Here is a 115596-nt window from a genome sequence, read left to right on the forward strand (position 1 = left end):
TAATGGATTGTTGTTCTTCATCTCCAGAGAGCTGAAGTACAAAGGGGTGGAAGTTATGTTACAGCTGTACAGAGCTGTTAGACCCCAACTCAACTGGCACCGCACCTCAGGAAGGGTATACTGACCTTGGTGGGTGTGCAGCGAAAATTCACCAGAATGATACAGGGCTAATAATGTTAAATTTTGAAGACAGCTTACATTGACTCAGCTTGTATTCCCTTGAATATAGAAGATTAAGGGGTGCTCTAATTGAGCTGTTTAAGATGATTAAAGTCATTGGTAAGATAGATAGAAACTACTTCCTGTGGTAGGCAAGTCCAGAACACGGGTACATAACCTTAAAATTAAAGATAGGCTGTTCAGGGGTGATGTCAAAAAGCACTTCTTCATGCAAAGGGTAGTGGAAATTTAAAATTCTCCCCCCCCGCCCCAAAAAGCAGTTGAGGCTTGATCAATTGAAAATTTCAAAACTTAGCTTGATAAAATTTTTGTTAGCCAACTGTATTAAGGGTTACGGATCTGTGGTAGGTAGATGGAGTTCAGATACAGATCAGCCATGATCTAATTGGACAGGTTTGACGGGTGTGTGACCTACTCCTGTTCCTATGTTCCTAAAACACGAATTTGGAAACTCAAGCTGTTCTTCAACCACAGATAGTGTAAAGGACTGGTTTAAAATTTTTATCTCTCTGCTCCTTTTCTCTGGGAGACAGCAGTTAATGCTGGGACATTATTTGATATGTGGCAGCATTCCTCTGGTACCTTGATCAATAGGCTATATATGTAAGTCTAAACAGTTAATGCCAGTGGACAATTAAACCGTCAGGGAAATCAAAGCTGAGGATGACAGTGGCAAAAATGGCTTTAAGAGGCTGGATAACACAATTTTCAAAAATATACAAATTTTGTGATTGGTTGAGTTTGTACTCACCTGACAATTTCCTATTTGTTACGAAAGTGCTTCCATTTTTAAAATATTTTATTTTTTTGAGGACTTGTGTTAAAACTGAAAATATTCCGTGGATGTGTCTTTTTACTAAGTTCACTGAAAGGACACTCGAGATGCTGGAAGTCATGTGATTTGGGCTCAGTAAACAGTAGAACCCTTGGTGACCTGGGAAAAAATGGTTACAGAGAAGCCACATGTCAAGATTTACGGAGGTCAGGAGGTCGACTCTGTTTGAGATATGGACATTGTTTTCAGTTATTGTTGGGATGTGAGCTGTTTGAAGACAGTTGGTGTCTTCCTGCCAAGGAAAAAGAAACCACCCATCTCACCTCCTTCTCTACCTCTTTGAAGAAATCCTGCAAAGATCCAGTGTGGGAGAACTAAAATCCCTAGTGCTGCATAGCTCCTAAGGTGCTAGAAAAAAAAATCCTGCAATTCAAGTGTGTGCTGACAGAAAACCCTGATGCCACATTTCTCCTAGAAAACCAACTAGAATAATTCTCGACATCTCCAGAACAGACTGCTTCTGAAATGATCCTAGTGAGCCATCTCCGTATACCTGGATGCCAGACCAACAAAGGGACAACTGACTTCCTTCTATATCTTCTCTTTCTTTCGTCAAGAATTAGCGAGCAGTAGTCTTTTTTATCCTTTTTTGTAACAAACTCTGCAGACAGAATTTCTGAATTTTTTTCAGTGTGTGTAATTGGGGAATTTAAAAAGGGAACCTTCATATTTCAGTCTTGTTTCATAATAATCTGATAATTTTGTTGTTTATTAAAGAAACCCGGTTGGTGTATTTTATTCTGGGATAAAAATAAAAGTATATGATTGGTTGTATCAGTAACAGGGTAAACATTTAAAGATATGTTGTGACCTGTGGAGAAGTGAAACTAGAAAAGACAGTGCACTCCTCCCACCTCAGTCGTAGCATTGTGAACTTGAGCGATGACTGGCGGGGGCAGTGAGGGGGTGGTGGGGGTGATTTTTCAGCTGCCCCTCACCATGTTTTCAATATGAATGAGGTGCTGGTGGGTCAAATTTAAAAAACTTTGTGTGAATGTCACAAGCTAGGGAGGCTCCAGCCCCTGCACAATGCTGCCAATGCCCACAAAAGCTAGCTGTGATAATACTGCATAGGATTGTCTCTGCTTTCCAGAATCAGCTTGATGCCTTTTTTTAGGGCTCCATGATTCAGAGCTACTTCAACATTGAAATCATTCCAAAGCATTACACCGTATTGCCCACTCACATTTCTTTTTCACATGTCCAAAGAGGGTACTTTATCCAAAGGCACATCTTTCACCCCAAAATACTGTAAATGATGGCCTCCTTGGCCTCGAGAAGCTGAATCACTCATGTACCAGCTATTGATGTAATAGCAACTAAATACACCCTGTGTTCTGCAAATCTTTCATTGGCCACTTGTCCACTTGTTGACATCAATGGAAATAGAAATCAGGAAAGATGTAATTTGGGCTGCTGATTCAATATAACCACTTTTACGCCATCGCACAAGCTCAAAATCTACCGCATTGAGTGTATATACTGTGTGAAATTTCTTAAAGTTGGAGCAATCACAGATTCATTGGCAATCGTATCTCACAGCGCCACTCCACTCTCTGATAGTGCCACTGACTCCACTCTAATGCACCAATAATATTTGATTTCCCTTGAATTGCCCCACTATGATCTGCCAGGCTGCACCAACACAGGTTCACAGGCTTCCACCCAATGAGCTGGTTTGGTGAATTCCCCGCCCCCCCCTCCTGCTTGATCAATGTGGGACTTTTGTCTTGATATTCATCCATTGGCTTCCCGAGTCACCAAAATGAACAGCTCATTTGGCCTTCTGACTTTGGTTTTTGATCAAACATCCATGCCCTTTAATCATGTAAAACTACAGCCTACAATTATCTCAATACTAGATGATGTATTTCATCATTAGATATTACCAGTGCAATATTGGGATTAGTGCCATTGGGAACCAAAATAGCGTTTGCATCACGTGTACACGCATTGGGGTGAGTCTCATTGGATGCCATATTGGTGAAGCCGTTAGCGCAAATATAGTGAACAGCCACTAGAAGTTTGCAGAGCAGGCAGATCATGATATCAATCAGCGTGCAATGCTGATTTGACCTCAGCATTGCCATTTTGGAACTCAATGCCTAGCTAAAATGCTCTCTTAACCTCGCACAGCTGAGCATGCATTCACCAGGAGGGAGGACCCTCCCCCACTTCACCAGCTCTACTTCAAGGGATCACTTACAGTTTTTCTCCGAGTTGATTTCTTTTGGCTGTTGGTTCGATTCTGAAGTGTTTCCTGCTTTCTAGTTCAAGTTGTGAAAGTCTACAGGGAGTGGTGTGGTAGATGCTCAAGGATTTTTTGCTAACTTCAAAGTATCGGCACAAACCAGTTTTTCCCAGACATGTATGTGCTAGTAACCAGACCCCTTGGAATATAACTTGGCTTGGAGAATGAACAGAGGCCTCAAAAAGCAGTACATGTTGTGGGAAGAGGGATGAGATGGGGGGTGGGGGCAGGTAGGGCTCTCAACAGGAAGCCATGTCTATTCAGGGTGTTCAGGCAGTGTTCTCTTAACTGAGCCTCAGTGAGGAACAATGTGTGCAATATCTGTGTTACAGTAAGGACATCCTCACTGAAATCTCCCACCTGCTGCAGCCACAACTGCTACCTCAGAGCAGGGTGAGGACCGTATTGCCAGTAGCTGTGAAGCTGACTGTGACTCCTTCCAGGCTGAAGCTGGAGATATTTGCAACATCTTGCACTTTGTCATCCATTGTTGCGTAAGGGAGGTTACTGAGGCTCCCTATTCATTGAGAGATAACTACATTTCATTTTCCCTTGCTAGAGAGAAGCAGGCTGAGGGAGTACATGGCTTCACTAGAATTGAAGGCTTTCCCATGGTGCTGGATGCCGTTGACTACACACACATAACTTTGCAGGTGCTGCATGTCAGCTCTACCCTGTACCAGATCTCAAAGGGATTCCACTCCCCCTCTAAGTTCCCTCTAAGTTGCTCAGCTGTGCAGCAACCTGAAAGTTCTAGTGCTGACTGTGCACAAGTTGGCCCCTTTAAGGTACCGCGCATGCAAAAAAATTTAAAGAGGCTGTGCAATTAAACAAATTGCCCATGTGCTCCAAAAAATAAAATTAGAGGGTATGTTGCCCTCAACGTCCAGCGTGTGACAATGGGCAGGCAATCATGCAGGTCGGTGCCTGGTATCCTGGCAGCAGTTATGGTGCCTTCATTCTGCAAGTCTGCTGTGCCAGCTACATTTGACTCAACACTGTGCAACAAGGGCTATCCACTGACAAAAGTTGAGGACTCCAGTCTGCAATCCGCAGCATGCATAAAATGGGAGTCATGCTGCCAAATGGAATGTGGTGGAGAAAACCATTGACATGTTGAAACAATGCGTCTGCTGCCTGGACCAAACTGGAGCAGCCCTGCAGTACTCAGCAGAGTGGGTGTCAGGATTTGTTGTGATCTTGTGCACGCTGCACAACCTTACCTTCATGAGGGGCTAACTCTTGCCACCATTATGTAAAGAAAGCTGAGATAATACACTAAATAGAGAGGAGTTGAAACCTTTAAAAGTGGAAGGACAAGTTGATAAACTTATTTATAAAAAAATTGGGATTCTAGGTTTAAGGAATAGGGGTGTTGAGTACAAAAGCAAAGAGGCAATGCAAAAGCAAATGCAAAACTTTGATTAGACAGAAGTTAAAATATTATGCCCAGTTTTTGGTTCTTTACTTTAGGAAAGATGTCAAGGCCATGGGGAGGGTACAGAAGGGAATTATTAAGATGATAACGTGGATGAAGCGCTTTAGTTATACGGAGAGACTACGGACATTTAGGCCTTTTGTTCATCAGAACAGAAAAATGGACTGCATCAGTTCAAGAAGAAGGCCCACCACTACCTTCTCAAGGGCAACTAGGAAAAGGCCATAACTGCCAGCCATGCTAGTGCAGCCCACATCCCGTGCAACTTCGTCAATTATCTTCACTCTGTCATAAGGTCAGATGTGGGACTGTTCACTGGTGATTGCACAATGCTCAGCTCTGTTGGTAATTCCTCAGATAATGAAGTGGTCCATGCTTGCATGCAGCAAGACCTAGACAACACTAGGCTTGGTTTGATAAGTGGCAATTAACATTCGTGCCACTAAAGTGCCAGGAATTGGGCATCTCCAACAAGACAGAGCCTAATCACTCCCCATTAAATTCAGTGGCATTATTACCACCACCATTAGCATCCTAATGGTTAGCATTGACCAGAAACTCACTGGACCAGCCACCAAACTACTGGAGCAAGTGAGAGGCTGGGTATTCTGCAGCAGGTGCCTCATCTCAAGTCCCCAAAGCTTTTCCGCTACCTACTAGGCACAAGTCAGGAGTATGATGGAATTATCTCCCCTTGCGTGGGTGGGTGAAGCTGTACTAACATTCAGAAAGCTCAGCACCATCCACGATTAAGTAGTCTGCTTGATAGTCTCCTCATTCATTTCTTCCAAGATCACTGTACTATGGCTGCAATTTCTTCTATCTACAGGCTGCACAGCAGCAACTTTCCAAAGTTTCTTCATCAGCACAAGTAACATTCGCGTCACACAAGTGCCAGGCAATGACCATCTCCAACAAGAGAGAATCTAACCATCTTCCCTTGATGTTCAGTGGCATTACCATCACTGAGTCCCCCACCATCAATATCCTGGGGGTTATCATTGATCAGAAACTTAACTGGGCCAGTCATATAAATACTGTGGCTACAAGAGTAGGTCAGCAACTGGGAATTCTGTGGCAAATAACTCACCTCCTGACTCCCCAAAGCCCATCAGTATGATGGAATATTCTCCACTTGCCTAAATGAGTGCAGCTCCAATAACACTCAAGAAGCTCGACAGTATTCACAACAAAGCAGCCCGCTTGATTGGCACCCCATCCACTACCTTAAACATTCATTTCCTCCACCACCAGCACTTAGTGGCAGCAGTGTGTACCATCTAAAAGATGCACTGCAGTAACTTGCCAAGCCTCCTTTGACAACACCTTCCAAACCCTCCATCTCTACCATCTAGAAGGACAAGGGCAGCAGATGCATGGAAGCACCATTACCTCCAAGTTCCCCTCCAAGTCACACATCATTCTAACAAAACTACATCGTCATTCCTTCACTGTTGCTGGGTCAAAAACTTGGCGCTTCCCCCCCACATCACTGTGGGTGTACGTACACCAGATAGACTGCAGCAATTCATGAAGACGGCTTACCACCATTCTCAAGGGCAATTAGGGATGGACAATAAATGCTGGCCTTGCCAGTGACGCCTACATCCCATGAACGAATTTTAGAAATTCCAAAACAGCTATAAGCATAAGGGCAGCAGACAGATGGGAACACCATCACCTCCAAGTTCACCTCCAAGCCACACATCACTCTGACTTGGGCATATATTATCGTTCCTTCATTGTCATTGGATCAAAATCCTGGCACTCCCTACCCAACAAACACAGTGGGAGCACCTTTGTCGCATGAGCTGCAATGGTTCCAGACGATGCAAGGCATTTGGATATCCCTTGTAGTTTTGTTCAGCTGTGAGGCATTTGTTAATATATCCTGCATTTCTGTTCAAAAGTAAAATGTAACTAGTTGTGGTGTAAACCAGACTGTGGAGTTCACCCAGTGGTAAAAATGTGGAGGCGAAGGACATCGAGGCGAAGGGAGAAGAATGCTGACTGAAGACGTCATTGCTGGGGTTAATATTGGACTTTTAAAAAATAAAAAACAGCATAACTGAACAAGGACACCCCCCACATATACACAGACACACACAGACAAGTCAGGACATGTCATTGATGTGGTTGCCTGGGCTGTTACAACACCAAACAGCCTGTCTACAAGCCATATCACAAGGACATTGTTGCTGCAGCTGGGAAGTGTGACTTGGTCAGTCACAGGAAGTCGTGCGGGAGAAGTCGTTCAGTGGACCTGGCCACCCAGGAACGAACCCTGTATGCGGGTCTACTAAGCAACTGGCGTTCTAAGTTCATACTATTGCTTGGTGAGTTAATAAAGGTGTTCCCCAAAAAGTGGAAATTGTATCCAAAGTCTGTTTTGTGCGATTGATACTCAGTATGGAGTCAGGTCCTTAAGGGGAAGTGAGGCCCCCTTTATAAGAGTCTTACAAGGAAGACCCACTATCATTTTTTTCAAGGGCAACCAGGGATGGGCAGATAAATGACAGCCTTGCCCACAATGCCACATCTCAGGAATGTGTGTGCATATACCTTTAGTATCATTCATATCCCATTAATAAATTGTTTAAAATTGCAGTGCTTGACATTCTGTGCTTGCTGATTTGCAAAGTGACAATGGGAAGATTGTAGCTGGATGAAACTTTTATATTGAATCACCATACCAATGAAAATATCAATAATGGGAATTTCTTTGGACGATTTACCACCTTTAGGTTTTAAATGATTAAATATGCCAACAGCTGTTAAATAGCAGAACTAGCCATCCTTGAAAACAAACATTCATAAGCTTTGCAGATAGAATTAAGTGGAAAAGAATATAAAGTGTCAGAGCAATATCAAAACAAAAGCAAAATACTGCAGATGCTGGAAATCTGAAATAAAAATAGAAAATGCTGGAAGTACTCTTTTCTGTGGAGAGTGCAACAGAATTAATGTTTCTGCTGGATGACTTGTTATCCCTTTATTCATGTTTTGTAATCATTCCAGTAAACTTAGAAAATGACTCTGTCTCAAGGCTATCCCATCTGGTCCATAGTCTTAGAATTGCAAAATGAAAAGTTTGTATCTTTGAATCCTACACAATAAAATCACTGGAGAGATTTCTAAAGGAGAAGATTTATGTACAGGAAACGTAAAGTGGAATGTTCACAGTGTCACATTCAAAGCCCTCAGTCTTTCTGTATCAGTGATTTACCATTCAAAATGGCTTTGCTTTCCACTCCATTACCTCTGGCGTCCCCCAAGTATCCATCCTTGGCCCCCCCACCCCTCCTATTTCCCATCTATGGAGGGGAATTTGGAGATGGTGGTGTTCCCATGCATCTGCTGCCCTTGTCCTTCTAGGTGGTGGAGGTCACGGGTTTGGAGGGTGCTGTCTAAGGAGCCTTAGTGCGTTGCTGCAGTGCAACTTGTAGATGGTACATACTGCTGACTGCTGCCACTATGTGTCGGTCGTGGAGGGAGTGAATGTTTGTGAATGGGGTGCCAATCAAGTGGGCTGCTTGGTCCTGGATGGTGTCGAGCTTCTTGAATGTTGTTCGAGCTGCACCCATCCAGGCAAGTGGAGATTATTCCATCACACTCCTGACTTGTGCCTTGTAGATGGTGGACATGCTTTGAGGAGTCAGGAGGTGAGTTACTTGCGCAGGATTCCTAGCCTCTGATCTGCTCTTGTAGCCACGGTATTTATATGGCTACCCCAGTTCAGTTTTTGGTCAATGGTAATCTCCAGGATGTTGATAGTGGGCGATTCAGAATGTCAAGGGGAGTTGGTAAGATTCTCTCTTGTTGGAGATGGTCGTTGCCTGGCTGCTTGTCCGACATTCGATGCTGGATGAGCAGCAATTTCCTCGAATTAAATATTGGGAAGACTGAAGCCATTGTTTTTGGTCTCCGCTACAAACTCTTTTCCCCAGCCATTGACTCCATCCCTCTCTCTGGCTGAATCAGACGGGTTGTAATGTTGGTGTCATATTTGACGCTGAGGTGAGATTTGGACCACATATTTGCGCAATCACGAAGACTGCCTACTTTACCTCTGTAACATCACCTGAGTATGCCTCTGCCTCAGTTCATCTGCTGTTGAATCTGATCACCCATTACCCCCACACTCATCAGCCTACATTGGCTCCCAGTTAGGCAACGCCTCAATTTCAAAATCCTCATTCTCAGTTTCAAATCCCTCCACGGCCTTGCCTCTCCCTATCTCTAACCTCCTGTAGCTCCGCAACCCTCTGAGATATCTGCGTTCCTCTAACACTGGCCTCTTGAGCATCCCGGATTTTAAACTTTCCACTATTGTGGCTGCGCCTTCAGCTGCCAAGGTCCTAAGCTCTGGAATTCCCTCCCTCAACCCCTCCGCCTCACTATCTCTCCTCCTTTGAGGTGTTCCTTAAAACCTACCTCTTTGACCAAGCCTTTGGCCATCTGCCCTCATATATGGACTCAGTCAAAAATTCCTTTATGAGGGTCCTGTTTTAATTCCGTTAAAGGCGCTGTATAAATACAAGTTGTTGTTGTATCACAAGTATCTCGTTGCTTGTGCAACTTGCTGTTGGAGGAATATGCGGGTGGTGGTGAATGCAACTTGGAGGCGTTACTGTACGTGAGTCTGCACGTCAAGGCTCCGTGGGGCTAGCGCTGTTCCCCAAGCTGAGGCCATCAGTCCTGCAGCCGGGAAAGCCTGTCTATTCGTGTGGAGTCCAGGAGATCGAATTCAGGACCTGGAGCAGCTGAAATCTAGTCCTACATCTGGTGACTGTACAACAGAAACTTCATAATCCGCGAGTAACCTCCTTTACCCAAGCGCGCTTCTCTACATCATTTAATTTAGAGGGAACAAAAAGACATGCAACCGACACCAGAGCAAAATCAACCCCACCTTCGTTTCGAACTGTTCGGTGAGTTCCTGATTTTGTAAATACGAATACCTCTGCACTAAGTTATGCAATAGTTTAATTCTTTTCAAATTGTGGATGCAGGTTCTTTGTCTCGCCAAAGTTGTTATTAAATAATGCGAACTTTGATCGAGGGGAATGGAAAGTGGCGCTTTCTATATATAAACTACAAAAATTATACATAAAATAACAGCAAGACACACATAAATCAAATGGAGAATGTAATCGTGCCTGCAGTTATCTGTGTGGATGCAATAATGTGTTATGCACCCTGGACAGGTCCAATTTCACTGCATTCCAAAATTCAGAAGAAAACCATTTAGTGACGGCAGACCAACATTGAAAGTAAACTCATGGTCCCTCGCCTGCTTTTATTCTGTAATTACTCATTGGCTTTTCCCACAGACACCCCCGTTTATACGTATTTAAATTATTTCCATCCAGTTGCATTTGTTTTATTTAATTACGATTCAATGTAATTTTACTTGCACATTTAAGATCAATTGCATTCGTTTGGAAGAACAGCATATAGTGGAAGGGATTAAAAGTCATACACATTAAACTATGCTGACCATATACATTTGCGATGATGATACGAAATTTTGCACAAAAACTTTTCTGACCACGTTAGTTTGGGTCTCACCGTGAGTTTGCATTACCCCACTTCCCCCTATAAGTTACACAAGCGACAAGGCTGTAATATTCGGATACTGTGCCAGGATCAGTTAGACTTTGGCTGAAAGTACTTTACGAATTTATCCTCCAAAAAACAGTTACAACGGGCACGTTTTCGAGAATGCGAAGACTGAACTTTGCAAATGTTTTTAAAACGCCAAGACGCGAACGATTGCACAAGTTCTTCAGGCTACTAACATTTCTATTCAAACCGCCAGTTTAAAATATTAAAATGTCGAAAAGGAAATCCGTTCTCTTATATCACATCACTCGCCGAATTTATAGATTTTTTTTTAAATGGGTAAGTTGTAAATCTGGAATGAAATAGAAAATGACGGAAATATACGGGAGATATCTAAAGGGAAAATATAAGTTATTCTGATCTTGTGATTTCATGAAAGCAGTTCTGAACAGGAGTCTTCTGTTAACTGTTAAGCAATCTGTGTTCTCTGTGCATTCTCAACATTTATGATTTTTATACAAGCCTCATTTACTGCTTGAGTTTTACAAACTCATCAAAATTAAATAGGACGACACCGTACTGATTCTTACTATTTTAACTCTCCATTCAGCTGAGCTGTACATTAAATGAGTGTTACCTTAGGCTGGGCACCTCTCTCCTACATTCCACTGAGGCTGAATTTTAAAAGATATTTCAATTTGTTAGAACGAAAGATCCTTGGCCTGAAACATTAATTCTCTTTCTCCCAGATGCTGCTAGACCTTCTGAGTATTTCCAGCATTTTCTGTTTTTATTTATGCTAAAACTGTCTTTTGGAGTGAAACATTCCTCCCAAACAAAAAACAGAAAATGCATTAAATACACAGCACGTTGGTCAGCAATAGTAGAGATAAAATACAGGATCACCTTTTCGACCGGGTTCTTCTTCAGAGCGTTTTTATTTACCATCATATCCCCTGATGGCTCAGTGAGTTTATTCAGTGAGTAGCTAAATCAGAGGGATCACAGAAGTCACAGTTTTGATCCCCAGTCTTAACAGAGTTACCTGATCTTGGTCAGAGTATCAGTCCTGGATTACAGGGTGAAGGGCAATTGAACCAAAGCTCCTGATTCCAGCTGCCCTCAATGAACCAGGTTCAGCCATGAAGCATCTCATTGACAGTCACTGTCAAGAATCACACAACTAATAAGAGCCATCCGGAATGCACTGCCTGAGAATGTGGCAGAGGCAGATTCAATCGTGGCGTTCAAAAGGGAATTGGATAATTATCTGGAGAAAAAAATTGCAGGGCTACAGAGAAAGGGAGGGGGAGTGGGACTAGTTGAGTTGCTCTTGCAGAGAGCCTGCACAGACATGAAGGGCTGGATGGCCTCCTTCTGTGCTGTAACCATTCTGTGATTCTGTGAGTTGGGTGAAGTACTGAAGGTTGACAGGAGCCAGTGGAATCCTACCCCAACGAGGAACCAATGGTTTCATGAATGGGGAACAAATTGATGAAGGCAACAAAAAAAGCCAATTCTAATTTAGTTATGTGTCTAAAACTTTCATATTGTTTTGATTCTTCTAATTGAACATGTTTCCATTACTTTTACTTTACAAAGGATCATTACATATGAACCATATATAAAGGACTGAAATATTGCAGAACAAATAAAGAAAATAACTGAGCCTCATTATTTATAAACTGTAATTGCACAAGCAATTCCTGAGATTTAAACTGCAATAGTACTTAATATGTATCATAATTTATGTAAAAAATGACTTAATATACATTTTAAGAAGTTCCAGTGAAATGAACATCCAACAAGGTGGCAGACTATAAAACCAAAAATGTTTGTACATTAACTTTTTTGTGTAATTGTACTGTAGAAATCATGCAATGAATCCAATTTCTCAGAATTATTATTTATTATTTTTATTTAGAGATACAGCACTGAAACAGGCCCTTCGGCCCACTGAGTCTGTGCCGACCCTCAACCACCCATTTATACTAATCCTACACTAATCCCATATCCCTACCACCTACCTATACTAGGGGCAATTTATAATGGCCAATTTACCTATCAACGTTCAAGTCTTTGGCTGTGGGAGGAAACCGGAGCACCCAGCGAAAACCCATGCAGACACAGGGAGAACTTGCAAACTCCACACAGGCAGTACCCAGAATCGAACCCTGGTCACTGGAGCTGTGAGGCTGCGGTGCTAGCCACTGCGCCACTGTGCCACCCTCTCTTTATTTAATACAAACTTGAAGATATACAGGATGCTGATTCAAAAACATAAAGCAAGCTAATTGAAACTTAAAAGAAGGCATGTATTACAGAATGGCGGTACAGTGGTTAGCACCGGAGCCTCACAGCTCTAGCGACCCGGGTTCAATTCTGGGTGCTGCCTGTGTGGAGTTTGCAAGTTCTCCCTGTGTCTGCGTGGGTTTTCTCCGGGTGCTCCGGTTTCCTGCCAAAAGACTTACAGGTTGGTAGGTAAATTGGCCATTATAAATTGCCCCTAGTATAGGTAGGTGGTAGGGAAATATAGGGACAGGTGGGGATGTGGTAGGAATATGGGATTAGTGTAGGATTAGTATATATATGGGTGGTTGATGGTCGGCACAGACTCAGTGGGCCGAAGGGCCTGTTTCAGTGCTGTATCTTTAAACTAAACTAAAGAATACAGAGATACAGCACTGAGCAGGCCCTTTGGCCCACTGAGTCTGTGCTGATCAACAACCACCCATTTATACTAATCCTATATTAATCCCATATTCCCTACCACATCCTCACCATTCTCCTACCTACACTAGGGGCAATTTACAATGGCCAACCTACAAGTCTTTGGCTGTGGGAGGAAACTGGAGCACCCGGCAGAAACCCACAGGGAGAACTTGCAAACTCTGCACAGGCAGTACCCAGAACTGAACCCAGGTTGCTGGAGCTGCGGTGCTAACCACTGCGCCGCTAACCACTGCACCACTGTGCCACCCCAAATATTGAAAAGTATCTAAGCACTGCTACTATTTCCCAAACTTAACTTGTTGCAAGAATCTTTACTGATAGGATATTTATAGTTATGCATAAAAGTTTTAATACTTCTGTAGCTAAATCATCTACTGAAATAAAACAGCAATAATAAAATGTATTTTCTCAGATTATATGTGGGAGTGACATTTTTGCAATGCCCACTTAGGAGGGATAAAATATCCATGATATTTTTTGGAATAATGTCAGTGCATGATCGGGGCAATAAACTATCTGTGACAAGAAAATGGAGAGACCATTTATAGAATCATAGAAATTTACAGCATGGAAGGAGGCCATTTGGCCCATCGTATCCACACCAGTTCCAAGTAGCCATGCAGCCTTATCCCACTTTTCAGCTCTTAGTCCATAGCCTTGTAGGTTATGGCACTTCAAGTGCATATCCAAGTACTTTTTAAATGTTATCAGGATTTCTGCCTCTACCACTCTTTCAGCCAGTGAGTTCCAGATCATCACCACTCTCTAGCTGAATAAAATTCTCCTCAAATCCCCTCTAAACCTCCTACCTCTTACACTAAATCTATGCCGCCTCATAATGGACCACTCAACCAAGGGGAATAAGGTCTCCCCTCAGCTTCCTCTGTTCGAAAGAAAGCAACCCTAGGATATCCAATCCTTCCTCATAACTAAATTTCTCCAGTCCAGGCAACACGCTCATAAATCTCCTCTGTACCCACTCTAGTGCAGTCACATCTTTCCTATAGTGGTGACCAGAACGACATGCAATTCTCCAGCTGTAGCCAACTAGTGTTTTATACAGTTCCAGTATAACCTTCCAGCTCTTATATTCTATGTCACGGCTAATGAAGGCAAGTGTCCTGTATGTCTTCTTGACCAGCTTATCTACCTGTTCAGCCACCTTCAGGGATCTGTAGACATGCACTCTAAGGTCCCTCTGTTCCTGTGCACTTTTCAGTATCCTACCATTTATTGTGTATTCCCTTGCCTTGTTAGCCTTCTCCAGTGCATTACCACACACTTCTCCGGATTGAACTCCATTTACTAGTGTCCCGCCCACCTGACTAGTCCATTGATATCTTCCTGCAGTCTAAATCTTTCTTCTTCATTATCAACCACGTGACCAATTTTTGTATCATCTGCTCACTTCTTAATCATTCCCGGTGCATTCAAGTTGTTACGACCAGGTGAGAAAGGTGTCTAGGGGTCCCTCTCAGCCTTCACCTGGTTTTACCGTAACAAGGTTTAATTTTAAACACACCGTGTTTTTAGCTCCCCCTTGGTGAATCCTTGTTCACCGCTTTCCAATTATAAGGCAAAGAAACCAGCACAAACAGGTTTTCTTAGGTTGAAATTTATTAAACTTAAATTCTAACTTGGTTAATGCCCACAGATACATGACGCACCTACGCTAGCATGCATACACGATAAGCACATGCAAATAGAGACAGAAAAGAGAAGAAAAATGAAGTGGAAAAGTTTGAGACAATATCTGAAGAGTTTTTGTTACGGTTCTTCGAGCTCACTGTAGAGTCCTTGATTGTAGGTAGATCTTGCTTTTTGTTGGGGCCCAGTATTCTTCTTAAACCTTGTTCGCTGTAGGAGACTTTTCTCTTCCGGGGTTCATGTGTCTTCAGTGGATTCAGAGGCCTGTGAGTAAGGGATGGGAGCAGACAGCAGAGATCTTCTCAGTTCAGGAGCAAACAGACATTCTGAGTTCAAACTGTTTGTACAATTCAGAAAAACCCGGGTTGCCAAGCAGGTTAGTCATGTGACTAACTGGTCTGACCACGTCTTGGATTGTACCACCTTAGCAGTCTCTGGAATGTGCCTCTTACACACAATACCTGGTGATCAAGGCCCATTGTGGGTTGAATGTGTCAGGGAATGGTCCTTTGTCTTTCCAATCACCGTCTGTTAATATGAAAATCTATTTTCCAGCCACGGCTGATCTGTTTAACAAGTCCTTTCTTCACTCCAGTAACAGTTTAAAATCAATGTTCATGACAAAATTAATGTGCCTCATTCTTGGCAGGTGGGGGACTAGCATGACAAAGTCCGAATCAATATATGCCAGTAAAAACAAGGGACCTAGTACTGAGCCCTGCGGAACCCTACTGGAAACAACCTTTCAGTCACTAAAACGTCCATTGACATTACTGTTTGCTTCCTGCCTCTGAGCTAATTTTGGATCCAACTTGCCATTTTGCCTTGGATCCTATGGGCTTTTACTTTCGTGACTCATCTGCCATGTGTGACCTTAACAGAAGCCTTGCTAAAATCCATATAGACTGCATCAAATGCACTAGCCTCATTGACCCTCCTTGTTACCTCCTCAAAAAATTTAATCATGTTAGTCAGACATGACCTTCTGTTAACAAATCCATGCTGACTGTCTTTGATTAATCCATGTCCTTCTAAATGAAGATTTATTCTGTCCCTCACAATTTTTTCCAATAATTTTCCAACTTCAAGGTTAGGCTGACTGGCCCATAGTTACTTATTCTATCTCTTTCTCCAATTTTGATAACTTTAGATAAGATAGATAATTTTAAACAAATGAAAGTTGAAATTAAACCACATTTTATAAATAATTTTCAATTAAAAGTTCTCAAACTAGTAGAATAAATAATGAATGACATTCTGTGGAGTGTACGCAAACACCAAAATGTTTCACAACCCTGTTATATAACTACATAACTACATTCAAATTGGACAGCTTGCAGCTGTCGGCAGCCACTTACAAATTTACTTCAGAAATGTAATCTCGCATGAAAAGGAAAATTAATTTATCATGTTTAAGATTGAAAAGCAACCTGTATAGCATAAAATTACTGGGATTTTCCTTTTGTTAGAGTTACTGATGAAGAAAAAGAAGAGGGCAGTGTGGCTTTCAAGTATTCTGCTACTTCTGTCACTTCTAATCACTGCCGTTGGTATTTTCACTGAAACAAGAACAGAGAATATCAGCGTCATCGGCTATGCATCTGGAATAATTGTAAGTGCAAATGGAGTTATGTCATATTCTCCACATAAACACCCAGAGACATGAACACTCTCTCTGAAAACATAGCTCATAATGCCAGATGTAGTTTTATGTATTTATGTTAATATACATTTTGTACCATGTCCCTATTCCTCCCTCAAGTTAGTTACTCACTCCTCAGGTCCAAGTTCTCCCCGTCAGTTGGGAAGCTGGTGAGATCCATCCAGTGGCAATGATGATCTCCAATGATACCAATAATGCCAAGATCCAGCAACTGATGCATTTTATAAGGGTTGCATATGACGTTTATTCTCAGTTCTTACTCACTCTGCTGCATATTTTGTGCAAGAAAGCTGCTTGAATGACTAATGTAGTTGAGGCCATGCTTTGAAGTTGTGCTTCAAGTTGAGTAGAATGTATGGAGTAGTATCTGAGGAGTAGTCCTTTTATACCCTTATCAGTCCCACATCCATGACAGCATAGGTGTGGACAAGGAACACTGGTCTCTCACTATTATGCAACTCTTACTTATGCCTCCCAGGAGCTGGTAGTGCACACCAGCGGGCACACCCTGGCACCTTGCCTCGGCTGGCGTACTGTCCTTTGTGAGGGGGAACAGCAGCTTCGCAAGATGCTGTACAAGGCGCATCACCCCTTTCAAGTGCACGAAGCCTGGATTGGTGATTTAGGCAGAAGAACTCACTACTCACAGTCAATGGCTTAGAAGGCACAACAGCAAAATATGTGACACATCTAGGGCAGAGTTATGATGCTTAAGGACAAATGGCCAGTGACCTTGGTAGAGTCAGGGTACTCACCAAGTATCACGCATAGTTAGTCATGGAATCTAATATGAACAGTATTAGTGATGTAGGCAGACCTGGACCCTCTGCAGAGATGTTTATTGTAAATAGGAGCAGGGGAGAAGAGGACTTTCTAGGAAGTAGGAATAGCCAAGTGAATGACAAGGGAAGCCCAAACTTGGAAGAAAGGCTACCATCTGATGATGTTAATCTCAAACCCAGACAAGAACTCTTGAAAATTGGAACTTGGAATGTGAGGACACTCTACCAGAGTGGCAAAATAGACAACTGCATGAAAGAGATGTTAAGACTCAACATTGACATTTTAAGATTGGCAGAAGTTAGATGGATGGAATCTGGGAAAATAGACAAAGGAAAGCAGGTGATGATCTTCTCAGGTTGCAGTGAACAAAAGAATGGAGTCTGAATAATGTTGACAAAGAAGAAAGCGAGAACCATGCAGGAATATTGGCCAATATCAGAGAGAGTTATTCTCGCAAAATTTAAAGGGAAACCAATGAACCTTGCGTGCTTGCAACTGTGTGGGCCCCACACAGGATCACAGTGATGAAGCAGTTGAAGTATTCTATGAGGAGGTGCAAGAAGCATTGAAACTTTGAGGAATGGATGATTTGAATGTAAAAGTTGGCAGAGAGAGGCATAGAAATGTGGTAGAAGCTTATGGACTAGGAATGAAGAACAGCAGAGGTGAACGCCTGATACAGTTCTGTGAGGAAAACAACTTGGTCATTTTGAATACAATCTTCAAACAACACCCAAGAAGTCTCTACACCTGGAAGGGTTCAGGAGCTGTTCACATATGTCACAATAGTTTTGTTTTTTATTTGAAAGCTTGGAGTGTTTTGAAAACTGAGAAAAAGGATTTTCTGTGAATATTGAATGCTGCAACTTGGTGTTTGAACTGTGTGGGAAAGACTGCAAGACACCTGTTCCAAACAACAGCAAGGGAAATGACAGGTCACATGACTTACTGTTACGCATTCAGTTTCACTTTTGCTATGTGAAGACCAGTAAGCTGGACAGGCAGGAGGCAGAACAAACTGGCTGGGACCTGCTTTTTGCAGACCAGAGAAAAATACATCTCCCAGAAAAAGAAGGTTTGCCTCTCTTGTAAAAAGAAATTCTACATTTAAGGTGGTGGCTGTGGTCTGCCTGGAGAGAGAGAAAAGGCCCAGGAAAAGAGGAGTTGTTGCTCTATGTGGAGAAAGGCTCCTTTGCTGAGAGGAAGCCCTGCATTTTAAAAGGTAGCAGATTCCTATTGCCGCCAGTCTCTGAAAAATCTGTGCCTCAGGAGTGATTCCTGTTGCCTCTTATGCTTTGGGAGGCCCTGAAAGCTCAAGAAAGCTTCTATTGCTAGACTGCTATTTAAAAACCCAAGTAGACCTGTTGCCACACTTTTTGCTGAAGGATCTGTGTGATGTCTGCTGCAGACGAAGTGCCATGAATACCTACTCATCACAGACTGTTCAACAGCCTCACCTGGAGAGACTTCGAGTGGCATCCAACTATTCGACTCTGGGACACCTCATCGACCCGGAAATAGCCTACCAGAATGTGACAACCTAAGTATTTTATTATGCCTAACAGACTACTCCCAGTTAACTGTTTTTTTAAATGTATGTGTGTGCATGAGGGTTAGGAAGAATAAGAAGTTTGAAAATAATTTTTTCACATATAAAGTTATCTCATTATTGTTTAAGACTTAGTTTATTAACAAATAGTTAATTTTGTTGTTGTTTAAAGGAACCTGGTTTGGTGTGCTTTATTCTGGGGGACAAATAGAGTGTTTAATTTGGCTATTTTCCAGTAGGTAGCAAGATTTACTAATATGCTATGACCTGTGGAGTAGTGGGACTGAATTAACTCCACCTTGGTCGTAACACAGAAATCAAATAGATTTTCTGATGATCAATGAGAGGTACAAGAACAGCATCAAAATGACTTCACTTACCCAGGTGCAGACATCAATTCAGATCACCGCCTGCTTGTAATGAAGATGAAGATCAAGCTGAAAATCCCGAAAAGAAATCCCATGAAAGATCAAGCCAACCTAAGCAGACTGAGAGAGGAAGAAGTGGTGAAGAAGTATACTGTGGAGGTTACAAACAAGTCTGAAGCTTAACTTCAGGAAGTGACAAATCAAGATCTTAGTCAGGAGGGAACAACAGAAGGGCATTGGGAAAGGTTGAAACAGAGCATGAAATACACAGTAGCTGAGACAGTCCCTAAGAAAAAAAGGAATAAAACATCAAAAGTGGATGACTGATGAAATACTAAATATGATGGAGAAAAGGAGACAGAATAAGAACAACAAAGAAGAATATGATGAAATAGAAAAGCAGATAAGAAAAGCATGTAGAGCAGCAGGAAAAGTGGTATGAAGACTTGCAAGGAAACAGAAGAACTGGAGTAAAGGCACAATATGAGAGCATTGCATGAGAAAGTTAAAGCACTGCCAGATAAGAAAAGAACCTTCTTTGGCCTCCTTGTCTCGAGAGACAATGGGTAAGTGCCTGGAGGTGGTCAGTGGTTTGTGAAGCAGCGCCTGGAGTGGCTATAAAGGCCAATTCTAGAGTGACAGACTCTTCCACAGGTGCTGCAGATAAAATTGGTTGTCGGGGCTGTTACACAGTTGGCTCTCTCCTTGCGCCTCTGTCTTTTTTCCTGCCAACTTTTAAGTCTCTTCGACACGCCACACTTTAGCCCCGCCTTTGTGGTTGCCCGCCAGCTCTGGCGATCGCGTAAAACTGACTCCCACAACTTGTGATCAATGTCACAGGACTTCATGTCGCGTTTGCAGACGTCTTTAAAGCGGAGACAGGAACGGCCTGTGGGTCTAATACCAGTGACGAGCTCGCTGTACAATGTGTCCTTGGGGATCCTGCCATCTTCCATGCGGCTCACATGGCCAAGCCAGCTCAGGCGCCGCTGGCTTAGTAGGGTGTATATGCTGGGGATGTTGGCCGCCTCGAGGACTTCTGTGTTGAAGATACGGTCCTGCCACCTGATGCCAAGGATTCTCTGGAGGCAGCGAAGATGGAATGAATTGAGACGTCGCTCTTGACTGATGTACATTGTCCAGGCCTCGCTGCCGTAGAGCAAGGTACTGAGGACACAGGCTTGATACACTTGGACTTTTGTGTTCTGTGTCAGTGCGCCATTTTCCCACACTCTCTTGGCCAGTCTGGACATAGCAGAGGAAGCCTTTCCCCATGCGCTTGTTGAATTCTGCATCGAGAGACAGGTTACTGTGATAGTTGAGCCTCGGTAGGTGAACTCTTGAACCACTTCCAGAGTGTGGTCGCCAATATTTATGGATGGGGCATTTCTGAAGTACTGTCCCATGATGTTCGTTTTCTTGAGGCTGATGGTTAGGCCAAATTTGTTGCAGGCAGCCGCAATCCTGTCGATGAGTCTCTGCAGATACTCTTCAGTGCGAGATATTAATGCAGCATCGTCAGCAAAGAGGAGTTCCCTGATGAGGACTTTCCGAACTTTGGTCTTCGCTCTTAGACGGGCAAGGTTGAACAACCAGCCATCTGCTCTTGTGTGGAGGAAAATTCCTTCTTCTGAAGACTTGAACGCATGTGAGAGAAGCAGTGAGAAGAAGATCCCAAACAGTGTAGGTGCGAGAACACAGCCCTGTTTCACACCACTCAGGATTGGAAAGCGGTCTGATGAGGCGCCACTATGCTGAATTGTGCCTTTCATATAAGAAAAGAATAACTACAAATAATGGCTGTATAAGGAGCAAGGTTGGTGAACTTCTCTTTGAGAAAGGAAGTGTAGAGAAACGATGGGTGGAGTACCTTAGAGAGCTGTATGACGATGAAGACAAAAGTGAATTGGTATCATCAGAGGAAGAGAAGGATTGGAGATAATAGAGGCAGAAGTCAGCGCAGCGATCAAAAAGATGAAAGCAAATACCTGGAATCGATGAGGTACCAACAGAATGCTGAAAGCCCTGAACGATGTTAACATTGGGATACTGACAGACCTCTGCAAAAAAATTTACAGAACAGGATTCCTACCTGTGGATCTTATGCAGTCAGTTTTCATTAAGTTCCCAAAGAAACCAAAACCCCTAGATGTTCAGAGCACAGGATAATAAGCCTCATGAGCCATGTGATCAAAATGATTCTAATAATCATTTTGGAAAGAAATGACCAGTCTATAGAAACAGAGATATTTTGTAGTCAGGATTCAGACGAAAGAAAAGAACAAGAGAGGGTGTCTTTAATTTGAGCGTCGTCATTGAAAGATACCTGGAAGTGCAAATCCCTGTGTATGTATGCTTCATAGACTATGAGAAGGCATTTGATAGAGTCTACCATCAGAAAATAATGGAGTGCTGAAACAAACTAGAAATTGACAGAAATGATAAAAGGATAATTCAGAATCTATATTGGAATCAATCAGCTGTGATGAGACTTGATAGCAGCTTGTCAGACAGTTTCCCAATCAAAAGAGGAGTGCACCAGGGATGTGTTTTGTCCCCAGAAACTGTTAAACCTGTACACTGAAGCTATCTTCAGAGACAGAGAAAATCTACCATGTTGCAACATTGGTGGCTTGAACATCAACAATTTGAGATTTGCAGATGACACTGCACTGATTGCAGAGTCAGAAGAAGCACTACAGGAAATTGTGAACAAAGTGAACGCACAGAGTGTGGAATGTGGATTAAGAATGAATGTGAAGAAGACCAAGATTGTGGTGCTAAGCAGAGACCTAACCACAGAAGTGAAAATGGAACAATGGACAAGTCCTGGAACAAGTGAGAAAGTTCACATATCTTGGGCAGATTATCACAGACGATGGGAAATGTGATTTTGAGATCGGAAGGAGAATTGAGATAGCTAAAACCAGCTTTGTCAGGATGAAGGACGCATTAACATGAAAGAAATAAACTGAATCTTAGGCAAAGAATGCTGAGGTGCTGCATTTTGTCATCTATGTTATATGCCTCAGAGACATCGACAACAAACAAAGACACTATTGATAAGCTGAATGCATTTGAGATGTGGATATATAGGGGGATATTCCGCATATCCTACACAGACAGAAAGGCTAATGAGGAAGTGCTGGAAATGGCTGGAGAGAAAAGGAAGTTGGTGCATAACATCAAAGAGAGAAAGATACAATATTTCAGTCACATCATTAGAGCAGAAGGTAGACAGAGACAATTATAGGAAGGAAAGATCAACGGAAAACATAGGAGAGGGAAGCAGAGGAGAAAATGGATGAAAGATACAATGGACTGGATGCAGTTGACCTATGTGAAATGTGGAAGGGTAGCACAGGACAGAAGAAGTTGACACCATCAAATGAACAATGTTCCAGAGTTGCAGCAACTGGTAGACCCAGATTCTCAGGTATCTACACAGTGATTTCTGAATTTTTCCCTTTAGATGTCCCATTGTACCTTCTTTTATCTTCTTTACTCAGAGACTGGAAAGATCTGTGGCTGCCATCATATGTTTTAGTGGAGTGGTTTTGGGTCTACTAGTGTCTCCTAAAATTACTGAATTGAAATACACTGAGCTCATTTGCATGTTATATATATTCTAATTAAGACTAGCCCCATTACAAATCTACATACCATGTACTATTCATACCATGTACTATTCTATTCAGTTGGATGGTCTCTACAGTTCTTTGTGTTGTTGATCATTATGTTCAGCCTTGCCTGCTACATATGTTATGACCAGGTGAGGAAGGGGTCTCAGGCTCCCCTCTCGCCCCTTCTCTGGTTTGAACATAAAAGGGTTTATCTTTTTAAACACAGTGATTTTAGCTTACCACCTTGCTCACTGCACTCTAATTGCAATTGCAAATGAACCAATCAGACAGGTTTTCTTGAGTTTAAACAAGAAAGATGTAAATTTATTAGCCTTATCACTCTAACCCGGTTAAAATTACTAAAATAAGCAACGCATCCACGCTCACAGGCATACGAGAGACACACACACACACAAATAGATACAGAGGGGAAGAAAAAGTTGGGGGGTTATGTAGAGTTTGTAATAAATGGAATACAGATACGGTTCTTAATGTCCTTGGTATACTGTCCTCAATTGAAGTTAAGGTCTTGGAGTCCTTGCTGGGGCCATGTGCACAATTGCAGGCTTCCTTCTGTGGTACCAGAAGGCTGAAGAGAGGCTTTGTCTGTAGTTTTGAAGCGTAGAAGCTGCCTCTGTGGTTTTCCTGGGACTTTGCTGGAGAGAGAGAGAGAGGTCTTCCTCTTGAGGTTCAGAATTGCAATCTGTTTCCTTCTGTGAGGCAGAATTGAAAAGCCCCAGTCTTACCAGCAGATAGGTCATGTGGCCATCTCTGTTTGAAACAGCAACTTCTTGGAGGGTTGTTGGATTTAAAAGTCTTTCAGACATACTCGGTGGGGATTGGGGTTTGGCTCTTACAAAGTCAAAGGATGTTGATCACCACTATTGCCAAGACCAGTCTTGCTAATTGAATCAAGGAGCACCCGCATTATTTCTCTATTCATCTGTCCAGCCCTTGTCTTCTCAGAATGCAGATATGCAACCATGTTTTCAGCTGTTCAGTTCTGCTTTTTTTTTAAACGTTATTTGTAATGTCCAGTAAAAAGTTTCAAGCAGTGTCCCATATGACAAAATTAATATGTTTCCATTTGACAGGTATGATTTCTGTCACACATATCATTCCATTTAACTCCATTTGCTCTTCAATGCTACAGACAATCTGAGCTGAATTTTCTCATTGAAAATGAAGTTCTGTCGCCAGGGCCAAAAGTGGGAGCCGACCCTGCTTTGGCCAGCGGTGGGAACCTAGGCGGCATATTACCGGCGGTGACCAATTAAGGGGCATGAATTGACTCACGAATGCATACCGACTGACGTAAAACTATCTGCACTGGTGGAAGATGCGGGAGAGTGATCTTGTGGTGCATCTGAGGATCTCTCCTCTTCCTCAGAGGTGGACGGATAGCCCCCACTCTCTCCAACTGCTGTCCTTCGGCGTTACCAAGACTTGCATGAGAGAACTCAAACATTAAGGGGTTAAGGACTTCCCACCTCCTCATCCCTACCATGCGTGATGTGGAACATAGGAACATACGAGCATAGGAGCAGGAGTAGGAAAATCAGCCCATCGAGCCTGCCCAGCCATTCAATACGATTATGGCTGATCATCCACTTCAATGCCTTTTTCCCACACTATCCTCATATCCCCTCATGTACTTGTATTTAGAAATCTGTCAATCTCTGCTTTAAACATACTCAATGACTGAGCTTCCATAGCTCTCTGGGGTACAGAATTCAAGGATTCACAGCCCTCTGAATAAAGAAATTTCTCCTCATCCCTGTCCTGTGTGGCTTCCCCCTTATTTTGAAACTTTGTCCCCTGGTTCTAAACTCCCCAGCCAGGGGAAACACCTTAGCTGCATCTACCCTGTTGATCCCTTGAAGTATTTTGTAGGTTTCAATGAGGTCACCTCTCATTCTTCGAAACTCCAGAGAATACAGGCCCAGTTTCCCCAATCTCTATTCATAAGACAGTCTCACCATCCCGGGTGAACCTTCGTTGCACTCCCTCTATGGCAATAATATGCATTCTAAGGTAAGGGGACCAAAACTGCACACAGTACTGCAGGTGCGGTCTAACCAAGGTTCTGTACTATTGAAGCAAGACTTCACTACTCCTGTACTCAAATCCTCTTGCAATAAAGCCTAATATATCATTAGCCTTCTTAATTGCTTGCTGCACCTGCATGTTAGCTTTCAGTGACTTATTGACAAGGACACCCAGCTCCTTTTGTACATCTACACTTTCTAATCTCTTACCTTTTAAGAAATACACTGCACATCTGTTCCTCCTACCAAAGTGGATAACCTCACATTTTTCCACATTATCTTCCATCCGCCACATTCTTGCCCACTCACTAAGTCTGTCCATATCCCTTTGAAGCTGCTTTGCATTTTTCTCACAACACACATTCCCACCTAGTTTTGTGTCATCTGCAAACTTGGAAATACTACATTTGGTCCCGACATCTAAATGATTGATATATATTGTGAACAGGGGGCCCAAGCACTGATCCCTGTGGTATCCCACTGGTCATAGCCTACCAACGTGACAATGACCCGTTCATTCCTACTCTCTTCTTTCTGTCTGTTAACCAATCCTTAATCTATATTATCGCCTTTCCCATGTACTTTAATTTTGCTAAGCAATCTCCTGTGGGGGACTTTATCAAAAGCCTTCTCAAAATGCAAGTTTACCACGTCCACCGACTCCCCTTGATCAACTCTGCTAGTATCTTCCTCAAAAAACTCCCAACAGGTTTGTCAAAGATGATTTCCCATTCATAAATCCATGTTGACTGTGCCCAATCAGATCATTATTATCCGTGTCCATTTATCACATCTTTTAGAATAGATTTTAGCATTTTCCCAACTACTGATGTACAGGTAACAGGTATGTAATTCCCTGTTTTCTCTCTCCCTTCTTAAATAGTGGGGTGACATTTGCGACCTTCCAACCTGCAGGACCAGCTCCAGAATCTATAGAATTTAGGAAGATGATCCAATGCATCCACTCTCTCCATAGCTACCTCTTTCAACACTCTGAGATGTAGAATATTAGGTCCTGGGGGCTTATCAATCATCAGCCCCATTAATTGTTCCAATACAACCTTCTTACTGATACTAATTTCTTTCAATTCCTCACATCCCCTAATCCCTTGGATCTCTTATTCTGGGAGATTTCTTGTATCTTCTTCAGTGAAGACAGACACCAAGCAATCGTTTAGCTTCTCTGCCCTTTCTCTATTCTCCATTATAAATTCTCCTGACATTGCCTGTAATGGACCCACATTTCTGGCAACTTTATAAGCCTTTTCTTTTAATCTTATACAATCCTTAACTTCCTTTGTTATCCACGGTTGATTGCCTTTACTTTTGGGATTTTTGTACCTCAGCCAATTTGCCCCTCATACCTTCATAATTTCCTTTGTTCAAATTTAACACCCTGGCTTTAGATTGAACTACCTCACTTTCAACCATAATGTAAAATTCTATCATATTATGGTCACTCATACCTAATGGTTCTTTTACAACAAGATTCTTAATTATCCCTTTCTCATTACATAATACTAGATCTAAAATAGCCTGCTCTCTAGTCGGTTCCTCAACATACTGTTCTAGAAAACCATCCCTAATGCACTCCAGAAATTCGTCCTCCACAGCATTAGTGCTCATTTTGTTCATCCAGTCTACACGCAAATTGAAGTCACCCATGATTACTGTATTACCCATGCCACATGCTTCTGTAATCTCCTGATTAATACCATGCCCCACACTACCATTACTGTTCGGTGGCCTATAAACAACTCTTACCAATGTTTGCTGACCCTTGCTGTTTCTTAGATCCACTCAAACAGATTCCACATTTTGTCCTTCCGATCTGAGATTGTTCCTTACTAATATACTGATCCCATCCCTTATTATCAGCGCAACACCACCTCCTTTTCCTTTTTACCTGTCCTTCCTGAATGTCGAATATCCTTGAATATTCAGTTCCCTGTCTTGGTTACCCTGTAGCCACGTTTCCGTTATGGCAATTAGATCATGCCCATTTACCTCTATTTAGGCCTTTAAATCGTCTACCTTGTTGCGAATGCTGCGTGCATTCAGGTAGTGTCCTTAACCTTGTCTTCTTCACATTTTGCATTCTAAGCCTGTTTGATGCTCACCTTTGTTTTGCCTACCTTCTAATGTCACTTGCGACTTTTCTACCTCCTGTTACCAGCTTTACTTCCGTCCAATTTGAGCTATCCCTCAGGTTCCCATTCCCCTGACAAGCTATTTTAAACCCTCCCCAGCAACACTAGCAGATCTCCCTGCAAGGATGTTAGTTCTGGTGCTGTTAAGGTGTAGCCCATCCATCTTGTACAGGTCCCATCTGCCCCAGAACCAGTCCTAACTCCTCAGAAATCTGATACCCTCCCTCCTACACCAATTCTCCAGCAACATGTTCAATCGATCAATCCTCCTATTCTTATGCTCACTAGCACATGGCACTGGGAGTAATCCTGAGATTACTGCTTTGGAGGTCCTGCTTTTTAATTTCCTTCCTAACTCCCTATGATAAGAGAGAATAGAAAGAGATTAGGGTACAAGTCAAAAAACAATTAGGGAGGCAAAAAGGAAATATGAAATTCAATTATCAAGGAAGATAAAACAAAATAGTAAAATACCTTACAGGCACATCAATAAAAAAAGGAAGGCTAGGGTGGGAATAGGACATTAAGGGATAGACAGGATAATACCATAGGTAATGATAGAGGGATGGCAGAAATATTAAATAATTATTTTGCTTCAGTATTCACCAGGGAGATAGAACAGGTAGACATGACATTGAATGATGAACTGAGTAAAGAGATAAGTGAATTTAAAAAAAGGGGATGTATTGAATAAACTAATCAGACTCAAAGAGGATAAAAATCCTGGTCCAGATGGATTGCATCCATGCAATTTTAAAAGAATCTAGGGAAGTGATAGCACAGGCATTACTAAATATATTTAATAATTTGTTCGAAAAAGGTGTAGAGGACTGGCGGATAGCTAACATAATTCCTATTTGTAAGAAGCAAGACAGAATATGTCCAGGTAATTGTAGACCAGTCAGCTTAAGATCACTGGTATGACAAATAATGGAATCCCTACTAAAGGAGAGAATAGAACATCTAGAAAAGAAAAATATAATAACGTATAATTAGCATGAATTTCAATAGGGAAAATCTTGCTTGACCAAACTTATTGAATGTTTTGAGGAGGTAACAGTGTAGACAATGCAATAGATGTAATTTACCTGGATTTTCAAAAGGACTTCGATAAAGTGCCCCATAATAGACTAACAAATAAGGTTGGAGCGTGCAGAGTTAAGGGACAAGTGGCAGAATAAATCACTAGCTGGTTTCAAGAACAGAAAGCAGACAGCAGGAGTAAAGGATTGTTATTCAGAGTGATAGAAGGTGGGAAGTGGTGTTCCACAAGGAGCTCACTGCTGTTCACAATTTACATTAATGATTTGGACTTTGAAATCAAAAACACAATTTCTAAATTTTCAGATGATACCAAATTGGCCGGGGTATGGGGTGGGGTGGCAGGGGGGCAGCCAATATTGAGGAGGACTGCAACAAGTTACAGAAAGACAATAAACTTGCTGAATGGGCAAAAAATTGGCAAATGAAGTTCAACACAGATAAATGTGAGGTAGTACATTTTGGTAGGAAGAATAGGGAGGTCTCTTATTATATGGAAGGTGCGGTAGAGAAAAAAAGGAATCTCAGAGTACGAATACATCAATCACTAAAAGTTGTGTCACAGGTTGGCAAGGCCATAAAAAAAGCACGAGGCTTTATTTCTAGAGGGATAGAATTGCAAAGTAGGGAAGTTATGCTAAACTTGTATCGAACCTTGGTTAGATCACACTTAGAGTACTGCGTGCAATTCTGGTCGCCATATTATAAAAAGAATATAGGGGCACTGGAGATGGTGCAGAGAAGATTTACAAGGATGATACCAGAAATGCATGGGTATAAATATCAGGAAAGGAGGAACTGGTTGGGTCTGTATTCTCTTGAAAAAAGAAAACTGAGGGGTGACCTAATAAAGGTCTATAAAATTATGAAAGGTTTTTATAGAGTAGATACAGAGAGAATGTTTCCACTTGTGGGGAAGAGCATAACTAGAGGCCGTCAATATAAGATAGTCACCAAGAAATCCAATAGGGAATTCAGAAGAAACTTCTTTACCCAGAGAGTGGTGAGAATGTGGAACTTGCTACCACAGGGAGTGGTTGAAGCGATTAGTATAGACGCATTTAAGGGGAAACTAGACAAGTATATGAGGGAGAAAGGAATAGAGAGTTACGATGAGAAAAGATGGGACAAGGCTCCAGTGGAGCATGAATGGTGGCATGGATTAGTTGGGCCGAATGGCCTGTTTCTTTGCCACATATCCTATGTAATCCATGTAAAATGAGTCATCTAAATTTATGTTGATTGTTGAAGGTCAAGACAAAGTAATTTGATCTGTATTGTTTAACAAATAATATCAGATGTTCAGTCTACTCAAATGACAGAAATAATTAATATTAAACACCAGACTATGAACGGGCTATACTTATATTCTGGTATTTATTTGCAAAATGTTTCAGGCCTTTGAAAGACCATTTTCTTTGACGTTGGACTCAATAGGGACTCATGGTTTAGCTTAAACTTGAAGGTGAGTGAATTGCTGGAGTCTGGTACCTAAGAGATCGCCCTGCTACTTTTGAAACCAATGTTTTGCAGTGGGTCAACTTCTATAATTGCAAGCAATATCTGACTATCTTCCATTTGTCTCACACTGGATGAAAGAGATACTGAGATTAGTGTCCTGGGTTTGACAATCCCTGGAGTGGGACTAGGTGAGTTGCTCTTGCTGAGAGCTGGCAAGGACACAACAAGCCGAATGGCCCCCTTCTGTGCTGTAACCATTTTATGATTCTATTCTCCCTATATGGGCCAGAGGCTTTGGATGTCATTGAACTAGAGGACCATCATTGCTTTCCATGCATGACTGAGGGGATAAGCCCTTTTTGCTTAGCCATGAGTAGCTGAGGGGAGTGGCGAGTAATGGGGTGCACCTGGATCTCAGGATAGGGAAGTCGCTGCCCCAATATTAGAATTATAGAATGGTTACAACACAAAAGGAGGCCATTCAGTCTGTTGTGTCCATACCAGCTCTATGAAAGGGCAACTCACCTAGAGCCACGCCTCCACCTTTTCCCCGTAGCCCTGCAGATTTTTTCTCTTTGGATAATTATCCAAAGCCACAATTGAATCTGCCTCCACCACACTCTCAGTCATTATATTCTAGATCCCAACCACTCGCTGCGTAAAAAACGTTTTCCTCATGTCGCCATTGCGTCCTTTGCCAGTCACCTTAAATCAATGTCCTCTGGTTCTCGACCCTTCCGCCAATGAGAACAGTTTCTCCCTATCTACTCTGTCCACGCTCATGATATGGAACACCTCTGTCAAATTTCCTCTCAATCTTCTCTTCTCTAAAGAGAACAACCCAGCTTCTCCAATCTATTCACGTAACTGAAGTCCCTCATCCCAGGAACCATTTTCATAAATCTTTTCTGCACCCTCTCCATTGCCTTCTCATCCTTCCTAAAGAAAACTGCCCACAATACTACATCAAGTTGAGGCCAAAACAGTGTTTTATAAATGTTCACCATAATTTCCTTGCTTTTGTACTCTATGCCCCTATTAATAAAACCCAGGATCCCATGTGTTTTATTTATCTCTTTCTCAACCTACCCTGCCACTTTCAATGATCTGTGCACATATACCCCCAGGTCCCTCTGCTGCTGCACCCCTTTTAGAATTATATCCCTTTATTTTATATTGCCTCTCCTCATTCTTTTTACCAAAATCAAATGAAGGATCCTGACATCACACTTTGATCTGGGAATAATATCTGATCTGAGGTGATTGACCTCATGAGCCTCTGTTGTCAATCAATCTAGGAGGATTCCAGCCAATAACTGAATTGAGTTCCTTGTTTACAGTGATGTCACAAGACTAATACCTGCCATCTGCCCAGCATTATGGCGGAACCCTGGCACGAGACGGTGGTCACTTAGGCCATAAATGTGTTCAGTCGATGAACTTTCATCCTGGTCTCCCCACAGTGTGCTGCATCTCTGCCTACTAGTCCTCTCATTGAGGCAACCTTCACCAGTGGGCAATGGCCCTTACAGGCAAGAGAGTGAGACTGGCTATTGCCCTTGGATTCTCTGATCAAAATCCAATGTGTGTGGAGCTTTCTCAGTTGTAACACAATCTGGATGTCTTACAGCATTGCTGGCCATGGGCAGGTGATGACAAGTACAAGCTTAGGATGTCACTGGGAGTACTAAGCCACAAACTTGCAGGCAGGAGGATCAAGAGTGATGATTGTTCAGTGTTGATCTTGAAGGAACACTATTGTTCATATCCTCCTCGAATGACACAGCTGCACTATTCAGGGGCACCACTACTCGCTCCAGCTCAGGAAGGGGAGTAAAATATCCCTAAAGATTGCTCACTCCATTAGGAGTCTACTGGCCTTCTGCTGCAGTCAGCCATCCAATCATATAGCAAAAATGCACTAGCAAAAATGCACCATAATTCTTGCCTCCTTGTTCTCTACTTGGCAATGTCAAGGATCTCATAGCTGCTCTCAGTGAAGCCCGGTTTCATGACAACTCAGTTCAGTGCAGTTGGTGCTGGCTATACCTTTTAGTGTAATGGAAGCTAGAGGTTAAATGCCAGCGTAGTAGCATAGGCTTTGCTATCCGTATGAATTTAGTGCACAAGCTACAAGCCATATCAAAAGGCATTAATGATAGGCTGATGGTTCTTTGCACCACCCTTCCCCTACCCTATGCCAACATCCAGTATGACCAATATCAATTACATCAAAAAGCAGTTCTATGAAGATCTCACCAACATCATCAATACCAAGAAATGACAAATTACTAAAACTTGTAGACTTCAATGCTTGGATCAGCTACTCTCACACCTCATGATAAAAGGTAATTGGATGTCATGGAGTTGGCCACAAAATCTCAAATGCCACTGTCTTCCTTGCCACCTACATGGAACATAAAGCTAGCCATCATCAACAACAAGTCAACAAGTGCAGGACCACCTGAATAGATCCTCGCTATGGCCTCTGGCACCTGATTGACTATGTGATTGTGTGCCAGCATGACATTCAAGATATTTTAATCACCTGTGCAATGTGTGGTGCTAGTTGCAGGTCTGATTACTGAATTGTGAGGAACACTATAAGATAAACCAGGCAAATTAACCAGTCAGCCTAATACTGGGAGTAAGCCAGCTTCTAGAGGCCATAATATTAGATACAATTAACACTATACTTGGAAAGACCATGAATTAAGGACAGTTAACATGGACTTTTAAAGGTAGGTTGCATTTGACCTGCTTAATAGGTGGGAAATAAGAGTGCATTGATAAAGGAAATGCAATGATTGTTGTGTGCATGGATTAACCAAAAGCATTTGATAAGGTGTTAAATAAGAGGTAAATAGGGAAAATTTATTTGCATTTTTAAATGAGTCAGTAACTAGACAGTGTAAATTTAAGATCAAGAACAAAAGAATGAAGAGAGAAGTTAGGGGAAACATATGCAGAAGGTTGGTGGAACACAGATGGACTTGGGCTTTCAGGAAGGATTTGAAGGTGGGGGAGAAATAACATCAAAAAGTGGATTTGGAAGGGCTGGGGGCATTGTGGCTAAATGATAAACCTCCATTGGTGCAGCAGAGGAAGCAAAGAAGAAGCATTACTTCATCAGAGGGATGGCTGATGTGGACTGGGATGTAAAGCTGGATAGGGTAGATCAAGATTTTGGAGGGGAAATTCAGCCCAAAGCTTAGGTAATTGTGCCGATATGTTCCTTTTCCCAGTGTTTAATTTGTGATTTTGGCAAGAAATCCCATTGACTTCTACTTGATTCTCAGATTGAGTTTTTTTCCATTGTTACGACCAGGTGCAAAAGGTGTCTAGGGGTCTGTTACTATCTTCATCTGAAATTGTAACAGGGTTTAATTTTAAGCACACTGTGTTTTGAGCTCCCCCTTTGGAAATCCTTGTTCACAGCTTTCCAATTATCAGGCAAAGAAATGAGCATAAACAGGCTTTCTCCGGTTTAAAGAAGGAAAATGAAATTTATTAAACCTTAAACTTAAACTCTAATACGGTTAACACCTACGGATATACGATGCGCCCACGCCAGCATGCACACATGCAAATAGGGACAGCAAAGAAGAGAGGAAAATATAGTAGAGAGGGGTTTGAGGCAATATCAGAAGAGTTTCTTGTTTACTGTGCTTCGAGCTCAATTGATTATAGGTATTCTTGCTGTTCGTCAGGGCCCAGTGTTCTTCTTAAATCTTGTTCATGTAGGAGACTTTTTTTTCTTTGAGGTTCACGTGTTTTCAATGGAATCCAAAGCTGATAAGAAATTAGGTGAGAGCAGATAGGAGAGAGGTCTTCTCAAACCAGGAGCTAGGAGCTTTCTGATTTCAAACACTCTGTTGGAAGTTCAAATTCCAACAGCCAGCTAGTCATGTGACTCAAACTGGTCTGATCACTTATTCTGTGTTTGTGGATTCTGCTATCTTAGCAGTCAACCTGGAATGCTAGCTCCCCCACCTTCAATGTCTGGTAATCAAAAGTCCATTGTTGGTTGAATGGGTCAAGGCATGGTCCTTTATCCCTTGTTCCAATACTGTCTGTTACCATGCAGGGGCTTGCAATTTTAAGTTTTAATGCTCATGTAGAAAAATAATGTGTGCCTCAGTCTTGGTAGGTGGTGGGGGGGGGGGCGGGGTTTGCTTGACACCATTTTAAGTCCAACATCACCAGGACAAGGTGAATAGAACTGAAGGCTCCTGTCAAGAGTGCAGCTTACTCTAATGGATGTGCATACTGGTGGATGGTTAAAACAGCTGAACACTTACAAAATCTGCCTGGTATTACAAAATCTATTACAATAGTAACTGTTAAAATTCATTAGGTTCTGAATAATGTAACTCATAGAATCATTTTCATTTTCTTCCATAGCTTGCCTTTGGATCATTTCTTGGACTGTTAGGACTCTTTCTGGATGAAAACCGAAAACAACTAGTAAGGTGTTTTAATGGTCTGAATGTTAAGAAATTGTATGTACTGCATGATATCGAGACGTGTTATTGGCTGTAAAGTGCTTTGGGACATGATGAGGTTGTGAAAGGCACTATGTAAATACAAGTTCTTTCTTCCTATGTATTCTTCATAAATTGAATTATGTTGGTATGTTAAGTATTTATCAAACCTTATAGTCACTTTAATTAACAATGCCAGTATTATTTTTTGTCTCTTCCAATCTCAAGTATATATATGTATATACACATGCATACTATTATACACATATATGTAAATGTATATATGTATATACTGGTCAGACTTCTTGACAGTAGGAATATGCCTTACTGTATTTCTATTGAAGAATGCTCATGTGATTTTCTAAGCCCTGGACAAATGCATTTTTTAATTCTTTCATGGGATGTGAACGTCGCTGGCAAGGCCAGCATTAGTTGCCCATCCCTAATTGCCATTGAGAAGGTGGTGTGAGCTGCCTTCTTGAACAGCTGCAGTCCATCTGGTGTAGTTACACCCACAGTGCTGTTAGGAAGGGAGACCCAGCGACAGTGAAGGAACGGCGATATAGTTCCAAGTCAGAATGGTGTGTGGCTTGGAGGGGAACTTGCAGATGGTGGTGTTCCATGCTTCTGTTGCCCTTGTCCTTCTAGGTGATAGAGGTCATGGGTTTGGAAAATGCTGTTTAAGGAGTCTTGATGAGTTGCTGCAGTGCATCTTGTAGATGGTACACACTGCTGCCACTGTGCGTTGGTGGTGGAAGGTGTGAATGTTTAAAGTGGTGGATGGGTGCCAATCAAGCGGGCTGCTTTGTCCTGATTGGTGTTGAGCTTCTTGACTGTTGTTGGAGCTGCACCCATCCACGCAAGTAGAAAGTATTACATCACACTCCTGACTTGTGCCTTGTAGATGGTGGACAGGTTTTGGGGAGACAGAAGGTGAGTTACTCACTGCAGAATTCCCAGCCTCTGCCCTACTATTGTCTAATGTGTCCTAATTTTAAAATTGAGTCTGCTTGGTTGGAACCTCATGTGTACACAGTATAATTTTAAGACTTTAGACAGAATCCCTGTCATTTCCACTTGACTGATCAGAAATGTTAGGAAACCAAGGGTCTAATGAGAGGGAGGAACTGAAGGAAATCGATATTAGTAAAAAAAAAGTGCTCGGGAAATTAATGGGCTTAAAGGCTGACAAATCCCCAGGGCCTGATAATCTACATCCCAGAGTACTAAAGGAAGTGGCCCTGGAAATAGTGGATGCATTGGTGGTCATATTCCAAAATTCTGTAGGCTCTGGAGCAGTTCCTACAGATTGGAGGGTGGCAAATGTAACCCACTATTTAATAAAAGGAGGGAGAGAAAAAACAGGGAATTACAGACCAGTTAGCCTTACATCAGCAGTGGGGAAAATGCTAGAGTCTATTATGATGGATGTGATAGCAGAACACCTGGAAAGCATAAATAGGATTGGACAAAGTGAGCATGGGTTTACAAAAGGGAAATCATGCTTAACAAATCTACTGGAGTTTTTTGAGGATGTAACTGGTAGAATAGATAAGCCAGTAGGCTTTTGATAAGATCCCACATAAGAAGTTAGTGTGCAAAATTAAAGCACATGGGATTGGGGATAATATACTGGCATGGATTGAGAATTGGTTGACAGACAGGAAACAGAGAGTAGGAATAATTGGGTTAACATTCCGTTTAAATTATCAGAGATCTCTATTTTGGCTTGACTTTTTCGAATTTTGAGAGAGAATAATAAATAAACAGATTAAATTCTCTTCCTTCAGTTGAAATGATCTGAGTGCTCTCCTTTCAGCTGCTAACACACATCTGTCTGTCTGTGTCCTTGTTAGAACAGTCTGTCTCAACTAAAAAGCCAGTTCAAAAGATAATTTCAACATTGTATATCCGGTCCTTGGTCTCTGAATGGCTGTTGCCGGGTAACCAGGATGCATTCTTTGAAGCTGGTTGGTTCCCTCTCTGAATGCTTGTATCTAACGGCAACCAAAATGCACTTTCTCTAACTCCTGAGGCTTGCTGATTCTTAAAGCAGTACGCCTCCTTTTCCAGCCTTAAAGGCACAGCTCATTCTTCCTGAAAAAAAATACAGGATCATAACACCTCCGCCCCTGGCGGAATGAAACGTCGTTCCTGCAATGCTTTTCATTACAATGTACAAAAAATACAAATTAAGAAAACGTTAATACATTTTTTCTGCCTTTACAGGCATGCACTTTTCTAAAATGTTAAGACTACAGCAACAAGTTCCACCATAACATTTCGGCTTTAAAGTTTCAAAAGGTTGTCCTAATTAATCTATTTCAAATTTACAAGCATAGTCTTCCAATTGTTTCGTGTTTTCCTTCCAAGTGTCCCGATTGTCCATCCCCTCAGCCAGGTGAACTGCACAGCTAGGAGCACTGACCACTACTGCGTTTATTATTCTTTGAGATGTTTCTTGAGTACCCCTTAACCTATGCTGCATCACTTGACACTGGAAAACCCTGTAACAGAAGCTGATTTTTTCTTACTCTGGGGTGTCAAAGGAATTTGACAGTATTCCTCCAACGCATCTGTCTCTTTAAGACTCTTTGGGCTGAATTTTACTGGCCCCTCGACGCCGCGATGTTGAGAAGGGCCCGCTGCATATTACCAGTGGTGGTGGGACCTCAGTGCAGCTCCCTTGCCGCCTGGTGGCGGGCCCTTCATCAGCATATTTAAATGAACATGTATAGGATGTAAATAAACTTACCTGCAGGCGGTGGCCGTCCCACACTAATTTTACAGCCTTGATTCGGCGTTGGTGCACCTTCGGAACTCCATGTGGAGGAGCAGGGAAGTCAATTTTTATTGGATATGGGGATGGTGGGAAAGGGTTAGAGGTCAAAAGTTAGAAGGTTTGAGGAGAAATTTTGGAAATGGAATAAAGTACTTTTCGACAATAAATGCCAGTTAAATGACCGTTGAGGTGGGGGGGGGGGGGTTGGGGAAGGTCCTCAACTTCATTATTACTTGTGAATAAAACATTTCGATAACTGCACCTTTTAAAAATTAAAGCTCAATTGTAACGGCTTAAAGCCCTTTAGAAATAGCGCCTGCGCAGTGGCGCCGGGCTCGCAGCGGCCGACCCTTTAAGTCACGGCGGTCGCTCCGCCACCTCTTTAAATGAGCCCCTGTGCAAAATATTGCAGGGGCTACTCGGCGGCCGCTGAATGTAGATGCGACGCTGAGTTTAAAGGGCACCACTGTGGAGCGCAGCGTCCGAATAAAATTCAGCCCATTGTGTTGCCCACTCTGTCCTTACAGTCCTTTAAATGAGAATTTGGGTAGAATCTGCCTTCTTTACCACAGTGACGTTTCTAGATTCTATGCAAGTTTGAGCCGTTCCCACTAGGTTTAGTCATCAAGACCATCTGCGAATTCCAGCAGTCCTGACTAGGTTCAACTAAACTGCCCTTCAGCATGCATTGTATCTCTGCTTCCACTTGGGCCTGTCTGTCTGGACCTAAGCGACAAGGATGTTTTAAAGGAATGGTTCCTGCGATACCCACATCGTGTGTGGCTAAGATTGTACATCCTGGCTTATCCCTACAAACTTTTTGAAACATTGTGAAAACCCTGGTTAGGACTTCACGCTGTTCTCTAAGTGTAAAAGCCTATTGTTTAATTTTGCTAGCCATTCACTATTTTTATTTATTTTATTTAGAGATACAGCACTGAAACAGGCCCTTCGGCCCACTAATTGGATAGTTGGAGGTTCAATCTGAGAATTTTCTAGGCCTACTTCTGCCTCATCCTCACTATCCTTTTCCTTCTCAACAGTCCCGATTACCTGACAAACCTACACTGGCTTGTCCTCCTCCCTGCGGTAATAAGGTTTGCTCATATTTAATGTGACACAACCGGTTCTTCTTCCAGCGATCGGGGGTGTCAATCAAGTAATCTACCATACCCACTCTTTTGATCGCTCTATATGGGCTACTGAACCTTGCTTCTAATGGTTCTCCCTGTGACAGTAACAACACTAATACCTTATCCCCTGGTTGAAAATCTGTTCCAGTACTCCACAGTTACCATAATCACTCTTTATCTGGAGCAGAGTTGTCCAATACGACCGCAGACATGTAGCAACTTGAAGCTCTTTACTTTTTGAGCCACGCAGCACTGCGTTGTCTTAAAGTTGCAGCAGTGGGTGTGAGTATGGGGTCACTCACTAGAGTACTGTTTGTCATCTGTCCCTACTTGAGCAAGGAAGAATCAATCCCGCTGCTGTTAGACAGGTGTCACATAACAGTCAGACTGCAAGTATATTTATCAGAATATCGGTCAGTTTTCTAGTGATCTGCAAGCTGAAGAGCCACTTTTTTAGAAGAATTAGAATTAGAACATTACAGCGCAGTACAGGCCCTTCGGCCCTCGATGTTGCGCCGACCTGTGAAACCAACTGACCTACACTATTCCATTTTCATCCATATATCTATCCAATGACCACTTAAATGCCCTTAAAGTTGGCGAATCTACTACTGCTGCAGGCAGGGCGTTCCACGCCCTTACTACTCTCTGAGTAAAGATTGTTCAATGAAACAATGAAACAAGAAAAATAGTCCTCTGTTTATTACCTTCTCTGTGATGATGATACATTTAGATCCGTGGGACCACTCTGTGAAGCACTGTGAAAGCAGGGCTAGCCTTTGGAAGGACAGTGGTCCAATAGCTCTTGAAATTTTCTTGGAGAATCTAGTGATACAGGAGATGCTAGGTGAAAAATATGGTTTTGTTTAGCTGGCAGTTGGCAGTTTTTGCAGAACAGTTGAGGTGCTTAAGTGATGGACTGCACTGCCTGCCTGCCAATGAGGGCTGAAATGGACAATTTTGGCAAGCTGGGCAGTGCAGAAACATTCACATGTTTTCAGCTTTCATCTTAATAGATTTGTTGAAATGAGTGATTGATTGAAAAGGAATAGGGTGCTTTTGGTGTACAAGGAGAGACTACAGGAGTTTGGCCATGAGCCATAGGTCTATTAAATGTCTAGATACTGTGGACTGGAGGGACACAAATATCCTGGCTGCGAGGTTTGCTAGCGTCACTCGGGAGGGTTTAAACTAGTGTAGCAGGGGGGTGGGAACCAGAGCAGTAGGTCTGCAGGTGAAATAACTGAGGGGGAACTAGTAAATAAGGCCAGTAGGACTGAGAGGAAGAGCAGGCAGGGAGATGTTGCTGAGCACAGCGGGACTGGTGGTCTGAAGTGCATTTGTTTCAATGCGAGAAGTATAACAGGTAAGGCAGATGAACTTAGAGCTTGGATTAGTACTTGGAACTATGATGTTGTTGCTATTACAGAGACTTGGTTGAGCGAAGGACAGGATTGGCAGCTAAACGTTCCGGGATTTAGATGCTTCAGGCGGGATAGAGGGGGATGTAAAAGGGGTGGGGGAGTTGCATTACTGGTTAAGGAGAATATCACAGCTGTACTGCGGGAGGACACCTCAGAGGGATCATGCAGCGAGGCAATATGGGTGGAGCTCAGGAATAGGGAGGGTGCAGTCACGATGTTTGGGGTTTACTACAGGCCTCCCAACAGCCAGCAGGAGATAGAGGAGCAGATATTTAGACAGAATTTGGAAAGATGTAAAAGCAGCAAGGTTGTTGTGGTGGGTGATTTTAACATCCTCTATATTGACTGGGACTGACTTAGTGCTAGGGGCTTGGATGGGGCAGAATTTGTAAGGAGCATCCAGGAGGGCTTCTTGAAACAATATGTAGATAGTCCAACTAGGGAAGGGGCCGTACTGGACCTGGTATTGGGGAATGAGCCTGGCCAGGTGGTCGAAGTTTCCGTAGGGGAGCATTTCGGGAACAGTGACCATAATTCCGTGTTTTAAGGTACTTGTGAATAAGGATAAGAGTAGTCCTTGGGTGAAGGTGCTAAATTGGGGGAAGGCTAATTATAACAATATTAGGCAGGAACTGAAGAATTTAGATTGGGGGCGGCTGTTTGAGGCTACATCAACATCTGACATGTGGGAGTCTTTCAAACGTCAGTTGATTAGAATTCAGGACCAGCATGTTCCTATGAGGATGAAGGATAAGTTTGGCAAGTTTCAGGAACCTTGGATAATGAGGGATATTGTGAGCCTAGTCAAAAAGAAAAAGGAAGCACTCATAAGGGCTAGAACGCTGGGAACAGACAAAGCCCTTGAGTAATATAAAGAAAGTAGGAAGGAACTTAAGCAAGGAGTCAGGAGGGCTAAAAGGGGTCATGAAAAGTCATTGGCAAACAGGATTAAGGAGAATCCCAAGGCTTTTTATATGTATATAAAGAGCAAGAGGGTAGCCAGGGAAAGGGTTGGCCCACTCAAGGACAGAGGAGGGAATCTATGCGTGGAGCCAGAAGAAATGGGCGAGGTACTAAATGAGTACTTTGCATCAATATTCACGAAAGAGAAGGACTTGGTGGATGATGAGTCTCGGGAAGGGAGTGTAGATAGTCGGAGTCCTGTCGATATCAAAAAGGAGGAGGTGTTGGGTGTCTTGAAAAACATTAAGGTAGATAAGTCCCCCGGGCCTGATGGGATCTACCCCAGAATACTGAGGAAGACAAGGGAAGAAATTGCTGGGGCCTTGACAGAAATCTTTGTATCCTCATTGGCTACAAGTGAGGTCGAGGGGACTGGAGAATATCCAATGTTGTTCCTTTGTTTAAGAAGGGTAGCCAAGATAATCCAGGAATTTACAGGCCGGTGAGCCTTACATCAGTGGTAGGAAAATTATTGGAGAGGATTCTTCGGGACAGGATTTACTCCCATTTGGAAACAAATGAACTTATTAGCAAGAGGCAGCATGGTTTTGTGAAGGGGCGGTCGTGTCTCACCAACTTGATAGAGTTTTTTGAGGAACTGACGAAGATGATTGATGAAGGAAGGGCAGTGGATGTTGTCTACATGGACTTCAGTAAAGCCTTTGACAGGTCCCTCATGGCAGACTGGTACAAAAGGTGAAGTCACAGAGGATCAGAGGTGAGCTAGCAAGATGGATACAGAACTGGCTCGGTCATAGAAGACAGAGGGTAGCAGTGGAAGGGTGCTTTTCTGAATGGCGGGCTGCAACTAGTGGTGCTCTGCAGGGATCAGTGCTGGGACCTTTGCTGTTTGTAGTATTTATAAATGATTTGGAGGAAAATGTAGCTGGTCTGATTAGTAAGTTTGCGGATGACACAAAGGTTGGTGGAGTTGCGGATAGTGATGAGGATTGTCAGAGGATACAGCAGGATATAGATCGGTTGGAGACTTGGGTGGAGAAATGGCAGATGGAGTTTAATCCGGATAAATGTGAGGTAATGCATTTTGGAAGGTCTAATACAGGTGGGAAGTATACAGTAAATGGCAGAATCCTTAGGAGTATTGACAGGCAGAGAGACCTGGGCGTGCAGGTCCACAGATCACTGAAAGTGGCAACGCAGGTAAATAAGGTAGTCTAGAAGGCATATGGCATGCTTGCCTTCATCAGTCGGGGCATAGAGTATAAAAATTGGCACATCATGCTGCAGCTGTACAGAACCTTAGTTAGGCCACACTTGGAATATTGCGTACAATTCTGGTCGCCACATTACCAGAAGGATGTGGAGGCTCTGGAGAGGGTACAGAAGAGGTTTACCAGGATGTTGCCTGGTCTGGAGGGCATTAGATACGAGCAGAGGCTGGATAAACTCGGATTGTTTTCACTGGAACGACGGAGGTGGAGGGGCGACATGATAGAGGTTTACAAAGTTATGAGTGGCATGGACAGAGTGGATAGTCAGAAGCTTTTTCCCAGGGTGGAAGAGTCAGTTACTAGGGGACATAGGTTTAAGGTGCGAGGGACAAAATTTAGAGGGGATGTGCGAGGCAAGTTTTTTAGACAGAGGGTAGTGAGTGCCTGGAACTTGCTGCCGGGGGAGGTGGTGGACGCAGGTACGATAGCGATATTTAAGAGGCATCTTGACAAAGACATGAATAGGATGAGAATAGAGGGATACGGTCCCCGGAAGTGCGGAAGGTTTTAGTTTAGACAGGCATCATAATCAGCGCAGGCTTGGAGGGCCGAATGGCCTGTTCCTGTGCTGTACTGTTCTTTGTTCTTTGTGTTCAGAAATGGCAGGCAACAGAGTGTAAGCAAGACAAGAGCCTGCGTGCAGAATCCAATATATAGAGATTTGTCGATTCTTTTCCCTCCCTGAGTCTTCTAATATATAAATTCTGATAAAATAGAGAAAGTTTATTCTTGAAGAAATTTGTTTTTTTGAAATAAACTGGAGCACACTGTCGGAAACAGAACATTTCAGTTACCCGATTGTCACCACCCTTTGAGAGTGCATACAGCAGGCTTGCTTTGTGGAACAGTTAGATTGCAAAACCCTTTTGAAGCTGTTTTACTGGATCTGGCAGTGAGTGTATCGCTCTTGATTGCTGACAGTTTTGAACCTCAAACCTATTTTCAAAAAATTGTGTATTTGTTTTATTAATATTGCATATATTTTGTATCGTGGTGAATATGGTGACCTGATCGCCACAAGTTTGAAGAGCATCGAAATTCTATTGGACATTCTTATGGGTGGCGCAGTGGTTAGCACCGCAGCCTCACAGCTCCAGGGACCTGGGTTCGATTCTGGGTACTGTCTGTGCGGAGTTTGCAAGTTCTCCCTGTGTCTGCGTGGGTTTTCGCCGGGTGCTCCGGTTTCCTCCCACATCCAAAGACTTGCAGGTGATAGGTAAATTGGCCATTGTAAATTGCCCCTAGTGTAGGTAGGTGATAGGGAATATGGGATTACTGTAGGGTTAGTGTAAGTGGGTGGTTGTTGGTCGGCACAGACTCGGTGAGCCAAAGGGCCTGTTTCAGTGCTGTATCTCTAAGTAAAAATAACTAAATAAAAAACACTGATCTAGAGCAAACACAAACAGTGAAAACATGACATAAGCAACAACACCTACTGTTCACCGTGTGTTTACCCTTACTGGCTATCTTATAAGTGCTCTTGCCTACTCTAGTGCTTCTATGAAGTGCAACCCAAGTAGCAGCAGCACACAAGGCAGATGGCTGCTGAGATTCTGAAGAGGACAGTAGCGATGTCCTCCTGGATGCCTTAGAGAGGCTGTGAACCATATGGCCTCACTTTAGGCTGCACTATCTCAGCACAGGCAGGAGCAGTCTGAGCCGCCTGGCTGACACGCAACTGCAAGGGCAGTGCTGGAGGAGAGAGCAGGATTGCTGCCATTCAGAGAGATGCCATTAGTTCCTGCTCCATGATTCCCACGTCACTACCCTGGAGGACAGATCTCTGGGAAGCTGAGACACTCTGCAAGCCCCTTTCAACTGAGGAACCTGCAGTCACTATGGGACTTCTGTTGCACATTTAATCATCCCATAAGGGAAAAGTGCTGGTGTAGTGGTATTGTCACTGGACTAGCAACCAAGAGACCCTGTGTATTCCCCTGGGGAAATGGGTTCAAATCCCACCAAGGCAGAAGGTGGAATTTGAATTTAGTTAATAAAAAAAAATCTGGAATTAAAAAGCTAGTCTAATGATTGTCAATTGTCACAAAAACCCATCTGGTTCACTGATGCCTTTTTAAGGAAGGAAATTGGCTGTCCTTACCTGGTCTGGCCTACATGTGACTCCAGACCCACAGCAATGTAGCTGACACTTAATTGCCCTCTGAAATGGCCTAGCAAGCCACTCAGTTGTACCTAACTGCTAAAAAGTCAGTAAGGAATGAAACCGAATAGGCCATTCAGCATCGACCTAGGCACTGGAACTGACAACGGCAGACCCAGCACAGTCCTCCTTACTAACATCTGGGGGCTTGTGCCAAAGTTGGGAGAGCTGTCCCACAGACTAGTCAAGCAACAGCCTGACTTAGTCATATTCACTGACTCATACCTTACAATGTCCCAGACATGACCATCACCATCCCTGGGTATGTACTGTCCCACTAGCAGGACAGACCTAGCAGAGGTGGCGGCACAGTGGTATACAGTCGGGAGGGAGGTGCCCTGGGAGTCCTCAACATTGGCTCCAGACTCCATGAAGTCTCATGGCATCAGGTCAAGCATGGGCAAGGAAACCTCCTGCTGATTACCACCTACTGCACCCCCTTCCCCCCAGCTGATGAATCAGTACACCTCCATGTTGAACACCACTTGGAGGAAGCACTGAGGGTGACAAGGGCGCAGAATGTATTCTGGGTGGGGCAGTTCAATGTCCATCACCAAGAGTGGTTCAGTAGCACCACTACTGACCGAACTGGCTGAGTCCTAAAGGATATAACTGCTAGACTGGGTCTGCGGCAGGTGGTGAGGGAACCAACAAGAGGGAAAAACATACTTGACCTCATCCTCACCAATCTGCCTGCCGCAGATGCATCTGTCCATGACAGTATTAGTAGGAGTGAGCACCGCACAGTCCTCGTGGAGACAAAGTCCCATCTTCACATTGAGGATATCCTCCATCGCCTTGTGTGGCACTACCACTGTGCTAAATGGGATAGATTTCGAACAGATCTAGCAATGCAAAATTGGACATTCCTGAGGCACTGTGAGCCATCAGCAGCAGCAGAATTGTACTCAACCACAACCTGTAACCTCATGGCCCAACATATCCCCCACTCTACCATTACCATCAGGCCTGGGGATCAACCCTGGTTCAATGAAGAGTGCAGGAGGACATGCCAGGAGCAGCACCAGGCATACCTCAAAATGAGGTGTCAACCTGGTGAAGCTATAACTATAAGCATGCCAAACAGCGAAAGCAGCATGCGATAGACAGATCTAAGCGATCCCATAACCAATGGATCAGATCTAAGCTTTGCAGTCCTGCCACAGCCAGTCATGAATGGTGATGGACAATTAATCAACTAACAGGAGGAGATGGCTCCGCAAATATACCCATCCTCAATGATGGGGGAGCCCAGCTCATCAGTGCAAAAGATAAGGCTGAAGCATTTGCAGCAATCTTCAGCCAGAAGAGCCAAGTGGATGATCCATCTCAGCCTCCTCCTGAAGTCCCCAGTATCACAGATGCCAGTCTTCAGCCAATTCAATTCACTCCATCTGATATCAAGAAGCAACTAAATGCACTAGATACCGCAAAGGCTATGGGCCCTGACAAGATTCCGGCAATTGCACTGAAGACCTGTTTTCCAGAACCTGCTCCACCCCTAGCCAAGCTGTTCCAGTACTGCTAAAACAGTGGCATCTACCCGGCAATGTAGAAAATTGCCCAGGTATGTCCTATACACAAAAGCAGAACAAATCCAACCTGGCCAATTTCCACCTATCAGTCTACTCTCGATCATCAGTAAAGAGATGGAAGGTGTCATCAACAGTGCTTTCAAGCGGCACTTGCTTAGCAATAACCTGCTCAGTGACGTTCAGTTTAGGTTCCGCCAGGGCCACTCAGCTCCAAACCTCATTATAGCCTTGGTTCAATCATGGACAAAAGAGCTGAACTCAAGAGGTGAGGTGAGAGTGACTGCCCTTGACATCAAAGCAGGATTTGACCAAGTATGGCATCAAGAAGCCTAGCAAAACTGAAGTCAGTGGGAATCAGGGGAAAACTCTCCACTGGTTGGAATTGTACCTAGCGCAAAGGAAGATGGTTGTGGTTGTTGGAGGTCAATCATCTCAGTCCCAGGACTGAGGAGTTCCTCAGGGTAGTGTCCTAGGCCCAACCATCTTCAGCTGCTTCATCAACGACCTTTCTTCAGACGTAAGGTCAGAGGTCGGGATGTTCGCTGATGATTGCACAATGTTCAGTACCATTCGTGACTCCTCAGATACTGAAGCAGTCCATGTAGAAATGCAGCAAGTCCTGGACAACATCCAGGCTTGGGCTGATATGTGGCAAGTAACATTCGCGTCACACAAGTGCCAGGCAATGACCATCTCCAACAAGAGAGAATCTAACCATCTCCCTTTGACATTCAACAGCATTACAAGTGCTGAATCCCCCACCATCAACATCCTGAGAGTTACCATTGATCAGAAACTGAACTGGAGTAGCCATATAAATACCGTGGCTACAAGAGGATTTCAGAGGCTAGGAATCCTGCGGCGAGTAGCTCACCTCCTGCCTTCCCGAAGCCTGTCCAGCATCTACAAGGCACAAGTCAGGAGTGTGATGGAATACACTCCACTTGCCTGGATGGGTGCAGCTCCAACAACACTCAAGAAGTTCGACACCATTGCTTGATTGGCACCCCGTCCACAAACATTCACTCCCTCCACCACCGACGCACAGTGGCAGCAGTGTGCAGCATCTACAAGATGCACTGCAGCAACGCACCAAGGCTACTCAGGCAGCACCTTCCAAACCTGTGACCTCTACCACTTAGATGGACAAGGGCAGCAGTTGCATGGGAACACCACCACTTGTATGTTCCCTTCCAAGCCATACACCATCCTGACTTGGAACTATATCACCATTCCTTCACAGTCGCTGGGTCAAAATCCTGGAACTCCCTTCCACATAACGTTGTGGGTGTACCTACACCACATGGACTGCAGCGGTTCAAGAAGGCAACTCACCACCACCTTCTCAAGGGCAATTAGGGATGGACAATAAATGCTGGCCTGGCCAGCGATGCCCACATCCCATGAAACGAATTTTAAAAAATGCAAGCTGTTTGGCATTCCATGGAAACTGCAATGATGACACTGGAAGCCTTGCCTTGGGACATCAGACATTGCATGATGTTGGGTTCCACAGGGCATGGGATGGAATTGACCAGCCTCTCCACGCTGGAGAGAATGGATTCCAGGCTCTGTGCCAAGCCACAGGGCAAGCCAGAGATGGCCTCCTCCGTCCCCCTAGCCATGACCCAAAAGCTTTCAGGCTTGCTGTTCATTACACCAAGCATTTGGTTTGTCAAACCCTTCTTCTGAATCTTGGTGCTGTGAGGTCCTCATCTGACTCATATACAGAGGAACTGGTATGTTGTTATGGCTGTGGCGGGAGCAACACACTGTCAATTCAGTCCTGTCACTCTGCAGGTCGCAGCATATTATTAAGCTTTCACACCCAATCGGAAAACAGCTAAATTAAACACTCTAGTAACCCCCGAATAAACAGAAAAAACCACAACAAAAATTCACAATTTATTAAAAAAAATAAATGTTCAACATTATTACGATAATTCTATGTCTAAAGACTTTATAAATTCTTATTTTAAGCTAACTCCCACATTCACACACATACACTCAAAAACTAACAGTTAACCAATTTTAAAATTGAAGTTTTCAAAAATTAGCTGTCTCTCAAAAATAAATAAAATCAGAAAGTCTTTGTGTTTTATGTTCCTGGTGGATGAGGTCTTCTAGTGTGAAAATAGTCAAAGGTCACTCCAAGTCTTCATGCGGATTTGATGCAAATAGTCCTTCAGTAGATAGGCATTCAACTCTTCGGCTGCAGCAAGCAATAAGCAGTTATTTGAACGATGAGCACAGCAATACAAGTGGTTTCTTCGAAAAAAATAGGCTTTTCTTCTTTACTCAGGGAATTAACTTGGCTTGTAGCTCCTTGTAGAATTTTCTGCTGAGAGAGAATAAAACAGATCTTTTTTCTTCAGTATACCTTGCTGAAAAGACTCTCAAAATGAACTGGTTCAGACCTTTTTTTGCCAGTTCCACACACAGCCAAGTGGAAACGTTACCATGTGACCTCTCTCTCTCTCCAGCTGTTGCCCCAGGTAACAAAATGCAGCTGCTGCACACTGTGTCTCAGGAATTCCAGAACCTTCTCTCCCTTAACGGTGTGCTGTTTTTAACAGTCTTAAAGGCACACACTGTTTTTAATCCGAGGAGAAAAATAATTACAGATCCATGACAATGTGACCTTGCCCTCCAGCAAAGTGGCACCTGTGATGTCCCTGTGTGTGTGGGATCTTACCTTAACCACCCATGTCAAATTGTTACATTTCTTTCAGCGCCATGCCCTGGGAGCAGGGGGTCTTCCTGTGACCTCCTCAGCAGTCTCCTTCTGCATCTGCCACATTTTTTTCCCTCTGTGGGTAGACGACATCCTTCTTCCTCTGTACTTCCTCGACCAGGACCGCCAGTGCTGCATCTGAGAACCTTTCACCCCCTTCCTCGATTCCTCATCCATCCAAATACATGCCATTGTCTGTCAGTCAGTGCACGCCACACATACAGTAGGAGTGTATGGTTGGAGGCTACATATACTGCTCCAAAAAAATGTTGTATTCTGTATCAACCCTGTGTTTACTTAGACAGCAATTGATCTGAAGGATCTGGACACTGGCACTGAATTTCCTTTTGAGCCATGTCAAATTCCTGCCCCCTTTTTCTTTAGCTGTGATGGTAGTTACAAAGTACACCCATAACCACCATGGCTGCAGTTGAGGTCCCCATTGGTAGCACGCACCTGGAATTTCATCACATTGAATGTTCATTTGATTCTGAAGGAAAGGATTCTTATCTGCTTTTGGTGCCAAAATAAAGAGAGGTGCTTGTTGTGGTTAATAAAAGGCAGTCGCCAATGAGGGTATTTACTGAGAAAACAACAACTTATATTTATGTAGCACCTGTATTCTAATAAAATGTCCCAAGCACTTCACAGGAGTGTCATAGAGTCACAGTCATAGAGAGTCATAGAGAGATACAGCACTGAAACAGGCCCTCTGGCCCAACGAGTCTGTGCCGACCATCAACCACCCAATTTATACTAATCCTACATTAATCCCATTTCCCTCTCTTATCCCCACCTTCCCTCAATTCTCATACCACCTACCTACACTAGGGGCAATTTACAATGGCCAATTTACCTATCAACCCGCAAGTCTTTGGCATGTGGGAGGAAACCAGAGCACCCGGAGGAAACCCATGCGGTCACAGGGAGAACTTGTAAACTCCGCACAGGAATCGAACCTGGGTCGCTGAAACTGTGAGGCTGCGGTGCTAACCACTGCGCCACCCAAAAAAATCAAACAAATTTGACACCGAGTCACATAAGGAGATATTAGGATAGAGATAGGTTTTAAGGAACATTTTAAAGGAGGAAGAAGAGATGGAGAGGTTTACAGAGTATTCCAGAGCATAAGGCCTTGGTAGCTGAAGGTACAGCTGGGAATGGTAGAGTGATTAAAATTGAAGGTGTGCAAGAGGCCAAAATTAGAGAAGCACAAAGATCTGAGAGTGTTGTAGGGCTGGAGGAGACTACAGATGTAGTATTTAGCCGGCTGACTTACTCTAATGCAACGACACTGACTCCACCCAGAGTCTGTCTGGTCCACTAGAGTAAGTGAAGTTTGTGATACAGGTACGACTGTTTATACATTAAGATTCATGCTACACCCCCTTGTTTAACCAATCAGTGCGGTACAATTCGACTTCACCCACGTGGTGACATGCAGTACATCTGTTACTGAGGTTACAATACACTCCATTCTCAATACATACTTGTTACTAATAAAATATTGTTTTGTACCAGCAAGGTAAAACAAAGCGGACAAGCAAGCTAATTAGCAAGAGCATAGGAATCATCAATAACCATTCAGGTCTCACTCCCTACATGGATCATGAGTTCTGTCTCTACCTTGTGACAAGTAATTGCGGAGCATCCTGCTATCTCTATTAGGTTTACATTCCTGAGTGTTTCGTGCAGTCTGCAGCTACATCAAGTAGTGGTAGCTCACGAAGATAAGAGGGGCCTAGCACTCCTTATCACTCACACAGGGATGGACATCATTTGATTCACAGGAGTCCATTTGTTCCAAACCACAGGGAGTCACACAATCAGGCCATAAAGAACAGATGTCCTTGCAATTACCAGTGTCGGCTAGTCTTTACAGTCTCACACGCTCTGCCTTTACTTTTAGCTATTTCATTGTGGTTTCTGCCACTTAAAATCAAAGCTCAGCAAAGCTACTATTCCTAACTTGGCTATATTTCCCATTAAGCATAGTGCCATGTCTTTCTGCTCACTTCCACATTCCCCCCTTTTATCATTCTATGATAACCTTTTCTCTGCTGATCAACTTATATATGATTATATATATTCGCTAGGATTATATGGATTTATTTACTCAAATAACATTTAAACAGTATAATATAAAAGCAAATATAAAAGAAAAATCTCAGCAACTGCTGAATCAGAAGGGTAGGCTGAGCCACCCTCTAACAAGGGGGCGTGTATTAGCCTGGTCAGTATGTTTTTCATTCTAACTGTTCCCCAGGATTGTCATGTCTGGGTGATAAGAAGAGTGCTGTTGAAGTACAATGTCTCTCTCTCTCTCTCTCTCTCGCTGTACCAGCTGCAAGGCCAAGTTGCCTCTGCAGCCCTGAAGTTATGAAGTCATTTCTGATAAGCTGTCCCTCCCTACAGCACTGAAGCTAGCTTGTTAGCAATACATGATTGATTAATTGTTCCATCTTAAATGTTCCCATGTAATTCTGTTCTTAAAAATTCTAAAATCTAAATTCTGTTCTCACAGTCCCCCCTTTGATTCTTCAAAACATTTTTTAAAATCATTCCCTTGATCCCACCTAGGTGCCTTTAATGGTCTCTATTTGTCTAGAAACAGCCTTCAACACCCAGAGGAGTTGCACTCAATACATTGCCTGCTTGTGCCATAAGAGGGGCCTGCGGGAACTCTGTAAAGGCATAAGTTTTGCAGGGGCTTCAACAGTGGCGCAGTGGTTAGCACCGCAGCCTCACAGCTCCAGCGACCCGGGTTCAATTCTGGGTACTGCCTGTGTGGAGTTTGCAAGTTCTCCCTGTGTCTGCGTGGGTTTTCTCCGGGTGCTCCGGTTTCCTCCCACAAGCCAAAAGACTTGCAGGTTGGTAGGTAAATTGACCATTATAAATTGTCCCTAGTATAGGTAGGTGGTAGGGATAGGTGGGGATGTGGTAGGAATATGGGATTAGTGTAGGATTAGTATAAAAATGGGTGGTTGATGGTCGGCACAGACTCGGTGGGCCGAAGGGCCTGTTTCAGTGCTGTATCTCTAAACTAAACTCTAAACTAAACTATCTGCTTACAAAATAAAAGGTGGTACACTTGTACAATTACAATTTCATTTGCAAAGCAAAAGCATAAGCAGTGTAATATTGAAGAAAGCACAATTTAAACATCACTATTACATAATCAATCAATTATGCGAACATAATACAGTCGCAATTTCATTCTTAGAGTATACTGATCATTCACTAATTCATTTTAACAATATATGAATAGGTTATACATTTACCCTTGTGTGGCATAACTAATTGCCTATCCATTTATAGAGTAAGTTCGAATACAGATTGCCTTTTTGGGTAGCTGTCCAACCTGTGCTCATACATCCTCTTATATTGCCGAATTAATTTCAAAAGTTGCCAAATTAAGTATGTCACATCTAACACCATGATACCCAAAACCACTATCAGGACATGGGAGATAATTCTAAACCAGGGGTGTATCTGCACGTCTGACCCCCAGTTCCATAAGTCCTCCTGCCATCCTGCCAGGTAGAATCATTTATCTCGTCAATCTCATCTTGTTGCATCTTCGACTGTTGTTCCAAATTGTAGTACACTACAGCAATGACTTCTAGCTGCTGTCTCTCTTTACCCAAGCGTGTGGGCAATGGCTGAATAGTCAAATCCTCCTTAATACTTTCTGTCACAGTTATTGTTTCTGTCTTTTGTTTATGTATCTGTACCAATTCCATCTTCCCTACTCGGGTTGGTATTTGTGGGTTGAACCAAAATGTACTGTTGCTCACCGGACAAGTCCGTTTATGTCCATACTGGTACTCCTTCGCTGTGGTGGTTAAGCAATATCTCCCCTTTCCCATATATGCCACATGGGTTAGCTCTGACAATGTTTTCCTCGTCTCCATGGTGTAATTTACAGTGGCATTAAACCCACATTTTGATTCTGCCGTTTTATATTTAGGATGAGGACGTATGACCACCTGGTTTTCCAGACTACACTCAGACAATGGACAATATTGTTCCAATTACCTCTTTTCCAATTTCCGTAACATAGGGTAAAATATCATTGTATTTTATGTAATCTTTTCCCCTTATCACTCCTGTATTTTCTACTTTGTATAATTGCATCCCTAACTTATCTCTCAGAATTACAGGTATTCCCAACACTACTCCAATACTCATAGATCCTGTATTTACACATTCCTGATCTTTCCATACTTTAAATTTTCTGATTTGGCACCTGGTAATTTTATCATTTGTGTGACTAGTTAAGTATTCTAACTGGGTGTCATTGATCCAAACTGGCACCTGTCTTGCATCAATTTGCCTCGAATTTTCTCGAATTTGTTCTAACATTCATGAACTGTATGTACTACAAACACTCTCATTATTTGAAATGTCACTGTTCACTAATATTATATGTTACTGGTTACTAAAATAATATTTCTAGATAGACAAACTGTCTCCCTTGCCTTTGCTCTGGTTTTCATCCTCCTTCGCTGCACATAGCGCCTGTATGAACGGCAAGCTAGTATGCCCCATATTATGGCCAGTATTAACTGTATTTTACTATGGAGGCACCGGTATTGAATCCGGTAGCAACGTCATTAACTATCCCTCTCCTTGTCCTATAAAGTTGATTCTAACCTCGAAATCTGACGGCACCCATGGCATTGGCAGCCTGCTGCATTACAATCTTACTTAATACACTATACATATTTCTTGCCTGTTCCGTACAATATCCCGGCATTTGCATCCCTGAGATATGGACCAGGACAGGCACAATCTCATGTTTAACATTATCATACAACGCTTCCCCTGGGCTCGATGTACCCACACACATCCATGTTCCTTTCAACTTTCCTTATCATCTGTTGCCCAATGGGAGGGGCACAAACAATTCCAAAGACACAGCTCTCAGTTACCCCTTCCCCTTTCTGTCTGGTCACGCAGTTAGCACGGTCATCTGTGGAACACCGTACACACTTCCCATCCAACATGTTGTGCAATGCCCCATAGTTCATATAGTCCATATTAATACTCCTTTCATTAATCCGTTGTGCATCCATTACCGGGTCTTTGTTCTTCAGGCCCCACAACCACTGCAGTCCGGTTCTTTCCCATTCGCCCATATCTGTAATTTAAACACACTGCCCTGGTGGTCACCAGGTGTTAGTACTTGTCCATGTTGTGAGTATCCCCCGATGAGGGATACATGTCTACCTGTGGGGACCGAACATGTCCTGGGGAATCCAGGAGTTAATTTATATTCTTATCATCTCTACTCTTTTGAAATTATCTATATGGTCCCGTTGTGCTCGGGTTTCGTTCCCCACAATCCTTGCCCAGTTAGTAACCCATCTAATAATAATCCAAATGCCTATCAATACTACCATTATTCCCTTGATTATATTTTTTTCAGTTGGGACCATGTATTTCTATCGGCCCTTCCCTTTACCATTACTTTGTCTCCCACAACAGGCACCTTTGTCTGTTCCTCTATCATGTTTCTATAGAACCTCCTGCCTCACCTTGTGCAGTTGTCTGCACAGCTCCTTCACAAATCTTTAACCCTTTCTCTTGCGGGTCCTATTTCCTGCTATGACATCCCCTGGCAACCTCATTGCCCTTCCTGTCACCGTATTCATCAAGTCTTTCCTACTTTAGCTACACCACTCTGTCCCTTTTGTTCCTTTTTCAAAATATCCTTTACTAGCTGACTAAGTGTTCTAACATTCTGATCCACATTTTCCAAATCTATATGGGGCGGCACAGTGGCGCAGTGGTGAGCACCGCAGCCTCGCAGCTCCAGCGACCCGGGTTCAATTCCGGGTACTGCCTGTGTGGAGTTTGCAAGTTCTCCCTGTGTCTGCGTGGGTTTCCTCCGGGTGCTCCGGTTTCCTCCCACATGCCAAAGACTTGCAGGTTGATAGGTAAATTGGCCATTATGAATTGCCCCTAGTATAGGTAGGTGGTAGGGAAATATATAGGGATAGGTGGGGATGTGATAGGAATATGGGATTAGTGTAGGATTAGTGTAAACGGGTGGTTGATGGTCGGCACAGACTCGGTGGGCCGAAGGGCCTGTTTCAGTGCTGTATCTCTAAACTAAAGTATTGACAATTGAAGTTCCCTTATTAAGGACTGTGGCTGCGTCATTCACTAAACTATGTTTATGTCTCTTTCCCTTTATTATTCCCTCATTACCAAATTCCTGTCTCAGCAATTGTTACAGTAATACCTTGTACAACTCTCGGGTCTTAGGGCACCAACCAGGTAGCTGGATATCTGAGATATTCAATATTACCGGTACCAACTCAAGTTTTATGTTATCATATACAATTTTATTAGTTTTTATTATCGCAAGTCCATTTTCTGTAGTCAAGGCTGGGCAAGGGAGACCAGTCACTTGTGGCTGTTGGGTCGTAACCTTACTCGTTAGTAATTAAAATGTGGGGGTAATCGTGGTGATTGGAGCTTGTTGTCCGTTTGATAAATTTTGAATGCTGGTTTGATTGTTGGCTCCTTCCCTTGTACACCCCCCCAATGATTTTGACACAAAAGGTCCCTTGAGGGCCTTTGCTGTCAAAATCTGACACACCTGGTAGATTAAATTGTCCACTAAAATAAAAGCAAAATACTGCAGATGCTGAAAATTGTCTCATTGATAAAGACGCTGTGATATTTGATGTCTGCAATTAAGGTCTTAAATTCTCAAAGCTGCTGGATCTCTTGCTGTTGGATCAATTCTCACATGGCCTGTCGTCACCTGCTTAAAAACAACCCACAAAGAATCCATTGTGGCTCTGCCCCTGAGCCCAATGGGTTAATTTGTCCAATTCTATCTGTCAATTTAGAAATTTAAAATTTAACAATGTCCAATATATATAAATTTTACTCTCAGCAATGCAAAATTGTGTGGTGGATTAAATGGAAAAACAGCAGCTGCAGCGGGGTTTTTTTTCCAAGGGGCGGAGCAAAATCGTCTCAGCTGCGTCACTTTACAAAACCTTTTTCTTCTCTGATCGAAAAAAAAACACACACTCCATTTTAATCTATTTTTTTTCAATCCTTTTGGTATCCTTAGGGTTGCTCGCCTTTGAAGTTGAAAATGCCACAAATGCTTCCGTTGCTTTCCAAATAACAAATCACATCTGCACACTTGCACCGGTATCCCACTGTCATGCCACATATTCTGAACTCTCAGGTGATGTTATCAAAAGATCAAATATCAGCGGTGAGGAAAAGGGGGGGGGTGGTGGCTGGTGGTGTCTATCTGAGATCTTTGCTTACCTCCCCCTGCAGGGTCCTGATGTCTCAGGTTATGGCCAGACTTTCAAATGTAGCTCTCTTTAAAAACTCATATCTCCAAGAGAAAACTATCAATTGCTAATCTTATCTACACTTTCCTGACTTTCACTGGAAAATTCGAGGCTTCTTGGAAATTAGCTGTTTATTTCACTATTTGTTTATCCCCAGAATTCCTTTATTAGCGCGTGCATCAGCCAGATCTGATTGCCAATTCCCATTAATTATAATTCTATCTCATTTTGAGCCCTGGAGAACCTTTACAGTTAATATTCATAATTCCTTAAAACAGAAATCAAACATTTCCATTTGATTCCAAACATTAGTGTATATTGTTTATGTTTTTTTTTACCTTAGATGACATTTTAATTACTTAAATAGCTTGCCAAATTAACCTGGATTTTTGACATCTCAGATTATTCCAAATTCAAATAACAGTAAATTTCCCTTTGAATGCTTTAAATAACCACTCATATCAATTAAATTTTGTTTATTGATTCCAATTTCTTATACCCAGACTTGGTTGTACTTTTTGTACGTTAAAGACAGAAGTGCTTGCAACTATCTCTCCTTCTCAAGCACTTTGTCTCATTGATAAGGATGGTTGCAGCAGGGTTAATTTCTTGCTTGTCTCCAAGGGGGCGGAGCAAAGCATTCTCCGCTGCGTCGCTTTACGTAACCCTTTTGTTTTAATGGAAAAGAACTAAACTCCTTTTTAAATGTTTTTTTTTTATCCTTAGGATTTTCAAACAACAAAATCTTCAGTAACATTATCAACTTCAAAGGAAACCATCTCCATCAGGAAAGACAGCATTTTAGATTAAACTCCAATTGTTTCCAAACTTATTTTTTTGCATCTTTTATAAGAGGTTTCTAATCCAAGGATTTTTTTTTTTTTAACAAAGATGACTCCAACTTCCAATTCACTGCAATCAATATTTAAAAATCAAAACTGCCAATGTTATATGAGTGAGTCCTCTGTCCGGAACTGAAGACTCCTCCAAAACATGACATAATAAACTTGAAAGTTCATTGTGGCAACAAATGAAATTTCCAGTTCTTCAATTTAACAGGTCAATTAACCTTAATAGTATTAATTCAATTCAGACTTATTAACTTATACTACTTATTAACTACACACACAACAGAATAGCACGTGCTTATTTTAAAAGATAGGTAAATTACGTCATTTTTCTTGTTCTTTCTTCAGGCGCCTTTTCAAATGACTGTAATAAAACCAAAAACTAAAGAAAAAGTTATTTAACATTCTTAACACAAAATATTTAACACCAGCTTCTTAAACAAACTTTAAGCAGACAGAATCTTTCCTATATCTCCTTTGTTTATCCTTCTCTCCCTTAAACCAATATCCAATCTTTTAACATTTGCTGCTTAGAAACAGTCAGTAAAACATGTCTTTAATTTAAACTCCAAAAAAAAACTAGAACAGATTTTAAACTGGGACTCCAATTAAAGCAGGAGTTGTAAACTTCAAATTGGATTTCTGCCAAACATCTTCAGACCTTCAAGGCTGAAGCTTATCTCTTAGAAAATTGTTCATTGCCTTTTCACAGTTGCAAAACCAATTTAAAAAAAAATAAAATTTTAACTTAAAATATAATTCAATTTTATACCCCATTCCTGGGTGAACAACACTAAATCGAAATGAACACACTCAACAACCACTTTTCACACTCATTCAATTCCAAACAACTTCGAAAATTGATTTCTGTAATGGGTTACGAATTCAAAATACCAAATCTCTTTCAAAATTCCCTGTCCCGATGTCAAGGAACACACACAGGTTCAACTAATTCACAACCAAAACATGACTCAAGGTTCCCACAAAATATACACTTGTAAAAATAGAAAAAGTAACAGACTCATTCTCTCATCATTAAGGCCAGACAACAAAGAGTTAACGACAGTCAGTTTTACAGAACACAAGTTGTACATCCCAGACATTCAATTCATTCGCAGAAGCTTCCAACATTCTCACATTCAAATCAAAGACACAGTAACTTGCTTTTACTCTAAAACATACCTATCTTTAAAAACACATATTTTTCCGTGGTGCTTCTGCGTCTTTCTCGAGTGGGCAAACGGACGTGGGTCGCCTTTCTCCAGAGGACATGATTTACTTGTCCCCGGGGGCAACCCTTCTTCCTTACAAGACGTCGAGCCCATTCTTCTTTCTACTTTCTCAAACCCTAGTTCTTTTCTATGAATCAAGCAACATTAAAACGAAAGAAAACAAACAAGACACAAGAAAACGAATGGACACAGTCACACAAACAAAGGACGAACCACGCACAAGGAGACGAACAGGCGCAGTCAATGTTGGGATCAACAGAATTTTTAGAGTCTTTTGGTCTCTACCTTCACTAATCGGTATTCCTAATTTAAGGGCGTTTTCTTGCCAACTTGATAGGAAGATTCTATTTTTTTATTTCTCCTGACAATATTGCCTCCATAATCCAATTAATTCTTTGGCCCTATTGCCTTTATTTTGTTTCCAGATTTTTTTCTTGGGGTTTTTTTTTAAAATTACTTACAAGTCTTTTGTCCCCCTTAAGGGCCATTGGCCTCCTAATTTCTTACTTAAGGCTGCCGATAATTGTCTGAAGTCTTTCCCTTTATCCGGATATTTATCACACAGTACTTGTAATGGACAGGATGGATCACTTGTATTATCTAAACAGTTACTCACAATTTATCTTATTTGAACCTTAAAAATAAAACCTCAGTTCCCCAAAAAATAACTCTTACCTCAGGGTCGCCGCCCCAAAAAAATAAACTTAAATCACAGGGTCACCGCCCCCAAAAAAAACTTGAATCTTAAACTCAGTCATTCTAAAACGACCTCAGTCATACCTACATCGACTGACCCTTGTCTTTCTAATCCGCCAGACTGATCGTTGATCTCGTCCAGACAATCTTACCTGACCATCAGCGAGTGATCAAACTTTTATCGGACTACGGGACAGAGGAAAACCGGCATGGTCACACATCAACTACTCACGTCGGGGGCCCATTTCCTCTCTCTCCGTCCTCTACTAGTCTGATTCTGATTTCGCTGATGATCGGCGGTCGTCTGTTGAGATCCCACTTCTGACACCAAAATGTAAATCTGAGTTCTTTTTGCCTTCAGTCTGGTTCAGTAAATATACCGAGTCGGATGTGTAGGTAAAATCAATTACTTTATTTGCGCATTTAGCCGGCTGACTTACTCTAATGCAACGACACTGACTCCACCCAGAGTCTGTCTGGTCCACTAGAGTAAGTGAAGTTTGTGATACAGGTACTACTGTTTATACATTAAGATTCATGCTACACCCCCTTGTTTAACCAATCAGTGCGGTACAATTCGACTTCACCCACGTGGTGACATGCAGTACATCTGTTGCTGAGGTTACAATACACTCCATTCTCAATACATACTTGTTACTAATAAAATATTGTTTTGTACCAGCAAGATAAAACAAAGCGGACAAGCAAGCTAATTAGCAAGAGCATAGGAATCATCAATAACCATGCTGGTCTCACTCCCTACATGGATCATGAGTTCTGTCTCTACCTTGTGACAAGTAATTGCGGAGCATCCTGCTATCTCTATTAGGTTTACATCCCTGAGTGTTTCGTGCAGTCTGCAGCTACATCAAGTAGTGGCAGCTCACGAAGATAACAGGGGCCTAGCACTCCTCATCACTCACACAGGGATGGACATCATTTGATTCACAGGAGTCCATTTGTTCCAAACCACAGGGAGTCACACAATCAGGCCATAAAGAACAGATGTCCTTGCAATTACCAGTGTCGGCTAGTCTTTACAGTCTCACACGCTCTGCCTTTACTTTTAACTATTTCATTGTGGTTTCTGCCACTTAAAATCAAAGCTCAGCAAAGCTACTATTCCTAACTTGGCTATATTTCCCATTAAGCATAGTGCCATGTCTTTCTGCTCACTTCCACACAGAGATAGTCAAACTCAAATCCAGTAATTCAAGCTCCAGTCAAATTCTAATAATTGAGACCAAAGAAAAATACTGCTGATTCTGGAAATCTAAAATAAAAACAGATGATGCTGGAAACGCCTAGCAGTTAGGAAACCTCTGTGGCGAGAGAAACAGAACAGAGTTAACCAGCTGAATTTTCAGGTCCAGTCAGGGGTACGAATGGAGGCAGGCAGAGGACAAAACGCCAGCACTGGCAAGTTTCATCGAGGGGGTGGTGACCTTGAGATCCTGCCCGATCTGCTAAGAAAAACAATTAACATTGTTAAAGAGTTCATTGTGTGCTTGTTAAGAGGCATGTTCTGATTTTGACGGGGTCACACGGGCTGCACGGGCTCTCTGGGGCGAACCAGCTGATTGGAGGTGGACAGACAGTGGGAAGCCAGTTGTGGTCACCCCAAAGGAATTAGCTGGGCCCAATGAAAGGATGAACAGTGCAAAGGGGGATTCAGCCATTGGGAATCGGGTGCCATCTGGTCAGTGCAGGTGGCAGGGAGAGTGAGCAATAAGCAGGGGCTCGTCACCTCCTGGCATCACAGGGACATGAGAGGAGGCAGCAAAGCTACCAACACACAATTGGGAACCACCTGAGCACGAAGAAGGCAGCAGCTGGCAATGGGGGGCACAATTCTCAGATATAGGGCACAGTGGCAATGAGCAGCAACAGCCTCCGCAGGAAGGACAAAAGCCCCGGGCATCAGGAGGGCAGAGAAGAGTGATGAGGAGCAGGAAGGACAACAAGGCCATACCCTCAGCATAGAATCTACCGGCAAAGAAGGAGCTACCTTGAAGTGACCAAGAACCAGAGTCGCAGGAGATGCAACTCTCCAGGCAGATGGTCACAGAGATCGGTGCCCTCATCACCGAAGCCTCATACCTCGCCACACTACTCGCCCTGCCCTGCCAGTAGCCATCAAAGTCACTGTGGCCTTGAACTTCTTTGCTTCTGGCTGCTTCCAAGGATCAGCTGTAGATCTTGGTGGCATCTCGTAAACAGCTGCACACCGCTGCATCTAACAGGTCACTGATGTCCTATTTGCCAGAGCTAGACTGTACATTCAATTACAGATAGACTTGGCCTCGCAGGCACAGAGGGCACTGGGTTTCACTTCAATCGTGCAGGGCATCATCAATTGCACCCATGTGGCCATCAAGGTACCCAGCAACTGTCCAGTGAGATTCATCAACAGGAAGGGCTTCCACTCCTTCGATGGACAACTCGTCTGTGACCACAACAAGAGTTTCCTGCATGTGGGAATGTAAGTTGTGAGGAGGATGCAAGGAAGTTTCAAGGGGATTCGGACAGGCAAGAACATGGCAGATGGAATATAATATGAATAAGTGTGAAGTGATCCACGTTGGTGGAAAAACAGAAAAACAGAGTATTTCTTAAATGGTGAGAAGTTTGGAAGTGTTGATGTCCAAAGGGACCTGGGTGTCCTTGTTCATGAGTCACGAAAAGCTAGTATGTAGGTGCAGCAAACAATTAAGAAGACAAATGGCATGTTGGCCTTCATTGCAAGGGGATTTGAGTACAGGAATAAAGATGTCTTGCTGCAGTTGTATAAAGCCTTGGTGAGACCACACCTGGAGTATTGTGTACAGTTTTGGTCTCCATACCTAAGGAAGGATATACTTTCCATAGAGGGAGTACAACGGAGGTTCAACAGACCAATCCTGGGGATGGCGGGATTGTCTTATGAGGAGAGATTGCAGAAACTGATGCAAGGTCACTGACCTGTAACGTTAACTCTGTTTCTCTTCCCACAGATGCTGCCAGACCTGCTGAGTATTTGTAGCACTTTTTGAGTTTTTATTGCAGAAACTGGGCCTGTATTCTCTAGAGTTTCAAAGAATGAGAGATGATCTCGTTGAAACCTACATAATTCTACAGGGCGTGACAAGGTGGATGTAGCAAGGAGATTTCCTCTGACAGCAGTCTCAGAATAAGGGGCAGGACATTTAAGACTGAGATTAGGAGGAATTTCTTTACTCAGAGGTTGGTGAATTTGTGGAATCCTCTATCCCAGAGGGCTGTGGAAGTTCAATCATTGAGCATGTTCAAGACAGAAATTGATAGATTTCTGGATATTAATGTCATCAAGGAATATGGGGATAGTGGGGAAAAATGGTGTAGAGGTAGATGACCAGCCATGATCTGTTTGAATGGTGTAGCAGGCTTGTCAGGCCGAATGGCCTACTCCTGCTCCTGTTTCCTATGATCCTATGATGTATGCACTCGCTTTCCTGGCAGCTGTCCTGACTCCTCCTTCCTCTGCAGTCCAGGCTGCCGCAGCTTTTCATTCCAACCCCTAAACTCTGTGGCTGGATCCTAGGGGACAAGGGATATCCCCGAGAGCCTGGAACAGAGGCACAGAGGCAATATAGCCAAAGCCATCTGCTCACTGGCACATCTATTGAACAAGCCATCAGCATTCTGAAGATGTGGATCTGGTGCCTGGACCGGTTGGCTGACACCCTGCAATATACTCCTGCAAGGTCTCACTCATTATGTTGGTCTGCTTCACACTCCATAACATGGCCTTCCAGAGAGGTGTGGACCTTGAAGAGACTGAGGTCCTGGAAGGACGCAGCTCTTCGGAGGAAGAGTAGGAGCAGGGCATGGAAGAGGAGGAGCAAGAGGAGGTGGAGGGGGATGATGCAGAACACCGAGGTGTTCCATCTGCACTGGGAGGTGGCCAGGCCCGGTGCAGAGCTTGAGGGTCTCGTCAGAATGCCATTAACATAAGGAATCATCTGATTCAGCACATTTTGACTGAGCCCCTCTGACCCAGAAGGAATGGCATAGAAGATCCACTCAGTGCTCTGCCCAACATGGTGGCCTCAGCGCTTGGCCACTTCTATGCTCCCCTTATGGCATTGGAGGAGGTGGAGGCAGCCTGCTCGCTTGTCTCTCTGCCTGCGGTTGAAATGCACATGGCAGTCATCCTTGCTGTGGAGGTGCCCGTGGGAACAGATCTCTCGAGGCCACTGCACCTGAATCATTGTGGGGGCAGCCTCTGTCACTGCACCCTGCTTCACAGATGCTTCAATGAGAGGGGCCAAGGAAGCCATCGATGATGATTGCATCCTGTGAGGGGTGGCATCCTCAGCCCTTGGCTGATGTTCCGGATGGCTGGAGGGGAGCTGAAGCACCACTGGAATACCTCCAGATATCTCTGCGTCATCAGCGCTGCATATGCTAGATAGTGTAGCATGCATCCTGTGTCCGTCAGTGTGCAGTTCCTGCATGCCCGCCTATTGTTGCTTTATATGGCTGTCCATTAGGATGGCCGCTCTCTCAATGGAGGAGCTCATGAGCTCAAAGCCCTGAGCCATTGTGGAATACATGAGCTGGATGGACTCCTCCATTCTCTGCCCACGACCATACACTGCCTCAGGGAACCCAAACATGTGGGAGCACATCCTCTGCTGCTGGTGTAAGCAGAGCCTCCTTTCCAGTGACTCCTGAGGCCCTGCATCTGTGCCCAGCTGAGCAGGGCTGTGTCTTTCCTCCCTCCTCCGAGAGGGACTGCCCATAGCAGCCTCTGCATCTGGTACCTCCTCCTGCACAGTAGTTTCGTGTTCCTCACCCAATGCCACCCTATCTAACCATGTGTGAGGACCCACCAAGGTGACTGTATCTGCATTGGTGAAAGGTGTACTTGTAAGGTGTAATGGTGCCTAGTCTGAGCTCTGCTGTTGCTGCGCTTGGATGGTGAGGGAGATGGTCTCATTGTCTCTGCATCTGTACCTGTGGGATACACAAGAGGAAATCATGAGAGCTACCCTTGGAGAGTAGAAGCAACTCATTGTTCGAAATACTTTCTGATGGGGTGGAGTGCAATGCTCCCCTTTGGCCATCTCTACCATGCCCATTTCGCCATGCCTGACTTCCTCACGGTCCGTGATCCTGGTGTTGTCCATGGTTCCCTCCTCAATGGCAGTGACCAAGTGAAGGTAGGGAACCCCACCTCCTGTCTGGTCCCTCTCCTGGGCATTATGAGCCTGTTGCCCAGGGCAAAAGATAGCAAGATAAGGCACTGCTGACCTCTATGGCTAATGCCAGCTGCTCCTATTCATTAGAAGTTGCATGTATCAGCGCTGGCAGGTCCTCAGCAGCACTATGGCTCTGAGGGGTTAGTCAGTGCCCCGGGCACACACTCCTCCCATGCTCGGGAACAGCATGCGCCCTGAGGCTCCTCAGCTAGTCTGTCTGCTGGAGGGGGAATACCCAGAGGCCTGTCCTGAGGGTTGGAGGTTGCACTGACATTGCCTTATCAGGTCATTGAACCTCTTGCAACACTGGATCCAATTTCTGCACACCACACTCCTCTTGCTAACTGCGTCAGCTATCTCCATCCAGGCATGCTTACTCTGGGTGTGTAGCCTCCACCCGCTACCCTATGGGAAATGGACTTCCCTCCTCTCCCTTACGGCTGCCTGCAGGACCTCCAGGTCCACATCAGAGAATCGAGGGGCTGCCCTGCCCCGGGTTCCAGGCCTCTGGCTCTCCTGAGCACGTTACTCTCAATCTAATGTCTTCTAAGCTGAAGTTAAAGCACTCAAACAGCAGCCACAGTAATGCTTGTCATGCTGTATTTAAATCAGGCCTGCACGTGAGCTGTCCCGCCTCTGTTCCCAACCCCGTGGCCACTAATTGGCCACCAAACCTGTAACTGTGCCACCTAAGGGGGCACCTCCATGAAACTTGGGGCCGATGTTTGTTTCCCTCCGGGGGCAGGTTCGGGATCTGGAAACGGTCCCGACTTCCGTTTCCCACCCTGCAGGGAAAATCCTGCCCAACGTCTCAGGTATGTTATCTTCCATCAAAATGGAATTTCAGATGGACAAAGATGAGAATTGCGTTCTGACAAAAGATCAGCGACCTGAAACATTAACACTTTTTTTTCCATAGCTGCTGCTCAGTGTTTCCAGCTTTTTTAGTTTTTAAACAATTTGAGGCTCATCACACAGCAACAGGAAAACATATCTCCGGAATTAACAGCATTGTACAAGCAGTTTTATGAGTAAGAAGAAGCATTTTATTCAGGACCACTTTATAGATTAATTACATGTTACTTTTGCCTGTAGCATTTTCAGCTGGAAAAATTCCAAAACTGCAGCTCAAATCAAGTTTAGAACATTTTTGGAATGGACTTAATATTTTTTTTTTAGAGATACAGCACTGAAACAGGCCCTTCGGCCCACCGAGTCTGTGCCGACCATCAACCACCCATTTATACTAATCCTACACTAATTCCATATTCCTACCACATCCCCACCTGTCCCTATATTTCCCTACCACCTACCTATACTAGGGGCAATTTATAATGGCCAATTTACCTATCAACCTACAAGTCTTTGGCATGTGGGAGGAAACCGGAGCACCCGGAGGAAACCCACGCAGACACAGGGGGAACTTGCAAACTCCACACAGGCAGTACCCAGAATTGAACCTGGGTCACTGGAGCTGTAAGGCTGTGGTGCTAACCACTGCGCCACTGTGCCGCCCATAATAACTTCTGCTTTGTTTTGTATATAAATTTCTTCACTGCCCATTCTCAGTTTGCTGCTTTCATATGGGTGTATTACTCACACATTAATAAATTTCTAGTTGCTTTGATTTGTTTTGGTCCTTAACGTTCGCTATCATCCCAGTTCTGATTTTTTGCAATTTCTAAACCAGTCAAAATGTGCGATATGAAAGCATAGTTCTTGAATTGGAACACAGGAAGTATGACACAGAAAGACAGGAAATGTGTACAGTTATGCCATTTTTTATAATATTGTACTGGATATGTGATGGCATTTCTCAGAGCAAATAGATGCTGTGCTATTGTATTGTTACAAAGGTTTTATTTTTGTACTCAGAACTTAGAATTTTGTGTGTTTTAAAAAGCTGAGAAAAGGATTTTGCTCCGTGAAAGACACGGAGCAAATAATTGGAATTCCTGCAATGTTTTGAAAGGATGTTCATGACAAGAGTTGAACTTTATGGGTGCTTTGAAAGGAAGTTGAACTTGTACAAGGACAGGAAAGCCAGCAATTTCAAGGAAACCACAATGGTTTGACCTTTCTTCAGAGCAGCTTTTGAGTGATAGAGGGAGAAATTGTGTCTGGATATGTGACCATGTTCAGGAAGGTTCTTTTTTCACTCTGGCCCCTTTAAAAAAACCTGTGAATTGGACAAAGGGCAGGCATTTGAAATTTTTGCTTTGACTTGCCTGGAGCAAGAGAGAAAGACCCAGAAAAGTGTTACCACTCTCTGTAAAGGAGATTTGCATCTCTTAAAAAGGAATCCTGCATTTGAAAGGTGGCAGATTCTTGTTGCCTCCGATCGCTAAAGAATTTCTGCATCCAGTGAGATTCCTGCTGCCTCCTGAGACCCAAAATATCCTGAAATCTGAAGAATTCTTCTATTGCTAGACTGCTGCTTCAAAACCCAAGCAGACCTGTTTCTACACCCCTGATGGAAGACCTATGTGATGCCTGCTGCAGTTAAATTGCCATGAATGCCTACCCATCACAGACTGTTCATCAACCTCGCCTGGAGAAACTTCGGGTGGCATCTGCCTATTTTACTCTGGGACACCTCACTGCACTGAAAACATCCGACCCCAGACGTGATAAACGCAATTATTTTTATTATTCCTTCTTTTCCTAAGAAACAGCTGTAAACCAAACATCCTTTTTCCCCGGTTAACCGATTTTCTTTTTGAATGTATGTGTGTGTGAATGAGGGTTCAGGAAATAAGGTTTTTTTTCCATACATAGATTTATCTCGTTAGTAGTTAAGACCTATTATTTCTTTTCTAATAAATAGTTGTTGTTGTTTAAAGAAACCTGGTTTGGTATGCTTTATTCTGGGGGAAAAATATAGTGTTTAATTTGGCTATTCTTCGGTAGGTGGGAAACTTTATTCGATATGCTATGACCTGTGGAGTAGTGGGACTGAATTAACAGTGCATTACTCCTGCCTTGGATATAACAGTATTAGGACCATGTAATGCAATATGTATTATTCGGCTGTTAAGGTGCTGTGGTGCTACTTTAAGGCCAGAAAGCAACCATTGGGTGAGATCAGTTAATAGGATGATTAGCTTGGCAGGCAGCAAATCAGAATGTCAGCTCCTTGTGTGTAAAAACTTAAATGTAGACTGAAGTATCTGCTATTGAACTAGGGTTGTTGTAATGTGTTAAATTGTGGTGACTCTCTGACAGATTTTTAACATCTGCCTGAGCAAACTGCTAAGGCCTTGGTTTAGCATCTCCTTTGAAGGTTGGCTCCCTCCACAATGCAGCAATGCCACAGAACAACACTGAATTCTCAGACTAGTTTATATACTCAGACCTTTGAAGTGAGACTTGAATTATAATCTTTTGCCCTAGAGGCAATCCGACTACTCATTGGGCCAAGCTGGTTCCAATGCCTTTTCTCCAAATCTTTTTCTGCTCTCAGCCAACACCAGTGTTAACGTCATGAAACATCTCTCTTTATTACAGTTTTGTCAAGCTGCAGCTAATTGTTGGACCACTTAAATAAAACCTTATCAGAAAAATCAGGATTAGAAAATGACATTAGAAAATTAGAAAAGCAACATAAATGCTATCATGCTCAGGTGCTCAGGCAATCACTTTGTATAGTCAAGACAGACATCAGCTTAATGCATAGGACATGTAAAGATTATTATATAGCAAACAAAATATTATGAACATGATTATGTATCTGCAAATATTTTACCTGCCAATGAGAGAAAGTTACTATGGGCAGAGTGATATTGGCTTTTCACATTTCTAAAGGGAATGCATTCTTTAAACACTTGTGACTTTTTTAACATCTCTAAAGGAGCTAGTCTTTATTAAAAACACATTGAACAAATCTTTTGTTGCTTTATGGAAACACACAGCACAGTAACATATGGGACTTTGAAATGCATGAGGTAACCATGATGAAAATGATTCACAAATCTGGCTCATGTTCCTCCACAGACAAGATAAAAAATTCCCAGGCACTTTCTCACATGACAGGTGGCCTGCTTAAATCTAACATCTTAATGACACATATCCACTCCATCATTAAGACTGCTTGCTTCCACCTCCATAACATTGCCCAACTCCAGCTGCCTCAATTCATCTGCTGCTGGAACCCTCACCTATGCTGTTATGACCTCTACAATTGACTATTCCAGTGCATGGCTGATTGGCCTCCCGTGTTCTACCCTGCGTAGACTCGAGATCATCCAAAACTTTGCTGTCTGTGTTGTTAACTCATACCAAGTCCCATTTATCCATCACTTCTGTGCTCACCGCCTTGCATTGCTCCTGATTAAGCGTAACCTCAAATTTTAAGATTCTCATTCTTTTTGAATACTTCCATGGCCTTGCCCCCACCCCAACCCTGTAATCTTCTTCAGCCCCATAACCCTCTGAAATACCTGCGCTCCTCTAACTGTGGCCTCTTGAGTATCCTTGATTTTAGTTGCTCCACCATTGGTGGCCATGTCTTCAGCTGCCCAGGCCCTAAGCTCTGGACTTCCCTCCCCAAACCTCCCCGGCTCTCTTCCTCTTTTTTCTCCTTTAAGACACACCTTAAAACCTATCTCTTCGACCAAACCTTTGATCATCTGACTTATCTCCATATGTGGCTGGGTGTCAAATTTTGTTTGCTAATGCTCAAGTGCCTTGGGATATTTTACTATGTTAAAGGCACAATATAAATACAGGTTACTGCTGTTATAGTAATAGGGACTCAATCCAACTTCACCAAGGAGAACTATGTTCTTACTTCAGTTCTAATGTTATAAATGGGAAATTGTGAAGAGAAGCTGTTCTTGCTGAACATTTAATTTATTATTGGGGAGGGGGAGGGTGTTGTTATCTAGCTTTTTAACAAACAACAGAGGAGTTTTTTTGCAGTGTTGCAACTGAAAAACAAGGGTCCATGATTATCAGTTAAGGATGTAATGAGCTAAATGTAACTGGAGGATTAGCGTTATTCCATTCGAAATGGAGTTTGTAGAATAGGATGCCAGCCATTCACTCAGTTATAGCAAGTAAAGGAGAGATGCTGTTCAGAGATTGTCATTTATGACGTTTCTGAGGCAGTTTAGAGGAGGCTTTGCTCCACATCTCCTTCAATTAGCAATTAAAATTTGAATCCTCGAATCTGAAACCACTTGGTGTGGGTAAACGTGTTCTTAAATATTTCCTTGAACATCAGGCTTCATTATTCATCTGTTGGTCTTAATAAATACCACAGTATTGCCACATTGCACAAGATGCAACAGGAAGCAATAATTTTGTACATCTCTTAGGATTGTACTGTAATTCTGTCTCTATACTACATCAACAACTTGCTGCTGTAGAGGCATTTTAAAGTAGAAAAGAAAATCCTGAGACATCACAGAGGAGAAAAAGATTCAGTGACAAGCTTTGCAGGAAGAGTATAAAAAATGACCAAATTCTTGATCAAAGAGGGCCTTTGATCATTGAGAAGCCTTTTAGAGGTCGATAAATAGGTAGAGTAACTTGGAAAGGGAATTATAAAGGATAGGGCTGAGGCAGCTGAAGACTCTGTCGCTAAATGTGGAGTGGAGGGCTGGAGGGAGGGAGGAAAGGAGATGCACAGGAAGCCAGAACAGAAAGGAGCTGTTTAACAGGTTAGCAGTGGCAGTAGTATCATGGCAAATGGAAGTCCAGAGGATAGAGAGCCGGGGGTTGGGGAGTGACTTAATGAGGGATCTGGGTTGCAGGTTATGTTCCAGGGGTGAAGGATAAAGTAAGGGCAGTGGGCCTAATCTAGATTGGGAGATGAGTTAAAGATGATCATGATAGGAATTAATTTCAGGTGGTGAGGGCACATGAGATGGCAAGGTTGAGGAGGAGGCTATAGGTATGGATGGAGAAGTTGAGTTTAAGGGAGCACAGGAGGGCAGAGAAGCCAGAAAAGAAAAAGGAAGGGGAATTAGATGGAGGTTGAAGTCACTGATCAATCACTTGGTTCACAGTGTGAGGAAAGAGAGAAGGGAGAAGATCTTAGCAAGGACGTTATCTTGGCACTTTAGAGAGTGGTAATCGACAAAGAGTTAAATAAAAGATGGAGGTGGTGCTTGAATAAGGAAAAGCTATCTGAAGAGTATGAGGAGAGACCACAGTGGGAGACACACAGTTTCTGCTACGGTTTCAGCAAAGACATGGTGAAATGTGTCTCCTAGTGGGGAGCTTTGATGAGGTGGAAAGAGTCAGCAGACATAGACCAAGTTGGTGTTGGTCAGGCTCCAAATCATCTTTTAATTTATCACAGTTGTTCAAAAATTATTTGCCTGTCCTCCACAAACAGCTGTCCGACAAGTTAAGAAAACTAACGTACTTTCATTACATTCTGAGGGACAGATCCCTTTACAAAATTCTAGCCTTGTGTTACTAATGAGTGTTTATTTTTGTATTGGCAACAATGTACATACTTTTCTTCCTTCATTGGTTGCTCCACTGTGAATTGTGGTACGAAATGAGGGCAACATTTCATAAAGTTTTTTTCAAAAATGGAATCCTGATTTTCATTGAAGTATTTAATTTACGGAAAAACTAATTATGAAGACACACAAAAAATGGTCAACACAAAAAAGGGGGGAAAAAAATCTGACATAAATCTAAAGGCAGAAAACAACTCAGAACGCACCAAGATAAGCACTCAAAAAAAAAGCAAAATGTTGTGAGGAGCATTGAAATTCAGTTTAACCTATAAACTTGATCATTTCACAACACTACCTGTGGTCTAGTTGTAAAAGGAACTGGATAGAGTCTTTCAAGCACTTCCTTTATACCTTGTGATTGAAATGTATAATTAATTGGCATAAATACAGAGTTGGAGAAAAACAGAGGATCCTAATGCTTCTTTGATACAATTCAAGAAATATGCTCAGTTTTATTTTCCTATTCCATGCATTCATTCTAATTACAATAACATAAAAAAGACAGCTAAAGGGTGTCTGTGTTGAGGGAGTCTGTGGGCTGCACGTCATTCTTCATGCTTTTCACGTATTGACTCATTCATTAGCTCTGAATTTCTTTGTGAAATTTCTACCATACACTTAACTTTGGGTCCTTATTGTTAACAATTCTATTTGGACGCCCTTTTCAAAAACACATAGCCTGGACTTTCTGTCAAAGCCGATACAGTTTTGATACTGCCTGGCTGGTGAAACACAATCTCCTGAGTTACCGCTGCTTTGACATTTCCAGAAAACTGTGTCTAAAACTGTACACACATGTGCTGGTAAAGGTTCACCCTCCGTCCTTCAGATGACACATTCAACCAAGGGCCCATCTGCCCTCTCAGGTGGATGTAAAAAAAATCCCATGGCACTATTTTGAAGAAGCGCAGAGGTGTTCTCCCCAGTGTCTTGGCCAATATTTATTTCTCAACCAACTTCATGAAAACAGATAATCTGTCATTATCACATTGCTATTGCCGGAATCTTGCTATGTGCAAATTGGCTGTCACATTTCCTTCATTACAACAGTGGCTACACTTCAAAAGTACTTCTTTAGTTGTAAAATGCTTTTGCGAGGCAGGGCCTTTATAAATGTAAGTCTTTCTGCAATGCAAATGAACCCTACAGGCTGAATCTAATGGGCCCTCCAGAAATAGAGTCGGAGGTGGGGGGGCCCATAGAATTGTCAGGGAAGGTGAGGGCGGAGGGGCTGTCATTTTACCATCGCACTGCGATAAATTCAAGGGCGGGAAAGGACAAAGATGGCCTTCCTGCCCTGAGGCCCTTGTGGCCAATCAATAGCCACTTACAAGCCTCTTCCCACCGCTGCTGGAATTAAAGCAGCTGCGGGGGGTGCCTCTGACACGCAAGGAGGTTGGCCAGTAAAACGAGGTGACCTCCCTGCGGGCTTGGTGAGGGGGCCTCCTCCATGGGCAGTCTGTGGTCCCTGGAGGACCCCGGTGGCAAAGACCCCTCCCTTCTAGTAACACCCACCCCCCACCCTCATTGACCCCTCCCCCCTCCCCAATAGCTGGGTCCTGTCAGACTGGCCCTGGCGATCCTGCCTCACTTACCTTTGGTTCAGGGGCCTAATCCCAGGTCTCCTGTAGTACTGGCAGTAGTCACTGCTCCCAGTGGCGCTGCTGATACTATGGAGCTGCTGGCTGTCTGATTGGCTGGAAGTTCTTGGAGATGGGATCCCTGTCCTTAAAGGGACAGGGTCCCTGACGCTAGGCACATTAGTGCCTAAACAGTGTTGAATCGCACTGGGTGGTGGGGGGCTCTGAAACACTAAGGCGGGCTTCCCCTCACCTACTCAGTCCAGCGCTGGGAGCCTTGCCAGCATGACTAAATCCAGCCCTACTTGTGCAGTTCCTCCTTACCTTCCATATTACAGAGAGGCTAGTGGAATCCCCAAAGGTATAGTATCATAGAATCTTACAGCACAGAAGGAGGCCATTCAGGCCCTCGTGCTTGTGCTGGCTTTTTGAAGCAATTGTGCTTAGTCCCACACACCCACATTTTGTCTGTAACCCTATAGGTTCCTCATCCTTAAGTACCCTTTAAAGTAAGCTTGCACCACCTTTTCAGGTAAAGCGTTCAGTAGAGCATTCCAGATCATGACAACTTACTGAGTGAAAATATTTCTCCTCATCTCACCTCTAAATGTTTTGCCAATGATTTTGAATCGATAACCCCAAGTCGTTCACCCACTCCTTAGAGTGAATAATTTTTCTCTATCTACTCTATCAAAACCTCTGATTGTCTTGAAAACCTGTATTAGATCACCTCTTAACCTTCTCTGTTCCAAGGAGAACAGTTCTAACCTTTCCAACCTCTCCTCATAACTGAAGTCCCATATCCCTGGTAGAAACCTGGTAAGCCTCCTCTGTACCCTTTCTACATCTTTTTTGAAGTGTGCTGCCCAGAACTGTCCACAGAGCTCCAGCTGAGGCTTAGCCAGTAATTTATAAAGTTCACTTTGCTTTTATATTCTCTGCCTCTGTTTATAAACTCAAGTAACCCATATGCCTTTTTAACCACCTTGCCCTGCTACCTTTAAGGATTTATGTATATGGACACCAAGTTCTCTCTGTTCATCTACACTTTCCAAAATTGTGCCTTTCCACATTAGTCACCACAAAATGCATCACTTCAGACATCTCTGCACTGAACTCCATCTGCCATGCTTCTGCCCATTTCACCATCCTGTCTATGTCACTCTGAAATCTTTTCTCATCACTACCTATTATATGTTGCCAAGGTTTGCACCATCTTCAAACTCCATAATGCTGCTCCCTACTCAGGGGTCTAGGTCATTTATAAAAATTAAGAATAATGGACCCAAAACTGACCCTTGGTGAATACCACTGCCAGCCACCTCCCAGTCCAAAAAACATCCATCCACCAGCACCCTTTGCTTCCTGTCACTGAGCCAATTCCAGATCCAGACTGCTACTTTCCCCTTAATTCCATGGGCTTTCATCTTCTTAACAAACCCCCTGTGTGGCACTTTGTTAAATGCCTTCCAAAAGTCCATATATACATCTGGTACACTACCTTGATCAACCTTCTCTGTTAGTGCATCAAAGAATTCAATCAAGTCACAAAGCCTTGCCTTGCTGGCTTTCCTTGATTAACCCATGCCATTCCAAATGAAAGTTTATTTTGACCCTGATAATGGTTTCTAATAATTTCCCCACCACTGATGTTAGGCTGATTGCCTTTTAATTCATTAATGGAACGTGGATGTTGCTGGCAAGACCAGCATTTATCGTCTATGTCATATTGTCCTTGAGAAGGTTGTGGTGAGTTGCCTTCTTGAACTGCTGTAGTCCATGTAGTGTAGGTATGCCCACAGTGCTGTTAGGAAGGGAGTTCCAGGATTTTGACCTAGTGACAGTGAAGGAACGGTGATATATTTCCAAGTTACAATGGTGTGTAGCATGAAGAAGAACTTGCAGATGGTGGTCCCATGTGCCTGCTGTCCTTTTCTTCCAGGCAGTAGAAAGGTGCTAATGAAGAGGCCTTGGTGAGTTGCTGCAGTCCATCTTGTGGATGTTACACATAGCAACCGTGGTGATGTCAGAGGGAGTGAATGTTTAACGTGGCAGATGGAGTGCCAATCAAGCTGTATTGTGTGGCATTACCATCATGCTGAATGGGGATAAATTCAGAACAGATCCAGCAGCTCAAAACTCAGCATCCATGGGCCAGCAGCAGCAGAATTGTTATTGCACCACAATCTGTAACCTCATGGCCCGACATATCCCTCACTCTACCATTACCATCAAGCCAGGGCATCAACCCTAGTTCAATGAGAAATGTAGAAGAGCATGCCAGGAGCAGCACCATGCATACCTAAAAAATAAGGTACCAATCTAGTGAAGCTACAACACAGGATTACATACATGCTAAACAGTGGAAGCAACGTGCTATAGATAGAACTAAGCGATCCCACAACCAATGGATCAGTCCAAATCTCTGCAGTTCTGCCACATCCAGTTGTGAATGGTGGTGGACAATTAAACTACTAACTGGAGAAGCAGGCTTCATGAACATCCTCATCCTCAATGATGGGAGAGCCCAGCACATAAGTGCAATAGACAAGGCTGACGCATTTACAGCCATCTTCAGCCAGTAGAGCCGAGTGGATGATCCATCTCAGCCTCGTCCTGAGATCCTCACGGATGTCAGCCTCCAGCCAAATTGATTCACTACACATGTCAAGAAATGGCTGAAGGCACTGGATACAGCAATGGCTATGGTCCCTGACAGCAACCTGACTGTAGTGCTGAAGATTTGTGCTGCAGAACTAGCTGTGCTGCTAGCCATGCTGTTCCAGTACAGCTACAATACCGGCATCTACCCAACAGTGTGGAAAAGCAGGACAAATCGAATCTGGCCAGTTACTGCCCCATTATTATCTCGATCATTAGCAAAGTGATGGAAGGTGTCATTGACAGTGCTATCAAGCAACATTTACTCAGCAATGGCCTTCTCCCTGATGCCCAGTTTGGGTTCAGTCAGGGCCACTCAGCTCCAGATGTCATTACAGCCTTGGTCTAAACAGGGACAAGAGCTGAATTCCAGAGGTAAGATGCGAGTGACGAACCTTGACGTCAATGCAGCATTTGGCAGAGCGTAGCATCAAGGAGCCCCAGTAAAACTGAAGTCAATGGGAATCAGGGAGAAAACTCTCCACTGGTTGGAGTCATACCTAGCACAAAGGAAGATGGTTGTGGTAGCTGGAGGCCAATCATTTCAACCCCAGGACATCACTGCAGGAGTTCTTCAGAGTAGTGTCCTAGGCCCAACCATCTTCAGCTGCTTCATCAATGACCTTCCCTCCATCATAAGGTCAAAAGAAGGAATGTTCGCCGATGACTGCGCAATGTTAAGTTCCATTTGCAACTCTGCAAATAATGAAATAGTTGGTACCTGCATGCAGCAAGACCTGGACAACATTCACACTTGGGCTGATAAGTGGCAAGTAATATTCACCCCACACAAATGCCAGGCAATGACCGTCTCCAACAAGATAGGGTCTAACCATCTCCCCTTGACGTTCAACACTGTTACCATCGCTGAATCCCCCATCACCAACATCCTGAGGGTCATCATTGACCAGAAACCTAACTGGAACAGCCATATAAATACTGACTGGCCTGTAATTTTCTAGTTTATCCCTCTCCCTTTTCTTGAATAGTGGTAGAACTTCAACAACCCTCCAGTCCTCTGGCACTACTTCTGGGGCTGAATTTTCAGAACCTCCTGAAGTCGGGAATGGAAACCAGTGGAGGGGGGAGGCGGGTGAGGGCTGAAAATACCGTGTGGGACTGCATGTCGACTTTAAGGTGCCTTCCCTGACACTGGTAATAATCACCAGGGTAGGGGGAGGGCGAGATAGGAATCCCACTCTCCTCCCAAATGAGGCAAATTAAAACTCTTTAAAAGCTCATTTAGAGCTTGTCAAGGTTTGTATTTTGAATTTTTAAAAGAGGCACAGGTTACTGTGCCTTCAGAAATAGATCGTTTGAGGTGAGGCGGGTGCAGAGTGGGAGCCAGTCGTGGCTGCCCAGGGCATCACCTGGTCCCATAGAGCGTTATCGAGGCCAAGGGGTCTTGGCACATGTTAAGGGGGTGCTCTTGGTGTTGTGCAGGTGGCAGGGAGAGCTGGCACTCAGCACTTGGGCATTAAATGCAGTCAGCACCCTCTGGCATGGCAGGGGCAGAAGAGCAGGGGGGCAAGGCTGCCAAGGATAGTTGAGCAGCCAACGGTCCAGAAGGAAGCCTCCAGCTGGAAATGGGGACACAATAGTTAGAATTTGGGCCCAGTGGCGATGAGGGGCAGCACCCTCCGCAGGAAGGGCAGAACCCCGGACATCAGGAGGGCACAGGAGAGGAAAGAGGGGCAGGAAGGCAACAGAGCCAAATCCTCAACACAGGATCGACAGCCAAAGATGGAGCTACCTGGAGATGACTGAGAACCAGTGCCACAGGAGGCTGTGACTCTCCAAGCAAATGGTCAGAGATCTGTGACCTTGTTGCCAAAGACCTTTCACCTCGCAGCACTGGTCACCAAGCCCTGCCAGTGGCTGTCAAAGTCACTGTGGCCTTGAATGTCTTCATTTCTGGCTCCTACCAACGATCAGCTGCAGACCTTAGTGGCATCTCAAAAACGGAGCACGCCCTTGCATCTCACTGGTCTCTGATGCCCTCTTTGCCAGAGCTAGACAGCACATTCATTTAACAACAGACACAGACTCGCAGGGACAGAGGACATTGGGTTTCACCTCCAGTGCTGAATTCCCCCAGATGCAGGGTATCATCGATTTCTCCAGTGTGGCCATCAAGGCACCCAGCCAGTGAGATTCATCAACAGGAAGGGCTTCCACTCACTCAACATCTAATTGGTCTGCGACCACAACAAGAGCTTCCTCCATGTCTGTATTCTCTTTCCTTGCACTTGCCATGACTCCTTCAACCTCTGCCAGTCCAGGCTGCCTCAGATCTTCACTCCAATCCCTAAAATGCTTGGGTGGATACTAGGGAACAAGGGCTATCCCTTGAAAAGATGGCTACTGAACCCTCCTCAGGAGCCCAAGATAGAGGCACAGAAGCAATGCAACCAATAGCACCGTTCCGTAGGACAACCATTGAGCAGGCCATCAGGCTTCTGAAGATGCAACTCCAGTTCCCGAACCAGTTGGGTGGTACTCTCCAATCCCCTCCAGCAAAGGTCTCAGTCATTGCGGTGGTCTGCTGCGCTCTCCATTACATGGCTTTCCAGAGACACATGGATCTTGAGGACAATGAGGAAGGAAACAGCTCATTGGGGAACAAGCAAGAGCAGGAGGTGAGAGAGGAGGAGGAGGAGGAAGAAGAGGCGGAAGGAGATGATGCTGAACAGAGAGGTGCCCCTGCTGCATGAAGAGGTGGTCTCCTCCTGCCACTCTCCAGGAAGAGGACCACCCTCCTCTCCCTCACGGTTTCCAGAGTTATATCCAGGTTGACATCAATGTAGTGAGGGGCTGCCCTGCCCTGGTTGGCAGGCCTTTGGCTCTTCTGTGACATCTCACTTCCCTCTGATGCAGTGGAAGGCGTTGACACAAACCGCAGATCTCTCCATCAGGACGATCAGCAGCCTCAGTGATGGCTGCCGTGACAATCCTCCGTTCCCACCCCCACTGACCGGAGCTGGGTTTGTGACCCAAAAACAAACCTGGCTCCTGTTTCCCGCCTCTGGGCTGAAAGTTCAGCCCCTGTACCCAATGAGGATTGACAAATCACAACCAATGTTTCTTTTTTATTTCATTTATTTAGAGATACAGCACTGAAACAGGCCCTTCGGCCCACCGAATCTATGACGACCATCAACCACCCATTTATACTAATCCTACATGAATCCCATTACTCTTTCACATCCCCATCTTCCCTCAATTTCCCTACAACCTACCTATACTAGAGGCAATTTATAATGGTCAATTTACCTATCAACCTGCAAGTCTTTGGCTATGGGAGGAAACCGGAGCACCCGGCAAAAACCCATGCGGTCACAGGGAGAACTTGCAAACTCCGCACAGGCAGTACCCAGAACCGAACCCGGGTCGCTGGAGCTGTGAGGCTGCGGTGCTGACCACTGCGCCACTGTGCCGTTAGTTATACGTTGGCTTCTTTCAGCAACTGAGGGTGCATTCCATCTGGACCAGGTGACTTACCAACTTTCAATAATGTTAATCTTTTTAGTATGTCTTCTCTATCTATTCCTGTCTTGTCCGTAATTTCCTTTCTCTTTTCATGTAACCTTCACAACAACAACAACTTGTATTTATATGGAACCTTTAAGGTAGTGAAACATCCCAAGGCATTTGACAGGAGCATTATCACACTCAGCCACATTAGGATATATTAGGGTCGATGACCAAAAGCTTGGTCAAAGAGGTAGATTTTAAGGATTGTCTTAAAGGAGGAAAGTGAGTTAGAGAGGTGCAGAGGTTTAGGGAGGAAATTCCAGAGCTTCGGGCCCAGGCAGCTGAAGGCACAGCCACCAATGTGGGAAAAGATTAAAATCACTAATTCACAAGAGGCTGGAATTAGAGGAACACAGAGATCTCAGATGGTTGCAGTGCTGGAGGCAGTTACAGAGTTAGGGAGGAGCGAGATCATGGAGGGATTTGAAAACAAGGATGAGAATTTTAAAATTGAGGGCTTTAGCGTTCTATTTAATGTCACCTGCTAATCTTTTCTCATAACCTCTCTTTTCCTTCCATATTAACTTCTTTCAATTCCCTCTTGTACTTTCCATAATCTTCCTGGTTATTAACTGACATTTTTCATAAGCTTCTTTTTTATTTATTTTAACTTTTATTTCCTTTGTTAACATGGGAGCTTGAGATTTGGAGGACAAAGGATGGGAAAGCGTCTCTAGGCCAGGCAAGAGGCTGGATGTTTCAAGGTGGAGAAGTCCAAAATAAACACTATCAATTCGATGTACCATTCCAAATTAAACGGAAGCAAATCAAATTCACTGACTTAGTTGACTGAAAATAAACTAAAGAAACAGAGAACAAGCATACAATAGGTCAGCAAACTTGAATACCAGAGCTGGATAAAGAATTCTTGGGATCCAAGATACCAAGAACAGTCAGGGGCACTACCCCACCATTTTGATCTTTAAAAGACAAACATGTAGTAAAATGCATGAAGACATAGGGATGTAGAACGTTTACACTCTGCACTAATGACATAGCAAATCATATTGCAATATAGTCTGCTTAAATGAAACATAATTGTGTAGATTCTCTTGACAAGTGACCACATATTTAGTTAATCCTGTCCTGCAGAGTCCAAGGTCAATAAGTATACCTTTAACCATTTCTGGTGGCTGCCGCACTATCTGGCCTCCCTCTGTTCCAACTCTGTTTTGTGCATCTAGATGATGCTGCACTAATAGTGTGATGTATTGGCACTTTTAGGACCCAAAAGAACATGCTCACGGAATACCCTAAGTGAGTTTCAGCCACGGAGCAGCATAGGCACCTCCTATTAGAATTAGAACATTACAGCGCAGTACAGGCCCTTCGGCCCTCGATGTTGCGCCGACCTGTGAAACCATCTGACCTACACTATTCCATTTTCATCCATATGTCTATCCAATGACCACTTAAATGCCCTTAAAGTTGGCGAGTCTACTATTGTTGCAGGCAGGGCGTTCCACGCCCCTACTACTCTCTGAGTAAAGAAACTACCTCTAACATCTGTCCTATATCTATCACCCCTCAACTTAAAGCTATGTCCCCTCGTGTTTGCCATCACCATCCGAGGAAAAAGACTCTCACTATCCACCCTATCTAACCCTCTGATTATCTTATATGTCTCTATTAAGTCACCTCTCCTCCTCCTTCTCTCCAACGAAAACAACCTCAAGTCCCTCAGCCTTTCCTCGTAAGATCTTCCCTCCATACCAGGCAACATCCTAGTAAATCTCCTCTGCACCCTTTCCAAAGCTTCCACATCCTTCCTATAATGCGGTGACCAGAACTGCACGCAATACTCCAGGTGTGGTCTCACCAGAGTTTTGTACAGCTGCAGCATGACCTCGTGGCTCCGAAACTCGATCCCCCTACTAATAAAAGCTAACACACCATATGCCTTCTTAACAGCCCTATTAACCTGGGTAGCAACTTTCAGGGATTTATGTACCTGGACACCAAGATCTCTCTGTTCATCTACACTATCCTCAGTGCAACGCCAACAGAAAAGCCAAAGCTAGCACAAAACCAGCACAAGGGCAAAATTCCCAGTTTTTGGCCCCCTCTATGCCCAACACTGATGTGCAGAAGTAGGATTCCAATGCAATACTCTCTGCAGTAGTTTTGGTTTTAATTTCAGTCATTTTGGCAAGCTTCCATAGACTGCCTAATTAACGCTCCCGTCGTCTCTTTTGTGGGGAAGCTCATCTCTTAACCACGCCCTGAATGAGGAATGTTCTCTTCTCCCAACTGTACGACCAAGGCGGGAGGAGTGCACTGTCTTTTCTAGTTCCACTTCTCCACAGGTCACAACATATATTTTAAATGTTTACCCAGTTACCGATACGGTCAATCATATACTCTACTCTTTATCCCAGAATAAAATACACCAACTAATAAACAACAAAACTATCAGTTTATTATAAACAAATAAATAAATACTTTGGCCAAATACTTTCTAATTCTGGAAGAAAAACTAGAGGATATTGAAGGATGTCAGTTGTGTCTTTTGGTCTGGCGTCCAGGTACACGGAGACGGGTCACTGGGATCTTTTCTGGAGCAGTTCATTCTGGAGATATCAAGAATTAGTCTGGTAGGCTTTCCAGGGGAAATGTGGCATCAGGGGTTTCAGTTATCACTGTCTGGATTTGCAGGGATTTTTCAAAGAGGTAGAGGAAGAGGAGCTGACACAATGGATTTCTCAGGGTCTCATGGAAAAATGAGCTGGGGGTTTCTTTTTAGTAGGCTACAAAACCAACTGTTTTTCTGGCCACAGCCCAATTGAACCAAAACAATATTTCAGAAGCCAAACCAACTCCTGATCCTCATAAATCTTGACATGTCACTTCACTGTAAACATCTCCCCCGAGTCAGCAAGGTTTCTGTTGTTTATTTATCTTAAGGCATGTGATATTCAGGAAAGGTTGTTTTCAAACACAACATCTCAGTGTCCTTTCCGTGAACTTTCAACAACAAAACAATGTCCAGCATCTATGAAATGTTCAGCCTTCCAAAATAAATCCATTTCCACAATTTAAATATGAGTCTTAAAAAATATTTAACAAAAAATAGAAGCACCTTCATGAGACCAGTTCCTTGTATTTGGAGTTCTCTGTTGGAACCTGTCTACCTTTAGTTCTTTAGCTGCAATGGTTGCCTACTTCCATTGTTAAATAGACAGTAGCGTTGTAGGAGGTGGGATTTCACACAGCTAGAACATTCCATCATTCAGAGTGTGCCAGGAGAAAGCAACCATGATGTTTTAGAAACTTAGTTAAGCAAAAGGCTCGGAGCATGAAAGGCTCCTAACTGGGATGAAGTAAATGAAGGTGTATGTGATTATCCAACTTTCATTAAAAATATTGAATTCAGTAGACAACTTTGCACTTTAAATCTGAATGGCATTGAAAGAATCTCAGAGAATGATGGTAGGTGCTTGAGGATGAGGTGTAATGGGAAGTCTGAAAGGAGGGGAAGGAGCAGATTCAGCAGACTTCTACATTAGAGAAGTTCAGCCAATGACACACGTGCAGTTCTCTCACCATTGGCTGCACTTGTAAATGTAAACAGCCTAATCTGCAAAGAATAAATTTGCAGATGGTACCAAACTTGGAAAGGGGAAGTGGAATTGGGGCCAGAGAATCACTTGCAATGGCTTCTTTTCCCACACGTGCATCATTACCTCTGGTGTCCCCCAAGGATCTATCCTTGGCCCCTTCCTATTTCTCATCGACATGCTGCCCATCAGCAACATCATCTGAAAACACAGCGTTAGTTTTGAGAGTCATAGAGTTTTACAGCACAGAAACAGACCCTTTGGCCCATCATGTCCGTGCCAGCCATCAAGCACCTAACTATTCTAATCTCATTTTCCAGCACTTGGCCTGTAGCCTTATATGCTATGGCGTTTCAAGTGCTCATCTAAATACTTCTTAAATGTTGTGAGGGTTCCTGCCTCTACCACCTCTTCAGGCAGTGCGTTCCAGATTCTACCACCCTCTAGGTGAAAACATTTTTCCTCAAATCCCCTCTAAACCTCCTGCCCCTTACCTTAAATCTATGCCCCCTGGTTATTGACCCCTCCGCTAAGGGAATAAGTTTCTTCCTATCTAACCTATCAATGCCCCTCATAATTTTGTATACCTCAATCAGGCCCCCCTCAGGAGGACTAACAAGGCAAGGGAATATACAATGGATGGTAGGACCCTAGGAAGTACGATGGTCAGAGGGACCTTGGTGTACTTTTCCATAGATCACTGAAGGCAGCAGCACAGGTAGACAAGGTGGTTAGGAGGGCATATGGAATACTTGCCTTTATTAGCCGAGGCACAGAATATAAGAGCAGGGAGGTTATGATGGAACTATATAAAATGCTAGTTAGGCCACAGCTGGAGTACTATGTACAGTTCTGTTCTCTGTTCTAAGGAAAACAACCCTAGCCTTTTCAGTCTCTCTTCATAGCTGAAATGCTCCAGCCCAGGCAACATCCTGGTGAATCTCCTCTGCACCCTCTCCAGTGCAATCACATCCTTCCTATAGTGTGGTGCCCAGAACTGTACAGCGGGCGGCACAGTGGCGCAGTGGTTAGCACCGCAACCTCACAGCTCCAGGGACCCGGGTTCAATTCTGGGTACTGCCTGTGTGGAGTTTGCAAGTTCTCCCTGTGTCTGCGTGGGTTTTCTCCGGGTGCTCCGGTTTCCTCCCACAAGCCAAAAGACTTGCAGGTTGATAGGTAAATTGGCCATTATAAATTGTCACTAGTATAGGTAGGTGGTAGGGAAATATAGGGACAGGTGGGGATGTATGTTGGGAATATGGGATTAGTGTAGGATTAGTATAAAATGGGTGGTTGATGTTTGGCACAGACTCGGTGGGCCGAAGGGCCTGTTTCAGTGCTGTATCTCTAATCTAATCTAATATTCGCGCCATTATTAAGATTGCCTGTTTCCATCTCCCAACTCCTCCCTCAGCTCATCGGCTGCTGAAACCCTTATTCATGACTTTGCTACTTTTAGACTTGACTATGCCACCACAGGCCAGGTCTGCCTCCCATCTTGCGCCTTCTATAATCTTGAGGTCATCCAGTCCCCTGCTGTCCGTGTCCTAACTCGCACCAGATCCTATTTCTCCATCACCCCTGTGCTCAGAGACCCTCATTTTCTATGTTAAGAGCACAATATAAATAAAGATAAATGCAGGTTGTTGTTGTTGTTGGAAAAGCCTGAATCATTGCAGTCTTCATTGTTTTATGTTTAAGCTTTTATTTGTAAAAGGAAACCGGTAGTGCCTTTTAATATCAAATGAAAATGACTAAAATATTCACGTATTAATCTGCATTTGATTTCTTTTCCACACCATAGTTGGTCGCAGCTATCACTTTCCTCAGTTTTGGAGTTATGGGAGCATTCATCTGTGTGGTTGTCGATGGCGTCTTCACAGCTATAAACATCGTGAGTCACATTTCTCTTCCAATTTAACAAGAATTTTACAGACATATTCTCCTCGAGAAACAGGATAGAATAGCTACCCTCTCCAAGCACCCACCAACAATAAAACACCCTATGTAGAATCGCGCAGCATTTTTGCTGATCTTTGAATAAGACTTTAAATCTAGGCCTCGTCTACCTCTTCCAGTACTTTAGAAAAAGAACAGGGGAGCTCGCCCGTGACCAGGACAGTAATTTAAATGGAGATCAGAAGTAAAGGTTGTGAGTTGGGACTGAGCAAGTTATAGAGTAGAGTGGTACTAGGCCATAAACTCATTTTAATTTAATACTCTGAGGGATGTGGGGGGTAGTGTCAATAGAAGTGGGGGACAAGAACTGTGACAGTGAATGGGAACAACTCTTTAAAAATAATCCTTAAATATAACTCTCTTAAGTAAGAAGTCGGTTTATTGAAGATTTAGTTAAATATCTTTTTTTGTTCCTAGGATCTTAGACCACTGCGTGTAGGGAGATGCCAACATTACACCAGTGGACAGAACTATATTTATGAGAATTATCTGGCTACTGTAAGTAAAAGTAATCTGTGGTCACTGAATGGTTTAAATGATCAAATATTGTTTGGAACTTCAATTTTGACTGAAAACTGAGTCACAATTTTTAATATTGTAGGTTGATGTAAAGGCATGGAAACCATTGATATATAGAATGGAGAAGAGACATCAAAACATATAAAAGCATAAAATAAAATAATAATTCAGAGTCATTATAATTTCAAATCAGAATACTTATGGTGGTAATTCTGTTTATGATGAAATAACTCAACTTAGTTTATCCCAGTGAAACTTTTCTGTCCCAAAGTCTTATTGCTTCTTTCCTGAAGGTATTGGTTTATGCAGTATTATGAGTGTTGTATTGTGTACTGAGTGCTGCCCTTCAGATTGTTGTGTAAAAGTTTGAACTAAGCACACTTAAGTTGCAAGAAATCACCAAAGGACTGAAAGTATTGGCTACCAGAACAAATTTGTTACAGGTTAACAATTCCAAAATGCTTAAAACAAACCTAGCTATGGTTCTCTGCTGTCAAGAATCATTGAATCATAGATTGGTTACAGCACAGAATGAGGCATTCGGCCCATCGAGTCCGTATCAGTTCTCTGCTTGAGCATGTTAGCTAGTCCCACTCCCCCGCCTTTTCCTCATAGCTCTGAAAATTGTTTCTCTGCAGGTGCTTATCTAATTCCCTTTTGAAAGCCACGATTGAATCTGCCTCCACCACACTCTCAGGCAATGCATTCCAGATCCTAGCCACTCGCTGTGTAAAAAAGCTTTTCCTCATGTCACCTTTGGTTCTTTTACCAATCTCCTTAAATCTGTGTCCTATGTTTCTCGACCCTTCCGCCAATGTCCACTCCATCTAGACCCATCATGATATTACAGTCATAGAGCTTTACAGCACAGAAACAGGCCCTTCAGCCCAACGCGCCTGCGCAGACCATCAAGCACCCGTCCAAAACTAATCCCACTTCCCCGCAGTTGGCCCGTAGCCTTGTATACTATGGCGTTTCAAGTGCTCATCTAAATACTTCTTGAATGTCGTGAGTTGCCCCTTACCTTAAATCTATGCCCCCTATTTATTGACCTCTCCGCTAAGGGAAAAAGTTTCTTCCTATCTATCCTATCAATGCCCCTCATAATTTTGTATACCTCAATCAGGTCGCACCTCAGCCTTCTTCGCTCCAAGGAAAACAACCCCAGTCTATCTAGTCTGTCTTCATAACTGAAATGCTCCACCCCAGGCAACATCCTGGTGAATCTCCTCTGCATCCTCTCCATTGCAATCACATCTTTCCTATAATGTGGTGACCAGAACTGTACACAGTACTCCAGCTGTGGCCTAACCAGCGTTTCATACAGCTCCATCATAACCTCCCTGCTGTTATATTCTATGCCTCGACTAATAAAGGCAAGTATTCCGATTGCCTTCCTAACCACGTTATCTACCTGTGCTGCTGCCTTCAGTGATCTATGGATAAGCACACCAAGGTCCCTCTGTACTCCCTAGGGTCCTACCATCCATTATATATTCTCTTGCCTTGTTAGTCCTCCCAAAGTGCATCACCTCACACGTCTCAGGATTAAACTCCATTTGCCACTGCTGCGCCCATCTTACCAGCCCACCTATATCGTCCTGTAATCTGAGGCCTTCCTCCTCATTGTTTACGACACCACTAATTTTCGTGTCGTCTGCGAACTTACTGATCATACCTCCTATATTCACGTCTAAATCATTAAAGTATACTACAAACAGTAAGGGTCCCGTCACCGATCCCTGCGGCACCCCACTGGTCACAGGCTTCCACTTGCAGAAACAACCTTCTACCATCACCCTCTGCTTCCTGCCACTAAGCCAATTTTGAATCCAATTTGCCAAATTACCCTGGATCCCATGGCCTCTTACTTTCTTAATCAATCTCCCATGCGGGATCTTATCAAAAGCCTTACTGAAGTCCATGTAGATGACATCAACCCTCATCTACACCTCTAGTCACCTCCTCGAAAAATTCAGTCAAATTTGTTAGACACAATCTCCCCCTGACAAAGCCATGTTGACTGTCCCTGATCAATCCCTGCCTCTCCAAGTGGAGATTAATCCTGTCTTTCAGAATCTTTTCCAATAATTTCCCTATCACTGATGTTAGACGCACAGGCCTATAATTACCTGTTTTTATCCCTGCGACCCTTCTTGAATAATGGTACCACATTCGCTGTCCTCCAGTCCTCTGGCACCCCTCCTGTGGCCAGAGAGGATTTGAAAATTTGTGTCAGAGCCCCCGCTATCTCCTCACTTGCCTCACATAACAGCCTGGGATACATCTCATCTGGGCCTGGGGATTTATCCACCTTTAAGCCCGCTAATACAGCTAATACTTCCTCCTTTTCAATGCTAATTTGATCATGTATATCGCAATCCCCCTCCCTGATCACTACAGCTACATCGTCCCTCTCCATAGTGAATACAGATGAAAAGTAATCGTTCAAAACCTCACCTATGTCCTCCGGTTCCACACACAGATTGCCTCTTAGATCCCTAATGGGCCCCACATTTTCCCTGGTTATCCTCTTGCCCCTAACATACTTATAAAATGCCTTGGGATTTTCCTTTATCTTGTCTTCCAGTGATTTTTCATGCCCCCTCTTCGCTCTCCTAATGACTTTTTTTTTTTAAGTACTCCCCTGCACTTTCTATACTCCCATCAGGCCTTTGCTGTTTTCAGTACTCTGAATCTGCCATACACCTCCTTTTTGTTTCTTATCCAATCCTCTATATTGCTTGACATCCAGGGTTCCATGGACTTATTGGTCCTACTCTTCATCTTTACGGGAACATGCTGGACCTGAACCCTCGCAATTTCCTTTCTAAATGACTCCCACTGGTCTGATGTAGACTTTCCTATAAGAAGCTGCTCCCAGTTCACTTTGGCCAGATCCTGTTTTATCATATTGAAATCTGCCTTCCCTCAATTCAGTACTCTTATTTCCGGTCCCTCTATGTCCTTTTCCATAGCAACCTTAAATCTTACAGAGTTATGGTCACTATTCCCGAAATGCTTCCCCACTGCCACTTCTACCACTTGTCCAGCTTCATTCCCTAGGATTAAGTCCAGTACCGTTCCTCCTCTTGTAGGACTGTCTACGTGCTGGCTCAAAAAGCTCTCCTGAATGCATTTGAAGAATTCCGCTCCCTTTAAGCTTTTTGCACTAATACTATCCCCTCTAATATTGGTAAAGTTAAAATCCCCTACAATTATTACCCTATTATTTTTACACATTTCTGAGATTTGCCTACATATCTGCTCCTGCTTCACTGCCTGGCTGTTTGGAGGTCTGTAGTACACTCCCAGCCTAGTGATAGCCCCCTTTTTGTTTTTAAGTTCTACCATTATGGTCTCATTAGAGGAACCTAAGATATCATCCCTCCTTACTGCAGTAATTGACTCATTAATTAACAATGCAATGCCACCTCCTCTTTTACCCCCTCCCCTATCACGTCTGAAGATTCTATACCCTAGGATATTGAGCTGCCAGTCCTGCCCTTCCCTCAACCATGTCTCAGCGATAGCAATAATATCATATTTTCCATGTGTTAATCAACACCCTCAATTCATCTGTCTTATTAGTAAGACTCCTTGCATTAAAATAGATACAATCTAGCCTTGCATTATTTGCTTGAGCCTTAACAGGTCTACATTTACTCTGCCCTTCAGACTGACTTAGCTTCTCATTTATATTTGATTGTACAACACCCCCGACTGTGCTTCCACTCTGTATCCCATCTGTAGCCAAATTAGTTTAAACACCGCACCCCCCCCCACCTCCCCCCCAACAGCACTATCAAACCTCCCAGCAAGGATGCTGGTCCCGTTCTAGTTCAGATGCAACCCATCCATCTTATACAGATCCCACCTTTGCCAGAAACAGGCCCAGTGATCCAGGAAACTAAAGCCCTCCCTCCTGCACCATCTCCTCAACCATGCATTCATCTGCTCAAATTAATCTCCTGTTAATATACTCACTTGCCCATGGCACTGGAAGAAACCCAGAGATTACAATCCTTGAGGTCCTACTTTTTAATCTGCTACCTAGCTCCCTAAACTCTTTTTGCAGGACCTCATCCCTCTTTCTACCTATGTCATTGGTACCAATATGGACCTCTGGCTGTGCACCCTCACCCTCCAGAATACTTTTTAGCTGCTCGGTTATATCCAAGACCCTTGCACCAGGGAGGCAACATACCATCCTGGAATCACATCTGCGACCACAGAAAAGCCTATCTGTTCCTCTAACCATAGAATCCCCTACCACTATTGCCCTCTTGTCCCTTTTTCTCCTTCCCAGCACAGCTGAGTCAGCCATGACATTCTGGTCATGACTCTCGGTGCATTCTCCTGAGGAGCCCTCTCTCTCATCGGTACTCAGATCTGAATATCGGTTATATTTTGAACACTTCTACCAAATCTCCTCTCAACCTTCTCTCCTCTAGGGAAAACAACCCCAGCTTCTCCAATCTATCCACATAACTGATTCCCTTATCCCTGGAACCATTCTCATAAATCGTTTCTGCACTCTCTCTAAAGCCTTCATATCCTTCCTAAAGTGTGGGGCCCAGAATTGGGCTGAACCAATGTTTTATAAAGGATCCTCATAACTTTGTTGCTTTTGTACTCTATGCCACTATTTCTAAAGCCCAGGATCCTGTATGCCTTCTTAGCAACTTTCTCAACCCGCCCTACCACCTTCAACGATTTGTACACATGTACCCGCAGGTCGCATAAACTAGGTTAAGATTGGGAAAAGTGTTTTCATGAGGACTCTTGCCACCAATCAATTTGGGCTTGAAAAAACTTGGGGGAGAGCTTTTTTCCACTGGCAAATGTTAGAAGAAAATGTGGTTGAAAGAGTTTAAAAGGAAGGGGTGTGGCTGGTGAAGGATGCAAGGGCATGGCTGAAGAAGGAGGAATAACAAAACTTATCCAGGGAAAAACACGGCTAATGTTTGGGAAAGGTGGGTGGCATGTAGGCAATAAGGATTTTAAAGGAAAGTTAAAAGAGGTTGCTACAAGGTTAAGGTGCTTGAAGGAGAAGGTACAAGAAGAATGGGGAAAGAGACTAAAGTGCAATAAATGGTTGTGCATGCCAAGCCAGTTACGAAGGCTATCATCACTGTGTGCTTAGACATCTGCATCATACGATGCATGTCACAATTTGAGAACACATAAATGTTGCAGTAAAAGGAAATGGGAAGAGAAAGCATTCATTTTTTCCCCTTTTGAATCACATGATTTTTCAATGTGCTCTGGCTGCATGCGAAGACCTACTGAGAACATGAGCAATTGCAAAATTTGATAAGCTATGGAATGGAAATCAGACAAGTTCCACAAAGTTGGAACAATCCACCTCTCCACTTTACCACTGAGGTAGTGAAGTCAAGAATCTACCCCCATTTCTGAAGGATGGTATAGAGTTACATAAGATACATGTTCAAGAGTCTATTACTGATGTAACCAGATGGTGTTAGTAAAGGGCTGGAACAAATATAATTACTTGCACACAACTAAGATGCGTGAAGCCCCAGTTATACGTGAGCAAGTCATTCAAACTTGCATAACCATATAAGAAATGTTGATTATATCCATTTTTAAAACTTCAATCTTGAGTGTGTACAAGATAGCCAGTTCCCACATTCAACAGCTCAATATGATTTCAAATAAGAGTACAAATTTGCACAAGTAGGTGATCAGTAATGGGCAGGACAGTAAGTAGCTCCAACCAAGCGGCACAGTGGCGCAGTGGTTAGCACTGCAGCCTCACAGCTCCAGCGACCCGGGTTCAATTCGGGGCACTGCCTGTGTGAAGTTTGCAAGTTCTCCCTGTGTCTGCGTGGGTTTTCTCCGGGTGCTCCGGTTTCCTCCCACAGCCAAAAGACTTGCAGGTTGGTTGGTAAATTGGCCATTATAAATTGCCCCTAGTATAGGTAGGTGGTAGGGAAATATAGGGACAGGTGGGGATGTGGTAGGAATATGGGATTAGTGTAGGATTAGTATAAAATGGGTGGTTGATGGTTGGCACAGACTCGGTGGGCCAAAGGGCCTGTTTCAGTGCTGTATCACTGAACTGTCAGAGGCACACAGCAGTAATTTTCAGGTTATAATATTTAACATTCTTCATTTCCACACACATTCTCACATCTTTTATGATGCTCATCAACAACATTTATTTTCAACTATTACCAAAAATATGGCAATCGTTTTACACTTGGTTGTTGTTCTTTTGGGAGCAGGTGTCTTGCCAGAGTTTCACAGAATCATGCAGTCTGAAAGTGCGAAGTAACACTTGCTATTGCTGTGACTTGTACGATTGTGCAAAGTGAGTATTCTTTCTTCTGTGTCATGCGGATTGGTTGTGTTTATTTAACTAGAGTGCTAGGAGAAGGGACACAAAGAAATGAGAAAGAAACAAGTACACAAAACCAGAGAGATGCACACACACACAAATGCACACAGAAGCTAAAGACAAAAGGAATTGATTTTAGCCACAATCCATTTCCAAAGATTTGCAGATTTATGAGTAAATGATGAGCATTTTATTTATATTAGCACATGCGCAATTTAAATATCAATTATTAATGGTTTGACCTCAGCAAGTTTGTTTTACAAGTTAGTAGTTCTAATAATTAGGTCTTCACTAAGGTAAAACATTAATTTGCACCTACAGCAGAAATATTAATTACTAAAACAAAATTGTTAGCTTTAGTCTGATGCAAGTCAACCCAAGTAACAGTAAAGGTAAGAATGCACTGTGAGTCCAGTGCCAGGGTGTAATAAGTACAATGCTACTAATTCACCTTTTCTTTTCATTACTTTTCCTTTGTATGCTTGGAGTTTTAAGGGATACGGTATCTAGGCGGTACAGAACAGCCATGATTAATTGAATGGAGGAATAGACTAAAGGAGCTGAGTGGCCTGTTACTGTTTCTTTGCTGCTAGAGTGGCGCACTTTGGGCTGAATTTTCATTCCCTGGTCTCATTCATGCTGTTGGAATGAAATGCGGGTCCGAAATCCACAAATGTTGGTGGTGGGACCCAGAGGACGATATGGAAGGAGGGGACCAATTAAGTGGCTGCCTCTGGGCGCCTCATCCAATTAAGGATGGTGGGTGGGCTCCTGAGTCTGGAGGGCCAATAGGAGGCTGTCTGGTACTAACAGATTTGCAGCCCCACAATCAGAGGTAGGAGCTGCTGAAGTAGGTAGGGAGGTGCAAGGGCACCTCCTTACACGGCTGCTGGCCACAAATTAGGTAAATAAAAAGGGCCAGGAAGGTTAGGACCGTTGGACATCAGGGGAAAGCCCCTCCCCCACAGTAACCGGCACTGCTATGGTTGCAGTCAATTTTCCGAGCCGCGCCTTCCAAATAGTATGGACCCTGCCGCTGGTAGGCTGCCACGGTTTCACAGACAGCCTCCTGATGGGACAGGTACCCCATGCATCAGATTGAAAATTTGGTCGGGGTTGGGAGTGTCCCCTTAAGTAAGCCTTCAAGGGACTTAATTGGTAACCCACCACGTTCAGGCGAGTGGTCTGTATATAGGACTTGACACCTCTTCCAAAATCGCTGGGTGGCAGGATTGTGTGGGAAAGCTGGCACCCCGCTGAGGAACACAAAATTGTGGTCTTGCCTACCTCTGGTCTGGCCTCCTCAGCCAAATGGAGATTGAGCCCTTTGTCTCACCCTTCTCTATGAAAGTAGATTTTTAGCAGTGTTGGCCACATCTTCGCCCGTGCTGTCAGTTTTACTCTCTGATCATTTTGCAGAAGGCATGATTCATGTGGGCAAAAACAAGCTAAAATAGTCAGATTTTCCTCTTTTCTCTCTCACTGCATGAAACACGTCTCCCTCCATCGGACTGGTTATGAGATGTCCAAAATGTCTTTAAAAAAAATGATGAGGTTCTGAACATGGGAACTGTCGTTGAGGTTTCTGGACTTTTCATTATAATTAATATGTGACAACTACTTAGCAGATGATATCTGCTTCTGTACAGAGAAGTAAAAATTCAAGCAAATGAGAGTCACTCTCACCAACTCTTAGCCCAATATTCATTACCATATCAAGTGCAGCAATACAGAAGGAAATTATCACCTGCCATCAAAGGATTGACATTTAATAGATGGAGTAAGAATACTGTCATGCTAGGCCCCCACCTGTCAAAAATGAGGCATATGAATTTTGTTATGAACATTGATTTTAAACTGTTATGGAGTGAAGAAAGGACTTGTTAAACAGATCAGCCATGGCTGGAAAAGACATTTGCATATTAACAGACAGTGCTTGGAAGGACAAAGGACCATTCCCTGACACATTCAACCCACAATGGACCTTGATCTCCAGGTATTGTGTGTAAGAGGAGCATTCCAAAGACTGCTGTAATCCAAGACGTGGTCAGACTAGTTAGTCACATGATGAACCTGCTTGGCAACCTGGGTTTATTGAATTGTACTAACAGTTTGAACCGAGAGTGTCTGTTTGCTCCTGAACTGAGAAGATCTCTCCTGTCTGCTCCCATCTCTTTCTCACAAGCCTCTGAATCCACTGAAGACACATGAACCCCAAGAGAGAAAAGTCCCCTACAGTGAACAAGGTTTAAGAAGAATACTGGGCCCCAGTGAAAAGCAAGATCTACCTACAATTAAGGACTCTACAGTGAGCTCGAAGAACCGTAACAAAAGCTCTTCAGAGATTGCCTCAAACTTTTCCACTTTATTTTTCTTCTGCTCTTTTCTGTCTCTATTTGTAGGTGCGTATCGCGTATGCATGCTAGCTTGGGCATGTAATGTATCCATAGGCGTCAACCAAATTAGAGTTTAAGTTTAATAAATTTCAACTTTTCTTCTTTAAACCGAAGAAAACCTGTTTGTGCTGGTTTCTTTGCCTTATAATTGGAAAACGGTGAACAAGGATTCACCAAGGGGGAGCTAAAAACACGGTGTGTTTAAAATTAAACCCTGTTATGGTAAGACCAGGTGAAGGCTGAAAGGGACCCCTAGACACCTTTCTCACCTGGTTGTAACAATATATTCAGAGAATTGTTGAATCCAACCAAGGCAGATGGAACTCTCCTCGCACAGCTGGATTTGCAGCTCCTGTACAAAATAGCATGGAGTCATTTGAATCCATTTCTTAGTTACTGCAAGCCCACAGCATAAAACTCTCATCAAGTTGACATAAACATGTTCTAAATTGGCGAACACAACCTGTGAAGCCACAAGAATGGCTGGAGTGGGAACTGGAACCTTCCTTTTTTGAACACGAGGAAAACTTTGCTGTGCGCATAGTTAAGGCACCTGTTGGACCAGTATTCATGGATTTATAGAATAATATAGTACAGAAGGAGGCCATTCAGCCCATTGTGCATGTGCTGGCTCTCTGAAAGAGCTAGCAATTAGTCTCAGTCCCCTGCTCCTTCCCATAACACTGCCAATTTTTCCTTTTGAAGTATCCAAAACCCTTTTGAAAGTTATTATTGAATCTGCTTTCACCAAGCTTTGAGGCAATGCGTGCCAGATCTTAACAACTCACTGAGTAAAAAGATTTCTCATTAACACTCCCCCACCAATATTTTTGCCAATTATTTTAAATCAGTGTTAAATAACTGGTGACCAACCCTCCTGCCAGTGGAAACAGTTTCTCGCCATTTAGTCTATCAAAACCCCTCATAATTTTGAACACCGCTATTAAATCTCCCCTTAATCTTTTCTGCTGTAAGGAGAACAATCCCAGGTTCTCCAGTCGGTGCTGTCAAGTGGCATTTACACAGCAATAACCTGCTCACCGATGGTCAATTTGGGCTCTGCCAGGGCCACTCGGCACCAGACCTCATTACAGCCTTGGTCCAAATGCAGACAAAAGAGCTGAATTCAAGAGGTGAGGTGAGAGTGGCAGCACTGACATCAAGGCAGCATTTGACCAAGTGTGGCATCAAGGAGCCCTAGCAAAATTGAAATCAATGGGAATCGGGGGAAAGCTCTCCACTGGTTGGAGTCGTACCTCACACAAAGGAAGGTAGTTGTGGTATTTGGATGTCAATCATCTTAGCCTCAGGACATTGCTGCAGGAGTTCCTCAGGATAGTGTCCTAGGCCCAACCATCTTCAATTGCTCATCAATGGCCTTCCCTCCAATATATGGTCAGAAGTGGGGATGTTCACTGATAATTGCACAGTGTTCAGTACCATTTGCAACTCTTCAAATACTGAAGTAGTCCATGCCCACATGCAGTAAGACCTGAACAATATTCATGCATGGGCTGATAAGTGGCCAGTAACATATGCACCACATGAGTGCCAAGCAATGACCATCTCAAACAAGAGAGAATCTAACCATCTCCCCTTGACATTTATTGGCCTTATCGCTGAATCCTCCATCAACATTTTGGGGGTTACCATTGACCAGAACCTTAACTGGACCAGCTACATAGATACTGTGGCTACAAGAGCTGGTCAGAGAGTGGGAATTCTCCTCCTTACTTCCCAAAGCTTGTCCACCATCTACAAGGCACAAGTCAGGAGTGTGATGGAATACTCTGCACTTGCCTGGATGGGTGCAGCTCCAACAACACTTAAGAAGCTTGACACCATCCAGGACAAAGCAACCCGCTTGATTGGCACCCCATCCAACAGCTTAAACATGAATTCCCTCCACGACCATTGCACAGAGGCAGCAATGTGTACCGTCTACAAGATGCACTGCAGCAACTCGCCAAACCTCCTTCGACAGCACCTTCCAAACCCGCAACCTCTACCACCTAGAAGGACAAGGGTAGCAGACACATGGGAACGCCACCACCTGCAAGTTCCCCTCCAAGACACACACCATCCTGACTTGGAACTGTATCGTCTTTCCTTCACTATCGCTTGGTCAAAACTCTGGAACTCTCTTCCTAACAGCACTGTAGGTGTACCCATCTGCAGTAATTCAAGAAGGTGGCTCACCACCATCTTCTCAAGGACAATTAGAGATGGGCAACAAATGCTGGCCTAGCAAATGACGCCCACATCCCATGAAAGAATTTTAAAAAGTCTCTCCAGATAACTGAAACTTCACACTGTACCTGGCTCCTGCTGTATCTGACCTTACGCACTTGGTGGTAACTTAGCAAAGCATTCTATTTCATAGCTTTATTTGCTTAAAACCTTTTACATTTTATGTTTCTAATATTTGCCAGTCCTGATGAAAGGTCACTGACCTAAAATGTTAACTCTGCTTCTCTCTCCACAGATGCTGCCAGCCTTGCTGAGTATTTCCAGCATTTCTTGTTTTTATTTCAGATTTCCAGCATCTGCGGTATTTTGCTTTTATTTAAATAGACAGAATCTTTCCCATATCTCCTTTGTTTATCCTTCTCTTCCTTAAACCAATATCCAATTCCTGACATTTGCTACTTAAAACAGTCAGTAAAAATTGTCTTTAATTTAAACTCCAAAAAAAAAACAAGAACAGATTTTAAACGGGAACTCCAATTAACACAGTATTTTAAACTTCAAATTGGATTTCTGCCAGACATTTTAGATCTTCAAGGCTGAAGCTTATCTCTTAGAAAAGTACCAAATTCCCTGTCCCGATTGAAATGAACACACACAAGTTCAACTAGTTCTATTTCATAGTATTGTTGACCCTGGCCTCAATGAACATAAAATTTCATCAATGACAAATTTGCTAAATGAGCCCATGGCATTTGCTAGTTAACAATACACTGGAAAAGCTTCATATAAAAACAAGAAATGCTGGAACCACTCAGCAGGTCTGGCAGCATCTGTGAAAAGAGAAGCAGAGTTAACGTTTTGGGTCAGTGACCCTTCTTCGGAACTGACAGATATTAGAAAAGTCACAGGTTATAAGCAAGTGAGGTGGGGGTGGGGCAAGAGATAACAAAGGAGAAGGTGTAGACTGGACCAGGCCACATAGCTGACCAAAAGGTCATGGAGCAAAGGCAAACAATATGTTAATGGTGTGTTGAAAGACAAAGCATTAGTACAGATTAGGTGTTAACAGACTGAATATTGAACAGCAGCAAGTGCAAACTTGAAAAAAAAAGTGGGTAAGCAAATTGAACAAACTAAGATGAAATGAAATAAATGCAAAAAAAAGATTGTAAAAAATGTAAAAAAGAATGTTAAAAAAAAAAGAAAAAAATAACTAAAAATGAAAGTAAAATGGGGGGCTGTTATGCTCTGAAATTATTGAACTCAATGTTCAGTCCGCAGGCTGTAGTGTGCCTAATGGGTAGATGAGATGCTGTTCCTCGAGCTTGCGTTGATGTTCACTGGAACACTGCAGCAATCCCAGGACAGAGATGTGAGCATGAGAGCAGGGGGGAGTGTTGAAATGGTAAGCAACCGGAAGCTCAGGGTCCTGCTTGCGGACTGAGCGGAGATGTTCCGCAAAGCGGTCACCCAGTCTGCGCTTGGTCTCCCCAATGTAGAGGAGACCACACTGTGAGCAGCGAATACAGTATACTACATTGAAAGAAGTACAAGTAAATCGCTGCTTCACCTGAAAGGAGTGTTTGGGGCCTGGGATAGTGAGGAGAGAAGAGGTAAATGGGCAGGTATTACACCTCCTGCGATTGCAGGGGAAGGTGCCATGGGACGGGGACAAGGTGGTGGGGGTAATGGAGGAGTGGACCAGGGTGTCGCGGAGGGAACGATCCCTTCGGTATGCTGACAGGGGAAGGGAGGAGAAGATGCGACTAGTAGTGGCATCACGCTGGAGGTGGCGGAAATGGCGGAGGATGATCCTTTGGATATGGAGGCTGATGGGGTGGGAAGTGAGGACAAGGGGAACCCTGTCACGCTTCTGGGAGGGAGGGGAAGGGGTGGGGGTAGAGGTGCGGGGAATGGGCTGGACACGGTTGAGGGCTCTATCAACCACAGTGGGGGGAAATCCTTGGTTGAGGAAAAAGGAGGTCATATCAGAAGCACTGTCATGGAAGGTAGCATCATCAGAGCAGATGCGTCGGAGACGGAGGAACTGGGAGAACGGAATGGAGTCCTTACAGGAGGTAGGGTGTGAAGAAGTGTAGTCGAGGTAGCTGTGGGAGTCAGTGGGCTTATAATGGATATTAGTAGAGCTTCATTGTCTTACATGCAAGTTCCCCTCCAAGCCACACACTATCCTGACTTGGAACTGTATCGTCGTTCCTTCACTGTTGCTGGGTCAAAATCCTGGAAGTCCCTTCCTAACAGCACTGCAGGTGTACTACACCCCAAGGACTGCAGCAGTTCAAGAAGGCAGCTCACTATCACCTTCTCGAGGGCAGTTAGGGATGGCAATAAATACTGGCCTAGCCAGCGATGCCCACGTCCCAGAAACGAATAAAAGAAATGTGGAATTCCAACTGTTTCATCGAGTTTGTGTCAGAAACTCTCCTGCAATACAAATTGATGATATGGATAAACATTTAATCAAGACATCAGAACTTAGTCAACTATATCTGGTAGAAAATCATTTATTAATTAAGTACTTTCTTTCTGTAGTGGCGATTATTTGAACAATTACTTTGAGTTCGTTGGAGTGAAGAGTTGCCAAGAGGTGCAGTCTGTATACATCATGATTTGGCTGGTAACAGTGCTGAATGTGTCTGCCTTTATTTTGGGAATTATCGCCACTGCTGTTCTTGGCAGCTTTAAAAACCTGGTAAGACAATGTAAAATTGCCCAAAATTATCTGATTTCCATTAAGCGTTGTTTTTTTTCCTTTCAGGTGCAGTCAGTTAGTGGTCAATGTATTTATACAGTGAATTCTTTGATTTACTAAAATGATGCTATGTTTTTTGATGTGTTTTACTAACACCCCACCTAAATGGATTGTTTGCTGCATGTCCATCATCTGTGTAGAGAGGATGCCAATCAAACACATATAGCACATATAAAGGGAGAAGGTGCTTTTATATAGCATCTTTTATCTCCTTAGATAACTTAGGATTTCTGTTTCTACATTACCATAGGAATGAATTTTTGAAACGAGCCTTCTGTGAGACATCTAATCAACCATAGACACTGCACCTACTGCATTTCTTGTATCTATCCAATCAGTGACCTCCAAGAAACTATATTATACTTGTTGGACCCAGCTTGGCCTTAACAATTTCCCGTTGACTGCCCACTTTCCCATACATCTTTAAGTATTCAGTTTGATCTAAAAAGTGGGTAAAATCCATGCTATATGGTGTTTGGAGGAGGATCCTGCTTCAGAATTATTGCTCTGGAGAAATCTAGAAGTCATGAGTGATGCCCTTATCACTGTTTCTGCTTAATTTTATTTTTAATGTCTGGAGAGGCAGAAAATACAGGCGTACTATTAAAGCTGGATTACCCCAAGTCAATAATTGTGCCCCAGTTCATGTCAACACACCTCCCTCATATTTCTATGCTTTTTCTAGCCTGCTTCAATGGTGATGTCATCAGTGCTGAGCAAATACAGTATTTTATGTACATTTTTCATTGAAATTTCTTCAGCTAAGTTACAAGTATCTGTGATAGGGTAAATCAGCTACAAGAGGCTAGAAACAGTTAGGACAATGGTAACCATTTATTCCTGCTGGCTGCCATTTCAAATTGATCAGCGTAGAAAACTTACTTTAGAGCAGAACAGGAGCAGGGCAATTAGATCATCTAATAACTGATATGAGATTCCAAACCACACAATGCCTATTGCTAGAATTTCATTGATATGTAAAGATATGAATGTATGAATAAATCAAATTTTAAAGAATTTGATGTACTGGAAGAAAACACTGAAAACAATATTCATAGATGAAAATACTTAATTAAGTACCAGCAATAATAATTCAAAGGACATGAAAAGTTATATGTTTTGTGGATCAAAAAGTCAGATGATTTGTGTATCATTTTCAGTGTGACAATGTCACTTACAGTAATATGATGTATTCTGATATAGTTTATATTATTGCATCATGCAATTGTCAAACCCTTTTTCATTTGTTATCTATTTCCCTGAAGATGATGCCCTCTTAAAAAATTGCAGCATTATGCTGTGAACTTATTTGGAATATATAATTTTTTTAAATCTAGCATGATAATTGCAGTTTATTTATCTTACCAATAAAAGCACCGCTTACTTTAATGTTTTGAAACATTCTGTCCATGCTTTTGCTAGGAGTCTCTCATTGGACCTGATGTTAGTATACAGCTGTTCAGTTTTCAAAATTTCAGACATAAATCCGAGGAACAGATGCAGACCCAGCCCACAGTATCTCCAACAGCACCTCTCATACCACAAGAACAAAGGGTAGACGCAATGAAACAGGTATAGTTTTTTTTGTTTTGTGCATTTAGAAGAGTGCTTACTATTCCAATATGGCTCCACCAGTAATCTATAGGAAGTTAGAAATAACTTATGACTTTAGATCAAATACCCTCAAGTTCTCTGATCTTGGACTCGTTGGATTTGATAACACCTTTACATTGTCTGGAAATGGGCAGTGAAGAACTCTTTTTCTTTTCCATTCAGAAAATGAGATCAGTTTAAATAGGCTATGCCCTTCCCTGAAATTCCCATGCTGGTGTATTGTAAAATATGAGCCTTTGATCATACACAATATAGTTATTTCAATTCAAACATGCAGTCCCATATATTTGTTTATGCTAAATTCCATCTTCCATTGCTTAGCCTGTTACGATCCCTTCAGGGAGCATTTACCTTTAAAAAGAGAAAATCAAATTTACAGTTATTGCTGAAAGAATTACACCACAAAATTTCACATTTTAAACAAAACAATTTCTGTACAAGAGTTAAACAAAGCAAAATGCTACTAACTTAACACTACAATTTGGAAACATATTTTAAACTTAAAATCTTAACAGAACATGAAGACGTAGACTTTAAACTCAAAATCTCAATAGAACTCCCCTGCTTGACTTCTACTTCCACCCTAAGAGTTCCCCTATACTTTACAGGATCTTGGCAATTTGTTCATTTCTCCTGGGAACAATCCAAAATGTACCATGGCCCTTAGGAATTCACTTCGATTTTCCTTAATTTCTCAGCTAGCTTCTGAGGTATGAGATCACCTCCTGAATCTGGACTTCCCAGCTTAAGCGCGGGCCTGCCTCAAAAAAGCACTCCTGGTTCCTAAAGGACTCTTTGCTCCAGAGTCCAACTTATTTCAAAGCCAACAGCTTTCTCTGGGACTAACAGTCTGCCTGAAGCCAACAGCTTTCCAAAAGCCAACAGCTTTACCAAAAGCCAACTACTTGTCTGTCAGCAAGCACACAGATCAAAGCACCTCCCTGCATCATTTATTTCCATAGCAAGGTCATACATGTAGGATGTCCCAGATAGCAATTTAAACTAATTTTTTTCCAACTCCGAATCTTCTCTTTGTTCTGGGAAATCATATGACTAATTCAAACCCCTGATAGAGGCAGCTGCAGACACACCATCTCCATCAAGAAGTTCAAAGAGGTTTCCATTGTTTAGAGTCTTCACACTCCCATTATGACCTTACTAAATAAAAATGGACCACCTTTTGATTTGTAATCATCCAAGGCTTGTTTGCCAGCTTCTCAAACCAGGTGTTTTAATTTGTCTTGCATTAAAAAAATCAATTCCCAAATTAAAATTTACCTCTAGAAAATTAATACAAACCATGAATTAGATGATCATAAAAAGCCCAATGGCTTAATTACACGAAATCTCTTTGAAAGGATAGAAAAAATAAACCAGATAAACTGTAAAATTGTAAAATAGGGCTGAAAAGTGCTAAAAAAAAAAAAAATGCAAACAGGCAAGATACAACAACCAAAATGGAACTGTTGGCTTTTTTCAATTTTGGGTTTAAGTATTAATTTTTCTTGTTTGTTGGATATTACAGTAATATTATTGAACGGATTTATTTGTGTAATATTATTGCTTGTTTCAGCATCACAGTGCATGAGCTGAAAGCTTACAAAACAAGTTGGTCCAGGAAGACCATCCTATCTCTGAACTTGAAGAAAATCACAAAGGTTAAATTAGCTGGAGATTCTCTTGTTCCAGTGTAAAATGAGGCAGGAATCCAATTTTTCAAATTTCTGAGCCTGTAGCAGAGTCTTGTGAGAAATTGATTGTCAGACCTTCACAAATAAAAATCTATGAAAATATTTCAAGCACTCCCACGTCACTTGCTCAGTGGTATAACTACTGTGATGATAGTACATTTGGTGGATGTAAATTATAAAAAGTAACTTGTATTATAAAAGCATTTCTAGATTATTACATTTAACATTTGTATTAATTATGTAAAAATGTTTTTAAAAAATACATTGAAGTCATAATACTTTTGTCTTTCTCTTCTCAGAGGCCCACTGTTCAGTACATGTCAATGCCAGTGGCTGCATCTCTGCCTGGCTGCAATTTTAACCATACCAAGATGGACAGCAACCCTCCACCATTTGCCCCACTGTATAACTTATCAGAAAAACCATTGGGGTATCCAATATGATCACTTATTCTCTGTCTGTGTGTAAAGGCAAACGACCACACCAGTAAAATTCTGGTGTACAGATCAGAGGCGCAAAAAAATTAGACTTCAAGAGGTAGACAGTAACTTTGTGTGATAGTGTAAAACAGATGATTAGTGAGTCGTCAGCGTGTTTTACATCTTTCCTGATTTTTATTTCTGTTGATTTCAATGTCTAACAATATAAAATGGCTGCAGACTCATTATCACCTGTTTTACAATATCACACAAAATCAAGATCTACCCCATGAGTTTTTAGTCATCGTGTTATCACTATGGCATACATATGATATAGACAATACATAATGTTATGTATTAGTTTCCTTTTGTTAAACCATTGTATATATTTATATCATGCAAATGGTATTTTCAATATATTAGCTGTTTAAGAGAACTCATTTATAAAGAAAATATCTAGCATTCCATTTAAATTTACCATGCAATGGAATGGAATAATATTCCTATTATTCCTGCTTGTAATTACAACCTGCAGCTAATCTGACTTCCAGCCCATAAGGAACAGTACAAAGCATTGTACAGACCATTACGACTTCTGTGGCCAAAGCACAATCATCCTAATTATACTGACTTGATTATATGTTTCAGGATAATCATTCCAGTTCTCCTGGCATGCTTTCCTAGCCAGCATCCCATTTTTCATCCTCAATAAACTTGAGCCCATTGAAAACCCTACTGCTCATACCCTAAATCACACCAACTCCTGTTCACTCATCACCCCTGCACACACTGATGTACATTGGCTCACAGTCCACAAAACATTTTGATTTTAAGATTCTTATTCTCATCTTCAAATCCCTCCATGGCCTTGCACCTCCTAGTCTCTGTAACCTCCTTCAGCCCTACAGCCCTCTGTTAGCTCTGTGTTCCTCCAACTCTGGCCTCTTGTGCATCTCCCACTTCCTTCATCCCACTTTTGGTGGCTGTGCCTAAGCCCTAAGCTCTAAACTGCCTCCCTAAACCTCTCCACTCTGCACCTCTCCCTCTCCTTTAAAGTGTAGTTCAAACCATCTTTTACAAAGTCTGGCATCAGTTTCATGCAAAACTCACAGGAAGTGGAGGATGCAGCACCCTCTGTGAATCAAGAGACTCTGATTCCTTCTTTGTTCTTGTGTGAACAAAGCAACGATTTCAACATCTGTTTTCTGTAAACGAGTGTGAATCTCACCCAACTTCTGCATTTCATCAAGTTATCATTCAGAAAGCAATTTGCTTTTTTTAATGCATTAAATCGTGAAACTGTATTTCAGAATGAAATATAATCATGTTAACTAATACAATATGGATATTAAAATTTTTAAATGAAATTTTGGACCTTGTGTTGAATTTCTCACTTTATTACACGAGGGAATGTGAGATCAGTTCCTATAAGGGTGCAAACTATTATACACCAGAACTAATGTAGAAGGTAAGTCTCATCTCTCACATACCCCAACATTCATGCTCCACCATTGGCAGCCACACCTTCAGGTGCCCAAGCCCTAAATTTCCTTCCTGAAAGAAACATAATGCATTATACAGCATAGTACCCCCTTCATAATTAAACAGCAATTTGCCACCTGAGCGTAAAGCTGATGTTGCCTATCGGCCACCTGTCATTGGAAACACCTAGGGCTGAATTTTATTTGCGCGCCGTGCTCTCTGGCAGCACGCTCTGAAATCAGCGGCCTTCCGACACGGAAGAGCTGCCAAAGTGCCCCCACAATATTATGCGCGGGGGCTCATTTAAAAAGAGGGGCAGAGCAGCCACCCCCAATGACGTAGAGGGGGCGGCCGCTGCATCCCCGGCAACGGCCTCCGGTGCCACCACGCAGGCACAAGTGCCATTTTTAAAGGGCTTCAAGCCCTTAGCAGAGATTGTCATTTTTAAAGGGACCAGCATTTTAACTTTCAATAAAAACATTACATTTAACATAAAAGCACTACTTCCACTCCCCCCGCCCCCCCCCCCCACCATGATCATACCATAAATTTATTTCCCTCACCCCCCCCAAAAAACATTCTTGACAGTCCTGACCTTTAAACCCCAAACTTTACACTCTTTGCCCTTCAACCCCTTCCCACCATCCCCACAGCCAATAAAAAATGTTTTCCCCACTCCTCCACCCCTCCCACTAGGTTTGTGCGGAGTACGAACGGCAGCCGTAAAAATCAGCGTGGGATGGCCGCCGCCTGCAGGTAAGTTCATTTGCATCTTTTTTATTGTTAATTTGAATATTAAGATGAAGGGCCCACCGCCAGGCAGCAGGGGGCTGCACCAAGGTCCCCCTGCCGCCGGTAATATGCGGCGGGCCCTTCATGATGTCACAGGTTGAGGCGGGCCTCTCCCCGCTGAATTTTACCAGCTCCCCACCATGACCCACGACATCAAGGGACTGGTAAAATTCAGCCCCCAATTTTAATTTCTATTCAACTCCATGCAATGTTGGCAACCTCTATTATGGGCAGCCAATTCACAAAACCAGCTTTATGAGAGGCAAGCTAGAAAATCTACCCCTAAAACCTCTAGTTTACCATAAAAAATTGTTTGAGAACACCAACAGTTTAGAATTGATGTTGAATGGTTTATGACACTATTTGCTACTCTATATTATTTTCTCCTCATTACTGCCAGGTGGAGGTGGGGGGTTGGGGGTGGGGTGGGGGGGGGGGGGTGGTGGGGAGTGGTTACAGTCACTCCTCTTGCCCTTCCTTGGACCGCAACAGAGTTCATTCCTTTATAAACCGTGGTTGTACTTACCACCTCACACGAGAATCACACACACACAAATAGATTACAAAGTGGAAAGTAGGTTTTTGGTTGGATTAAAGTCCAGAATAAATAAAGTTAAACACACAGTCTGAGGCTGGATGAGTCACTGGTCTTCCGGCTGGAGTTGTATTCTTGAAGTCTTGGCTGGCCGAAGTGCACTTTGTGGCTGGCCCACTTTGCTCAGGGATTTCTTGGAGGCAGACTTGTAGTTGGGATCTCTTCCCCTGGTCTCTGGCTGTAGCAGTCTGTAGGTTGGAGGGTCCACAGTTGCAGAAGGTTTTCAAACTTGATGTTTTCTGGAGAGAGAGAGAGAGAGAGAAAGGGCAGCACACAGCCTTCTCTGCTGCAGCACACTCAGTTACTGCTTGACTCTTGTGTGTAACAAAACTCCCAGTTTTTTCAGAGAGGGGCAGATGGTCACATGACTGTCTCAGGGTATTCTCTGGCAACTTCTAATGAGATACAAGGTTCAGAACTAGTTCCACAGGCCCCAGGATGCCAATATTTACACTCGGAGGGGTTTACTCTTTCAAAGTCAAGGTGTCAGGATTGCCTTGACTGCCATGTTAATGAAGAAATCCTAGGTAATTCAATTACTTAGAGCAAGCCATTGCTCTGGATGCAGGGCTTCTCAGACTTCTGGCTCCAGTTGGGTCTTGGAATGTGCAATGGTGTTTCAGATGCAAATTGCAGTGGCCATCTTGGTTGCCAGTTTTTTTTTAAAGTTAACTGTCGAATTTTCTCCATTAAAAGTCTAATGTAAGTTTCCAACAAATTAATTCACATTTCTCATTTGGCATATAGTGTTTTCTTGACATCCTCATGACCTTAAAAATGTGGATGCCCTTATCTCTCTGAACTTTGGTATCTCCTGATCACTGCTTTTTGGGTTCCTTCTGGTGCTCTGCATTATGGGCCTCGGCTCTCCACTTGGGTGGGGGGGAGATGGAGTTTTATTCTCTTCCCTGCATCAGGTTTGGAGGTGGGAAGAGCATTTAATCGGGCAGGATGGTGGTGGGGCAGACCCCACTAGCTTCCTGTCTCCACCCAAATTAAGTCTGGTATTAGCCGAGTGACAAGTGGGCCTGTTGCTGCATGGGGAGCACGCCAAGCAAACCTGTGCGCATTGCATGGCGGCTCCAGGGGGGTGCATCCCTTGTTAAAAGGCACTTAGTGCCTGATTGAGGGATTCGGCATAGGGAGGTGGGGGGCCTGCTGAGAACGACCCCCTCTGCCCTTGCTGCCAACCACCCCCACAGTCTCCTCCCCCATGACTTCTACCCTGTGTAACCCCTGGCGAGTCCAGTACCGGTAACAAGCACCACCTCCACGGTGGCGCTGATCAGTTCAAGAGCTGCTGGTCTCTGAGTGGCCAACAGCTCTCAGCAGGCGGGACTTCCATCGCCACGGTCCTTAATCCCGGGGAATGCCCACCACTGTCCACTTAAGTGCCGAATTGGCACATAATCCATGGGACTTCCCCAGAGGCAACACAGGGCTCTCGCCGGCACTTTGGCCAGTGGTCAAGATCCCCATCGCCAAGATAAAATCCCAGCCAGGATTTCTATATTGAAAAGGAAGCTCTGTACTTGAAAACAGATATGTTAGTACGCTATCCACACAAGATCAGGTGGCAGGTTGTTCAACCTTGCCCGCCTAAGAGTGAAGACCAAAGTACGGAAAGTCCTCATCAGGGAACTCCTCTTTGCTGATGATGCTGCATCAACATCTCACACTGAAGAGTGTCTGCAGAGTCTCATCGACAGGATTGCGGCTGCCTGCAACGAATTTGGCCTAACCATCAGCCTCAAGAAAACGAACATCATGGGACAGGACGTCAGAAATGCTCCATCCATCAATATCGGCGACCACGCTCTGGAAGTGGTTCAAGTGTTCACCTACCGAGGCTCAACTATCACCAGTAACCTGTCTCTCGATGCAGAAATCAACAAGCGCATGGGAAAGGCTTCCACTGCTATGACCAGACTGGCCAAGAGAGTGTGGGAAAATGGCGCACTGACACGGAACACAAAAGTCCGAGTGTATCAAGCCTGTGTCCTCAGTACCTTGCTCTACGGCAGCAAGGCCTGGACAACGTATGTCAGCCAAGAGCAACGTCTCAATTCATTCCATCTTCGCTGCCTCCGGAGAATCCTTGGCATCAGGTGGCAAGACCGCATCTCCAACACAGAAGTCCTCGAGGCGGCCAACATCCCCAGCTTATACACACTACTGAGTCAGCGGCGCTTGAGATGGCTTGGCCATGTGAGCCGCATGGAAGATGGCAGGATCCCCAAAGACACATTGTACAGCGAGCTCGCCACTGGTATCAGACCCACTGGCCGTCCATGTCTCTGCTTTAAAGACGTCTGCAAACGCAACATGAAATCCTGTGACATTGATCACAAGTCATGGGAGTCAGTTGGCAGCGATCGCCAGAGCTGGCGGGCAGCCATAAAGGCAGGGCTAAAGTGTGGCGAGTCGAAGAGACTTAGTAGTTGGCAGGAAAAAAGAAAGACGCGCAAAGGGAGAGCCAACTGTGTAACAGCCCCGACAACCAATTTTTTCTGCAGCACCTGTGGAAGAGTCTGTCACTCTAGTATTGGCCTATATAGCCACTCCAGGTGCTGCTCCACAAACCACTGACCACCTCCAGGCGCTTACCCATTGTCTCAAGGAGACAAGGAGGCCAAAGAAGAAGATGCCACCTCTACAATGCAATTGCACTCAATGCCCCCATACAAGAAAACAAAACTTTAAGACTTAATAAAATACACAATAAAAAGTTACTAGTGCTGAGTGAAATGGGTGATTTATTTTTTGACCTCTGCTGTTTATAGTTCCCTTCAGCTTTTCTTGGACACAATCAAAACTGCTCAACTGAATTATGTGTTTGTGAATCATTGCATCCAATTATCCTACATCCACTCTCTTTTTCTGTGCCATGTACTCCAGTTACATTTACTACAGAGAAGGAAAATTACTTAGTTTGCCTAGGAGTCCACCTTACACCAAATTCTCTAGTGTGCCAACCCTTCCTGGCTGTAACCATCATTCAACCCCAACCAGTGACAGACTGATCTTTCCACCAAGATTGATGGACACTAGACCCGACCTATTACTGATACCTTCCATATTTAGCATGCTCAGAGTCTAGCTGGAGGTTTTGATCCCAAACAACATTGACAATTACTTGCTCCAACTTACAGAATATCCTTCATTTCCACTCTCCTGCTGAACCTTCCTAATGTCAACAAGCAACCCAAATATTTACAGCCCCTAACCTAAATCCTTTTCCAACATCCACTATCCTACTCCTAGAATCAGACCACAATGGACTGTGCACAGTAATCAGATACTTTCTCGTGATTTGAGGTTAAGTAACCTTGAGGCAACTTATTTTTCCCACTGCCTATCAGATCTTAAACAAAATCTTCAATGTTATAGGTGGAAATAACGAAGTTAAGATATCAGAGACAGAAAATGTTATTCGAATTTAATGGTACACCACAAAATGTCCGTTACTTCAACTCAGCTATAAACCCATTGCAAATAAGCTTTATTGGGATATCAGATTTCAATACTCGAAATAAGTAAGAAAATGCCAATAAATAAGCCTGAGAAAACGACAATCTATGTCATGAGCCGTGAGTAAACAGGACAGAAAGTTTTTCAGTCTCTAACTTTCATATATTAAAACTTAGCTTTTTAAATTTTGTATTTCAGCACAGGGTATTTCCTCCAATAATTAGGTCTAATTTTATAATTAGATTTACATGGTAAAAAATCAGACATGGCTGGATATACCTTCCAAAAATTTCCTCTAAACACTGCCCAGTAGTCAGGTGATGTTCCAAGAGAATAGGAATGGGAAGTAGGAAAGAAACCCATTACACTGGATACCTGCCCCACTTTCCGACTGGTAATGGGTGTATTTAAATGAGGTAGTAACAAATGACATGGCCCCATCAAGTAGATGTTCAACTTGCTGCACATTAAGCTACCCTTTAAAGAAACGTGAAATCAATGGAATTGATAATCAGGCGGCTTTTTATTATGGACGACCATTCTGTAATGCCAGTTTCACCTCCGGGCAGCAAATTGCAAATTTATGTCTGAATGCCTGGTATGTCAAAATTTTCTTTACTACTACCTCAATAACACTGGACATAAGTAACATCCATTTCAAACAGGGGTCCATGCTGTTTACTGGCAAATGAGAGACAGAAGCAAAATTAAAGGACCACTGCAAGTGCTTTAAAATGTCTGAAAACTCCTTATTTTTCAACAGCTTCTTTTGATATTTTCAGCCACTGAGCAGTGCTTCAGCATTTACCTTTGTATCTTCTGTTATGGGGCTCCTATTTTTACCATCCACCCATTTTAAAGAGTCCACAATGGGCTTCCCATTGAGGATACTACTATAATTTTGGTGCTGTTAGGAAGGGAGTTCCAAGATTTTTTTAGTTTAGTTTAGTTTAGTTTAGAGATACAGCACTGAAACAGGCCCTTCGGCCCACCGAGTCTGTGCCGACCATCAACCACCCATTTATACTAATCCTACACTAATCCCATATTCCTACCACATCCCCACCTGTCCCTATATTTCCCTACCACCTATCTATACTAGGGACAATTTATAATGGAGAATTTACCTACCAACCTGCAAGTCTTTTTGGTTTGTGGGAGGAAACCGGAGCACCCGGAGAAAACCCACGCAGACACAGGGAGAACTTGCAAACTCCACACAGGCAGTACCCAGAATTGAACCCGGGTCGCTGGAGCTGTGAGGCTGCGGTGCTCACCACTGCGCCACTGTGCCGCAATGTGAAAGAATGGCGATATAGTTCCAAGTCAGGATGGTGTATGACTAGGAAGGGAACTTTCAGGTGGTGGTGTTACCATGCATCTGCTGCCCTTGTCCTTCTTGGTGGTAGAGATTGAGTGCTTAGAAGGTGCTGTTGAAGGAGCCTTGGTGAGTTGCTGCAGTGTGTCTTGAAGATGGTACACACTGTTGCCACTGTGCGTCGGTGGTGAGGGAGTGAATGTTGAAGGTGGTGAATGGGGTGCCATTCAAGCGGGCTACTTTATTCTGGATGGTGTCGAGCCTCTTGAGTGTTGTTGGAGCTGCACCATCCAGGCAAGTGGAGTATTCCATCACACTCCTGACTTGTGCCTTGTCGTTGATGTACAGGCAATGGGGAATCAGGAGATGAGTTACTCGCTGCAGAATTCCCAGCCTCTGACCTGCTCTTGTAGCCACAGTATTTATGTGGCTGGTTCCAGTTCAGTTTCTAGTCAATGGCGACCCCCAGGATGTTGATTGTGGGAGATTTAGCGATGGTAATGCCATTGACCATCAAGGGGAGATGGTTGGATTCTGTCTTATTGGAAATGGTCATTACCTGGCACTTGTGTGGCACGAATGTTATTTGACACTTATTACCCCAAGCCTGGATATTGTCCAGGTCTTGCTGCATCTGGACACAGGCTCCTTCAGTATCGGACCGAGTTCAGCCTGGCCAGGTATAGAAGAGGCATGTGTCAGCTATCTGCTAGTATCTCCACTCCAGACCATACAAGATGTTCCAAACACTAATTGACTAAGTAGCAGTGCTTGGAGAGCACAAGAGAAGCCATCAATGAGTTATTTGACTATGGACACTGCTAGCAGATCCTCTGTCTCCCCTCTCACGATCCCTCGTCTCTCTCTGTCCACTTTCTCTCCCTCCCCTCTCCCTCTGTCTCTCCCCCTCTCTGTTCCCTCTCCCTGTCTCTCTCTCTCTCCCCCCCTCTCTCTGTCCATCCCTCTCCCGTCTCTCACCCCACTCCTTCTCCCCTCTCCTGCTCTCTCACCCGCTCTCTCTCTCCCTCCCCCTCTCTCTCACGCACTCTCTCCCCTCTGTCTTGTCTCCCTCTCTCTCCCTCTCTGTCTCTCCCTCCTTGTCTCTCTCTGTCTCCCTCTCTCATTCTCTCCCTCTGTTTCTCCCTCTCTTCCCCACTGTGTTTCTCTCTCAAAGAACAGTACAGCACAGGAACAGGCCATTCGGCCCTCCAAGCCTGCGCCGATCTTGATGCCTGCATAAACTAAAACCTTCTGCACTTCCGGGGACTGTATCCCTCTATTCCCATCCTATTCATGTATTTGTCAAGATGCCTCTTAAACATCATTATCGTACCTGCTTCCACCATCTCCCCTGGCAGCAAGTTCCAGGCACTCACCACCCTCTGTGTAAAACACTTGCCTCGCACATCCCCTCTAAACTTAGCCCCTCTCACCTTAAATCTATGTCCCCTAGTAACTGACTCTTCCACCCTGGGAAAAAGCTTCTGACTATCCACTCTGCCCATGCCGCTCATAACTTTGTAAACCTCTATCATGTCACCCCTCCACCTCCGTCGTTCCAGTGAAAACAATCCGAGTTTATCCAGCCTCTCCTCATAGCTAATGCCCTCCAGACCAGGCAACATCCTGGTAAACCTCTTCTGTACCCTCTCCAAAGCCTCCACGTCTTTCTGGTTGTGTGGCGACCAGAATTGCACGCAATATTCTAAGTGTGGCCAAACTAAAGTTCTGTACAGCTGCAGCATGACTTGCCAATTTTTATACTATATGCCCCGACCAATGAAGGCAAGCATGCCATATGCCTTCTTGACTACCTTATCCACCTGCATTGCCACTTTCAGTGACCTGTGGACCTGTACGCCCAGATCTCTCTGCCTGTCAATACTCCTCAGGGTTCTGCCATTTACTGTATACTTCCCACCTGCATTAGATCTTCCAAAATGCATTACCTCACATTTGTCCGGATTAAACTCCATCTGCCATTTCTCCGCCCAAGTCTCCAACCGATCTATATCCTGCTGTATCCTCTGACAATCCTCATCACTATCCGCAACTCCACCAACTTTTGTGTCGTCCGCAAACTTACTAATCGGACCAGCTGCATTTTCCTCCAAATCATTTATATATACTACAAAGAGCAAAGGTCCCAGCACTGATCCCTGTGGAGCACCACTAGTCACAGCCGTCCATTCAGAAAAGCACCCTTCCACTGCTACCCTCTGTCTTCTATGACTGAGCCAGTTCTGTATCCATCTTGCCAGCTTCCCTCTGATTGCATGTGACTTCACCTTTTGTACCAGTCTGCCATGAGGGACTTTGTCAAAGGCTTTACTGAAGTCCATATAGATAACATCCACTGCCCTTCCTTCATCAATCATCTTTGTCACTTCCTCAAAAAACTCAATCAAATTAGTGAGACACGACCTCCCCTTCACAAAACCATGCTTCCTCTTGCTAATAAATTCATTTGTTTCCAAATGGGAGTAAATCCTGTCCCGAAGAATCCTCTCTAATAATTTCCCTACCACTGATGTAAGGCTCACCGGCCTATAATTTCCTGGATTATCCTTGCTACCCTTCTTAAACAAAGGAACAACATTGGCTATTCTCCAGTCCTCTGGGACCTCACCTGTAGCCAATGAGGATGCAAAGATTTCTGTCAAGGCCCCAGCAATTTATTCGTTTGCCTCCCTCAGTATTCTGGGGTAGATCCCATCAGGCCCTGGGGACCTATCTACCTTAACGCTTTGCAAGACACCCAACACCTCCTCCTTTTTGATAATGAGATGACTGAGACTATCTACACTCCCTTCCTAGGCTCATCATCCACCAAGTCCTTCTTTTTGGTGAATACTGATGCAAAGTACTCATTTAGTACCTCGCCCATTTCCTCTGGCTCCACACATAGATTCCCTTCTCTGTCCTTGAGCGGGCCAGCCCTTTCCCTAGTTACCCTCTTGCTCTTTATATATGTATAAAAAGCCTTGAGATTCTCCTTAATCCTGTTTGCCAATGACATTTCATGACCCCTTTTAGTCCCACTGACTCCTTGCTTAAGTTCCTTTCTACTGTCTTTATATTCCTCAAGGGATTCGGCTGTTCCTCGCCTTCCAGCCCTTACGAACGCTTCCTTTTTCTTTTTGACTAGGCTCACAATATCCCGCATTATCCAAGGTTCCCGAAACTTGCCAAACTTATCCTTCTTCCTCACAGGAACATGCTGGTCCTGGATTCTAACCAACTGACATTTGAAAGACTCCCACATGTCAGATGTTGATTTACCCTCAAACAGCCGCCCCCAATCTAAATTCTTCAGTTCCTGCCTAATATTGTTATAATTAGCCTTCCCCCAATTTAGCACCTTCACCTGAGGACTACTCTTATCCTTATCCACAAGTACCTTAAAACTTATGGAATTATGGTCACTGTTCCTGAAATGCTCCCCTACTGAAACTTCGACCACCTGGCCGGGCTCATTCCCCAATACCAGGTCCAGTATGGCCCCATTCCTAGTTAGACTATCTACATATTGTTTCAAGAAGCCCTCCTGGATGCTCCTTACAAATTCTGCCCCATCTAAGCCCCTAGCTCTAAGTGAGTCCCAGACTCTCCCTGTCTCTCTCTGTCCTTCCCTCTCTGTCCTTCCCTCTCACCCCACTCTCTCACCCCATACACGTTCTCTCCCTCTCTCCCCTCTCATGCTCTGTCCCTTCTACTCACTCATCTCTCTCTCCCACTCTCTCTCTTGGTCTCCCTCCTCTCTCTGTCCATCTCTTTCTCATCCTCCCTCTCTCTGTCTCTCCCCCTTTTTCCCCCTGTCTCTCTCTTTCCCTTCCCCCCCTCTCTGTCTCTCTCTCCCTCTCTTTCCCTCCCTCTCTCGTCTCTCTCCCGCTCTCTCCCCTTTCTCTCTCCCTCTGTCTCCCTTTCTCTTCCCCGTTTCTTCCTGTCCATCCCTCTCCCCCCACTCTCTCTCATTCCACTCTCTCTCTTCCCCCTCTCCCTCTCCCCACTGTCCCACTCTCTCCCTCTCCCCCTACCGGTCTCCCTCCTCTATCTCCCTCTCTCTCTCTTTCTCCCCCTCTCTCTCCCACTCTGTCTCTGTCTCCCTCTCTGTCCCCCTCTGTCTCTCCCTCTCCCCTCTCTGTCTCCCTCTCACTCTCTCTCCCACTATCTCTGTCTCCCTCTCTCTGTCCATCCCTCTCCCCCTCTCTCCTCGCCCTCCCTCTCTTCCCCTCATGCTCTTTTTCCCCCCTCTCCTCTCCCTCATTCTCCCCTCTCCCACTCTCTCTGCCCCATCTCGCCCTCTCTCCCCCCATTATTCTCTCTCCCCTCTCACTCTCTCTGTCTCCCTCCACTCTCTCTCCGTCTGCCTACCCCCTCTCTCAGGCACTCTCTCTCTCCCCCTCTGTCTCTGTCTCCCACTCTCTCCCTCTCTGTCTCTCCCTCTCCCTCTCTGTCCCTGTCTCCCTTTCTGTCTCCCTTTCTCACTCTCTCCATCCGTCTCTGTCTCTCCCTCTCTCTGTTTTTCTCTCCCTGTCTCTCTCTCCCCTACCTCTCTTCCTCCCACCCTCTCTCACTCACTGTCTCCCCTCTCTCTCCCATGCACTCTCCCTCCCCTCTCCCGCTCACTCTCCCACCGCTCACTCTCCTTTCTCCCGCTCTCTCCCCCCTCCCGCTCTGTGCCCCCTCTCCCGCTCGCTCTTCTCTGTCTTCCCACTCTCTCTACTCTCTCTCTGTCTCCCTCCACTCTCTCTCCCTCTCTCTGTCTCTCCCCGTCTCTTTCCCCCTCTCTCTCCCCCTCCCCCCCCCCCCCCCGTCTCCCTTTCTCCCTCTGTCTCTCTCTCCCGGTCTCTTTTTTTCACCCCTCTCTCTCCCCTCTCTCGTCTCGCTCTCTCCCTTCCTCTCTCTCTCCCCCCCCCCCCCTTTCCATCCCTCTCCCCCTCTCTCTCCCTGTCCCTGCCTCTCTCTCTCCCCTTTCCCTTCCTCACTCTGCAATTTCACATCCCCCCTCACGCTCTCTCCCCTTCCTCTCTCCCCACTCGCTCTCTCTCTCTCTCTTCTCCTCTCTCTCTCCCTGTTTCTCTCTTGCTTTTCCCCCTCTCTCCCTCTGTCTCTCTCTCGCCCTCTCTATTCCTCTTGTCTCTTCCTCTCTCTTCTCTCTCACTCTCTCTCTATCTTTCCCTCTGTGTCTCTCTCCCTGCCTCTCTCTCTGCACCCCCCCCCCCACCTCTCTCGCCCTCTCTGTCTCCCTCTCTCCCCCTGTCTCTCTCTCACTCTCTCTATCACAGTTGCAGATAGCGGGAACTCTCCCCAGAGCAGCTTTGTGATTGATCAATTGAAGGGAAGTTTAAAAATTAGAACAGTAACGAGAGAGCAGAGGTGCAGGGTAGTGAAGGGGCATACATTAATCAGAGTGTGACAGGTAGGGACAGAGAATACGAGCATAAGAGTACAGCAGAAATTAGAACCAGAGAAGGTAAAAATGGTAAAAAGTCAAAGCTTAAGGCTCTTTATCTGAATGCACATAGCATTTGTAACAAGATAGATGAGCTGACAGCACAGATAGAAATAAATGAATATGATTTGCTAGCTATCACAGAGAGGTGGTTGCAGGATGACCAGGACTGGAATCTCAATGTTCAAGGATATTCGACGTTCCGGAAGAATAGGCAGAAAGGAAAAGGAGGTGGGGTAACTTTGTTATTAAAGGAAGGGATCGGTGCAGTTGTGAGTAATGATATAGGTGTAATAGATCGTGATGTAGAATCAGTTTGGGTGGAAATAAGCAATAGCAAGGGAAAGAAATCACGGGTGGGAGTCGTCTATAGGCCCCCGAGGATTAGCCTCTCTGTAGGACAAAGTATTAATCAGGAAACAATGGAGGCATGTAAGAAGGGCACTGCAATTATCATGGGTTATTTTAATCTACATATAGACTGGACAAATCAAACTGGCAAGGGTAAAATGGAAGATGAACTTGTAGAGTGCCTCAGGGATCGTTTTTTAGAACAATATGTTGCAGAACCTACCCGGGAACAGGCTATTTTAGATTTGGTAATGTTTAATGAGGTAGGATTAATAAGAGATCTCGTAGTTAAGGATCCTCTAGGGGAAAGTGATCATAACATAGTAGAATTTCAAATTCAGTTTGAGGGTGAGCAACTCTGGTCTCAAACCAGTGTCATCAACTTAAACAAAGGCAATTACAGAGGTATGAAGAAAGAGTTGTCTAAAGTGTGCTGGGAAAATAGACTAAAGGGAAAGTCAGTAGATGAGCAGTGGCAGACTTTTAAGCAGATATTTCATAACACTCAGCAAACATTTATTCCGGTCAGACGGAAGGACTCGATGGGAACAATGAACCACCCGTAGATAACAAAGGAAGTTAAGGAGAGTATCAAATCAAAAACAAAGGCGTACAAAGCGGTGAAAGCTAGTGGTAGGCCAGAGGATTGGGAATTTTTTCGAAACCAGCTGCGGATGACTAAAAAACTAATAAAGAGAGAGAAAATTGATTACGAGAGTAAATTGGCAAGAAATATAAAAACAAACAGTAAGAGCTTCTACAGGTATATAAAAAAGGAAGAGAGTAGCTAAAGTAACTGCGGAGCCCTTAGAGGATGAGACTGGGGAATTAATAACAAGGAACAGGGAAATGGCAGATAATTTAAACTAATATTTTGCATCAGTCTTCACAGTGGAGGACACAATAAACATCCCAACAATAATTGATGAGCAAGGTGTAAATGGGAGGGAGGAACTTGTAACAATCTCTATCACGAGGGGAAATGTGCTGGACAAACTGATGGGACTAAAGGCAGACAAGTTGCCAGGACCTGATGGCCTGCATCCAAGGGTTTTAAAAGAAGTGGCTGCAGAGATAGTGGAGGCATTGGTCATAATATACCAAAACTCACTGGATTCCGGTAGGGTACCAGTGGATTGGAAAACGGCTAATGTGATGCCGCTATTCAAGAAAGGAGGGAGACAGAAAGCAGGAAACTAGAGACCTGTTAGCTTAACATCTGTCATTAGGAAAATGCTAAAATCCATTATTAAGGAAGAAATAGCAGGACATTTACAAAAACATAAT

General features: G+C 43.6%; 1 protein-coding gene and 1 long non-coding RNA gene across 2 annotated transcripts; one reads left to right on the forward strand and one right to left on the reverse strand.

Moving 5' to 3' along the window:
- The first annotated feature begins 9400 nt into the window (after positions 1-9400).
- Positions 9401-102184, forward strand: LOC137374928 (transmembrane protein 255B). The gene is made up of 9 exons (XM_068041530.1): positions 9401-9635; positions 16119-16261; positions 33740-33802; positions 82725-82814; positions 83297-83377; positions 89650-89735; positions 96902-97061; positions 98544-98693; positions 100726-102184. The coding sequence occupies exons 1-9, from the start codon at positions 9584-9586 to the stop codon at positions 100867-100869; spliced, it is 969 nt and encodes a 322-aa protein (XP_067897631.1). The 5' UTR covers positions 9401-9583; the 3' UTR covers positions 100870-102184.
- Positions 96942-102400, reverse strand: LOC137374929 (uncharacterized). The gene is made up of 3 exons (XR_010975921.1): positions 102336-102400; positions 98506-99086; positions 96942-97058 (listed from the first exon to the last, which is right to left on the reverse strand). It is a non-coding gene; the product is annotated as an uncharacterized lncRNA (long non-coding RNA).
- Between the last annotated feature and the right edge of the window lie 13196 nt (positions 102401-115596).

Source organism: Heterodontus francisci, chromosome 11 (genome assembly GCF_036365525.1).
Source record: "Heterodontus francisci isolate sHetFra1 chromosome 11, sHetFra1.hap1, whole genome shotgun sequence".
NCBI classification, from domain to species: domain Eukaryota; kingdom Metazoa; phylum Chordata; class Chondrichthyes; order Heterodontiformes; family Heterodontidae; genus Heterodontus; species Heterodontus francisci.

Excerpts from the sequence above, each read along its gene's own strand:
- LOC137374928 (XM_068041530.1), top strand. The coding sequence starts at position 9,584 with ATGCAACCGACACCAGAGCAAAATCAACCCCACCTTCGTTTCGAACTG. Across the intron at positions 16,262-33,739 it reads GCTATGCATCTGGAATAATT|CTTGCCTTTGGATCATTTCT; the intron begins GTAAGTGCAAAT and ends TTTCTTCCATAG. Across the intron at positions 33,803-82,724 it reads ATGAAAACCGAAAACAACTA|TTGGTCGCAGCTATCACTTT; the intron begins GTAAGGTGTTTT and ends TCCACACCATAG.